The sequence below is a fragment of the Papio anubis genome, chromosome 2 (genome assembly GCF_008728515.1).
Source record: "Papio anubis isolate 15944 chromosome 2, Panubis1.0, whole genome shotgun sequence".
In the NCBI taxonomy this organism is placed as follows: Eukaryota; Metazoa; Chordata; class Mammalia; order Primates; family Cercopithecidae; genus Papio; species Papio anubis.
The window spans coordinates 150,752,713-150,896,891 of NC_044977.1; the positions used below are offsets into that span (position 1 = coordinate 150,752,713).

Here is a 144,179-nt window from a genome sequence, read left to right on the forward strand (position 1 = left end):
TTTCCTAAAAAGTTAAACATACACCTCCCGTATTATTCAGCCGTTCCACTCCTAGGTATTTACCCAAGAGAAAAGAAAGTCTATGTTGGAACATTAATGCTCACAGTTGCCTTATTTGTAATGGCCCCAAACCAGAAGCAACCCAAATGCCCATCAATGGTGAGCAGATAAACAAATTGTAGTATATCTATGCAATGAAATACTATTTGGTAATAAAAAGGAATTAACTATTGCTACATGTTAAAAACATAGATAATCATGCTGTTATTTATCTGAAAGAATTCAGGTAAAAAAAGAGTACAGAAGAACCAATATGTTCTTTAGCAATCAAAAATGAAAATAACAAGATACTAAACTCAAAGCTTGGACACCAGTTAGTGAAGAACAATTGAAAGCAGAAAATAATTAGGGACTTGGGTATCAAATCAGGGAATTTTATTTTCATTTTCCAAGCTTGATGAGAAATGGCAAGTTGATTAAATCAGTCAGAATCTCCTTGATTATAAATTCATGTGATCATATGTAAATGCTCAACCTTCCAAATCAATTCACCCGCAGAGAATTCTTATATTATAATTATTACGGGCAATTTCAAACAAGATTAGAACAAAGAGTATAATAAACTATCATGTTCTCATTACTCAGCTTCAACAATTTTCAATTCATTGATAATTCTGGGTTTGTTTGTTTTTTTTTTCCTAGAGACAGAGTCTTGTTCTGTCACTCAGGCTGGAGTGCAGTGGCATCTCTGCTCACTGCAACCTCCGCCTCCTGGGTTCAAGCGATTCTCCTGCCTCTGCCTCCCGAGTACAGCCGCCTGCCACCACGCCTGGCTAATTTTCATATATTTAGTAGAGACAGGGTTTCACCATGTTGGTCAGGCTAGGCTGGTCTCGAATTCCTGACCTCAGGTGATACACCTGCCTTGGCCTCTGAAGGGCTGGGATTATAGGTGTGAGCCACTGCACCTGGCCGTGACAATTCTGTCTCATCTTTATATGCCCATCCATTCTCCTTGCCCCAGTTCCAAATATCATGCTATTTCATCTGAAAATATGTGTTTGTTTTTCTACAAGAAAAGGATTTTTTTTTTTTTTTGTCTCTGTTTTGTATTTCTAATAATTCAAATCCAGTCCTGGCAACTTCATCTGAAAATTTTGGAGGAATTGGTGAGGAATATGGGACTGCCTGCACATTGAGAAAAGTGAATTGATTTACCTGCCAGGAGATTTTTTTTTTTTTTTTAAGAAAGGAAAAAGAAAAGGTTTACCTCCTCTGTTTAAAAAAAAAAAAAAAAAAAAAAAGACTGATTTTTCTCTAGCTAGTGGGCAGTGATATCCTGTTTAGTTCTTTGTGAAAATCCCAGAGGCTGTTGTGTAACATTATCTTCATCCACGAAAAGAATGTGCATTTTAGATAAAAATTTGCAATTCTAGAACCTATGGCCTGTGTGCAGTCGGGCTCCTGAGAGCACCCACATTTCCTTTATAGGAGGTCACTTGATCCAGGGAGTCACTGAACAGATGTTGAACTCCTGTGAGTGCTTCTAGGGCGTTAGCTCTGGGAGTTGTTTTCACTAGACAACAGGATTCTTCCTTCTTCCAGATCTTCCAATCTCTCAGCCCCCCTTTCTTTTTTCTGCCATGGAACCATTTCTCTGCTCAGATGCAGTTACTGCCAAGGGAAACACTACATTGAGTCCAAAGAATTTCTAGTGAGAAGGTAGTAACTTTTTAAACACAGAAGTTTGGGGATATTACTCCTCCCTCCTCCTTAAAAAGAAACTTAGATGGGCCGGGTGCGGTGGCTCAAGCCTGTAATCCCAGCACTTTGGGAGGCCGAGGCAGGCAGATCATGAGGTCAGGAGATCGAGACCATCCTGGCTAACACGATGAAACCCCGTCTCTACTAAAAATACAAAAAAATTAGCCGGGTGTGGTGGTGGGCGCCTGTAGTCCCAGCTACTCGGGAGACTGAGGCAGGAGAATGGTGTGAACCTGGGAGGCGGAGCTTGCAGTGAGCCGAGATCACGCCACTGCACTCCAGCCTGGGCGACAGAGCGAGATTCCGTCTCAAAACAACAACAACAACAACAACTTAGGTGTACTATACATAAACAAAGTACACAAATCCTAAGTACATAGTTTGATACACTTTTATATATGTATGAGTTAATATAATCATCACCCAGATAGAAATGTGAAACTTTTCTAGGACCCCAGCAAGCTCCCTCATGCTCATTCCCAAAATCAATAACATGCCTCTCTCCCTCCAGAGTAACACTATTCTAACTTCCACGATCATAGATAATGTTCGCCTGTTCTTGAATTCACCTAAGTGGAATCATATAATCTTTCATGTGTAGCTTCTTTTATTCAACATTTTATGAGCTTCATCTATGTGGTGTGTAAGCAGTAGTGTGTTTCTTCTGTTGAAAATTGTCGTATCGTATTCCACTGTATGAATATGCCACTATTTATTTTTGTTTTCTACCAGTGATGCCATTTGGATTGTTTCCAATTTGGGAGTGTTAAGAATACTCTCCTTTATCAATTATGTATATTGCAACTATCTTTTCTCAGACTGTGCCTTGCCTTTCACTCTCTTAATGTGATTCTTAATGAAAAGTAGTTATTAATTTCAATGAAGTTCACAATGTTAGTCTTTTTCTTTGTTGTTATTGCATTCAATGTTCTGTTGAAGAAAGCCTTGATCACCCCAAAAACATAAAGTTTTTTTTTCCTATGTATTATTCTAGGAGTTTTTTTGTTGTTGCTGTTTTGCTTTTCATGTTTAGGTTTATAATCACTTTCCATTTAGTTTTTGTCTATGGTGTAAGGAAGGGGTGAAGATTCATGTTTTTTCTATATGGATATCCTATTGATCCAGTACCATTTGTTGAAAACACCATCTTTTCCCCCACTGAATTGCAGCATCACGATGGACCATGTAAGTGTGGGTCTGTTTCTGGACTCTATTCTATTCATTGGTCTATTTGTTTTTATGCTTACCCCAGTATCAAACTATCTTAATTATTTTTTTAGTCCATTTTGGGCAGCTGAAACATAATATCTGAGACTGGGTAACTTGTAAGGAATAGAGATTTATTTCTTCCAGTTCTGGACACTGGGAAGTCCAAGGTCAAGGGGACTGTATCTGGCAGAGGACTTCTTGCTGCATCATCCTATGGCAGAAGGCAGAAGGGCAAGAGAGCACACACCAGAAAAAGAGAGGGAAGGGGGTCAAACTCATCCTTTTATCAGGAAACCACTCCTATGATAACTCACTCATTCTCAAGGTAACAACATTAATCTATCCATGAGGGCTGCCCTCATGACCTAACCACCTTTTAAGGGCCCCATCTCTCAACATTGTTGCGTTGGGAATTATGTTTCTAATACATGAATTTGGGGGACACATTCAAACCATAGCAATGATCATATCTTCATAGTTTTCTCAGGATCTGGTAATGTAAGTTTCCTATTTTGTTTTTCTTTTCTTCATTATTATTATTTTTTAACTTGTATTTCAGGTTTGGGGGTACATATGAAGGTTACGTAGGTAAACACATGTCACAGGGGTTTGCTGTGCATATTATTTGATTACCGAGGCCTTAAGCCCAGTACACAATTGTTATCTTTTCTTCTCCTTTTCCTCCTTCCACCTTCCCTGATCAAGTAGACCCCAGTGTCTGTTGTTTCCTTCTTTGTGTTCATAAGTTCTCATAATTTAGCTCCCACTTTTAAGTTAGAACATGTGGTATTTGGTTTTCTGTTCCTGTGCTAGTTTGCTAAGGATAATAGCCTCCAACTCCATCCATGTTCCCGCAAAAGGCATGATCTCATTCATTTTTATGGCTGCACAGTATTCCATAGTGCATAGGTACCACATTTTCTTTATCCAGTCTACCAATGATGGGCATTTAAGTTGATTGCTTGTCTTTACTATTGTGAATAGTGCTGCAATGAACATTTGCATTCATGTGTCTTTATGGTAGAATAATTTCTATTCCTCTGGATATATACCCAGTAATGGGATTGCTGGACTGAATAGTAGTTTTGCTTTTAGCTCTTTGAGGCATCCCCACACTGCTTCCCCCATGATTGAACTAATTTACACTCCCACCAGCAGTGTATAAGTGTTCCCTTTTCTCTGCAACCTTGCCAGCATCTGGTATTTTTTAATTTTTTTAAATAGCCATTTTGATTGGTGTGAGATGGTATCTTAATGAGATTTTGATTTGCATTTCTCTAATGATCAGTGATATTGAGCTTTTTTTCATATGATTGTTGGCCGCATGTATGTCTTCTTTTGAAATGTGTCTGTTCATGTCCTTTGCCTACTTTTTAATGGGGTTGTTTGGATTTTTTCTTATAAATTTGTTTAAGTTCCTTGTAGATAATAGATACTAGACTTTGTCAGATGCAAAGTTTGCAAATATTTTCTCCCATTCTGTAGGGTTGTTTTTTTAACTTTTTTTTTAACTTTTATTTCAGGTTTGGGGGTACATGTGAAGGTTACATGTGTAAACACATGTCACGGGGGTTTTGCAAATATTTTATCCCATTCTATAGGTTTTTAGCTTTTTTAAAACTTTCATTTCAGGTTTGGGGGTACATGTGAAAGTTACATAGGTAAACACATGTCACAGGGTTTTGCTGTGCATATTATTTCATTACCCAGGTATTAAGCCCAGTACCAAATCTGTGCTTACTCTGTTGATAGTTTCTTTTGCTGTGCAGAAGCTCTTGAGTTTAATTAAATCTCATTTGTTAATTTTTGCTTTTGTTGTAATTGCTTTCAATGTCTTTGTCATGAAATCTTTGCCCATTCTTATATTCTGACTGGTATTGCCTAAGTTATCTTCCAAGATTTTTATAGGTTCGAGTTTCACATTTAAGTCTTTAATCCATCTCAAGTTGATTTTTGTATATGCTGTAAAAAAAGGGGGTCCAGTTTCAATCTTCTGCATATGGCTAGCCCCTTGTACCAGCACCATTTATTGAACAGGGGGTCTTTTCCCCATTGCTCATTTTTGTCAGCTTTGTCAAAGATCAGATGGGCATAGATGTGTGGCCTTATTTCTGGGCTCTCCATTCTGTTCCATTGGTCTATGTGACTGTTTTTGTACCAGTACCACGCTGTTTTGGTTACTGTAGCCTTGTAGTATAGTTTGAAGTCATGTAATGTGATGCCTCCAGCTTTTTCCTTTTTGCTTAGGATTGCCTTCATTATTTGGGTTCTTCTTTGGTTCTATATGAATTTTAAAATAGTTTTTTCTAGTTTTGTGAAGAATGTTGTTGGTAGTTTGATAGGAATAGCAATGAATCTGTAAATTGCTTTGGGCAATATAGCCATTTTAATGATATTGATTTTTCCTATCCATAAACATGGGATACTTATGTCTTCTCTGATTTTTTTGAGCAGAGTTTTGTAATTCTCATTGTAGAGATCTTTCACTTCCCTGGTTAGCTGCATTCCTAGGTATTTTATTCTTTTTGTGACAATTGTGAATGGGACTGTCATTCTTATTTGGCTCTTGGTTTGGCTGTTGTTAGTATAGGGATGCTAGTAATTTTTGCACATTGATTTTTGTATCCTGCAATTTTGCTGGAGTTGTTTATCAGCAGGAAAAGCTTCTGAGCTGAGACTATGGGGTTTTCTAGATATAGAATCATGTCTTCTGCAAACAGAGATAGTTCGACTTCCTCACTTCCTATTTGGATGCCCTTTATTTCTTTCTCTTGACTTTGCTCTGGCTAGCACTTCCGATACTATGTTGAATAGTCTGAAATTAGGATTGGAGCTCTTTTTTTTTTTCTATTTTCCATTTGCTTGGTAGGTTTTCCTCCATCCCTTTATTTTGAGCCCATGAGTGACATTAAGTGTGAGACGGGTCTCTTGAAGACAGCATACCATTAGGTCTTGCTTTTTTTTTTTTTTTTAATTTGGCTTGGTGGCCCACCCCTTCCTCTGGGAGCACTATCCCAAGAGAATTCAAATCTCTGTCTTTTATGTGGGACATTTAGCCTGTTTACATTCAAGGTTGCCATTGATATGTATGGATTTGATCCTGTCATTGTGCTATTAACTGGTTATTATGTTGGCTTGTTTGTGTAGTTGTTTTACAGTGATACTGGTCTCCGTGTTTAAGTGTGTTTTTGTATTAGCTGGTAGTGGTCTATCCCTTCTATATTTAGTGCTCCTTTCAAGATCTCTTGCAAGGCAGATATGGCAGTAATGAATTCCCTCAATGTTTGCTTATCTGAAAAAGATCTTATTTCTTCTTCACTTAGGAAACTTAGTTTGGCTGGATCTAAAATTCTTGGTTGAAGATGTTTTTCTTTAAGAATATTGAATATTGGCCCCCAACCTCTTCTGGCTTCTAGGGTTTCAGCTGAGAGGTCCACTGTTAGCCTGATGGGTTTCCCTTTGTTGGTGACCTACCTTTTCTCCCTAGCTGCTTTTAACATTTTCCCCTCATTTCGACCTTGGAAAATCTGATGATTATGTATCTTGGGGATGAACTTCTTGTGTAGAATTTTGCAGTTCTCTGTATTTTCTGAATTTGACTGCTGGTCTCTCTAGCAAGGTTGGGGAAGTTTTCATGTATGATATCCTGAAATATGCTTTCCAAGTTGTTTGCTTTCTCCTTATCTCTTTCAGGGATGCTAATGATTCATAGATTTGGCCTCTTTACAGAATCCCATACTCCTCGGAGGTTTTGTTAATTCCTTTTTATTCTTTTTTCTTTATTTTTGTCTGACTGTCTTATTTCAGAGAAACAGTCTTGTATTGTGTTAGTCAGCTCTGTTGGACCTATTAGTTTCTTTTATATAGCAACTATTTTGTTCTTTAGCTCTTGTATTGCTTTATCATGATTTTTATTTTCCTTGAATTGGGTTTTGCCATCCTCCTGAATCTCGATGATCTTTGTTCCTGTTTATATTCTGAATTCTGTTTCTGTCATTCCAGCCAGTTTGGCCTGGTTAAGAACTCTTGTTGGAGAACTGGTACTGTTGTTTGAAGGACATATGACACTCTGGCCATTTGAGTTACCAGAGTTCCTGCATTGGTTCTTTCTCATCTCTGCATGTGGGTATTCCTTTGATTGCAGTGTAGATTGAGTATAGTCAATAGACTTTTATTCTGAATGTTTTCACTGGGTCAAGGCTTTGAGCAGGGTCTTTATTTGATGCTGACTTCTTGTCCGTTATTTCAGAGAGTGGTATGTTAGTGAGATATTTTTGGTGTTGAAGCTTTGGGGTGTGATTCAGCAGGTGGCACTCAGGCATATTGGTCAGTTGGTAGACTCTTGCTTGGTTGTGGGGCTCCCCTATGTTTCCTCACAATTGCAGCCATGTCCCCTCTCAATGCTCTGAAAGTGTGGGTTCCTCTCCCCATTGAGTCCTGATTATAGATCATGACTTGGCACTCTTGGGCTGCTCACTTTAGCTCTGGGGCTCTCTCAGTGTTTATGTTTCTTCCCCAACTTGAAGGCAGCAGAGGAAGAGATCTTAGTAGTGGTTGTGGCCGAGGGTCATTTGCTTGTCTCCTGGGAGCTCCACCCCAGAGAGCTTTGGGTCAGCAATTGCTCAGTGCAATCAGCCCAGAATGGAGGGTATGTTTTGGGCCCAAGCAAGGGATTCCCTGTCTGGTGACAAGCAGTGGGAGGTGTGTGGAACCCCTGGGAGACAGATGGGCCTCCTCTCCTTAGGTCGACCGCAGCTTGTTGGAAGTATGAATAAAGCACTTAGGGTCTTTACACCTTCATTAGTCAGAGGATGGCAGGGCAGTTCCACTGCAGAGGCAGTGGCAGAGAGGCTTTCAGTTGTCCCTGGAGTCTCTGTCTGGGGAATTGCTGAGTTGCTAGTGGCTTGATAGCTCTGGCATAGAGTGGCTGGAGGTCCAGGCCTGGAGGTCCAGGCCTGGAGGACCTGCCTGGTGAGGAGATACGGGAATAGACACCCATGTAACAGTCTGGCCACTTTTTCCGTAGGGTCACTCCAGTCCCTAGTCACCTCACATTTTCCAGTATCTGGAGGTATCACCAGTGAAGGCTGCAAAACAGCAAAGATGGCAGCCTGTTCCGCCCTCAGGAAGCTTCATTCCCAAAACGTACAGGCCTATTGCCAGTTCAAAGGCACCTGTAGGAGGTGGCTGGAAACCCTGGTTGGGAGGCCCTGCCTAGTGAGGAGGAATGAGATTGAGGACTCAAGAAAGCAGTCTGGCCGCATTTTGGTAGAGCAGCTGTGTTGTGCTGGGGGATCCCTTCTGCCCCCAGTTGCTCACTCTCCAAAGCCTGAAGGCTGGATTGGCTAGGTGGCCCAAACAGGAAAGATGGCATTCCACCCGTTCCTCTGGGAGCACTGTCCCAGGAGAATTCAAATCTCTGTCAGATGGTGAACATGGGCAGGGTGGCTGGATACTCGGTTGGGAGGTCCCACCCAGTGAGGAGGAACAGGATCAGGTATCTGCTTAAAGCAGCAGTTTGGTCATGTTTTGGTAGAGCAACTGTGCTGTGGGGAATCCCTTCTGCCCCCCATTGGCTCAGACACTCCAAAGCTTGAAGGCTGGAATGGGTAAGGTGCCCACACAGCAAAGATGGTGTTCCACCCCTTCCCCTAAGAGCTCCTTCTTATGGAGGTGCAATGCCACTACTGGTGGCTGGCTGGAATTCCAAGCCAGTGGGTCTTATCTTGTGAAGTGCTGTGGAAGTGGAGCCTGCAGGCTGTCACTGCTCAGTCCCGTGCATTCAGTCTCTTTCTTAGGGGTATGTACGGGAGTCTAACCTCCCATTTTGTTGGGCCTGCAGCTACTTTTGCTGGAAAGCCCAAGTACCTAAGCCTCCAGGCTCTCCAAGCATGCCTGAATGGCTGCTCTGCCAAGAGTCCACATAGCTCTGTCTGTCAGACTAAAAGCCCTGGTGGAGTGGGTTCACAAGATCTCCTGACCTGAGGGTTGCAAAGATCCATGGGAGAAGTGTGGTTTCCTGGGGTTTCACATTCACTCACCCTTCCCTGGACAGGGGAGGGTCTCCCTGGCTCTGTGTTGCTCCCGGGTGGGCCACTGTCCTGTCTTTCTTTTGTTCATTCTCCATGGGTCAAGTTGTTTCCTTGATTAGTCCCAGTGCAAGTGTCTGGATGTTTCAATTGAAGGTGTTGTATTTACTCATGTCTTCTGTTCCTCTCCATGAGAGCCACACATACTAGCTTCTTCTAGTTCGCCATCTTGGCCTGACATTGTTTTCTTTTCTAATATTGTTACAGCTATTAAGGTCCTTTGCATTTCCAAATGAATTTAGAATCAACTTGTCAATTCCACAAAAAAAGCTCAGAAAATTTGTATTGTTTTTGCATTGACTCTACAGATTACTTTGGGTAGAACTGACATTTTTAACAATATTGGATTATCCAATTGACACGGTAGAGCCCTCTATTTCTTTAGTTCTTCCATGTCTTTTCCCAGTGTTTTGTAATTTTCAGTGTGGAGGTCTTGCACATTTTTCATTAGATTTTTCTATTTTTGTTACTATAAATGGCATTGTTTTACATTTCATTTTCTAATTGTTTATTGTTAATATGTAGAAATACAACTTCTAAAATATTAACCTGTATTCATATTTTCTAAATTCCCTTATGAATTCTCATAGTTTCCTATATTTTTTCCTATGCATACAATGATGTCATTTGCAAATGATGGTGATTTTGTTTCTTTCCTTCTGATTTTTACACCTTCTAATTTCTTATTTTTGTCTTATTAAACTGCCTAGGGTTTCCAATACAATATTATGTAGAAGTGGTAATAATGGACAACTTTTCTTGCTACTCATCTCAAAAGGAAGCATTCAATAATTTTTCATTAAATATGGTATTAACTGTAGGTGTTTCATAGATATCCTTTACTAGTTTCAGTAAGTGTATCTCTTCCTAGTTTTATGAAATTTTTTTTCAGAATCATAAACAGGTATTGAATTTTAGCAAATAATTTTTCTACCTCTATTGAGATGGTAATTTTTAAAATTTGGACAATACGATTGTATCACTTTTTGATTATTAAGCCAAACTCGTACTCATAAAATAAATCCACTTTGGTCATGATGAAGAGATATATATACTCCTCGGTTTGACTTGCTAACATTTTAAGATCTTTGCATCTCTCTTTTGAACTAGTGTCTCTGGTAATGTTGTGTGCATGCTGGGTGCCCAGGAATAGTTAGAGGTATAAACTCTCATACATGGGTCAGACTCTGTAGGTCATTGCTGTGAAAGCTTCATTGAGGCTTGGTTTCCCTCACTCCCATCTACTCTAAGCCAGCTTATCTTCATCACTAATCAAGGGGCATGTCAGAAAAGGGACCATTGTAATGTTAGGCCGAGTGAAATGTGCTCACACTTGGTAGAGTACCCAAACAAGGTCAGAATTAATATGGGATAATCCCAACGTCAGCAGCATAGTAGTATCCTGGAGCCAGCTCATACTGGCTTGCAAACGCTGATGGTTAAAACTTCGGAAATCTTTCAAACTGGCTATTGATTACAGTCATTATTAAAAATTAAATTATATAAGTGCACAATTAAATAAATTACATTAAAAACAAATACTGAAAACTCATCACTTTTTAATTATGTTACTACATTTCATTATTATCTTTGCTCTTCAGATCATTTACATCTACCATATCTGTATGATTGGAAACACTCTGTGTTGGTTGGCTACTGATCATCTTTTCCCCATCTGCATTCGGTGGCATCACGTTGGAGCTTAAAATTGGCTGTGGTGGGAGTATTTACATTATGGAAAACAGCAAACACTACAAATCAGGGCTTTTTACTTATCCCCAGAGAGATGGTTGTTAAACATTTACAAGCACACCACTGTGGCAGCGCAGCCATCTGCTCTCTCTACTCCTCTTCCCGGCTTAGCATGCATGTGGGATACTTTACATTTACCAGGTTACCTGTCTATGTACCTTTCCTACTAGAGTATAAGCTCTCCAAGGGTGCAGATTTTATATTTGTTTTCTTCATTGTAGTGTCCTCTGCATCAACAGCAGTGCCTCACACATAGCAGGCCCTGAATAAACGTATTGAGAACAAGTGAGTGAATGGTTTGCGAGTGTCCTCACTTCTTTTCTTGCTGGAGTCCTGCATGCACCAAGTCACTAATATCTGTGGACTTGGCCTGTTTGCACCAGCTCTCTTTCCTAGCCCCTACTCCCATGGCCTTCATTTAGGCCCTCCTTCTCTCCCTAGAACCATTAGCCTTTCCCTCAATTTCCCCACCTGTACTCTTGTCTCTGTTTTTTTTTTTTTTTTTTTAGATGGAGTCTTGCTCCATCACCCTGGCTGGAGTGCAATGGCACAATCTTGGCTCACTGCAACCTCTGACTCCCAGGTTCAAACAATTCTCCTGACTCACCCTCCCAAGTAGCTGGGGTTACAGGTAAGGGCCACCACACCCAGCTACTTTTTGTATTTTTAGTAGAGACAGGGTTTCTCCATGTTGGCCAGGCTGGTCTTGAACTCCTGACCTCAAGTGATCTGCCTGCCTTGGCCTTGCAAAGTGCTGAGATTACAGGCATGAGCCACCATGACCGCTACCCACCCCTACTCCCGCTGACTTGCTAAGCCCCCATCCAAAGACCCTGCATTCCTGCAAAAACACAAACCATACAAAAACGCAAACTGGACCTCATAATTCCCACTTCAAATCCTCTGTCGCTCTTGCAACAGCATTTACAAAATCTAATTCTAGGCTCTGGACCTGCCTCTTTGTGTCACACATTTGAGTTGTACTTTGGAAGAATGTAATTTTGATACTAACCTAAGGCTCCTTGGAGATGCTTCAGATGTTTAGCATCTGATGTTAGGGTGGCAGAGGAGTTCAAAATCCCCCACCCACATTTGAAACAAATTAGCTTTTATCTATTTATGCACTCAAGTTTTGCATATTTGCAATTTTGTTTGTTTATCCTATAGATAAAGTTTGTTGCATATATTCTTCTCTGGACATTCATCCACTCTCCCTCCTCCTCTGTCCTGCTCTGTGGGTAGAAAGCTGACCTCTGTGGATGACACCAATCAGGTTCCCTTGTCTGCTGTGCTCCTGAGTTTCAGCCAGTGGGAGGCACAGACAGGAGATGAGAGGAAGAATAAGAGCAAGTGAGAATATTTATGCCCTGCTTCCTCCTTGCCAGGCTTTGGTTGGCAGTGGCTGTGGCTGTGTTCCTCCATCTAACCTTGCATCTCCTGTTGGGTGGCTCTCTCTTGTAGCTATGGTTTTTTCTTTTCCCAGTTACTGCTCCCTTTTCTTGGCCCTTTGAGCCAAGGGATGCTAATGGTTTTCCCTCCCAGTGTTGCCAGCGCAGGGTTCCTCACACTCAGCTGCTGGTTTCCCTGAACTCTGCCCATACCTCTGTAAATAGTCCCTTTCTTATTGAACTCTCCCTTCAGTCTACCATTTCAGTGTGCTAGCTGTTTCCTCCTAGAACGCTGACCCATACTGTTACGGACTGACTATTTGTGTCCCTCCAAAATTCGTGTGTTGAAATCCTAACCCTCAACATAATGGTACTAGGAGGTGGGACCTAATTAGGTTGTGAGAGTGGAGCCTTATGAATAGGATTAGTGCCCTTATAAAAGAGGCCCCAGGGAGCTCTCTTGCTCTCTGCCACGTGAAGACACAATGAGAAGTCAGCAGTCAGCAACCCGCAAGGGGGCCCTCACCAGAAACTGACCACGCAGGCACCCTGATCTTGGACTTCCAGCCTCTAAAACTGTGGGGAATATTTACATTCCTGTTGTTTACAAGCTCTGCAGTCTGTGGTACTTTGTCATAGCAATACGAACTTACTAAGACACATCCCAACCCCTTATTCCTGAGTGTGACTTGCAAGGCCCCACCCTTCATCACTGTGTGCCCCCCTCCACTACCCCGTGTAGCTTCTCCTCTGTTGTTTGGGATTCCTCAACACTCCCCATCACACTCTAGGCTCTCCACGCTCCAGCACTTGCTTCTGTTGTGCCTTCTCTCCACTGGCCCTGTTGCCCATCCTGTCAGCAGGCAGTTGACACCTGTTTGCCTGTTGGTCTCCCTGAGGTGTAGGGGCACTCTCGGGCAGCAGGAATGTTCTTGAGCTTGCACAGAGCTTGGTACAGAGCCATTTGTTGAATCAGGCAAGTAACAGGCAACTCCTTTTTTTAGATGCCATCACTGTGCGGTAAATCATCAACATATTATCTCCCTTGGTGTTACCGAGGCCCCTGGGGCTGGTTGGAAGAAGGGAAATGACTTACCTTGATCCTCCTCCATGGGCTAACGGGGCTGCACTCACCAGTACCAGGCCTCCTCCCAGAAAAAGAGCCCTGCTTGCTGAAGAGGCAGAGCAGCTGGGGACACTAACACTGCCACCAAGCCAGGCTTGGCTTGTTCATGGCTCATTTTACTCTAAAACCTGGAAGTGTGTGTGCAAAGGGCACAATTTTATAATTATAACCATATAATGTATAAATACAAATATAAATTACAAATATAATTATAATTATAAGCACATAATTAACTATACTTTATTATTTATTATTGGCCAAATACGTTACCTGGCCTTAAGAAAGCAAGGTTTGGAAATGCTAGGAACCAAACCACTCACTATCTCAAATTCTCATAATCTCAAATTTTTCTATTCAAAATAGCACATTGAAGACCAAGCCATTCTCAGTCTGCTCTTCACTTCTGATTCTAAGGTTAATCTGATTGCTCAGGACAATGCTGTCCGGAAGATCGCCCCCCAGCACGGGCCTCACAGGTCAGGGAGTGGGTGGGGCTGGAGTCAGTTTGTCAAGAATTGTGCAGCATCAGGGCAGGTGTGGCTGGTCCTTTCTCCCCCGTGCTCAAGAGCAACCAGCTCAGCATCACTGGAAAGGGGGAAGAAGGGCTGGCAGGGACTCCCTGCCTTTGGACCTGGCCACACTGGGGACTCCCACCACTCAGCATCCCATTGGCTCTGGGAATGCAGGGAGCCTGGGCCAGCATTTTCTGGTCTTGGATGTGCATTCTCAAAAACGTCAATCACCTCTTCAAGGAGATGACTTAATTAAGCACCTTATCCAGTGGTTCTCAGCCCTAGTTGAGCATAGAACCATCTAGGGAGCTTTAAAAACTGCCATGGCCCAGCCCTACCCCCAGAGGTCCTGATTTAATTGGACTGAAGAAGGGCCTGTGCACTGGGACTTTTTACAACGTTCCTCAAGGAATTCTAATGTGCAGCTAGGCTGTCTAATCATGTCACCCAGCTCATTACAAATAGGCCCTGAGAATTCTTGTCCTTGCCCTCTAGGAGTTCACCATCTAGCCAGGAACACCTGGGTTTCTCTGGTGTCTGGGTAAAGATCCTGGGTGTCTGTGAGCTCCTTGAATATCAGTGGCTGAGGCTGGAGAGACTTCAAAGTCAAATGCAGAGCCAGCAGACTCTCCCCTCCTGTGGCCTCCCTCGGTCAGGGGTGTGTGTGTGTGTGCACACGTGTGTGTGTGTATGTATGTGTGTGCACACCTATGTGTGGGCACTTATTACCCACTGATGTGTCTCATACCAATAGTCCAGAGAAGCAAACTCAGAAGCCTTAGCGCAGATGCAGGGAGTGAACGCCCTTCACTCCCTTCAGGGAGGTGGCGGTGAGAGGTCCCAATGCTGTGTTGTGGGAGTGCTGGACGTAGGGCTGGACCACAGAGCAGAGGCCTCTTCTCAAGGGACTGGCACTACTCAGCCTTGGCCAACCTCACCATGAAGGGACGTGGGCCTGGCTTTACCACATCTCCCCAGTTTTCAAGAGAAATCTGAAATCTGGATTTTTCTGTTGAATTACTTGATTTTTCTTTGCTAGGCTCAATTTTATTAAAACACACACACACACACACACACACAAAGTATAACAAAACAAATCTGTAGGCTGGAATGAGATCCAAGCACCCAGAGCTAGAGGCAAGAGTGCACCAATTTTCTTGTCTTCTGGACTAAAACTGGGCATTTCCACTCCTTGTTAGGGACCTGAAGTGTAATGCTGTGTGGTTCCCTGTTCCTCTGTCTTGGCAAATACGCGCCGCCTGTTCAGAGGCTGTGGCTGGGACCAAGGCCCTGGGGACAGAGACAGCTGCCCTGGCACACATCAACTGCCATATAACGGGGTTACTTGCTACCTGCTGCCACTTCTGTAACACTGTGAGATGAAGTATTTGTTTCCTAGTGAAAGATAACCCACACAGGAGCCAGCTGCTAGTGCAGATGACAGAGGAGGAAAGCAAGGGAAAAAGGGTGGCTTTACTCAGAAGATGGGAATGTCAGATGGGGTAGAGCGAGCCAGGGTGCTCGTGGGGATCATCAGATCTGTGGGGGACGGTGCCACCATATGCTCTATTCGTAGACAATTACAAAGTGACTAGCAGGACTGGTTTGGCAAGTGCCTCTGCTGGAAATGGGTCATGGAGAGGCCAAACTTTAGAGAATGTGCCAAGCATGGAGGGGGCTGGATCCGGGTTATAATGTACTCTGGCACTAGGGGGCCGGGGTGGTCATGAGCTCCCAGGATGTCTGCTGGGGACAGGCCCTTGGTCGTGTGTGTGTCTGTGTGTGGGCGCACTTGCACACCTGCAGGGAGCACAATTGCACGAGCAAGCCCGGAGGTATGTGGGGCTCACATACACAGGGACGCTGAGCTGCAGTTTGGGTGGGAGTGGCGGCACAGGGGCCTCCTTTCCTCAGCTCAACTCACTGGGCTTGGGAGTTCCCACTTTGAGTAGGCTGGGAGAGCCAGAAGTTCCCCTCGACCTGGAGATCCAAGCCCTTTCAGGTATTTGGCTCCCTCTCATTTCTTCAGTACTCAGCATCTTCCCAGAGGGCACCCCCCAATCACCCTCAATTATTGGGTCCCTTCTGCTCCCCTGCTGTAGCCCACCCGCTGCTCATCTCCACCCTCTGACGTCATCTGTTTCTTTGCTTGTGTGTCCTGTCTCTCCCTTAGAATGTGAGCTCTGATATGGCAGGGCCAGATTTCCTTATTCATGTCCTCGTAATAGTGCTGGGTGCATGAAAAAATGCCTCATAAATACCTGGGAAAAGGTGAGGGAATGAAAGGGCAAGAGATCCGGGAGGCCTCAAGGCCAGGTTCTTGGCTCTGGGAGGATCCTCCCCTCCCTGCTCCTCCTTGCAGTTTCCCATAGTCATCCCAGCTGCTGGGGCACCTCCACTTACCCCTCCATCTTCGCTGAGCCCATGTGTCTGCTCTGGGCTGTGTGGGAAGGAGCAGGCAGAGGCCCCGCCCGTCAAACGTCCATAGATCCCTGGGCAGGTGAGACCACAGGGCAGAGGAGCTCAAGTCCCAGTACTCAGGAGAGGGTCCTGGGCCCCGGGAGTGGCATCCTCAGGCCAGGACATGGAGAGCTGAATTCTCAGAGGAGGCAGAGATGGGGGGAGTGGTTAAAGAGGGCTTCCTGGAGGGCCACTGTAAGCCAGATCCTGGAGAGGGTAAAGATGGGGAGGACATTGTTGGGGTGAGGGAAACCACATAAGTGAGGCTTGGAAGCCAAGATAAGGCAGATGCATCCAAGCTGGAAAGTTGATGCTGAGATGGGGACTCCATGAGCTGGGAGAGGAAGAGTCCCCAGTTACTGGCTACCTGGCTCAGCCAGCACAGTGTGCACAGAAGGAAGTGACTTCCCCAAGGTCACAGCACAAAAACGATGAAGCTGGGACTGAAACCCAGGCTTCCTACACACAAAGCCACAAAGCCTTAATGCCACAGCCACAGGAAGCTGCCTCTAGCAAACAAAATGACTGAAAGTTGCCTGATGCAGAGCCCAGCCCTGAGGTCAGAGCTGGGAACATTGCCCCTGGGGGCAGGTGCAAGTTTGGTTTCTTGGTGGTCCTCAGGAAGGTTGTCTGTCCTTAAAAGTCTGGAGAGTGCCTCTTCCTCCAGGAAGCCTTCCCTTCCTACTCTACTCTCATCCACCCCGCTTCATGAGCTCCTTCTCACTTTATTATGCTGTACTACACGTCTCTGGGGATGAGACATATCAGCCTGGGTGCTGGGTCTCTGGAAATTGGCATAGTGCGTGCTGTTGGCTGGTACTGCTGAGTGAATGCTATGCCAGTCCTTACCCAGACCCTATACTGACTCTAACTCCTGAACTGCTACCAGCCCAGAGCCTGGCCTTACTTCACACTCACCTTCAGCAATTGGCACTGCTCCTTGATGACAATATACGTTCATCACAGTCACATCCAGCCCCACCTCCAGTCCACTTGGAAACTGGTGTTCCATTGGGTTTGCCCTCCCTGACCCTAAGCCCCTTTGCAGGGCCACCCCTTGGCTCTGGCAACAGGAGGCTGAGTTGTTTTTCCACCATTAAGGTCAGCTTTGCATGGACCCAGGACACAGGCACATTCTCTTGTCCAGGGCAGGCCTTTGCAAAATAGCTGCAGTTTGGGCTCAAGCAGGGACCACAAGTCAGATGAGACAAGAAATGTGTAAAGAGGGAGTCACGTGCCTGGCTTCTATGGGTCTGCGGACGGACCAGGCAGGCTGATGGAAGAAGCTCTCAGGGTCCCTCCCCAGACAACATTTAATACGCAGCTGAAGGACTGAATGACAAACTTTATTAGAAACGCTCCTCATTCATCAGTCAAATTCACATTAAGATGGGGGCAGTGGGGGGGCGGGTAGGGAGAGGCAGTGCTGTCTGGAGCTCTGATATCCCACCGCTGTGATGATTTCCAGTTAAAAATGAGTCTGGGCAGAGAGTGTCTGAAACATATAAGAGGTGGCGGCGGAGGCAGCAGCAGCATTCCTGCGAGAGGACCAGGCTCGGAGCGGGTGGAGAATGTGTCTCCCATATCCACCCTTCCAGTCACAAGGCCGCCCCCACAGACCTCAGCTGATAAATAAACAGCACATCACACACACATTTGAAACAGGAAAGAGACTCGTACAAGTCTCCTGAAGTGAAAAAATAATTTCCTCAAATAAAGCTTTGTGACAGCCATGCTGCGCCCTGAATGGACGATGCCCAGAGACCCTGACACTCCAGGAAGGCCCCCCAACCCAGGACACATCAGACTTGGGTGTCACCATGCCCCCGGTTCCCCCGTTCCCCTGTTAGCACCTTTGGACTAAGTACTGTCCTCTGCGCATTCCTCTTTTAAAATGCAAATGCTACTTAAAATAATGGTAAGGATATGCTCTTCCCCGGGGCGAACCAGTCAGACTCCTCTTCCCTGAAGAGAGGTGTCTGGGCATCCAGAGAACTGTGAGTCAGTGGCTGGGAAGCGGGGCACGTGGAAAGGGGTAGGTAAACAACGTTCAAAGAGGTAAGCCGGAGGGTGTCTCCACACTGCACTGTCCACTTGCCAGGTCTGCGGTTGGGCCTCCTGGGAACAGTCCCTCAAAGTGGCACAAAGTCCTAAAATGGCATGACAATCCTGCTGCCCTGGCAAGGGGTGTGGGCCAGGAGGGGCACAGCGTCAGGCTGCTTTCATCATTCATTATTCAGAGGCAATTTTCTCCCTGCCCTGGCTAATTTCTCCCTGGCCCTGTCTGCAACAGGGTACGCAATAGAAAGTCTCCTGCCTAAATGTTTTATTCATTCTCTTGAATAAGGAAACAGGCTCTCTGATCAATACAGTGGCTGCTGTGTCCTGGTTGGTGGCAGGATTTCCAGCAGGTGCAGACTCCAGGCTCTCTGTGGCTCCGAAGGAGGTGTCTGACTCGGGAGGGCTGCCTCGAGGGCAGTAGATACTGTTGGCAACAGACCTTTCGTTTCCAAAGTTGATACCACATCCTGGTCTTTGAAAGAACTGAGTGTCCTGGGGAGCCGGAGGAAGGGTGGATCCTTTCCCCTATGTGCCACGGGACTGTGAATGACAGGCGGGCCGGGCCCTGCGTTGTGTGTCTGTGCTGCCTGTCAGGCCCGGCTCACTGGTACTGCAGATAGTTTTTGAGAGACTGAGGCAAGGGCAGGGAGCTGATGTCCCGCAGGCGCTGGCGGCCCAGGGCCGAGCGGACGGATCTCCGGCACAGGTCCATCAGTGGCAGGGGCTCCGCTGCAACGAGAGGGAAGCAGTTAGAATGTGCCCCGCGCCGTCCTGGCACCTTCTCATCCCAGCCCCCGCTGCACGCCGCCTCCTGCCCGCTCCTCTGAGCTGACCTTCAGGGCCGATGGCTTCTCCTCTGAGAAGATTTCTCTGGTTACATAAGCTGAAAGCGTAGAGCAGTGTTCATCAGACCGTGGAATGCAACCAGTGAGACTAAAGAGTCACAAAATCAATTCAGTGGGTGGTGACCAGCAATAATTTTTTTTTAAAAAAAAGAGAAAATGGGAGCAATACCCATAGAAAGGATAAATGTTGTTTCATGAAAGCCTTGTCTCTGATGTAGGTGTTTAGTGTGTCTTAATGTGAAAAGGACTTCTTACTGCAGGCCATGATGGAAAATGTTTAAAAGCTGCTGGCCTTGGGTGGATCTGCAGAGGGGTTTCCTCTACAAACCAGTTAGATTCTGAGAGGCTGCCTGAAATGCCTGTGAACCCTGAAACTTCCCCTATAGCTTTCCTTGATGGTCAGCAGCAGGTTGCATTTTCTTCCAGCAGCTAGCTCTGGAAAAATTTGTAAGTTAAAATCCATAAATAATGGAACCCCGGGACATAGGACCAGTTAAACCAAGTTTAACTAGGTCTATTGCAGACACCTTTAGTAAGATCTTATTCTGGTCCAAACCCTATGATTAGCCCTGGGGAAACAGGGATAACTAAGCTAACACCAGTGGCAGCTCTGAAAGAGGGTGGGGGTGGAGTGGGAGGTGGAGGCTCATGATCTGAGATTTTAAATACGTGAATCATTTTAATAGAGTGTAATATATGCAATAATTCCTAAATATACAGGTACAGAAACTGGGAATTTCTTACATAGAAGAGCTGTTTGAAAGCTTCAAAGAGAAGACATATGATGGGGTTTTGAAGAGTGAATAGGAGTGTTAAAGGCACATGAGGGTGGAGAAGGTATCCTAGGCAGAGAGAACAGGCAAAGGCAAAAGAGGAATAAAACAGGACAGGCTGGAAGTTTGTGGGGAGAGGAACAGCGCTGATCAGTTAGCACCAGCTGGAAGGAAGATGATGATGGTGGTCACATGGCATCTGGTATGGTTTGTACAGGCCTGGTTTCCCCAATCCTACAGGCTGGAAGCCTGAACCTGCATCTTAATACTTTTTTTTGTAATAGAATAAATGATATTTCATAAACGTCCTATAATATACTAAGATACAATAAAACTGTTGAGTGGTGAATACTAACACAAGAACTGTGATAGGAATAGTACCACAGAGAAAGGCCCTCTACAGATCCACCCGAGGCCTGCAGCTTTCAAACATTTTTTATCACGACCTGCAGTGAGAAGTACTTTTTACATGGGAATGTAGTCAAGAGTCAAGAATATGTTTTACAGGAATTTTTATTTACCTGAGCCGCACAGTTAATAAGGGGAGCCATTAAAATGAAAGTGGGGCTTGGGGCACATGCTTTGGAAGCTGTGCACAAGAGTACATCCAGCTCTCCTTCACTTGAGGCCAGATCCCAAGGCTATCTGCAGGGAGCACTAGTGGCTTCAAACACTCACCTCTGTATCCTCTTTTTAAAACAATTATTTATTATTTTTATTGTATAATTCCACTTGTACAAAACCTCCAGAACAGTCAAATATGGAGACAGTATATTGATCCTCACAGAAAATGAGGCTGGACAGGGGAAGCCCAGCCATGCCCTATTTTCCAGGCCCAGAAGGCTGATTGCTCACCTCCAGTCACCCAATCACTATGCCTAGGCCAACATTTGACAACCCTCCCTCAGGGTGTCCCCATCTCTCCTCCAGCAACACCCTTGTACCCAGTTCTCCCACTCCCTGTCCCCTATCTGGCATCAGGAAAACTGAGCTGTTAAAATTTCAAAATCATTGGCAGACCTTAAGAGATTTTCTTATCACTTTAACACCCTAGGCACATAACGTCCAAAATGCTTAGCCTTGTCAGCAAACCCAACTCCTTGTGTGTTGCCTGCCCAATTAGGGGCTAAAGAGGACAGATGCCTTTTATCTTCATCTCTCTGCAGTCATTGAAATCAATCTAGAGTCTAAATTCCAAAGGGAGAAAGAAAAGGAGTTCAGAGTACGTTGCTAGCTCTAAATGTGAAATATAAATCATCTCTCCTCACTTCTGAGGGGAAAGTAAACTGACAATCCCAAAGTGCACAGAGAAAGTCCTTGAGTTCCTGCCCCCACTGTGGAACGTTAAGAGCTCAGAGAATGCCCAGCATTGGCTGTGCCCATTCCCTTGGCTCTTCTTTCTCACCTCCCCTGGCTTTGAGGCTTTTCTTAGAACTACCAAATGTCAAAGCTTGGAAATAATCACCTAGATAGGAAGTGAAGCACAGAATTTTCCAGTATGGGAACTATTCTTAGAACTATTTTTTGACCAAAGTTAAAACTGAAAAAGAATCACTATTCACAAAGGTGAATATCCAAATGGCCGATAAACATATGTAAAAGTGCTTAACTTCATGAATCATCAGGAAAGTAGAAATTAATACCATAATATGACTCTGCTACATACCAACAAGGAAGACTAAAATGATGATTTCCTCTTTCCTGTGATGCCTGAGACTGAAGTCTGGAGTGATGAAGACCTCTGATAGGATCTGCTTAGAAGTTGTCAAATATTTAGCCAAAATTCATACCCAGAGTTAACTGCACAGCCTGTCCTCCAATCCAAGTTTGCTCAAACAGCTGTGATGATTCCAAGATTGTCTATGCAGACTCAACTGATGAACAAATAAATGTCCCTGACACTGTTAGGAGCTATTAATTTGGTCTTTTCTAAAAATAGGCTTTTCTTCTACTTTTTATTGTCTACTTATATTTAATTTATATATTAATGTAAAAATGAGGACTCATATGTTTGTCTATTTCTAAATTTGTATTCAGTCTGTAACCCTCAGATGTAATTAACCTAATGAAAAGAAGCAGCAGGCCACTGCAAATTCTGTGAGACAGGAAAAGAACTCTGGTGCTCTCTTGAAAGCGCCACCTCCTGGCTGGAGGCCAACCAACTCAGGACATTACAGCAACTCATGACAGAACAACCTTGCTCCATGGAAGAAGAAAACAGGAGTTAATTCCACTGCCTGCCAAATCCTGGCTAACCAGTGGTTCCCAAGTCTGTCCATATTACAACCTCACTGCTAGCATAACCAGCATTAGAGAAAGCCAGTACACTAAACATATCTATAACCAAAGACTCTCACAGAGTCTACTTCACTCCCCTGCCGCCTCCACCAGAGCAGGTGCTGGATCCATGGCTGGGAGACCTGAAGACAGATCACATCACAGGACTCCTTGCAAACATTTCCCAGCACCAGCCCAGAGCCTGGTAGCCCCGCTGCATGGTTAGACCCAGAAGAGCAATAACAATCTTTGCAGTCCAGCTCTCAGGTAGCCCCATCCCTAGGGGAAGCAGGAGAGCACCACATTAAGGTGGATAAAAATCCACCAAACAAGTATCTGCTGTCTTCAAGAGACTCACCTAGCACATAAGGACTCACATAAACTCAAGGTAAAGGGGGGAAAGAGATATTCCATGCAAATGGAAACCAAAAGCAAGCAGGAGTAGCTATTCTTATATCAGACAAAACAGGCTTTAAAGCAACAACAGTTTAAAAAGACAAAGATGGGGCCGGGCGCGGTGGCTCGGGCCTGTAATCCCAGCACTTTGGGAGGCCAAGGCTGGTGGATCCCAAGGTCAGGAGATCAAGACCATCCTGGCTAACATGGTGAAACCCCGTCTCTACTAAAAATACAAAAAATTAGCCGGGTGTGGTGGTGGGCACCTGTAGTACCAGCTACTCGGGAGGCTGAGGCAGGAGAATGGCGTGAACCCAGGAGGTGGAGCTTGCAGTGAGCCGAGATCATACCACTGCTCTCCAGCCTGGGTGACAGAGTAGGACTCTGTCCCAAAAAAAAAAAAAAAAGACAAAGAGGGACATTATATCATAATAAAAGGATCAGTCCAAGAGAAAAATATCACAATCCTAAATATAAAGGCACCTGACACAGGAGCTCCCAAATTTATAAAACAATTATGACTAGACATAAGAAATGAGATAGACAACTACACAATAATAGTGGGGGACTTCAGTGCTCCACTGACAGCACTAGACAGTTCACCAAGACAGAGTCAACAAAGGAACAATGTAGTTCAACTATACCCTAGAACAAATGGACTTAACAAATATTTACAGAACATTCTACCCAACAACTGCAGAATATACATTCTTTTCTTCAGCACATGGAACATTCTCCAAGATAGACCATATGATAGGCCACAAAACAAGTCTCAATACATTTAAGAAAATCAAAATTATATCAAGTATCCTCTCAGACCACAGTGGAATAAAATTGGAAATTAACTCCAAAAGGAACCCCCAAAACTATACAAGTACATGAAAATTAAATAATCCGCTCCTGAATGATCTTTGGGTCAACAATGAGATCAAGATGGAAATGTAAAAATTCTTTGAATTGAACAATAATAGTGACACAACTTATAAAAACCTCCGGGATACAGTCAAAGCAGTGCTAAGAAGAAAGTTCATAGCATTAAATGCCTACAAAAAGCTGAAAGAACATGAACAGACAATCTAAGGTCACACCTCAAGGAACTAGAGAAACAAGAACAAACTAAAGTCAAACTCAGCAGAAGAAAATAAATAACAAAGATCAGAGCAGAACTAAATGAAATGGAAACAAAAAATACAAAAGATAAATAAAACAAAAAGCAGGTTCTTTGAAAAGATAAACAAAACTGATAAACCATTAATGAGAATACCCAAGAAGAGACAAGAGAAGATCCAAATAAGTTCAATTAGAAACAAAACAGGAGATATTACAACTGATACCACAGAATACGAAAGAGCATTCAAGGGGATTATTAACACCTTTACACACACAAACTAGAAAATTTAAAGGAGATAGATAAATTTCTTGAAATACACAACCTTCCTAGATTAAATCAGGAAGAAATAGAAATTCCAAACAGACCAGTAACAAGTAGTGAAATTGAAATGGAAATAAAAAAAACGCCACCAAAAAAAGTCAAGGACCAGATGGATTCACAGCTGAATTCTATCAGGTATTCAAAGAATTGGTACTAATCTTTCTGAAACTATTCCAAAGGATAGAGAAAGAGGGAATCCTCCTTAAATTATTGTATGAAGCCAGCATCACTAATTATCAGGGAAATGCAAATTAAAACCACAATGAAATACTCCTGCAAGAATGACCATAATTTAAGAAATAACAGATGTCAAAAAATAGCAGATGTTTGTGTGGATGTGGTGAAAAGGGAATACCTTACACTGCTGATGGTAACGTAAACCAGTACAACCATTATGGAAAACAGTACGGAGATTCCTTAAAGAACTAAAAGTAGAACTACTGCTTGATCTAGCAATCTCACTGCTAGGTATCTACCCAGAAGAAAATAAGTTACTGTATGAACTAGACACTTGCACATGCATGTTTATAGCAGCACAATTCACAATTGTAAAAATATGGAAACAGCCTAAATGCCCACCAACGAATTAGTGGATAAACAAAATGTGTGTGTGTGTGTATATATATATATATATATATATGTACGCACACACACACACCTTGGAACACTACTCAGCCATAAAAAGGAATGAAATAATGGCAGTCACAGCAACCTGGATGAAGTTGGAGACCATTATTCTAAAAGAAGTAACTCAGGAATGAAAACCAAACATCTATGTTCTTGGTTTTAAATGGGAGCTAAGGTAGGAGGATGCAAAGTCGTAAGAATGATACATTGAGGCTGGGCATGGTGGCTCACACCTGTAATCTCAGCACTTTGGGAGGCTGAGGTGGGCAGATCACGAGGTCAGGAGTTTGAGATCAGTCTGGCCAATAGGGTGAAACCCCATCTCCACTAAAAATAAAAAAATTAGCCGGGCATGGTGGTGCTCGCCTGTAGTCCCAGCTACTCGGGAAGCTGAGGCAGAAGAATCACTTGAACCTGGGCGGTGGAGGTTGCAGTGAGTCGAGATTGTGCCACTGCATTCCAGCCAGGGCGACAGAGCGAGACTCTATCTCAAAAATAAGTAAATAAATAAATAAATAAACAAATAAATATTTAAAAAATAAAAAATGATAAAATGGACTTTAGGGACTTGGGGGAAAGGGTGGGAGGGGATTGAGGGATAAAAGACTACACATTGAGTAGGGCATCAAAATTTCAGAAACTACCACTAAAGACTTTTTCCTTGAAACCAGAAATCACCTGTTCCCCAAAAACTATTGAAGTTAAGAAAGTAAAAAAAAAAGAATGACTAAAATGAGAAAGATAGTATTAAGTGCTGATGAGGATGCAGAGCAACCAGAATGCTCACAATGCTTTCAGTGGGAATGTGAACTGCACAACCACTTTGGAAAGCTAGGCACATTGACTAAAACTGCTGAATCTCCTGGGCAAACACCTAACAGAAAAGCATATGCATGTTCACCAAAATGTACATTCACAAATGCTCATAGGAGCATTATTTGTAACAGCACCAAACTGGAAACAATAATTCTACTGTCCATCAACAGTGCAATGTAAAAATAAATTGTGTAACTTCATATAGAACACTAATCAGCCACAAGAATGAAGGAACCACAATTATATGTAAAAGCGTGGAGGAATCTTTCAACATAGTTTTGAGTGAAAAAAAGTAAATTTTGTGTGACATCTTCTGTATAAAAGCAAAAGCAAGGTGATGAAGTTAGGGCAGAGGTGACCTTAAGGGAGTAGTTAGTGATGGGGAGGAGGCATGAGGGATTTCTGGCGGGGGGGGGGGGGGGGGGCTGGTATTTTCTACTGCTGGAATTGAGTTCTGGTTCTACTAGCCTGTTGTTTGTAAACATCATCAAGCAGCACCCTTAAGATTTGTGTGCTGTCTACATATATCTCATACTTCAAAAACAAGTTTACATTAAAGAAAAAATCACTGACGGAAGTACTTGGTGAGAGGCAACACAAGTGAAGCATTTGTCTGCCTGCCCTAATGGGAAAAAGTAGGGGGAAGGAGCTGGCTTGGAATCCTAGCTTCTGCTCCCACCACCCATTTATTAGAGGAGAAAAATATGGGTCTACATTTTTATCATCTGTAAAATGGGGATAGCAACACCTCCATCTATGGGCTGTTGTGATGATGGTATGACATAACAGGCCCCTTGCCTTAAAGGTGTTTTCTCTCTAAAGTGTGTCTTATTTCAGGCCATCAGCCCAAGAAGCACCCTTAAAAATAGTCATAATTTACTTATTGTGGTTCTACAGATGCCTCAGTACATCATCCTAATTGACAACAATGTTCTGCTCTTGAAGAAGATTTCCTGGAGCCAGGGATGGATGTCTGGTTTTGTGCTAAAAATATGACAAGGTAATCATTTCAAAAATTCTCTAGTGACCTGAATATTCCTTAACTTTCCATCACTAACCATTGGACTTGGACTAGATGAACCATTGGACTTCCCAGGGACTCTGTTTAGCTATCAATAAAATGGGGAAAGTTTCTGCATCCGGTTATGATGGTCTGTTTCTGTGACGGAAATGGGTGGAGATCTTGGCACAGAGATTGGTGGCTTAAGCTGCTTCCCTGGGCCCTTTGAAGTCTTCTCTGCCTGCGGTGAGAACATGCCAAGACACAAGTCACTACCCTATCCCAACCCTGTATTTATATTTGAAAAAAAATCAACATCTTAGGGTCAAGAGGTGAAATTATCTTGTGGTAATTTTAGACAATGGTCAGCCGATGGTGGAGGGTTTGAGCGACAGTCCTGAAAGCTGAACTCAAATAGACCTGGGCACTGCTTATTTTCAGGGAATGAAACGAGGAGGAGCCACATACATGTGCAAGCACACACACACTCTGTGGCAGACACTGTGTCCATCAGTTATCCACAGAATATGGTTTTGGTGTCCGAAGCCTCAGAATTGCTTTCATGCCCCTGAGACTCCCCTCATGCTGCTCCTTTTGCCTAGAACACTATTCCTTGTACTTCCTGTCAGGAGCATGCTTCATCTTTCCAGACTCAAATCAAGTGTCACCTCTTCCTCAATGACTTGGCTCCTCTGCCCTCAGGGTCTGCACCTGTTAGGTGTCAATCCACTTACTTAATCATGCAAATTGTCAAGTGTATCATTACCTGTAGTAATGATACTTCTAAAATATGGCATCCCTGTATCGACTGGCCCTGTCATGGGCAACAGAGTCCTCAGCTCCCGTCTAGGAAGCATTTGGAATTTGGAGAGTTTTCTGTTGACAAGCTTCACTGTTTCCCCAGTAAAAAGGGTTGTGACTACAGCTGGGACACAAGCAGCATCTTCAAATGAACTCTGTGCCAACAAGCGTCATCCACACAGATGGTCCCCACAGTCCAGGTGGGGCCCTCATTTTTCCCTGGGATAGGGAGCTATCAAGTTACTTCTTGTGCACAGAGGAGTGTTGCACAGGAAAATAGTCCTAAATAATGCATGGCCTTCCCTAGCAACGCTGCAAAGCAAGGATGTGAGAAACCTCCAAAGGGGACAACTCAGAACAGGGAGTGCTTGAAAAATTCCATTCAAATGTTCCAGCTGAACTGCATGGGGCTGTTCAAAGGACGAAGGCAGGGTGCTCAAGGGGGCAGCCTGGGCCCACACACTGCACCCCTCCCACCCAGCGTCTCTCTGAAATGACAGAAGATTCGCTCATGTGTGCATGCGTGTGCACAAGAGACAGGATAAGGGTGCTGGAAAACAAGAAAGGCCATCAGCAGCCAGACATTATGGTAAATTCCAGGAAGACAGGAAGCAGGTGCGACAGGATGGTGGAGAAATCAAGCAGCGAGACCAGTAGCCTTGTGTACCAGGGGTGCACAGGGCTCTCACCAAAAGAGTCCCAGAGAAATCCCAAGCTCCAAGGAGTAAATATAGGGTAATCCTCAAAGAACTGTAATCCCAACATCTGGGACAGTTGTGTTCGTCTGCCCCAGTTGCAGAGCCTGATCCAGCTCTGTTTGAGCAGGGCAGCCTTTGGGAGAGGCTCCTGGAGGTGTCAGGGTCCAATAGAGAAGCTGAATAAAGCATGGGCAAAACCTCCACAACAGAGGTGGGCAGGATTTGTGGGAAAGACACCTCCACTTCGATGAAGAACTCAAGGGTCTGGCCTTCCCGTCAGCTCCCTGACTCAGTACTGACAGGAGAGTGTGTCTGGCAAAATATTTTCACCCAGACTCCTCACTCTCCCAGGCTAAGGGGAGCTACACTGTTGCAGAGCAAACAGCAGCTTCCTTTTTGGATGTGTGCAGTGGCTCTGAAAGAAGAGCTTCTATCCCCCTAGTCTGAAAGTTACTCAAGGAGGCATTCCAGCAAAACGAAAAAGGAGCCCTAGAAACAGGATGGTACCCACCTCCGGAAAAAGAGAAGGGTGAATGTAACCTTGAAGTGAAGGAAGGTAGAATGGAACAATTTGAAGTTCTGTTGGATCCTGATGCTTAGTAGAACCTCTTTCTAGCAGCTGACTTTGCTAAAGAGCCATCCCCCGATGATGCTCTGTCCCCCTCACCTCTGACTCCAGCCCTCAGCTTCCCCACTACTCAGATCTTCCACTGCACCCTTTGGAACTGCCACTCCACATAATGAAAACTGCAACCCCAGCTTCTTCTCTGTGAGCTCCCCTCCACTGCCTTAACTGGACCAAGCATCTGTCCTGGCACCCTGCTGCCCTTCCACCTTCTCTGGGGGCTGTGTACTCACTCAGGCCTGGAGGCAGGGCACGGCCCCTCCTGGCTCCTCTGCCACATACAAAGCTCCACACCCACCTTCTGGTTGTGAGAAATCCCCCTTCCTGTGTGGTTCACACCACTTGGCTCAGTCCTCTCTCCACTCCTTGATGCTGTCATCCACTGACCGCTGGCCCCACGTTTGTCAGGGCTTTGGCCTGGCCTCCCACACCCTCTCTCCACCCATACCTGCCACCCCTTGATGATTCCTCCACAGGGATCACTTTCTCATCACTTAGGCTCCTGATTCTTGACTGCCAGATCCTCAGGGACCCTCTCCTCCACCCAGCCACTATTACCTGGGCCACCACGAACCTCAGCATCACCCCTAAACCCATTCTTGCACCCCAGTCTCTGACCAATGAATTGCCACACTCCACCTCCCTCCCCACCGACCATAACCATTATTTCCCCTCAGGGAAACCTGGAGGCCACAGGGCCGTCTCTTAAGATCTGCTCAACCCACCAGCCTTCTTTTTCTTCCCCTCCCCTCCTCATCCAGTTGAACAATTTACTATTGCCAGGAATCAAGGGTATGGGGCCAGGCAGGCCAATGGCGTAGCCAGTGAGGGGCTGTGGGACGGGCAGGGCCAGGGACTAGGAAACGCACTGGGAACAAAGAGCATCTGGAATTCTGTTTGGTTCTCAGTTCTTAGACCTCAGTTCCGCTGCAGGGCCTAAGAGAGGATTTGTCCTCCTTTCCCTGACCTGCCATGCAGCTGGGCAACTGGGAGCCCTGGGTGCCTGGCCAGTCTCAGCCACCAGCTGGCAGAGTGGCCTTGCCTTCCTTCTCCAGCTTGTGTCTCCATCAGAGTGGGAAATGGCTTGGCATGATGGCTGAGGCGCCTCTGCACTGGTTGACGTTTGGCAGAACAGAAATCACATTTAATCCTGGCAGTGAAAGGGCCTTGACTGTACCAAATCAAATTAGATTTGATAGAAAAAAAAAAATGCACATGAAAAAGGGAATGGCAAGGCAAGTGATGTCTGTGAGATAAATGTTAGAAAAGCCTTGCAGACCTGGGGATGTGGCTTCTGAGCTCTGGACAGAGGCCAGGCAGGTTTCCTCGGGGAGGTGGGGCTGCACAAGGCCCAAAGGCAGGTTCAAGCTGCTGTTCTTACCAAAGGCAGGACTGGCTGAACTGAGGCCTCACTCAGCTTTACAGGTGAGGCTCATTTTAGCCATGGGCTCACACTAGCATTGTCAAAGGAACAAGGGGTCTAGAGACCTGAACCCCTCTCTGGGGGCCTTCCTTCCACAGGCCTCTGCCTTCCTGGCCAAGAGCTCAGCAGCACTCAGCTGCCTGTCCACTGCTGGCTTGCTGCTGCACCCCAGCCCTGCTGAGCCACATGGGTGTTCACTATCGACCCCCTCCCAGCTGTGAGGAAGAATGACTGGCTCCAGGAAGGCGCTGGAGACTTGGGTCCTCCTGGGGGTTTGTGTCCAGGACCACTGTTAGGTCTTTTTGACCTCGAAGCATACACATCTTGGAGAAACCTCTGTGTTTGGGTTGGGCAGGCAGTGAAGAGGTGGAAGAAGGTCCCATCCCTTGCCCAGGCTTTGAGAGCCCGGGCTGGGACATGGGGGGCTGTATTGGAGATGAATCCTAGCTCAGCCTCCACCCTCATGCAAGGCCCACGCCAGACTCTTTCAGTAGCCTCTTACCATCGAAAGCAGAGGCAGATCCACCACTAATCTATCCATGGAAGGGGTCAGAGTGGGCTCTATTTTCACAGAGGAATTCAAGTTCTATTCTAGCCAAGGTCCTAGCAAACTCAGCTCGTGGACCCGTCTCTGATGGTGCTTGTGTGAATTAAAGGAGGTAACCTATGGAAAGGATTAAAGCATGGTCTGGCATACGCTCAGATGCCATTGATGTTTGGTTTGCTGTTGTTATTTGGTCTCCCTGGGTCTGTGGAAGAAGATCCTCTGGGGTAGATAAAATGGGCAGATGGTGTCCCTAGAGAAATGTCACCCTTGGGATGTTGGTAGCAAGCCTGGAACCCTGGTTGGAAATTGAAGGAAAGTGGGAGAAAAACAGAGGACTGGACTGGGGTCCAGGAGCCTTGATCTCTATGGATGTGGACTTGGGATCAGCTTCCATTCCAACAGGCTGCTCCATCTTCTCTCTTCAGGATTGAGTCTGAGATCTCCTGAGCCCAGGGCCTCAGGGATGAAAGGCTGGCTGGGACCTGGGCTGCTGCAGTGAATGCCACTCCTCAGGTCAAGGAAGGCAGGGAGGTGGAGGCAGAGGTGACTGGGTTCAGGAGACAGGGGTTTGAATCTCAGTTCCACCATTAACCCCTTGGGACGCTACAACGTTCCTTCCCTCTCTGAGCTTCTCTTTCCTGTCTGAGGCCACTGAACGAGATTTTCTCTAAGCATCTGGTCAGTTCTGAAATGCTGGGGCTCACTCTCTTGTGGGGAATCATAAAACCCCACAGCCTTGGGGAGCATTTGGTGGGGTGGCAAGGATGTAACCGGAACCCCTTTCTCAGGCAGGTCTTTCAAAGCTGTCTGCATGGGGCACCCATAAGCTTGACTGGCCTTCCCACAAAATCTCCACCAGCGGGAGAAAGGCCAGGATCTAATATGATTCTCCTCTGTCTCCACACCTCTTAGAAGAGAAGCCTTGGACAAAGAGAATGATATTTCTATAGTAATATTTATTTAAAACTCCCAAAGAAAACCAAGTCACAAAATCAACTTTTTTTTTTTTTTTTTTGGTGTCATTAAAGTTCAAAATAAGCCCAATATACAGGAGCTGAATTGCAACCCTTCCCTGAATATGAGCGGAGGGAAGAGGGGTCTGCAGAGACAACCCTGGGGCAGGACGCAGCTTCCTGATTCTCAGAGGAACCACATACATACCCCTGCACCCTGGGCCTGTGCCTGAAATTCCTTCACTGCTTATTTCTGCAGGCAGACTGTGGTCTCAGAATGAGACTGACCCCTGGCAGGGGGCACACGTTGACTTCAATTCATACTAATGGACATGCCTGAGAACACCTGAGTCCAGGTATTATGAGGAGGAGGCATGGGAGTCCTGGTCTCCAGCGTTCTGAACCTTCTGATTCTTCCCCTGTCATGATGTGATGAAGGCACAGAGCTGCCCTGACTCTAATATTACCGCAACATCAGCCACTTCCTGTCTGAGTGCAGATCCTGTCACCTTGTGCTGGTGAGAGCATGGGTGAAACGCAGAGAAGGAGCTAACCTCATCAGAAAATTCACTTCCGAAGAGGCAGAAAGAAAAAAATGGCTCTGTTCAACTGCTTACAACCAAAGTCATACCTGTGAAAGTTACAGGAATCCTTTCTTCATATGAAAAAAATAATATAAAGGCACATCTCCCCTTCCATTTTTGCATTCCTGGATTTTGATCAGGATGATCGATAATGGTTTTCCTGGAAGTTGAGACATTTTTCTTGTGGGGAGAAGTGAAAAATGACACTACATACCTCAATTCAACATGTACTTAACTCCTTATCCAAATTAGGGACATTGTCACACGCGATCTCTGCCCAGTCCTTGTCTGGGACCCTTGTTAGCCTGGCTATGTGGTCTGTGGACTGGTAGCACCGGTGTCACCTGGGAGCCTGTTGAAAATGCAGGATCTTGTGCTCCACCCTGACCTACGGCATCATAAACAACATTTTAACATGATCTGAGTGATTCTGATACACTGGTCCACACGCCCTGTCCGTGACCTCACAGACATGAAAATGCTCTGCAGTGAAACCAAGTTCCTTGCCCTTCCTTCTTACTGCTGTACTTCTCTAGTGGGAGCCCTGTCTTTGTAGCCGTGTTACCAGGCTGAGGCCTTCAGACACACTCATGATGTCCCTCCTCTGCTCTCCAAGCCCAACCTACCCCCAAGTGCTTTCATGTCCACCTCCTAAACATCTCAGTGCTCCATCCTTTCTATCTTCCTGACTCCATCAGGAACGCAGCCTCCCTAGGTCTCCTTGCCCTTCTCTGTCCCCATCCAACACAGCTCACACCTGCTGCTGTGAGCCCTTCTCCACACCCTCATCAGACTCTCCCAGGCAGAGGCCTGTGAATGGTTCTCATCATTATGGTGATGAAACCTGAGAGTTTTATGAGACGGTCCTAGTTTGAAATATTCTGTCCTGCTGCCAGACCTCATTGTCCTAATTTGGGGTTTGGGAAATGTGGTCTCCCTGCCCTTAAACTTCAGGAAATCCCTGACTACCCTAAATCACTGTAGAACCATTCCCTGTTGCTGGAGCTGTCCTCACCCCTATGGGCTCCCACAGGCAGGCCTGGGAGCTGTCCTCACCCCATGGGCTCCCACAGGCAGGGCTGGGTCTCATGCTAGCTGTCCAGCCCTTACCGCTCTGCTTTGGATATTGTGGGTGCTGGGTCAATAAGAATGAGAAACTTGGTGTTCAGGAGAGAGGAGGCAGCTGAAATTAGCCTGCATCTCTACAAAGGAAAATGCAGCCCAGGTCCTCTGATGCAGGTAATGAATAAAAAGTAGCTCTTTCATACTGCCCTGAGTCCACTGAAGAACCCCAGCAAGGCCCTGCAGGCAGACAGAATTAGTAACACTGCACCAGTTCCTTGGTCTGGTAGAGGATACTCCTAACTCAGCTTAAAATTGTCCCAGAAAATCTGACTGTGTTTCACTTGGAGCCTGCCCCGGGGAGCTGCACAACGGTTGGACGTGCTGGTCTCAGATGGGACATCCCTTGTCACATGGGGAGAGTGTCAGGTGGGGGTGCCTCTAAGGAATGGGTCCCCAGTTCCCTGTGGCATCTCCTTCTAAAAAGGAAGGAGGAATGTGGGGACAGCAGGACTTACCTACCAGATATCAGGCTATTTAACGCTGTAGCAATGACACTGAGTGGTACTGGTATAGGAGTAAGTAATTTAGGAAGTTGCAGAACAACTAAAATGAAACAAGGCATTATTGAGGTACACATGTATGCACAAAAAATCTATAAGGAAAAGAGCAAAGGAATAATAAGCACAAAATTCTAAGAGTGGTTGCCTGCAGCAAGGGTGCAGATTGGCAGAGATGACACGAGGGACATAAAGGTGCTTGACTATCAATGTTCTAGGCACTGGGTTGGGTGGTGGATTCTTGGGTGTGCATTACATTATAAAGGGGTAAATACATAAACAAGGAAATTAGAATTAAAGAGGGCTATGCATGGGACCAAAGATGACAGTGTATTACAACTAAGGATTATGTTTAATCCAATTCTGTATATCAGAAGTTCAGTTAAAAACAAAGAGGCCGGGCACGGTGGCTCAAGCCTGTAATCCCAGCACTTTGGGAGGCCGAGACGGGCAGATCACGAGGTCAGGAGATCGAGACCATCCTGGCTAACACAGTGAAACCCCGTCTCTACTAAAAAATACAAAAAAAATCTAGCTGGGCGAGATGGCGGCGCCTGTAGTCCCAGCTACTCGGGAGGCTGAGGCAGGAGAATAGTGTAAACCCAGGAGGTGGAACTTGCAGTGAGCTGAGATCTGGCCACTGCACTCCAGCACGGGTGACAGAGCGAGATTCTGTCTCAAAAAATAAATAAATAAATAAATAAATAATAAAAAAATAAAAACAAAGAGAGAGGATTTAGGCCCAGCTTCCAAGATGGCCAAATAGGAACAGCTTCGATCTGCATCTCCCAGCGAGATCGACGCAGAAGACAGGTGATTTCTGCATTTCCAACTGAAGTACCTGGTTCATCTCATTGGGACTGGTTGGACAGTGGGTGCAGCCCATGGAGGGTGAGCCAAAGCAGGGCAGGGCATCGCCTCACCCAGGAAGTGCAAGGGGTTGGGGGATTTCCCTTTTCTAGCCAAGGGAAGCCGTGACAGTCTGTACCTGGAGGAACGGTACACTCCTGCCCAAATACTGCACTTTTCCCACAGTCTTCGCAACAGGCAGACCAGGAAATTCCCTCCCGTGCCTGGTTTGGCGGGTCCCATGCCCACAGAGCCTTGCTCACTGCTAGCACAGCAGTCTGAGATTGACCTGCAATGCTGCAGCATGGTGAGGGGAGGGTCGTCCACTGTTGCTGAGGCTTGAGTAGGTGGTTTTGTGCTCACAGTATAAACAAAGAGGCTGGGAAGCTCAAACTGGGCAGAGCCCACTGCAGTTCAGCAAAGCTCAAACTGAGCAGAGCCCACTGCCGTTCAGCAAGGCCTACTGCCTTGCTGTAGATTCCACCTCTGCGAGCAGGGCATATCAGAACAAAAGGCAGCAGATAGCTTCAGCAGACCTAAATGTCCCTGTCTGACAGCTCTGAAGAGAGCAGTGGTTCTCCCAGCACGGTGTTCGACCTCTGAGAATGGACAGACTGCCTCCTCAAGTGGGTCCCTGACCCCCACGTAGCCTGACTGGGAGACACCTCCAAGTAGGGGCTGACAGACACCTCATACAGGCAGGTGACCCTCTGGGATGAAGCTTCCAGAGGAAGGATCAGGCAGCAATATTTGCTGTTCTGCAGCCTCTGCTGGTGATACCCAGGCAAATAGGGTCTGGAGTGAACCTCCAGCAAATTCCAACAGACCTGCAGGTGAGGGGCCCAACTGTTAGAAGGAAAACTAACAAACAGAAAGGAATAGCATCAACATCAACAAAAAGCACATCCACACCAAAACCCCATCTGTAGGGGTCACTAACATCAAAGACCAAACGTAGATAAAACCACAAAGAATGGGAGAAACCAGAGCAGAAAAGCTGAAAATTCCAAAAACCAGAGTGCCTCTTCTCCTCCAAAGGATTGCAGCTCCTCACCAGCAAAGGAACAAAACTGGACGGAGAATGAGTTTAACAAGTTGACAGAAGTAGGCTTCAGAAGGTCGGTAATAACAAACTTCTCCGAGCTAAAGCAGAATGTTCTAACCCATTGCAAGGAAGCTAAAAACCTTGAAGAAAGGTTAGAAGAATGGATAACTAGAATAAACAGTGTAGAGAAGACCTTAAATGACCTGATGGAGCTGAAAATCACAGCACAAGAACTTCGCGATGCATGCACAAGCTTCAATAACTGATTCAATCAAGTGGAAGAAAGGATATCAGTGATTGATGATCAAATTAATGAAATAAAGTGAGAAGACAAGATTAGAGCAAAAAGAGTCAAAAGAAACAAACAAAGCCTCCAAGAAATATGGAACTATGTGAAAAGACTACATCTACGTTTGATTGGTGTTCCTGAAAGTGACGGGGAGAATGGATCCAAGTTAGAAAATACTCTTCAGGATATTATCCAGGAGAACTTCCCCAACCTAGCAAGGCAGGCCAACATTCAATTTCAGGAAATACAGAGAACACCACAAAGATACTCCTCGAGAAGAGCAACCCCAAGACACATAATTGTCAGATTCTCCAAGGTTGAAGTGAAGGAAAAAATGTTAAGGGCAGCCAGAGAGAAAGGTCAGGTTACTCACAAAGGGTAGCCCATCAAACTAACAGTGAATTTCTCGGCTGAAACCCTACAAGCCAGAAGAGAGCGAGGGCCAATATTCATCATTCTTAAAGAAAAGAATTTCCAACCCAGAATTTCATATCCAGCCAAACTAAGCTTCATAAGTGAAGGAGAAATAAAATCCTTTACAGACAAGCAAATGCTGAGAGATTTTGTCCCCATCAGGCCTGCCTTACAAGAGCTCCTGAAGGAAGCACTAAATATGGAAAGGAACAACTGGTACTAGCCACCACAAAAACATGCCAAATTGTAAAGACCATTGATGCTATGAAGAAACTGCATCAATTAACGGGCATAAAAACCAGCTAACATCATAATGACAGGATCAAATTCACACATAACAATATTAACATTAAATGTAAATGGGCTAAATGCCCCAATTAAAAGAAACAGACTGGCAAATTGGATACAGTCAAGACCCATGGGCATGCTGTATTCCAGAGACCCATCTCACATGCAAAGACACACACAGGCTCAAAATAAAGGGATGGAGAAAGACCTACCAAGCAAATGGAAAGCAAAAAATAAAAAAACAAAATTTAAAAAGCAGGGGTTGCAATCCTAGTCTCTGATAAAACAGACTTTAAACCAACAAAGATAAAAAGAGACAAAGAAGGCCATTACATAATGGTAAATGGATCAATTCAACAGGAAGAGCTAACTATCCTAAATATATAAGCACCCAATATAGGAGCACACAGATTCATAAAGGAAGTCTTTAGAGACCTACAAAGAGACTTAGACTCTCACACAATAATAATGGGAGACTTTAACACCCCATTGTCAACATTAGACAGATCAACAAGACAGAAGTTAACAAGGATATCCAGGAATTGAACTCAGCTCTGGACCAAGTGGACCTAATAGACATCTACAGAGCTCTCCACCCCAAATCAACAGAATATACATTCTTCTCAGCACCACATCGCACTTATTCTAAAATTGACCACATAATTGGAAGTAAAGCACTCCTCAGCAAATGCAAAAGAACAGAAATCACAACAATCTGTCTCTAAGATCACAGTGCAATCAAACTAGAACTCAGGATTAAGAAACTCACTCAAGGCCAGTGGGGCGTGGTGGCTCATGCCTGTAATTGCAGCACTTTGGGAGGCCGAGGTGGGCAGATCACGAGGTCAAGAGATCGAGACCATTCTGGCTAACACAGTGAAACCCCGTCTTTACTAAAAAAAATACAAAAAGATTAGCCAGGTGTGGTGGCAGGCGCCTGTAGTCCCAGCTACTCAGGAGGCTGACGCAGGAGAATGGCATGAACCCGGGAGGCGGAGCTTACAGTGAGCCGGGAGGCGGAGCTTGCAGTGAGCCGAGATCACACCACTGCACTCCAGCCTGGGCGACAGAGCGAGACTCCATAACAACAACAACAACAACAACAACAACAAAAAGAAACTCACTCAAAACCATACAATTACATGGAAACTGAACAAACTGCTCCTGAATGACTACTGGGTAAATAATGAAATGAAGGCAGAAATAAATAAGTTCTTTGAAACCAATGAGAACAAAGACACAATGTACCAGAATCTCTGGGACACATTTAAAGCAGTGTGTAGAGGGAAATTATAGCACTAAATGCCCACAAGAGGAAGCAGGAATGATCTAAAATCGACACCCTAAAATCACAATGAAAAGAACTAGAGAGGCAAGGGCAAACAAATTCAAAAGCTAGCAGAAGTCAAGAAATAACTGAGATCACAGCAGAACTGAAGGAGATACAGACACAAAAAACACTTCAATAAAAATTAATGAATTCAGGAGCTGGTTTTTTGAAAAAAATCAACAAAATGCATAGACTGCTAGCAAGACTAATAAAGAAGAAATGAGAGAAGAATCAAATAGATGCAATAAAAAATGATAAAGGGGATATCACCACTGATCCCACAGAAATAGAAACCATCATCAGAGAATACTATAAACACCTCTACACAAATAAACTAGAAAATCTAGAAGAAATGGATAAATTCCTGGACACATATACCCTCCCAGGACTAAACCAGGAAGAAGTTGAATCTCTGAATAGACCAATAACAGGTTCTGAAATTGAGGCCATAATTAATAGCCTACTAACCAAAAAAAGTCCAGGACCAGACAGATTCACAGCCGAATTCTACCACAGGTACAAAGTGGAGCTGGTACCATTCCTTCTGAAACTATTCCAATCAATAGAAAAAGAAGGAATCCTCCCTAACTCATTTTATGAGGCCAGCATCATCCCGATACCGAAGCCTGGCAGAGACGCAACAAAAAGAGAATTTTAGGCCAATATCCCTGATGAACATTGATACAAAAATCCTCAATAGAATACTGGCAAACTGAATCCAGCAGCACATCAAAAAGTTTATCCAACATGATCAAGTTGACTTCATCCCTGGGATGCAAGGCTGGTTCAACATATGCAAATCAATAAACGTAATCCATCATATAGACAGAACCAATGACAAAAACCACATGATTATCTCAATAGACGCAGAAAAGGCCATTGACAGAATTCAACAGCTCTTCATGCTGAAAACTCTCAATAAACTAGGCACTGATGGAACATATCTCAAAATAATAAGAGCTATTTATGACAAGCCCACAGTCATATCATACTGAATGGGCAAAAACTGGAAGCATTTCCTTTGAAAACTGGCACAAGACAAGGATGCCCTCTCTCACCACTGCTATTCAAAATAGTGTTGGAAGTTCTGGCAAGGGCAATCAGGCAAGAGAAAGAAATAAAGTGTATTCAATAAGGAAAAGAGGAAATTAAATTGTCTCTGTCTGCAGAGGACATGACTGTACATTTAGAAAACCCCATCATCTCAGCCCCAAATCTCCTGAAGTTGATAAGCAACTTCAGCAAAGTCTCAGGATACAAAATCAATGTGCAAAAATCAAAGTATTCCTATACACCAATAACAGACAAACTGAGCCAAATCATGAGTGAAATCCCATTCACAATTACTACAAAGAGAATAAAATACCTAGGAATACAACTTACAAGGGATGTGAAGGACCTCTTCAAGGAGAACTACAAACCACGGCTCAACGAAATAAAGGAGGACATAAACAAATGGAAGAACATTCCATGCTCATGGATGGGAAGAATCAATATCGTGAAAATGGCCATACTGCCCAAGGTAATTTATAGATTCAATGCCATCCCCATCAAACTACCAATGACTTTCTTCACAGAATTGGAAAAAAACTACTTTAAAGTGCATATGGAACCAAAAAAGAGCCCACATAGCCAAGACAATCCCAAGCAAAAAGAACAAAGCTGAAGGCATCAGGCTACCTGATTTCAAACTATACTACAAGGCTAGAGTAACCAAAACAGCATGGTACTGGTACCAAAACAGATATATAGACCAATGGAACAGAACAGAGGCCTCAGAAATAACACTATACATCTGCAACCATCTGATCTTTGACAAACCTGACAAAAACAAGAAACGGGGAAAGGAGTCCCTATTTAATAAGTGGTGCTGGGAAAACTGGCTAGCCATATGTAGAAAGCTGAAACTGGATCCCTTCCTTACACTTTATACAAAAATTAACTCAAGATGGATTAAAGACTTAAATGTAAGACCTAAAACCATAAAAACCCTAGAGGAAAATCTAGGCAGTACCATTCAGGACATAGGCATGAGCAAAGACTTCATGACTAAAACACCAAAAGCAATGGCAACAAAAGCCAAAATAGACAAATCGGATCTAATTCAACTAAAGAGCTTCTGCACAGCAAAAGAAACTATCATCAGAGTGAAAAGGCAACTTGCAGAATGGGAGAAAATGTTCGCAATCTACTCATCTGACAAAGGGCTAATACCCAGAATCTACAAATAACTTAAACAAATTTACAAGAAAAAAACAAACAACCCCGTCAAAAAGTGGGCAAAGGATATGAATAGACATTTCTCAAAAGAAGACATTAATGCAGCCAACAGACATATGAAAAAATGCTCGTCATCACTGGTCATCAGAGAAATGCAAATCAAAACCACAATGAGATACCATCTCACGCCAGTTAGAATGGTGATCACTAAAAAGTCAGGAAAGAACAGATGCTGGAGAGGATGTAGAGAAATAGGAACACTTTTATACTGTTGGTGGGAGTGTAAATTAGTTCAACCACTGTGGAAGACAGTGTGGAGATTCTTCAAGGATCTAGAACTAGAAATACCATTTGACCCAGCAATCCCATTACTGGGTATATACCCAAAGGATTATAAATCATGCTACAATAAAGACACGTGCACATGTATGTTTATTGCAGCACTATCCACAATAGCCAAGACTTGGAACCAATCCAAATGTCCATCAATGATAGACTGGATTAAGAAAATGTGGCACATATACACCATGGAATACTATGCAGCCATAAAAAAGGATGAGTTAATGTCCTTTACAGGGACTTGGTTGAATTGGAAACCATCATTCTCAGCAAACTATCACAAGGACAGAAAACCAAACACCATACGTTCTTACTCATAAGTGGGAGTTGAACAGTGAGAACACATGGACACAAGGCGGGGAACATCACACACTGGGGCCTGTTGGGGGGGGGGGGGGCTATAGGAGGGATAGTATTAGGAGAAATACCTAATGTAGATGACAAGTTGATGGGTGCAGCAAACCAACGTGGCACAAGTATACCTATGTAACAAACCTGCACATTGTACACATGTGCCCTAGAACTTAAATAAAAATAAAAATAAACAGAGAGAGAGAACAGAAGTGAATGAGAAAGTTATGAGGTGGCCCCAACGAAACTCAAAGAGCTTGGCCAGAAGATGAATTATAAATTCTAGCTAAGGAGTAATAATGGAGTCACTCTTGCCTGCTTAGAACTTAGCGTGGCTGGACAAAGGCAGAGCTGGAAGGAAACAGCAGCCCCAGGCCTGGACTTAGAAGACCTAGAGTCAAGTTCTGGCTTTACAGGGCAGGCCGCTTCTTCTGTAAAATGGGAACATCACCTGCATCATGGGGAGTGCTGGGAGGATTAGAAGAGGGACAGAGTCCAGGTACCCAGCATAGGCCCTGTCTTTTGTGGGCAATGAATCAATGACAGCTATTATTAATATTTCAGAGAAGTTAGTGTTCTTTGGGACAAGGTGAAAAATAGACAGCTGGTGTAGGGAGCTGAGGACTGGACACCTAGGTAGGATGCCTCTACATCAATAACCACAGATAATTCCAAACAGAGGCCTGCACAGGACACAGCATCTAATGCATCCGCGAGCTGGGGCTCAGAGCCAGCTCTGTGTGACCCACGGCTCCCGCTGCACCCATCAGCCTGCTCCACTCTTCAGGATCCTCCTTCTAATCTTCTCATCAGAAGCAGAGGCCTTGGGAAACTCATGAGTGTTGACATATTTTCAAAGTCCATCTGCGTGCTCTTACTGGACTCTTCAACTGATTTTTTGGCAATAATAATAGTAATATTATAGTTGTAGTAAGTGGTAGCTTACATAGTACTTCCTATGTCATGAGACGTTCTAAGCACTTTCTTTGTCTTACTGTATTTAATCCTCATAACAACCCAATGAGGTAGTTACCATTATGAATGCACAGCTACAGACTGGAGGAAATGGAGGCAGTTGAGAGGATAGGCGCTTGCTCAAGGCCACAGTTACGTGGTGAGAATGGGATTGGAACTGGGGCAACATGCTCTGGGATGCACTCTCTGTTGCCAACTCCCCTGAAGAAGTGGGATGACGGTCACTGCAAAGGAAACCTCTTCACCAACCCTATCAGTTCTGTTCCTGAGTCCCAGGGGCCCCATGGCCCTGACCCTCAGCCCTGCTTCATGTGGTGGTGCCAGTTGGTTTTCCAAGCTCAGCCAGAGTGAGGGACTCTGTCTAGTGGGGGGCAGCAACTAACGGGTTCAATCCACTTAATTCCAACTGGGATTTGGCCTGAAGAATTTGGAAAGGGAAAGGGAGCTGACACGGACTCCACAAGGGGGTGTTCTCCCCTCCAGACCCAGCCACCAGAACCACCACCATCAAGCCCCCTTCCTGAAGCAGCCTGGGGCTGTGCTCCTCACAACCGCTGAGACTACCTGGCACAGTTGACTCCTGTTTTCTAGCAAACAGCTATGCTTGAGCAAACTTCCTCTACTTGGGAAACGTCATCCCTTAGCCTCTTGCTAAATAGTATAAGCCCCAGGGGCTTAATATGAAGGCCTTCTAATGGATTTATTGTGTTTATTTGACCTTTCCAAGTGTGAGCTCAGAAACAGGCCCAGAGGAGGATGGTGGAAGCTTGTTTTTCTTAAGTTAAGCAAAACTGATGAGTAAACTGAATTCTTGGATGGAGTCTGCCCAGTTTTCTCACCAGAGCTCCCCTCCTCCTTTAGTCAAATGATCCAATTAGGCCCAAGAGGAACTCAGTATTTATGAGATACTCCAGAAGAGGAAAATTGTGTCTAAGAAGAAGTGGTAAATGATGAAGTCTGAAATAAATGTTTTCAGTTTATAAACAGCCATGATACAAAATAATAGTTGGCCAATTTAAAAACAGCTACTTTACTTCCACTTCTGGTTTCAAGGCAAATGATTTTTTGTTTTAGATACATTTTTAAAAAGTTAATGATCAGTGCATTAATGAAAACTATGTCAGGTGCCACAAATACATTTGCAATTTAGATCAAAGGCTGCAAACTCCAGTGTCCATGGTGCCAGGCAGGTAACCTAAGTGAATAGTGGGGAGCAGGTGTAAGCTATGGGCAGGGGGCATTTCCTGCTCTTTCCAGAAAACTCCAAAATTCAGGTTTTTATGTGACATTTCTATGTTGTTTTAATTTAGTATGGCCAAACAAAATATTTCTAGGCCCAGATCCAGCCCTGAGCTGACAGTATCACTTCTATTGCAAAATAAGGCTCATCCACCATTAAGGATGTCAGTACCTGCCAACACCACCAGGGGACAGCTGGTCCCTCAGTAAACTGCCAGAGACTGGATCCAACCACAGAGGCCCAAATGCAGTTGCATCCAGGAATCTGATCATTGTTCTTCCATACCTCAACCAACTCTAGCTATGATGTCCGTAACTACGTAAAAAACCAGAATTGCTTTTAAACCCCATTTAGTGTCTGAGCGTCCAGATTGGGAAGTTCACTTTGTGCTGATGCTGGCTGAGCACTTGACCTGCAGTAACTTACTCAGTCCTCCTCACACCCTATGAGGGAACTCAGGCACAGAGAGGTCATATGATTTCCAAGGTCACGCAGGCAGCTTCGGCAGGGCTGCTGGGCTCACGAGACTCTTGTGTTCCTCACAAGACACTGGTCAATGCCCAGAACATTCACACATTTGATGTACAATGCCTACGATATCTACTTTTTCCATAAAACCAGACACCTTCTTTCTTATTTTACCATAGACAAGGGGTAGCAGACATTAGAGGGGTAGCAGACATTAGAGGTTTATGGACAAAAATGTATTGGTAGAGAAAAATGACAAAGAAAATGAACTTTTTTTGAATTGGGACAAGGCAGAAAAATACCTTAGTTCAGGTACTGGCAAAAGCAGTTTCTCGAAAGACCACAGACCGAGATGCCCTTGACCATGGATAACAATGATAACCACTTAAGACCAGCAGCAGATGCCCTTTGCAGAGCCCTGCTAATGCGCCCAGCCTGGCCATGGTGGTTTAGATGCATCCCGTTGCTGGGCCAGCATAGTGGGTCTAGACTTGGCCTCATTGTCCCATGTTACTTCACAGTGAGGAAAACTAAGTGCTGAGATTAAGCTTCTAGCACAATATTGCAATGCCAGCGCGTGGAGGACAGGTACCTGTGCATTCACTGTGTTTCGTCAATTACCCACAGGAGTTAGTTCCAAATCTCTTAAGAATTTGTCTTGTGCCAGATCAGGTGCAGGGGAGCTGGAAATGAGTAAGATGCCCTCAGCTGAAGGAGTGCACAGTTTCCTGGGCTCATGGGGAATGAAGGGTGCTCCCCCAGGGCCGTGCTCAGGGCGATTGACTGAGTTCACCCCTGATATTTTCCACATGAACACAACTGACCTGTTGACTGAATTCTGATGGTAACTTCTTGCACTGAATTTATTTATAATTTTTTAATTGAGGTGAAGTTTACATAACATGAAATTAATAATTTATTTTGTGTTTGAGATGGAGTCTTACTCTGTCACTCAGGCTGGAGTGCTGTGGTGTGATCATAATTCACTGTAACCTCAAATTCCTGGGCTCAAGGAATCCTCCCACCTCAGCCTCTTGAGTAGCCAGGACCACAGGCATGCGCCACCATGTCTGGCTAATTTTTTGTAGAGACGGGGTTTCACCATGTTGACCAGGCAGGTCTCAAACTCCCGGACTCAAGCGATCTGCCTGCCTTGGCCTACCAAAATGCTGGGATTACAGTCATGAGCCACTATGTTCAGCCAAAATTAACCATTTTAAAGTATACAATTCAGTGGTGTTTAATACATTCACAGTGTTATTCAACAATCACTTCTGTCAAGTTCCAAACCATTTATATCACTTCCAAAGGAAACCCTGTGCCCATTAAGCAGTTGTGTCCCATCCTCCATTCCCCAGCCACTGGAAACCACTAATCTACCCTCTGTCTCTATGAATTTACCTACTCTGGATATTCCATACCCAGAATATGAATACAGAATATTATATGATTGTATGGAATCATATAATATGAGACCTTTTGTATCAGGCTTCTTTCACTTAGCACAATGTTTTCAAAGTTCATCCATGTTGTATCTGAATATCATTCCTTTTTATGGCTAAATAATATTCCATTATATCAATATGCCACATTTTGTTTGCCCATTAATCCACTGGTGGACACTTTGGGCTGTTTGCACATTTTGGCTATTGTGAATGGTGCTGCTATATTCATGCATAAGTATTTGTTTGAATACCTACCTGTTTTCATTCCTCTTGGGTATATACCTAAGAAAGGAATTGCTGGGTCATACGGTGATTCTATGTTTAACTTTTTGAGGAACTGCCAAACTGTTTTCCACAGCAGCTGCATCGTTTTACATTCTCACCAGGAATTCCTCCAAATCTTCCTCATTTGTTATTTTCTGTTCTGCTTGTTTGCTTTTTAATTATAACCCTCCTAGTGGGTATGAAGTGGCATCTCACTGTGGTTTGGATCCTTGCACTGAATTTAAAGCACTGCTTCCTGACCTTTTGCTCAGCATGAGATACAAAGAAGATAGGAGAACAGCTGGGGTAACCTGGAGGGGCTCTGTCCAGGCATCTGTCCAAGACATGATCAAACAATTCATTTGCCCATTGTCCTAGCTACCTAAAGGGGCCTCATAGGCCGCTGTCAGAACCCCTCTACGTGGGCCACTTGCTGAGAGGCCCTGGAAAGGTCCTTGAGGCCAGAAGTGGTCCGTCCACGGGCTCTGCTGCCCCATGCCTTGCCTGGCCGCTCCGAGGACTGAGAGGAGTAGGGTCTGGCACCCAATAACCCATCTAAGGTCATGATGGGATGGCCCAGTCAGCAGGCAAAGGGCAAATCCATGAATTTAGTTGAACAAGATTCCTTCTCTCTTTTGATAGAAGGCCCAAGTACTGGCTCTACCACAAACTCGCTGTGAGAAAATATTAATAATAGCCAGCATCATCAGTATGTCTACTGCACCAAGCACTGTTGTAAGAACTTTCTGCAAACTAGCTAATTTAATCCTCATAACGACCCTTGACATCTTCATTTAGAGATGAGGAAAGTGAATCACAGGGGGGTCACCACCTGCCTAAGGGCATCTTGGAGCCAGTGAGTGATCAGTGGGGATCCCACCACAGTCCTAGCCCAGGTTCTGACTGCCACGCATGGTGCCTCCCTGGGCTGCAGTTCTCCAGCTGCAAGGAGAGGGGCAAGTTTTCTCCAAACAGCAGAACACTTTGCCAAATGAAATTTACACAGAACTCCAGTCTATTTAGTAGAGAGACGGGAAGCTGCTCAGAGTGGAGGATGGGGTCTCGGGTTCTAACCGTGAGGCAGGGCTTTGAGGTCTTCCCAGGAACAAGGTTTTGGATTCCACGATTCTGAGAAATGAACATGACAAAGCCCTAGACTCTTGCCCGATGGTAAGGGCACATCACATTTAATAAGTGTGAAAACAATACCTTATACTTACAAAGCACTTTGTCTTTTTCCGAGGACCCAAACACTCCATTTGCTCTCAGAGTGAATCATTCCAAAAATACCCTAGAGGATTAATGGGGCCCTAAAGAACCTCTATTTTCTAGGACAGAACACTGAGGAAACTGAGAAACCCGCTGATGTGGGTTCTGTGCAAACTGGAGTGTTCCCACTCTTTTCTTGCTGTGGTTTCAGCTTGTATGGCAGTCTCTCGCAGCCCAGGCCTCTTCCTGCCTCGACAGTTCAATCTAGGGACCAAAAATAACCACCAAGCATGGAGCACTCACTATGTGCCGGGCCCTTGCTCAGAATTTTTGACAAATCATTTCCCTTATGATGAACCTATTAGGGAGGTACTACAGGACCACTGTCCCTCATCCAAAAAAAAAAGAAAGTTTCCAGGGTTTAGTAATTAGGTTGCATATGCCATGTATGGTATAGCATCCCCAGTGGCCTGCAATCAAACACTTTAATATTTCTACAGTGAAACCTATGAATATTCACACCAAGTGGAATAAGGAATGATAGAAATAGTCTCACTCAGTTCAAGTTGAGTCTGGCTGCCACATGAGTTTGCCCTAAACTTATGAAAAAAGTTTTGGTTTTCAGAACATAGTCCTGCACTAGTGTCTTCATTTAACAAATAAATGAGGCTCTGAGAGGTTAAATGACTGGCCTAATTAGGATAACCTAGCTGGTGAATACTGGAGATAGAGTTCAAGCCAGAAGTATGACGTTAGAGCCCAAGTCTATAACCACTTTGTTACATGCACAGGTTTCTGGGGAAAACAGCTGACAGTTCAAATCCCTGCTCTGCCACTTTGGAGCCGTGGCATCTGGGCAAATCACTTCACCTCTGGGACTCTCAGCTTCTGGGGAGGTCACTGCAGTTGTTCTCAAATATTCTGGCTCTTGCCCTCTGAGCAATGATCAGCTTACCCTTCCTTACTCACTTGAAGTCAGGTGTGGCCATAAGACTTGCTAAGGAAATGGCAGCAGAAGTGATATGTGTTACTTTTGCTTGGAAGCTTTAGGAGCCAGGGTGAATTTTGCTGCCTTCACTTTTCCATTAGTCACCATTAGGGGCTGTTCCTTCTGCCTTGGACCCGAAGTGAGGACATACTTTGTGGAATAAAGCCTCCTGTTGAACAGCAATGAGCACACAGTATGGGCAAAAACAAACCTTTGTTGTTTGAAGTCAATGAGGTTTGGGGACTGTCTGTTACTGCAGCGAAACCTGGGCTATCCTGACTGGTATAGGTTTCTTCTCTATAAAACAAGTTGTGTGAAGATTGAATGAGATGGTACACATAAATCTCCACGGCAGTGTGTGGCAATGGGTATCTGTTAATTCCCTCTCACATTCTCAGCCTCAATTTCCCCAACTGTAAGAAACAGTTAACTTGCTCTCTTTTAACGAGTGAAACTGCTTGTTAACCTATGAGATGTTAATGGAAAGAATTTTTGGAGTATCCGTAAAAACCTGGATATATTGTCTTACATGTCCCTCTTACCACTCTGGTTTGATGGGGAGGCTGAGAAAAGGTGGTGGGAGGTTGCAGACAGAATTCCAGCCCTGGGACAGGCAGCCTCCTGAGGCCTCTGGGTTCCTGACAGAAGCATCCGCTATGGACCAAATATCCCCAAAGGCAGGGCTGCAAAGGGCCAGAGCATGTCAGGAGGAGGTCACAAGGGCCAAGTGGCCTGCTGAGAGCTGCTGAGCACAGAGGAGGCGCCATTTCTCCCTCAGGCCAACAGATGGAGGGGGTGAGGCTGTGGGGCGGAGATTCTCTGTGATGAAAATGTGCAGTTGCCACAGGACTTGCGTTAAGACCCATTTAGCAACGTGGATTAAGGAGCTATAAATAGCACCTGGGCTCTCTCACAGGCCATAAAACACTGTTCTCTGCACTGCTCCCAGCCTGTGGCCTGCCCTGCTTAATTGGGGCTCAAAATAAAATACCTGGAAGGCCGCTTTTTGATGGAAGGCCCTTGTTGCCATGGTGACCAGTTGCTGGGACCGGGATGGGGCAGAGGCTTGATACAAGGCTGCTAAGATTTAAGGTAGGGAGGAAGAGGAGGAGGAAGAGGAGAGAGAAAGGGAAAGTGAGAAAACATTGATAAAGATTACTGTGGAAGTCTAAAATCCACATCACGAGGCCGATGGAAACACCAGCTTCTGCCCATAATGGCTATGAAAAATGGCAGCCTCACCCAGCTGATGGGCTAGCAAATGAGCACCGCCGGCAAGGAAGTGGATCTGGCTGGCCCAGGGTGGGTATGGAAGGCAGAGGAGGGAGTTTCAGGCCTGGCTCAGTCCCTGAACAGCAGGTGAGCTGGAGCTGCTCCCCACCTTCTCTGGGCCTTTCCACTGTACGACGAGGGGTGGAATGAGAAGGTCTCTAAGCTAGGACTAACAACTGAGCTCCCACCATTGTCAAGGAGAAGGCGGAAGCTCCAGGTGCTGAATCACCTCCAAGATATATGAAGTGACGGAAGCAAGGTGCACGGCAGGGTGTGAGCGGACTGCTGCTGCTTGTGTATTTGTGCAAAACACCTTAGAATACACAAGAATCTGACAGCATCAGTTGCCTCTGGGGAGGGTGGCTGAAAACCGGGGTGGGTCGAAGACTGGTCACTGTCATGTTTTGATAAAACCTTATAAAGGTATTCAAAATAAATAAATAAAATCTAAATTTAAAAAAACTGGACTCCAAAAGGCCCAGGTTTTGATGAATGAATGAATACCAGTTAGAGCAGTGAGGTCACCCTCCATGATTTGGTCTCTTTGCTGACTGCTCCTTGGACTTCTCACAACCTCCTGAGCGCTGCTGTGCAATTTAAAGCCACTGTGCCTTCGCACGTGCTATACCCTCCCCTGAAATGCCGTTTTCAGTCTTCTCCATCTAGGGAAAGGGAATCTTCAAATCTCAACTCAATTATTCCTCCTCTGTCTGCACTTCCTCGATGCCACAGCTGACCCAAACACCTGATATTCTCCCTCTCCTCCACACCTCCTGCACAACCCAGAGCCCTTTATTAATGCTCATCTCACAGAATTATCATGATTGTTACTTGTGTGGCTACCTGATAAACTAGGGGCTCTTTGAGGCAGAGCCTGGGTCTGATCCTAGGGAGTACCCCAGGACCTAGCACAGAATGCTGCTCAGTAAATATTCTGCATCTCTGAGAGATCACACATGCACACAGAACATCTATCCCAGGTGGTCTGTCCACTAAAAATTAAGTCTTTTCTCTCATTCCACCTCCCGCTTTGGCCTCATCTGAATGCTGGGAAAGTTAATTTTTAACATTAGTTTGAGCAAAATACAATTAGGAAGGGAAGCCCTGCAGCAAGAAGTGATCTCAGTACACATGCCCAGCAGCACACAGTGAAGGGCCGGGCTGCTGCTCTGCCCATTGCGGTAATTGATTTTGTGGGTTATTCATAGCAAAGGTGTCATCTGGGCCTTCACCTTGGCTGCCTCTCTGTCTGCCTGCTTGGGAACCCAGTGGTAACGAGACACCCATGAGAAGGGGTTGCCAGGCAGAGGCTCCTGAGCTTAGTGATTTAACTAGCTCAGTGATTTAACTGGCTCTGAGAACTCAGTAAGACCCTGACCCTCGCTGGCCCCCATTCATAGCAGAAGGGGCTTGCACCAGAGTCCCTAAGGCCCTGCCCACTTGGACACTCTATCTGGAATTTTAAACATTAGCCCAAGCAGGAGAGAACAGTGAAAGAGGCCACTGCAGACAAATAAAAATCTTTTTTTCTTTTTCTTTTTTTTTTTTTTTTGAGACGGAGTCTTGCTCTGTTGCCCAGGCTGGAGTGCAGCGGTGTGATCTCGGTTCACTGCAACCTCTGCCTCCTAGGTTCAAGCAATTCTCGTGCCTCAGCCTCCCGAGTAGCTGGGATTACAGGCACGTGCCATCATGCCCAGCTAATTTTGTACTTTTAGTGGAGATGGGGTTTCACCATGTTGCCCAGGCTGGTCTTGAACTCCTAACCTCAGGCGATCCACCCGTCTTGGCCTCCCAAAGTACTGGGATTACAGGCCTGAGCCACTGTGCCCAGGCACAAATAAAAATCTTCAAATCAACATTAGAGACTAGCAGAGGGGATTTAAGGCTGTCCCACTAGTTACAGGATGATATTCACATGCAAGACAGACTCCCCGAGGGAAACTCAGAAACCTAAGGGACTACCTCTCTTCTTCGGGGCTGAGTTGAAGGCACTGTTGAAACATGTCTTCACCAATACTGTCCTTGCCGTTGCCCTGGATGGAAGCATAGTGGGGACAAGACAGAGGCCAGGCCCAACTCAGTTTTCTCTGTCGTTGAACAGACTTTTCTCTTTTCTTATTTATTTTTTCCTAAGCCTCTTGCATTCCTAGGAACATGCCTTTTCAGTGAATGAAGGGACATTACCATGAAGATAGTCTTATCACTCTGATTTACTCAAAAGATAAATCATTTATGAACTTCCATTCTACTAACCTTTATGTTAGTTACTAATGGATTTCTGATGGTTTTGCCTCCAGCATCCTCCACCTGCCCTTCAGGTAAAACACTTCAGATCCCTTGGGGAGTGTGTTTTTCCTGAGGCTTTGCCCCATCCCAACCCCAGGCTTGGAGCCTCTGACCAGGCTGAGCCAATCAGCACATTCCAGTCCAGTGGCCGCCGTGATTGGTTCAGGGGTGAGCCTGAGATCCCAGTGGAGCCCATAAGAATGGATTCCAGGACTTATGCTGGGCATGGCCTGCAATAAGAAGGAGCAACAGGTGGACCCAGGGCCTCCTTGAAATCATTTGGGGACCTGAGAAAGATGACCCTGTAGAGGGGCCTCTAGAATGTGTATGTAGGAGGGGCTCAGAAGTGGTGGTCTGTGAGATGGGAGATCTAGGAAACACTGTCTACTTAGATCGTGTTATTTCGGGTAGGTTGAGGGTGTGGGGCCTAAAGCCCCATAAGACACCCCTAAGGTGCCACTAGACACGTAGGAAGAAGAGCTGAGAAATGGAGAGAGAGATGCCAATGGTGTTTGAACGTGGGATACAGGTGAGGCTGAAACAACTGCAACTACTCAGTGATAAAAGCACATATATTCCTTTTATTAACTTAAGGAAGTTTGGGGTCAGGTCTTCTGTTCCTTGTAACATAATACAACTAATAAACTACTTCTGCTGTGCTAAGTCCATCCTAGACCCTGAACATGGTTTCTTGAATTATGATTGGAGGTAATTCCTGATGGATACCCTAGGGTGTGGTAGAGGGTCTCTGGTCTGGTGAAGAAAGGCATAGGGTGAGAACTGCCCTTAAAAGGACTGCAGTCAGAGCAGATCCCAGGGAGGGTGAGAAGTCATAATGGGTGCACAGGCCAAGGTGCACACTTAGAGGAGGAGGTGCTGCTCCAGAAAGCCTTGCCCCACCTTGTCTCCCCAACTGGTACCTCAAAACCCACCTGAGCATTTTTCTTTGAGTTCCATGCAACATAAGAGGACAACAAAGAGTCAGGGAATGTCCAAGTTAAAAGGGAGTCTCCAGGGACACCAGCCCACACAGGAACTGCAAAAAAAGGATCTGCCACCTAGAGGGCTGGAGTGGCTGACTCAGTGCCACCGTGGCCAGTCTAGGCAGACCACAGACTAGAACCTCTGAATTCTCACTTCCAGATCGTAGTCCCTTCCAAAGGCCCATAGCTGTTGTCTTTGCTCTTGATTTACATCCCGTTACGCAAAATCTCTACCACCAGGTGGCGATGTAGAGTTACCGCATGTAGTGTGGAATTTTAAGTGGCCATCGCGGATTCGCTTTTATGAAAGTGTATCTTTATTTCATCTAAAAGATAATGGAAAGGGAGATGGAAAAGAAAATTTTTTTAAAAAAGGTAGAAGGCATTTAAAACTTTGATCAGTTTTATTGTAACTTCGAAGGCAAAGAAAAGAATTCTGATTACTTACATTGTGTCTTCTTTAATAATTACTTGCCTCTTCCTAACCCTGTCAATGAGGGAGTGGAGAGAAGCCATACCTTGAAGTCAGACCCGCCTGGCTTTGAAATCCAACTCTGCCATGTATTAGCTGTATATCTTTGGCAAGTCACTCCTCTTTGAGCTCAAATGATCCATCTGTAACAAGGGATTCAATACTACGACAGATAGGGCTGCTGCATCCTCGGGGGATAGCATATAGTAGGTGTTCGATAAATCTCAGCTGAATGAATGAATGAGGTACCTACTGGAATGCTTGGCATAATATAGCAAGTACCCAATAAATGACACTTATTACTAGAGGCAAAAGAGAAGCAGATCTACCAATGAAATTATAGGCCGTGGGCAGTAAGAAATGGGGCTTTGTAGGGGATGTGGGAGCTCAGTGGGAGGCCAGGAATCACAGCGCAATGGTGGCTGCCCACTGGCTTACTGCACAAGGCGGATGCTTTTCAACTTCAGTGTGTAACATCCCGTTTCACCACGCACCTCAGTCTCAAAGCCCTTCTGGAATCCTTTCTGCCTTGTGGTGAAGTTCTGAAAGAGAATTCCCAGCCACCCTTTTCTCTGAGCTTCTCTGGCCTCACCTGTGAAAAAGAGGCTGAAATGGTTCCTGAATGTGTGGTGCTAAAGATGTGTAAGGAACTCAGTCTCCTCACTCGTCTGACGCCATCCGCCTTGTGGGCTGAAGACTTTCCAGACTCAGGGCCTCATTCTCTACGTCTGCAAAACCCGCAGGCGGCTTGGATGGTACCCATCCCTTCCAGAGGTGGGATCTTGAGTGTACTGCTCCCCCTCAGGCTGACAGGCCTTCCCAGGGGCACAGAATTCTTTTAAAAGGAGCATTGGTTCACTTCAAACCTCCTCAACTCTAACGGCGCAAATTATGTGACGCTTTATTTTTCCCAGCTTGAATGGGTAGAGCTAGCACCTCGTAAAGTGACAGGGAAAATATTTGGCTGGTTTCGTAAACCGGGGCCACAAAGGCTCACTTGTGATGGGCCGGCCGCGCAGCCTGTGCCGGCTCCCAGGACGCCCTGGCAGGCCCTGCCCAGGTCTGGGCAGCGAAGTCTGCAGACACCACTGCCTGCCTGACACCGGCCACCTGTGTGCAGGCCATGAGGCCTGGCAGCCTTTCAGTCCCGCTTGGCCATCTCCTCCCACAGACTTCCAGACTCTAAGCTGCCAAAAACAACCCCAGCCATCTGCCATGCTGAGGAGATCCTTGGGGGTGTGTCTGGGAGGCCCTCAAAGAAGCTTCTGTGGCTGGTCAGTGACAGCCACCTGGGAGGTGTCTGCAGTGTGTCCGGGTCACAGTCTGGCCCCAGCAGGCTCTCCTCAAGGAATCTACCCACAAACTTCCCACTTGCCAGGCTCATGTACTGTCTCCCCCTTCCCCAAGAAACGAAGCACATTCCAGCCCCTCGCCTTTGCTCCTGCCATTCCCACCGCCTGGAGTGCTTTTCCCCTGCCCTCTCCCTCCAGCCCATTCCTGCCCCATTTCAGTGCGGCACAAGGTCCTCTTCTCAGTCCAGTCCCTCTGTCATTCTGCACCCGCAGGGACCCGCAGGCACTCATTGTCTGTACCCCTCACTAGATAATCATACCTTCTTGGGGCTGCTTTATTGTTTAATGCTGGGATTACTTATTTCACGGCTGAGATCATTTCACTGACACCTCATTTATTAGAAACTGTTGGGGAAAGCTTTCTCAACATGAGTGAATTTGTCTGATCAATGGTCCTTTTAAATGAACAACCTACTTTGAGCATGATCTCTTTGGGTGGGAATTTTTCTAAGACCCATTATTCCCTCATCTTAAACCAATCACCCTAAACATAACTGAATTCATTTTGGAGGATTCAGAATTAGAAAAAACAAACAAACAAACAAAAAAAGGAAAGTCATTTTTGATATTGCAACCTTGCTCTGCCTGGCTCCTGAGGGCTGGGCCTCATGCCCCTTTGCTGAATGGCTCTGGACAGTTGCACTTCAAGAGTTCTTGTTTGCTGTGGCTGTTCTGTGTCCCTCGTGTGGGTATGCAGTTGGCTACTGGCAGGCTGCGGCTGGTGTGCCTGTCTCTGGCCTTACCTATCCCTCATTCTCATTTGTGGTTTGTTGTGCGGAGGGAATGGGAGGCAGGTAACCAGGCAGGTGTAAATGAACTGCAAGCAAGTAGCACCTGAGAAGACCTTTCTTTAATATACTCAGGACAAAAGCTGATTCCTTCCCAGGCACGAAGTGAGTCTTTTCCGTTCATTTTCAGGGTCAGGACTGTGTAGAGCTGATGGCATCAAAGGTGTGTGCTGTTCTGATGCTGTCATTTCCTTGGGTTGATGAGTGAGCCGGATGGGGAGCCCTTTGTTCCCTGTCGCGGGGCCCCTCTGTGTCCACACTGTGCCTGACCTGGAGTAGCTCAGTAACAAGTCCCAGTTGACTTGCCTTGGAGGATGTGACCTACCCCAGGGTTCACTGTTATCAGCTCCTGCTTTAGAATTAATTGCGTCTTGAAAGGGCATGCTAGGTCTGCAAATGGAGCCAGCTCAGAGGGGGCCATGGCTCCAGGCCAGGGTAGGCTGCTGCCTTCAGAGGCTGCCCCTTTGCCGCTGGGATTCCTAAAGCCTTGTTGCTAACCATCAGGTAGTGGGAAAACGGAGATGTCAAACAGCTTTATGCAGCACACAGGACAGGCACGGCCACTTGGGAGCCATTCCTTTTTTCGTAAGTGACCATATCTGGTTTGGGCTGCAGGAAATCCTCTTTTAGGGTCTGGAACAGAGAGGAGTCCCTGGAGTCCAAGTGTGAGGTAGAGGCAGAGATGTGGCCTTTTCCTCATGAGCGGGGTGAAGCTTGGCTGCCCTAGGGCTTGATGAATTCTGCCAAGCAGTGGTCTCCTCTTGGCCATGCTTTCTTTGAGCAACCGCGTTGACCTCCAGGCATCTCAAAGGGGCCACTTACCTGTTAGTAAGTCTGCAATTTTGCCTACACCCCAACTTACCTTACTAAAATTTTTCATATATACAAAGTTTCCATTCCTGCTTGGCTCCTTTATCCTCTGTAAGACCCTGCCTGCTTCTCCAGCTTTTTTTCCTGCCATGCTCCCTGCATGCCACCTGCCACCTGAGTTCCTAAATTGTGCCAGGTTCCCTCTTGCCACAGGGCCTTTGCACATGCTGCTGCTGCTGCCTAGAATACCTTTTTCTTCATCCCTCACCCCAAAACAGGCACCTCGCCTGTTAATTCCTCCTCTAAGCTTAGCGGTTCCTTAGATTAGCCTTGTCTGGCTCTCAAGACAGACCAGGCACCACTCATACACTCTCCCAGGGCTGTCTACCTTCCCAACATGCCATCCTGCACACTAGTAACCACAGGCTAATTTCTGTAATCGGTTGTATGTTTTCCCTGTTAATTGTATGGGGTAGGATCCCTGGCTGCCTGTTCACTGCCTTATCTTCAGTACCTAGCACAGGGCCTGGCCACAGTACCCGCTCTGTATATATTACTCAGTTACTCAGTGGCTACACCCTTCACTCTGGCTTTAGCCCCACTGAGCTGCCCCAGACCCCGAGCCCTCTCATAACTCCGATTTCTTGCTCTTTCTGCCTGGATACACCTTTCTTGCCTGAGTAATTCCTACTCTTTGATGAAGGAATGAATGAATCAATGAAAGCATGAATAAACAAACTATTATAACTTTTGGTGACTTATGTGAGAATCCACTGCACAACTGGAAAGGCACGAAATGTGGGGCTGGAGCATTCCCAGAAGAAAAGGCCGCTGAGAAGGAGTACTGCCTTCAGGGAAGCACGATGACTTTACAAGCATCTCTCTAAATGCTTCAGGGAAACCTACAGGTCTCCAGTGAGCAAGCGCTGGTGTGTGGAAATGAATAGTGCAGAACCTATTATGACTAATTTAATGGGCAATGTGTTATCGGTGCATCTTCTATTTAGTGTGCTGTCAGTTGTTTAGCTTAAGGGAAGGTAAAAACATTAATACGTGGGAAAGAACTTAGGTGTCCATCATTTGGGGAATATTACATGGGTAATAATAAAAGCCATCTGATGGTGATCACCTCTGTGTGCCAGCAGCGTCCTGGGCAGTTTATACTCATTCTATTATTTAATCCTTAGGAGAACTCTGCGAGGTGGGGATTATTGTCTCCATTTTACGGATGGGAAGACAGAGGCTTGAAGAGGTTGAGTAACTCAGCTGTGGTTCCAGAACTAGCTTGGGGCACAGCTGGGCTTTCCCCCTGGCAGCTGGACTCCTACGTCTCTGCCCCAGTTGCGGAGTGAGGAGCTAGGCAGGGGCTCCTCACCAGGCAGGTGTCCCCAGGCTGAAGACAAAAGTGCTGTCATGGAAAGAAGGTTCCCAGCCCCTGGTCCTGCCAGGTCTGTCTCTCCTGACCTCCCAGCCTTAGTGCAATGCCAAGGGGAGGTGCAAAGGGTGGGCCCTCAGATCACTCTGGCCAGGTCACTACAGCATGGCAGTGTCAACCTGGTGGAGCTGTGGCAGTGTCCAAGGGGACAAGAGTTGGGCTCTAAGCTCCACCCACCATTCTCCTCAGGGGGCTCCTTCACTGCCAGCTTCAGAAGGTCCAGGTGGCATTTTCTGGGCCAGTGCCATTCACCCATGACAACTTGTACTGCATCCTTCCACATTCACAGAGCTGCAGGTGTCAGGGGGACCCAGCCCTCTGCTGTCTGGAAGTTTCCATTCCCTTCTTGGCCATCACGCATCCCCACCACCAGAGGGGCAGCTGTCTGTCTTCGGTCCTGGAAAAGAGACCTCCAACCACTTCACAGGGACCCTTTGTTGAGTTTATAAAACAAGCATTCACCAGAGGGCTACGATGTGGGTACCAGGGTGCCCTCCCTTCTCTCCCTAGGCCCCTGCCCATATCCAGGGCTACCATACCCCAGGACTCAGGGAACCCACTCCACAGGCTTTCTCTCCTCTCTCCTCCTGCCCCCTCCCCATCCTTGGCCTCACCTGTTCAAGCCACCACGACAAGTCATTCCTGAGCAGTGGAGAACCTTTGCTTCACACTGGCTGAGGAGATGCACCCTAACCCTGGGTATCAGTTTCCTGGGGCTGCCGTAACAAAGTGCCATGGACTGTGTAACTTCACAGAAATTTATTGCCTCACAGTTCTGGAGGCTGGAAGTCCAAGATCAAGGTGTCTACAGGGTTGGTTTCTTCTGAGGAGTGTGAGAGAGAATCTGTTCCATGCTTCTCCCCTAGCTTCTGGTGGTTTACCGGCAATCTTTGACTTTCCTTGGCTTATAGATGCATCTCCCTGGTCTCTGCCTTCATGCTCACAGAGCATTCTTCTCGTGTGCACGTCTATGTCCAAATTTCCCTTTTCCATAAGGACACCAGTCACAGCAGATTTAGGCCCACCCTGATGACCTCATCTTAACTTATTACATCTGCAATGACCTCATTTCCCAATGAGGTCACTTTCTGGGGTGCTGGGGGTTAGGACATCAACATATGAATTTGCGGGGGACACAATCAACTCATAACACTTCTTCTACTTTCTGCAAGGAAAAACAAGAGCTGCCAGGGAAGAACAAGGCACAGCCCAGCAGCTGACTACAGGGCAGTTGGGTTAACCACCAGAGAGCAATGAGAGAGAATGAGTGAGAGTGAGACACTTGTTCAAAGTCAGCACAGAGGGCAGAGCCATGGGGAGCCAGAGGAGGAGGCCACATGGCTGCTGTATGGCTGATGAGAGCCACTGTCATGAACTTGTGGCTTCTTGGGCTTGGACAAGACCAGTCAAGACCATACTAGGGCATGTGTCTGATGGTTGCATGGTTTATAGCAGTCCTTAATGGAAGGAGATTCTCAGAAAGAGGTAAACAGAGGCTTTGTTTGATTGACCTCAGGTTAGGGGGGATGGCCTCAGTAGCAGCACATTCTGGTGCCACAATGTCTTGTTCTTAACTAAATCTAAGCTCACAATAAAACACCTTCCCAACAAGACTAACATACAAGCTCACACAACATAAATTCCCTTCTCAGGAAATGCCCCCACAATCCTAAGACTCTGCAAGGCACTAACCAACATCGGAAGCTTTGAAGTATACACTTTGGTTAACAAAGAAATCTTTTCTGAGAAATCAGATGGCATTCAGCATCAGCAATGTCAAAAACAATTTTATTCCATGACTCATCATTTTTACTCCTAACAATCTACCACATGGATATAAATAACATGGGTGGTAAATGTATAAGCAAAAGCATTCCCCGCAGTATTACTTAATCAATTATAAACAATCTATACATATAAAATCAAGGACATTAATTGGATTATGGTATAACCAAATGGTGACACATTATTTAGTCATTAAAAGTCATATTATCCCATTACTATGGTTTAACTGTCCCCCTAAAACTCATCTCGATATTTAACTGCCATTGTAACCGTATTAAGAGATCAGACCTTCAGGAGGTAAGACGTCCTGAGGGGTCCACGCTCAGAAATATGTTAGTGCTGTTACTACAGGACTGGGCTAGTATCTTGGGAGGGGCCTCCTGATAGAAGGATGTCTGGCCCCCATCTGGTCTCTTTCTCATGTGCTCGCTTCCACCTTCTGCCATGGGATGACCCTCGCCTGATGCCAACGCCATGCTCTTGGACTTCCCAACCTCCAGAACCGTGAGACAAATAAACTTCTGTCTTTATAAATTACCCAGTCTTTGGAATTCTATTTTAGCAGCAGAAAATGAACTAAGACACCCACCAACACTACTATTACCTTTCACTGTTCTGGACGTATTAGCCAAATAATTACATAAAGAAAGAAGGCAAAATTGTCGTTATCTGCAGATGACTTGATGGTATGCCTAGAATACCCTAGAGAATCAAAAGAGAATCTACTAGAGGAACTTAGAATTCAGTGAGGCAGATAATTACAAAGTTGGTAACAAAAAATCATCAGCTTCCTTCTAAACAAATAACAAGTTAGGAAATATAATGAAAGACAGGCTTCTTTCACAATAAAAACAATTTAGTATCCCTAAATACTTAGGGATAAACATGACAAGAATTATGTAAGACTTGTAAGAAAAAATTAAATATACTAAAAGATATAACAAAAGCTGAATAAATGGAAAGACATTTATGTTTGGATTGGCATACCTAACAATTTAAAAATATCATTTATCTCTTAAAATAATCTATAAATGCCATATAATCTCAATAAAAATACCAATAGAATTTGTGGGGACCATACTAAATTAATTAACTAAAATTCTTCAAAAAAACAAACACAAAAGAAGAAACAGAAAAATATCTAAAACAAAGAGGATTGAGGTGGGAGTGGTCCTATCAGCTATTAAAACAGATTTTTAACCATAGCATTACAGTAATCAAAACCACTTGGTACCGGTGAAGGACTAGACGGATCAGTGGAACACTGCATTTCTCTAGAAACTGGCAAATAGTTGCTGGTTAGTAAGAAAATGGTTTAGTGAAGAAGAAAGGGCATGGATTTGAGAACCAGACAGGCCTGAGCTGTCCTCCCAGCCCATGTGACCTTAGATGTCTCTGGTATTTGCTCTGAGCCTGTTTTTGTTTCATGTGAATATTGTGGGAATTAAGTAAGGTAATGTGTGTAAAGTGCTCAGACTAGGAACTCCAATACAACGGCTACTCATTAAAGGGTCACTATTATTATCAATAATTTTCTTATTATTGGTTATTACATTTTCTTTTAAAATTATTTCAATTATTAAATATTATCAATCTGCCACCCAATCAGAGGCTCACTGACCTTTTGCTCTGTGAGAGCAGCCACATCTCAGTTCCCTGTCAGGTCCTCCCTCCCAAATATAGCTACCTGCGGATCCCAGAGACCATTCCTCCTCACTAAACAGGAGGGAGGCCAGTCTCTCTCCTCTATGAGAGACAAGCAGAAAGTTAAAGTGAAGAGGCATTAGGAGATAGTTCTCAGAGAGGGTCAAGAATATGGGAAATTTGTGGCTGAGCGCAGTGGCTCACGCTTGTAATCCCAGCACTTCAGGAGGCCGAGGCGGGTGGATCACCTGAGGTCAGGAGTTCAAGACCAGCCTGGCCAACATGGGGAAACCGTGTCTCAAAAAACAAACAAACAAACAAACAAAAAGAATATGGGTGTCTTTGGAGAAAAACATGGGCAGTCTCAGAAATAGTTTCTGTGGTTTGAAAGCCTTGGTTGAAATACCATCCCTGGGTCTAGGATGGTATTGGTGAAGCTCTTCCCATTCTCAGTCTAGGTAAGAGCAGGAACAATGGGGGAAATGAAGGAATCAGCATGGCGGGTCCAAGGGCCAACAAAGGCCCTGGCCAGACTACAGCAATGGCCTGTGTAAGGGCAGAGGGACATTGGGTCACATGGGGGCTGGGAGCTCCTGATGGAGAGCCCCCATGCAGGCTGAGTGGCATGGCCTGGTTCCAGTCACCATCACAAGACTGTCAAGAAAGGGTGAAAACGGAAAGAACGGGTATTTCAGGGTGATGAATTTAGAAGCCATGCACAAAGACGATAGATTGAGGACGAGGAACCAGAGACAGGAAGGTTGGCTGGGATGCTCATTCAGCTGACCAGGACACCAGGGAGAAGGCGATGGGCCCGTTTCAACCATGGGGCACTCATTCCAGGCACAGGGCTCTGGACTACATGTTTTTCAAGGGCTTTAAAAAATGTTTGAGACATGTGGTGAACTTATTGGTTCAAAAACTACTGAAAGTTAAAATGAATATGTTTTAATTAAACACCTACCAAAAAAAAGAGCATTATGTCAAGAAGTCACATGCAACTTGGATCCTAGTTACACATCCATTATGTTTAATGTAGGATGCTATATACTTTAATATGTTTACTATGATGTTAACAAATACGTGAGCAGCACATGCTGGAAAAAGAGAGAGAGCACAAAGAATATGGAATTAGAAACCCAAATGGTCTCCATACTCTAGGAAATCTGTCATAGTGCAGTTAGATGGAACCCATTAGGGATTCCTGTAAAGTCCTGTTTTTAGGCCTTGGAGATCAATCCAGCTGGCAGGACAGGGAGAGCTGGCCTGGCAATATGTTCCATGAAAGAGAGTCACAAGTTCTCTGAGACAGGGCAATATGAGCTGGCTGTTCAATTAGCTAAGACTAACAGAGGCTGCATCAAAAGAAGTATAAGGTCCAGATGATGGGAGGTGAGGGTCCTACTACAACCTGTGTTTTAGGAGGTCCCAAGTGTCTAACACGTCATGTACCTCCTTTGGTCACTACATTCATGAGCCATGTTATTCAGCTATTTAGATGTTTCCCCCTGTGCTCCTGGGTGGTTGTCACATTCTAGGTTTGGCTCCTTTTCTACAAGGAAGCATAAAAAAGGCTTTCGGCTGAGGCAGAAGGTACCTCCGGTTTTTCTGCCTCAGGCGTTATTCCTACCTCTGTTCTTCCCCCGCTTACCTACCTGGACCCTTCCTGGCTCCCCTGAGAGTTTTCTGGGACTTGGTGTTGTCAAAAGTCATATAAACCCTAATGTCATCTGGTTCTGTTGTTCCCCACGGCCACAGACATCAGGCAGAAGAAGGAAGTTTTTACTTTTAGCTGTAAGAAGGATGGATGAGGAAGACCTGTGCTCTTCTTGCCCAAATCCAGGCTTTGGGTCCCAATCCAGACTTGCTCTCAGGAGTCTCCTGGCTCTCCACTGAGTCTGGATCCAAGATCTCCAATAATCTCTGCCACATCTCCTCCCTGGGCCTCCCTCATCCTGGGAGAGTACCTCTGCCCACAGTGCCAGCTCCACCCTGGTTAGCCCCAGGCCCAGCCTCATACGCAGAAAGCACTGGGATAGATTTTCCAGAATGTTCCGAGGGGGCAGGACACAATGGGTCCAGGTCCTGGCAGCTTCCCAGGAAGTTTGGGTGGGCACAGGCCCTCCTCATCCATCCTTCTCACAGAGAAAAGCAAAAACTCCCTTCTTCTGCCTGATGTCTGGGGCAGTGGGGGACAACAGAGCCAGATGACATTAGGATTTATATGACTTTTGACAACACCAAGTCCCAGCAAAGTCTCAGGGGAGGCGGGAAGGGAGCAGGTGGGTGAGTGGGGAATGAATAAGTCTGTTCTGCGCCCCAGGACAGCCTCTTCCATTATGCATTTGTATTCATTCCGTAGCCATGGTGCTCCAGGCAGCGACCCAAACAATACAGAGGACACAGCTGTTGAGGAGCTTATAGTCTCAAATTTTCCGCCTCAGAGTAGCCCGGAAATCCCTTCCTGAACATGCCCTCCGCAGTCTCGGCAGCACAGCAACTCTCCGGGGACTGCACAGGGCTGCGGCATCACCCTCACACCTAGCACACAGGCATACTGCTGCACGGTGGCTGAAGCGGTCTTCACCCCTACCCCTGGCCTGCCTCAGCCTCTTCCCCACCTCTAACCCAAATAGGGACGGACGAGACACACCCCGTTTGGCAGCAGAATACGCCGCCAGCCAGTGGAGGCTTTTCTCTCACATGATACAATGCATCCCTAGTGGCCTCTAAGGTACTTCCAAATCTCCCATGTTCTCTGGGAGGAGCAGTGCAGCCACAGAGAAAATGGATGAGGTCTTGGAGACAAGGGAAGCACAGGCAGGATAGTGGGAAAGTGACATCGGGAAGGCTTGTCCTCAGCCAGCTACAGGGTGAGCCAACACAAGGGGTAGGGTGAGGGGGCTGGAGAATGTGTACACCAACCCTCCAGACAGTGATTGAGGGCCGCTCCCAGGGGGCACAGGTGGGGGGCTGTGGGGGACTGGGGGGGGGGGGGGGGGGGGGGGGGGCGGGCAGGGCACAAGGGAAAACCTTCAGGCCAAGAAATAAGCCAGCATCTCAGTCTAGCAGGCAACCAGCTTCCTCCTCAGGGTGCAATAAGGCGGTTTCCACTTGAGAGCATTTTGTTACAGGACTTTTGGGGGTGGTTAAAAAAAAAGGCCCAGGAGTAAACACAATATCCAACCCATGTTTTCTTCAGGGCATCGTTAAAAAATTACCTCCTCTAAGAGGCCTTCCCTGAGTCTCTCACCAGCCATTCTCTGGGTTCAGGGCACAGAAGCGCATGCAACAAGCTGTCCAGCTCAGCTCCCTCCGAGGCGGCTGACAGAGATAAGGAGCTGCCTGATAAGGAGCTGCCTCATCTCCCCACGGTCACCTGGAGAGGGCAGGAGCGGAGACTCTCCCTGGGATGTCCCATGGCAGCCAGTGCAGATCTGGAAACAGCCAGACACAAATGCAATGACTCATTCATTCACCAGGTTCCCATCCACCTGCTCTGCGCCGGCCCAGTGCTGGAGGCCAGAGGTGCACAGACCAACCAGGCTCACAGTCAGGTGAGGAGGGCCATGGCGGGAGAGGACTGGGAGCTGGAGGAGGAAGAGAAGGTGGCCATGAGAAGTGTCAGCCTCGGGGCAGACCATTGAGCCCCAGCTGACCCCAGGCAGCAAGGCTGCGGCAAACTGCTCTAGAGATACAGCAAGCACGCCCGGCTGCCATCAACTACAGGGAACCTGGCCAGGCCGGGGGAGCGTTTGCCTGCCAGGACCTGGCTGGCTTTGTTTTTACAGACATCTCATGGGGCTGGTGCGGCTAGCTCCCACTTCCCAGAGGTGGAAACAGAGGCTCAGAACACAGCAGTGACCAGAACAAGGTCACATGGGAGATCTGTGTGGTATTAGAAGAGGGGGCTAAGGCACGACTCAGGCTGGAGTTCAGCAAGGCACGGCTCAGGCTCTGGAGGGCCGCAGGAGTGGGCACAGGGCTCTTCATGCCCAGCTGGTGAGGACCCTTGGCTTCTGGTCTGAGCCTGCTGCAGAGGTTGGACTGCTCATTAGAGTCTATGTGTGCGATTAATATGCATGTGGGACGATGGGAGGGAGGCACAGCTGAGCCTTGGCAGCCGGCATGGCCCTTCTCCAGTGCCGCAGGGTGGGAAGGTGGCTCTGGAGAACCGGAAGCTTCACTGGCTGTGACTAATCCACCATGGATCTCAAGCCCGGCTTAACCTCTCTGGGCCTCCTCTGTGTCACCTAAGCTCAAACACTGTGATGAATTACACCTCGGTATGGCCGAATGAGTAAGGTTTTGGAATGAGACAGACCCAGGTTTGGATCCTGGCTCTGTCACTTATTAGTTGGGTGAGCTTGGGCAAGTTATGTGACCCCTCTGAGCCATTAAGTGCAAAAGAAACTAAGGCCTACTCTGCAGATTTGCTGGGAAGATTTACAATATGAAAAGTGCTTACTGCAATGTATGGCATTACTAGATATTTTATTATTGTTGTTGTCATCATATTCAGCTGGCATTTTTAGGTTTAAGTTCCAAGAAGCTTTGATTTTTTTCTCTACAGACTCTTATGAAAGAGAACCATTTCGTCTCCCTGCACTCCCTCTGCAAATGTTCCCACATCCCTGCAGCTGCCCCATCTTCTACCACCTCTTCCCATCCCATCCAGGTATAGGGCTCCTGACACCTTTTCCTGTCAGGCGGTCTCAGCCCCATTGCCACCCCCTTCCCAGAGCCACCCTGAAGCCTGTACTGCAGGCCAGCAACCACGGTGTGACCACAGCCTCCTCTGAGCCAGGCCTGGGGAGGGAGAAAGCAGGCAGAGGAAAAAGAGCAGAGCCGAAGCACCAGACTAGCCTGAAAACAGCTGTGTGGTCTTGGGCATGTCACTTCCCCTCTCTGAGCCTCATCAAATCGGAGAGCAGTCCGTCCCTGCAGCAGTGCAGGTGTGAGGAAGTGGATAAGACCGTGAGTGTGCACTGCCGCATAGGAAGATTCCCTGTCTGTGCAGGGAATGTTGCCTCCTCGTTCCCTGCCTTGGGACAGTGCACAGGCTGCTCACCCGGCCTCAGCAGCAGTAAACCCCACAGCAAGAGTCTAAGCCCGCATGCCAATCAAGCCTCTAAAGAGCCAGCTGGTGGGGCAGTGCAGGAAGGGGTGTCTGGGCAAAGGTGGTAGCTGCCTGAGCAGGCCCCAGCTGCCCAGAGTTGTTCTGGCAGAGTCCAGCTCCATCCTAGTCTCAAGGCGCACTCCTGGTGCACAGGGGCACATGCAGATATTAGTTGTATCAACAACAATGGCCTTACGTGTAGTCGGCTCTAATGAATGCTTCTTGACTGATCATTTGTTGACAGTTGAGAATGGTAGATGTGGTTAGTGAAGGAGAAGGGCTTTGGTTGAATGTAGGTTGATTTCACCCTAAAAATTAGCATTAGCATTTTGCTAATATGCTAATGCTAATAATAATATCTACTATTTAGCAGGCCTTGTTTGTGCCTCTCACTCTACATTGTTATTTCTAATCCTTAAACAATGCTGAGAAGCAAGGGTTACCCTCCCATCTTGCAGAAGAGAAAGCCGAAGCTCGGAGAGGTGAAATGACTTGCACCAGGTCTCCCAGCTCAGGATAAAGGAAACTGAAATTTGAACCCAGCTCCATCTGAATCAAAACTGACATTCTGCTTCCCACAAACCCAGACCTTGCCTGTCCCCATGCTGCTAGCTCTGGGTTCATAGCTTCCTCCAGAGTGTGCTCCCTGCTGTGTTCGATGCTACATTGACTACTGAGAAAAGCAGCATCTGGGGTGAGCAGGCTCTAAAGACACAGGCTTTGCTGAAGGGAGCTGGTAGGGAATGAGCTCTGCCTGCTCGTCTACCTTCCAAAAGGAAACTGTCTGACAAAAGGAAGTCTCTCTGCCCTGTCACCACCTCTGTGGGTTGTAGCCTGTGTTCCCTGGCCATTTTTAGCATGAACCTGGGCCCCTGGTACCACCTGTAGTGGGCAGTGCCACTGGGTTGTCCTGAGCAGTCAGCATCCACATTATTGCTGGCAAACGGCACCTGCACCACTTTAATTAAGTCATTTGTCAGCAGTAACAGGCTGTGGCAGAGAGATCAGAGGAGCAGGAGTCTGGGGTTTCCACGACAGCCCTGGCTCTGTCACCAACATGTGGTGGAGATCTGGGCACTTCCCTTACACTCTCTGAACTCAGGGTTCTCACTTGTCAGATGGGAAGAATTATGTCCTGCTTTATTGCTCAGGACAGTTTTGTTGGTCAAAAATAATAGGAAACAGATTCAAAAGTTGAAAGTACTTATAAGTAGACAGCATTATGCTCGTTGAAACAATAATTTCTGTCATTAATAGAAACTCATGTTTCTGTTACTCTTACTCTATGCACTTTATTATAAGCACTGTCTCACTAATCTCCATGACAACCCTCATGAGGTGGTTATGGCTTTTATCCCTATTTTACAGAAGCGGAAACTGAGCCTTGGTTTCTAAGCATTACAGTGCCCAAGGGCTTGGTGCTGGGACCTCTTCTCTTCGGTAGCCACCCTCCTTCGCCAGGGGATTTCATGCTACATCGTGACTGTTTTAAAAATCTGGATGCTTGACCTCTGTCCACACAGAACCTCCTCTTGGATGTCTGATAGGCATCTCAACCATAGCATGTCCAAATCTGAGCCCCTGCTGGCCACTCCCCAACCTACAGTCTTCCCCATCTTGGTGAATGGCCCCTTCATCCTTCCAGTTGCTTGGGCCCAAAGCTTTGGGGTTTTCCTTGACTCTTTTCTTATCCCTTACAGCAAATTATGTTGGCTTCACTTTCAAAATAAATCCAGCATCCAACCACTTCTCACCATCTTCATTGCTGCCATCCCGATCCAAGCCACCAGCATCTCTTACTTTTATTGAAATAGCCTCCTTCCTAGCTGGCCTCCTTATTTCTGCCCTGGCCCCTCTACAGTCTAATTTCAAGACTGCAGTTAAAGTGATCCCTCTAAAACCTAAGGCAAATCATGCCACCCCTCTTCTCAAAAGTCTGTAGTGACTCCCTGTCTCACTCAGAGAAAAAGTCAAACATCATCCTTGATCTGCTAACCTCTGTGCCTGGTTTCTCTCTGGTCTCAGCCCCTGCTCCTCTCTCCCTCGCCCTTGGGCTCCAATACATGTGCCACAGGGCCTTTGTACACGCTGTTTCTGCTGCCTGGATAGCCCTCCCCAGAGATACCCACATTGCTCACTCCCTCCCCTCTTTCACGTTTTTCTTGCTTAAATGTCACTTTCTCCACGGGTTTCTCAACCATCTTATTTAAAATTGCAAACCCTAGCCTCCTCCGACACACTCCAGCCCCTTCCATATTTTATTTTTCTCCACAGCACTTACAGTTAGCTAACACTTTACTGTTCATGTATTGACTGATTTTCTGTCTCCACCTACTAAAATATAAGCTTCATGAGGACAGAGACTTTTGTCTGTTTTGCCCCTGCTGTTTTGTATCATCAGTGCCTGGAATAGTGCTTGGCACATAGTAGGTACTCAATATGTGCAGATTCAGTGAATTTAAAAATGGACTTTCTCAGGGACACATGGTGGTAGAGTTGGGAGTTTAAATTCTGGGCTAATGCCAACATATTAATACATTCCCAATCTGGGAAGCAGGAGAAGAGAGGGAGAGGAGGGGATGGGAAAGAACTGTTCTGTTTAGCATCTCCCTTCATTCATACGCAGTCTGGAAGGGAGGCAGGAGCAAGAACACAAGGGATGGGGGAGGGAGGGAGTGGCCAACACCAACCAAGACAAGTGTTCATGGACCTCCCCACCCCACTGCAAGCTTTCACCAGCTGCTTTCAAAACAACAAAAAGAGCAATTCTCAAAGCAGGACCTAGAGTGACTTTCCCAAGGTCACCCTAGCTGATTAATGGCAGAGCTGTCAACACCCAAACATTGTGAAATGATTTCTGTGAAATCCCTGAAAATTGGTTTTGCAAAGATAACTGGCTTTTGACAAATTCCCCCAAAGAATAAGGCAAGAGGTTCTGTCCAAATGTGTCCATCATCTCATCTGGTTCCCAACCCTGAGGCTGCCGGCACAGGCCTGGCTGTGAAAGTCTGTGATAAAAGACTTCATTGCCATCCAGGAAAACTACAGGCTTAAGACATTGGAAACACCACCTCTGCTCACTGTCTTACCTGCCCCACACCCACCTCCTCCCCCACCTTTGCTCAAGCTGGCCCCTGGCCTGCCTTGCCTTCCCGCTAGGCCCCTCCTTCTCCTCCAGGCTCTACCCCACTAGGCAAATACACAGATTCCAGGACTCAGAGTGTCACCTCCTCTGCACAGCCCTCCCTTCACTCCCTGACTCCTCTGTGTCCTGTGTCTCCTTTCTGAGGTCTGTGGGCACCTGGGGTCCTTACTGAACTGTTTACTCCTGCTGGACGTACAGGCTGGAACCGTGTTGGCCAATCTTTGTGGCTGCAATTCCCCGTTCTGGTCTGGCCTCCCGGCGCAGGTGGGGAAGGTCAGCCAGTCTTTAGACACTCATCCATCTGAAGAGAACAAAAACTTGTCACACACACCCTTCCTTAAGGACCAGTAGCCTCTGGCTTGGGTTGGTCCCAACCTTGGGGGTTGGGGGTGACCCCCTAAGCAGGATTGAGGCTGCCAGGAAGGGCTGCTTGGCCTGAAATTCCTCCTGCAATATTTCATTGAATCATGAAGGAAGTGAGTTGCACACTGGTGAGTTCAGTGTGGTCCCGTTTATACTCTGTGAAAAAGAAAGTGTGTATGTCAGTGTTTGGATATGGACACACATGCGCGTATACATGCCTAGAATATGTCTGTGGAGCTCTATGAGAAATTGGTCAGAGTGGGCCTTGGTTTGGGTTCCTGAGACAAAGATGTGGGCGCAGATGGCTTTGTGGGACAATCTCAGGAGATGAAAATGAGAGAGGGAGAAAGCGAGACAGAGAAGGGAGGAAGACTAGAGGGAATGTGTCAATGAGCCGCATACTACTGTGCGCATCCTGGGCTCATTCACTAGGATGCTCTGAGCCCCTGTGTAGGATGAACTTCAGAACCGTGCCCCTGGAGGCTGGGGAGCTGGGGGCACTTATCCATGGACTCCTGTCTCTGAGTCATTGAGGGGTGTCTCCAAGGGTGTTAACTCCCCTGCACATCCCGGTGCTGCCTGCATCCTGCTGAGTGGCTACCTGCAGCTCAGAAGAAAGCAAAGCTGGCTGACATCCACAGCAGTACTTAACCAGGTGAGCTGAGAGGATGTGGTGGGGGCACCCCAAGAGTCTGCTAGGAAGTGGGGATACAGGCACTTTAGAATTTTCACAATTATATCCTTTTGTATGTGTTGATTTGAAGTACATAAAAGCACAAAGAGGCAGGAAAATTCACCTCTTATCCTGCCACCTAGAAGTAATCGCCAAGAGCCTGTTTGGAATATACCTTCCAGCATTATTTTTTGTAGCATGGATATATGCAGTACATTTAACTGTGTGCCCTTTTCTGTGTCCCTGTGTACCGCTGGCAACAACTTCCCTTGAAACCAGCACTAACAGCGTCTGCAGTCCAGGGGAAGGGGTGGGCAGCTCCTGGGTCCTTTTCCAAAAGAGCCCTGGGGGAAGGAGTTTCAGGACCAGATGGAACTCAGAGAGCAGGGAGACCCCCTTGGGCCATTCCCCACCCCACAGCACACTGCGGATTTATCACCCTGATGCTGTGTCTCAGCTATTAAACACGGTGCTGCCTAAATGGCCAACAGGGCTTTAAATCTCCGCTCAAGGGTCACTTCCATTTTCCTGCTCATTGAGCCCAACCAAACTTTTGCTTCCTAAAGAAAAGTCTATCATTTAAGGTTGTGGAGTACAGAAGTATCTCACCACTCCCCACCTCTACCACAGACAAGGCCAGAACGCATCTGGCAGCAACTCCTCACAGGCGACTAGAGATACTTGCCATCACCCCTCCCATTCCTCCTCTCCCCTGCCCGCATTTGCCTTGGCGGGCACGTGGGGAATGCAGGACTCTGCGGCTTGGTATGCAGCCCTGGGCTCTGGTCCAGCTCTGCCACTCCCTGGCCTTGCAACCTCAAGCCGCCACTTGACCTTCTGAGGCTCTGTTTGCTCATCTGGAAAATGGGTACATCACACACACTTCCCAGGACTATTTGAGGATCAAATGAGGTCATGGATGTAAAGCAGCTGCCACAGTGCCTGATGTCATTGGGGTCCTACAACTGGGGGCTCCCTGAGCATACGCTGGACATTTTACCCCATACTGGGACCCTCTTCCTGGGTTACCTCCCTATGTGGCCTGCCTCCCTCCACCTTCTTCAGTTTTGTCTGTCCAAGGCCCCCTGGTGCTTCGTACCACGTTACTAAAGGAAAATCCTAACACGTGGCTTTCATCATGCGCCGCCAGCCTGTCCCCCGGCTCCCACTGCCTACAGGCAGTCTAAATTCTGCAGCCGCATGCTCCAGGCCTCCTGGAGGTCTCCTCCTGGCCTGTCAACCTACTGCGGCCATACTGCTGTCCACACTGCCTGCTACGCCAGCCGCAGGAGGACAGCCCCCCCTCAAGATAGGCTCAGAGAGCTCATCCTCCTAAATAAGGGTCAGGGTCCTGCATGCAAATCTGATTGTGAAGGCTCAGAAGCCCTAGTCCTCTGTGCTGTGTGCACGTCATCTTCCAGGCAGCTGGTCCTGAAGCTCTGGGCCACCTTTCTCCCCTTCCTTCTGCTCTTAAACCCAGGGCCTGCTCCTCTGCAGAATCAGTGTTCCCAAGCAGGATAGCACAGGCTCTGGGTCAGCTGACCCAGGAAATCAACTCTCAGCTTCCTTTCTCACCAGCTACATGACCTTGGGCAAGCCTCTATGCCTCAGTTTCCCCAAGAGGAATGTTCACACCACCTGCCTCTATAATGTCCTTACGAGGTAAAAGAGGTGACACATATAAAGTGCTGATAACAGAGCCTGGGACACGGTTTCATTAGTTTGTAATCTCCACCATAGTTCTAACTTATTGCTTATGTCCTATGTGTCAGGACTTTAAAGTTATTCTGTCAGTAATCCTCACTCTGCAAGGCAAGTCGTATTATCCTTGTTTCAAAAAAAGAAACTGGGGCTTAGAGGAGTAGTTTACCCAGGATCATAGCCCAGACCTGTTGGATCCAAATACTGTATCATGACCAAAGGAGCCATTACCACTTACACGTCCACACTGTGTGCCAGGTCTTAAGATGATTATGTGTATGTCACATGTACAGGCCTCAAAACAGCCCCATAAGGTGGGTACTATTATCATCATCTCCATTTTACAGGCAAAGAAACTGAAGCACAGAGAGGTTAAGTAACAGATGCAGGATCACACAGCAAGCAAGCAGAAAAGCTAAGACTGGAACCCAGACAGTTTGAACACAACCTCTGCACCCAATTGCTACCCTCTGTGTCTCTCACCTGCTTTGCCCTCTTTTATTTTGTGTGATCCTCTTAAAAACCCTTCAAGGAAGGTAGTATTACCCCCTTTCACAGCTAAGGAAACTGGGCTGTGACACACAGCAGGAGTGAAATTAAAACAAACAGTGCATTTCCAGGTGTGAAAATAAAATGGCTCAGAACTTCCCTCAAATTCTTTTGGTATTATTGCATTCTGGAAAACCTCTCACCAGGGGATGAGACTGCAGCTACATTAGTGACATCGTATTTCCTTCTCTTCCTCCTAATTCATGCTCCAACCACACAGAGCGTTCTGCAGACTCAAGCCCTGCTGAAGGTCAATGGATGCCTTAAGGAGGCTGCAGATCAGAAATAAAATCAGACTGCAGAGCACCAAGAAACCCTTCACCTAAATTCTGCTCTGCTTTGGGGCTTTGGGGGATGGTGGGCCTTGTGCCAGCTCTGTTTGCAGGAGCTGCACCAAGCCTTGGGAATCCCTAGGGAGAGGACCTTCTGGCAGAAGACCAGCAAGACACATGCTATTGGCTCCACACCCACACCAAAGGGAGGCATCATTAATTGATCACAGTGTTCTTTCCCACAGAAGTAAGATTGGGCTGCAGAATCCTTTGCAGAACAGTGCTCTGCGCAGCACCTACTGATCCGAACTGTATCTCTCAGCTTCCTTGCACTAAAAGTGGTCATGTGATAATGTTCTGGCCATTGGGCTGTGCACAGAAGCATAGTAAGGCATTTCAGAAAAATATTTTAAAAGATGAGTCATGTGCCCTCCTTTAGCTCTTCCATGCCGCTGCTGCCTGGAATGTGGGTGCAATGGCTGAGGCTCTAGCAGCCATTCTGGTCAATGAGGTACCTATGGGAATGGAAGCCACGAGGTAGGAAGGTGGGGCAGCAGGTACAAGGAGCCAGGGGCAGTGACCATGGAGCCCCCAATATCCTTGCACTGCCTGCTTCCAGACTTCTCTTCCATGAGAAGTAAATTCTTGTTTAAGTCCATAGTATTAGGCATTCTTGGTTGCAAACAAGCAGACCTAATTCTCACTGATACAGTTCCAACTCCTCATTTTCTCCCCTAGTTGTATTTCCAGCATGCTGTCCAGCTTGCAGGTCCCTGAATCCATCAAACTGGTTCCCATCCTGTGTCTGTACCTTCCTTCCACATGCTGTTCCTTCTGTCTGAAGCACCCTTCTGCCACCCTATCTATTTGGCAAACGCCAACTCATCCTTCAAGACTCAGCTCAAGTGCTGCTCTCTGGAAAGCTGTCCTGGATTCTCACACTGCAGTGCATCCATCTTGAGTTCCCACAGTACCCTGGCCTTCCTGCTCAGTTACAGCCCCTATCACTGATTCCTACAATTCTGTATCCATAGCTGTCTTTGGGACTGACTGGCACAAGGGCAGCGTCTGATCTTCCCCATAGGCCCAGGCAGATGAAGCCCAGTAAATGTTTGCAGAAAGAATGAACAAGGTATGAATGAGCATCTGGAGGGGTCAGACATTCTGAGCTATAGAAGCTCCAGCAGCTGCCGTGGTGCAGAAAAGCTTCTTGGAGGAGGAGGGAGAGATAGCGGCACAGGGAATGCCAGCTTGGTCTGTTGGTCCAGGTTAATGCCTGTGCCATAACAAGTAGACACCACAGACCCTCCAGAGATCTTTATATGGCTTAATGGAATATCTCCAAGATGGTCCCTGATGTCTTGGAGAGGTCACAGCCCCCAGCTGCTGCCCGGGCCTGGATCACCAAGTGTTTGTGATTGACAGGGCAGCTGCCTAAAAAGTTCCAAGCCCCAGGGCAGGCAGGGGGAGGGGGGCCAAGCATTGTTGGAAGCTAAGCTTACTCTGCGCTGGCATAGTACAGCCATCTGGTTTGGGTCAAAGGTCTCCAGGGACCCGTTTGATTTATAGGCCAGTTCAGCCACCCAGGCGGCATGAGGGTGAGGGCACAGAGAGGCCAGGAGAGGGGTGTGGGGGGAGGTGGAGGGAAGGGACGGTTAGAGGCCCCTTCAGAGGCTGAGCAAGCCTGTGCTTCTGCTCCAGACCATAGAGTGCCTTAGGTTGCTTTTAAAAGAAACATCACAAAAGAAAGTATTAGAAAAGTCAAGAAGTATTTATTGTGTGCCCACTGTCTCCCTGGATCTGCATTGGATGCTGTTACTCTCCGGAGAGGAAGTAAATCCACATGAGCTCTATCCAGCGACGCCGGGCTTTCCACACTGCGGCCTCATCCACCTCTCTCTGCCTTTATTAACCACATTCTGCAGATGATGACGCCAAAGAGCAGAGTCCCACAGCCTGCAGTGGCAGAGCTGGGAGTCAAACCCAGGCTTTCTGCCCAGCTGCAGAGTCCTTCCCCTTTACCCTGCAGGGCTTCCAGAGGATTCTGGAATTCAGAGGAGAGGGAGGTAAGCAGGGGCCAGAGTCAAACGAGGAGTCTCAGAGAAAGGCTTGTGAGGATTGCTCACTAAGAAGGGGGCCATGCCTTATAAAGACCCCTCAGACCCCCTTCACCACCGCAAATGTGCTCCAGCAGCACAGAACAGAGTGGGCAATATGGACTAAGGTCGTTAAAGAGGACTTTAAAAACCAAGATGGCCTTGCTCGGAGCCTTCAGAAAGGATAGCTGAGAAGTGGGCTGGCATCAAGCAGGGAGCACAGCACAAGCGGAAGCGTGGAGGCAGAGACTTGCCCGCCGGGGGATGTGGAGGCTGCACTGAGGGCTGGGAGGTCACACTCCTCTGCTGGGGGAGGTGGAGAAGCAGGCTGTGGTGCTGGGTGCCACACACAAGGGTCATCTCCCTGGCCCTGCCCAGAGAAAGCGGCAGACCTAAGCCCCAAGTGGGGCTGGGGCCCTTCTCATATCTTCTGCTGGACACGCCCTGGGACCGTGAGGGGCACCACCCAGGGCGCTACAGAGGGTGGGGTGTGGCAGTGTGGAGACAACAGTGATAGTCTCCTTGGAAAAGTCACAGTACACAGTCCCCATGGGCCCTCCAAACCAGCCGGGGAAGCCATGCACGTGGCACTCCAGCCCCCCATCTCCTCCATCAAATAAGCCAGCCAGGCACCCCCACTCTAGTGAGGGCACCTGGGGGGGTCTGTGGTGGACACAGGTCACACAGCTTAGCAAAACCTGGCCTTAAACCCAAATCTAAGGAAGCCCAGATCACCATGTTGAGGCCAAACACAGAATGCAGAGACGGCGTAGAGCGTTTCAGATACTTAGAAAGCCTGGTGCAGCTCATCATGGTCTGGGGGGGTCTGTGGTGGACGCAGGTCCCATAGCTCACCAAAACTGGCCTTAAACCCAAATCTGAGGAAGCCCAGATCACCACGCTGAGGCCAAACAAAGAAAGCAGGGATGGCGTAGAGCATTTCAGATACTTAGAAAGCCTGGTGCAGCTCATCATGGTCAGAGTGAAGACAGCAGGGAAGAAAGGAGCCCTCAGGACATCCCGAAAGGGAGCCTTTGAGCCTGAAATCAGGCAGACTAGAGTCCAAATTCTAGTTCCAGCCCTGAGACCTTTCAGCCTCTCACAGCCTCAGTTTCCCCATCTGTGAAAAGGGGATATTATTAACACCCCCCACATGGGGCTAAAAGGATTTAACGGAAATATGGATAGATAGATAGATAGCACCTGGGTTGGGGCAAGGAGATAATCATCAAATGGTTACTTTGGCTTTTCTTCACTGCCAATATTGTTGGGAAGCACAGCAGCTCTATGACAGCAAAAGTTTATCTGGCAGGGTTCAAACTCCTCTCTATGTTCTGCATGTCTGTGGGGTGGACCTCATGAAAAGCCAAAGCCAGATCTGAGCAATGAACCCACTCAGGGCTAGAGTGTAGCAGACAATCCATCATCAATAAGTCAGCTGGAAATGCCACCTCCCAACCACGGACGTGCATGAGAGCCTGGCCCAGCCTGGGTAGGGGCCGCCTGATGCAGCCTGGCACTGGGCTACTTCCCGCCAGGCGCACTCCCTGGGAGACCTGGCAAAGCCCAGCTCTGGCCTTTGACCTCTGCCCCTGAATTGTTTTCACATGGTGGGGAGCTGGGGTCAGAGCTCAGGATGGGCCATGGGTTCAGCAAATGACAACCAGACCCAGCCAGATGCACACATGTGTCCGGGACAAGGAACATGTTCAACAAGTCTCGGGGCAGGAATATGGCCTGGTGAAAGGCCACTAGGTCAGGAGGAAAAGAGAAAGACGTGGGCTCCCCACGCAGCGGCCACCAGCACTGTTCATGGCTGTCGGGGATACAAGAGGGACATGGCTGGCCTCCTTCTCTAAACGGTCTAGAGTCCCATCAGAAAGACAGGATGGACACCCCAGAACCTTAAAATCATAACTGAGGACGGTCTAGGATTACTGTAGCAGGAAGAGCTGCAGGCAAAACCAGCTTTATTACAAGCTGAGATAAATAATAGTGCCATATGAAGTAGCCCCTAACACCGTCCAGGCCTTTGCCATTTACAAAGGGCTTTCACAGGTTTTGCTTTATTTCATCTCCATAACAGCCTTCTTTCTTATTTTTCCCATTTCACCCACAAAGAAATGGAGGCTCAGCAGGCTCAGGGACATCCCCAAGGACACGGAGTTAGCAAGAGGCCTGCTGCAGAACTGCTGCTGTGTTCTGCACAGCGCCCCTCCCCCCGCAGAGCTCCTGGCCCCTGCTGTCCCCTAGGCCCTCCTCAGCATTCCTGACATACCTCCTGTCAGTGGCCACCCCCCACCACCCAGGACCTTTGACACTCTCCTAAGGTTTTCTGGTCCTGCAGCCTGACACTCATTGGCCGGTATCTGGGCTAAATCTTTCTCCTACACCCGCCCCCACTTGAACTCGCTCCTTGGGCCCTGGAGCCACTCGGCTGACCACTGGCCCAGAAGAAGTCCCATGGCAGAAACAGAGGCCTGTGCTCTCTCTCTCTGGGGCTCCCCAGCCCTCTCCAGTGGCTCTAAAGCAGCCCCATCCGCTAGAATTTTGAGCCGTGGTGGGAATGGTTTACATGGGCTCATCCAGTAGGGCAGCCACCAGCCGTGAGTGTCTGTGGAGCATTCGGATGTGGCTGGCACAACCAAGTAACTGAACATTTAACTTTATTTAATTTGAATGAAACGGCCACATATGGTTAGGGCTAGTGGCTCCCACATTGGATAGGGCAGACGTGGAGCTGCTGTAGTACCACAGTGTAGTGTTTGTCAACCAAAAAATCAAGATGCGCAGTCCCTCAATCTCAGAGACTGCAGAATGATGGAGACCACTTGAGGTCATCTTACCCAGTCCCCTCCTTGCAATGGAGAAACTGAGGCACAAAGAAAGGAGCTGACTTCCCCGAGGTCACAGAGCTAGTGGGCAAGCTGGAGCCCGCTGGGCCAGGTTTCCTGACTCCCAGACAAGTGCTCTTTCCAGGACCTGTCTGCCTCCTGCCTCTTTTATAATCCCACACCAGACTCTGAGTACATCAACTCAGTTCAGGGTGAGTATGCTTTTTTAACTTTCACATATCTGAACAGTCCACTCTGGCAGAACATCTTAAATATCCAAAGAAGGTTGCCCACGTCAGCCAAAAAGGAAATACAAGCCCTCACTTCGCTCCAGGGTGGCTTGCCCAGCCTGGCAGTGACAAGTGCCCAGGCCAGCTTGAGCTCCACCATCCCAGGTGACAGAAGGGGAAGGCAGAGCTCACCCAAGCAGAGCCCTGCCCTGGTGCTGCCTTCCCAGGATCCAGCCAAGAATGTGGAGAGGTTGCAGCATGATGGACAAGGCGGGGGACCTATGTCACAGCTACAGAGGTCGGGATGGGCTCCAAGCCCTGGGTCACTCGCTTGCCCCAGGTAGGGAAGACTGAAACACAAATGTCCTGCCCCAGAACAGGCCAGAGTTGGGACTTACTGAGGCTCACACTGAGTTCACTGCTTTACAGAGGCCCCTTTTTATGGCTGGACTGCCAGATGGTTCTTAGTAGACCCAGGGAACTCTACACTTTCTTAAAAAGCCTAGAATTCAGTTTCTGGAACAGTGGCAAGATGGAAAAGCACAAGATGGGGGTTCAAGGAGCAACCCTGGGCCTCAATCAACTTGTCTATAAAATGCAAATGGCTATATCCACTTCAACCAAAGGCCACCCTGACCAAAATTCCAACAACGCACCATTTTGCAGCACCAGGGGAGACCTGTCCCAGTGAAAAAGACACTGGTAGTAAGAATTGCTTCTTTCAAATGAGATTGTGTACAACTTTTTAAAAAGTAGTGGAATGACTGGAGTCTGAAGGATGAAAAGACATGCTGGTGTCTCCCTGCTGCTGACCCCTGAGCCTCACCACCCCTACTCTGCCCTCCACGATCCCCAGCCTTGCCAGCCACAGGCTTGCCTGTTGGTCGCCAGTGACTCACTCTTCTCCTAGATCTTCACATGGCTCCCTCCGCCCCATCATTTAGGTCTCACTCAAATGCCCCTCCCTCAAAGGGGGCCACTGCAGCAGCTGACCTCCCTCCCTTATCATATTCTCCAACTTTGTTCTGTATCTGGATTTTCATAAGCATTTATGAATTTTCATAAGCATTTATTCTTGTTTTTTTCTGTTTCCTCCATGAGAGTAGAAACTGGACCTGACTTGCCCACTCCTGCTGCCTGGCTCCCGGCTGAGGGTCAGCACACCACAGGCCCTTCACAAACACCAGTGCAGGGATAGATGACCGGGTGTCACTGCCCTCCCCACGCGGCTCAGCTGATTGATCTAGCAGGACTGCATGTGATTGAGGAAACAGCGATGGCTTCCTTATACTCATATCAAATTAAGTAGCTATGGGCAGGGTGCAATGCATTTCAATTGACTATTAGTAGCTAATTGGAAATTTCTCAGGATTCCCTTCTCCAAAATTTCAGTGAGAAGCTTGTCTATACTCTTTCTGTTTTGTGGGATGCTGTGGGAAGCAGGCACTCTTTCCCTGCCTCTGCTGCCAACCAAATGTGCTTTTCATCCCACAGTGTGGCATCTGAGTGATGCAGCAGCTCATTTAACAAACACACACAGAACCCACTACATGTCAGGACAAATAGGACAGCCCCCTGCTGTCGGGAGAGGGGCAGCGACTGGGAGGACTTGAGACTGTACTGCACAATCTTGAGGGTGCAGAAGTGGCACCCACGAGAGCACCGCACCTCCTGGAACTGCAGCAGAGGGCCTGGCTTTCGGCAGAGTGCTTCCATGCACTGGCGCTTAACCCAGAGGCCCCTCAGGAGGCCCCAGCAAGAAACAGTGAAATGAAGCTGCTTTTTCAAATCAGAGCACCTACCACTGGTACTTAGGTTGCACGGACACATTTTCCCTTTGGAGAGGAAAGCCACTGAATTCTGCTAAACACACCTTTCCTTGGTGGCGGAGTCGACAGAAAGGATCTTCAGGTCCCCCAAGCTTGTTCCAGCCAATACGGAGAGCCCGACCCTTGCTTCTGCCCCGGACCGAGCTCCTCGACCCTGGGAATCTGGAGCATTGCGGCTCCCTCTACCATACCCTGCCCCTAAGGACCTTGCACTCCCCACACTCTCCTTCCGGCCAGGCATTCCAGGCAGCTGACTTCTGGCCAGTGCTGGGACAGATGGCACAAGTCAACTGGGAAGCTTGTGACACACACGTTCCAAGTCCCACTACAAGGGTTTCTGATTTGGTAGGTGAGAGACAGCAGAGATCTGTGTCTTCCACATGCCCTGAAGGATGCTGAGGTCCAGGCAAGTATGCTAAGGGCCAAGCTCTTCCACAGCTGAAGAAGCAGCAGCTAGGCCCATCCCAACCAAAGGGCTGGTAGGAGCCTCTGCCTGCACCTGAGGAGAAGCACCGGGCCCATCAGACACTCACAGGATTTTAAACCAAGATCTGGGAACACAGCATGCCAGCTAGCACATTATTAAAGTTGCCAGGGCCACAGTGAGCCGAAGCCAAGGGGCACTTCAAATTATGAGGGAACAGAAAAGATAGAGGAGAGGTTGGGAGTGGTGGGGAGACCAGGGCAGACGTGCAGATGATGCAGTGATGGGGTGCCTAAAGGCTTTCTCATTCCTGGACCACCTGCCGCCTCCCACAATCCACATGCAGTCTTATGCTCACCACTTCCTAAGGCAATTTGTGAGTTCTGGGCTTCCAAAGGAGGCCCCACTAAACAGCCCACTCCCACTCTTGGCACCTGGCCTGGCCTCTGCATAAGCACTATGAGTGGCCCTCAGTTGTGACCCCTGGCCCCTCACTCTAGAAGGGTGACCCCTCACCCTTAAGAGATGAACGGGCTCTCCCATGCTCCTCCTTGTGAGGCTCAAACATCAGGCAGAGAGCTGTCCTCTACCCCAGAACATGCCAGAAGCAAACATGCTGTCACCCTGGGACCTCCTCATGAATTGCATTTTGAGGGAGAAACATCAACAAAGAGGGCAAGATCTGGAAGTCAGCTGTGGCTCCCTGGGTTGACTCAGAAGCATCTACTTAAATGACTTCAAAGCTGGGACGATGACAAGGTCTTTGCTGGCAGTTCCAGCCCCCTGCTGCTCACTAGTGAGATCATGGGCGTGGGAGACAGGAGGGATGGGGGACACCAGGTGCCCCCTGGGGCTCCCAGCAGGCGGGTCATGAAGCAGGACTCACGGCTCTATTTATAGAAAGCAGCCGCTGTGAAGGATGAAGAACCGGGGAGAGCCTGCACGGCAGTATTTTCCAAGCTCACGCTGTCTTGGCTTAATTTCATCCCAAGCAAATAAATCATTAAGGAGGCACTGAGTCCTGGAAGATCTGACGAAGACGGGCCATTAAGCGGCACAGCCTTTGCTTGAATTATGGAAGGCCTCAGACAAGCAGCCTTATTAGTGTCTGGGCGAGGCCGTAACTCACGCTAACCGCCCCCTTGCCTTAACCAAAGGACGAGACTGGGCAAATCAGCTGGCTCCCGACCCTGTAAATGAAGGCTGCCGCCAGCCTGGCAGGCGGTTGGCTCTCCCCGCTCACTTACACCCCACCCCCACCCCGGCAAATTTGCTTCCTCCATTCAATGCTTTCCCAGCACCACCCACTCAGAATCATCAGCAAGTCAGAAGAGTTCAGAGTGAATGCAGTTTGCGGTACTGTATTTAAGGGTATCTAAGCGCTGTGATACTGGGGGCTGCCAACGCTGGCTTCAGCAAACTCTTGTTAAGCACAGTCAATCCAAGGCCTGGGACCACCTGCAAAACCACTGAAGACTCAAAGTGACCCTGAGTAGCACAGAGGTTACAGGTGTGGGCGCTGGAGTAGGCCCGGACTCAAGTTCGGGACAGATACCTCCCAAGCAAGTGCTGGCTCTTCATCTCCCTCAGGCCCAATATCCACACGTGCAGACTGTGATAGCCGCACTTCTCCTCACCCGTGGATTAAATGAGCTACCCCGTGTAGGGTGCTGATGAGCCTTTGTGTGGGGCAGTGGAGCTGGGCAGTGTCTGGCCTTTTGTGAGTGCTCAATCAATGACTGTTTAACAAAGAGCTGTTTCCATTTGCAGTAATCCCTTGCCAAACAAAGTCACCCTCACAGGAACATTCATGGATAAGAGTGGATTTACTTGTGTACACTGCATTGGCAACTATAAGAATTTGGGTTCCAGGGCACATAAATGGAATCACTTGGTAGCTGGGGAGGGAAGTAAGGCTGGACGTGAAAAGGAGAAAATGCAGAAGGCATAGCTGCCTTGTCAGGAGCAGGGCCAAGGAAGGCCTGAGACTGGCCTGGAGTCAGCCAGGTGGCAAGGACGAGGGCAGAGCCAGGCTCGGCAACCCCAGGCTGAGCTGGCATCAGGGAAGTGGGCCATTTCCAACAAAGAGGGCAACGCAGACCAAGGCACAGAGGAATATGCATTTTATTTTATCTTATTTATTTTTATTGTTTGAGACAGTTTCATTCTCTTGCCCAGGCTGGAGTGCAGCAGCTTGATCTCGGCTCACTGCACCTTTGGGTTCAAATGATTCTTGTGCCTCAGCCTCCCAAGTAGCTGGGATTACAGGCATGTCCCACCACACCTGGCTATTTTTTTTTTTTTTTTGCATTTTTAGTAGAGACAGGGCTTCATCATGTTGGCCAGGGTGGTCTCGAACTCCTGACCTCAAGTGATCCGCCTGCCTCGGCCTCCCAAAGTGCTGGGATTATAAGTGTGAGCCACAACGCCCGGCTGGAATATGCATTTTAGCTTGGCTGCCAGATCATTCAGCATGGGGGTAGACGAGTGGATGTGGTAGACGAGTGGATGGTGGGGCATGGGGACAAGCTGTGATTGGGGGCCCTTGCTCTGTGTCACACTCTTCAGCAGCATCGTCCAGGAGCTTGTTAGAGATGCAGAATCTTGGGCCCGACCCAGTCCTACTAAGTCAGAATCGGCATTTTAATAAGGTCACCAGGTGGCTTGAATGCACACTGAGGTTTGAGCAGCATTGCTGACAACTCTACGGGTAAGTATCATCACTATATCCACTTTACAGGTGAGGATACCGAGGAACTGCAAAGTTAGGAAACGTATGCCCAGGTCACGCAGGTACTAAACAGACAGACCAGTTCTTACCTGGGTATCTGTGACTGTGCTAACCCCCCGGTTGTATGGTCTGAGTGGCGGCCAGGGCAGGGTCTCTGACATGCAGGAGGCACTGAGAAGCCATGGAGGATCTTCATCTGCGTGTGTTGTGGGGAGACGCCGGTCTAAACTCTGCCCAGGCTCCAAGGCCTCCCCTCCGAAAGTCCCTCCGACCCATCAGCGTCATCCCCGGCCCTAATCACTCTCCTCCTAAGCGCCTACATCCTCCCACAGCTGTGTTTTTCAATACAGACTCATAAATGGCATTGAATTCTCACTCCCTTGTTTCTGACGGGGAACATTTTCAAGGGGGATTGGAGGCCTGGGTTTTAGTTCAGGTTCTGCCACTAACTGGCAGGTAACTTTGGGCAAAGCCTCCCAGCTCTCTGGTCCAGTCAGCTCCTACCTGTAAAATGTGGGTCTTGCATTGGCTGCCAGATATCATCTCTTCTATCCCTGTGTCTGGGGCCTTGCCTTCACCCTTCTGCCAGGGCCTGAAAAGGTAAGACCCTTTACCTCTTCCCCTTCCCTTTTTCCCAAAGGTCCAATAATGGCCAGCCCACAACTAGACCAAGTCACTATTTTTGCAGAGGTGGACGCTGGCCCTCAGGGCTGCCACCTTGGCAGCTCATCCCTGCTGAATGTCTGCCTGCACACAGCTGGTGAAGGTGCTGCTTGTTTGGGTATCCTTGTGAACACATGTCTACCAGGCAAGTCACCACTGGAAGCTGCGGCCTTTTAGAGAACCGCTTGAATAAGACATGCAGCCAGAAATATTTGAAACTGCTCACAGGGAAGGCTAAACACTCCTAGTTCATTTGCAACAAACTCACAATGGCCTCTGAACCTCAGGTGACATTTCCATCATGTATCCTAGAAACGAGACCAAGACCGTCCAAACCGTCACAAATTCCCTCGTGTGAAATCCTTCAGTTTCACGGTGTGGACCAAAATTTAATAACCAGAATTATTTCTATATTTAATAACAGTAATTTTACCAATTTATGAGAGCAGTAATAGTCATAATTAGCCATTTTTAAACCTACCACTTTTTCAGTAGCTATGTTCTAGGCACTAGATCAGTCACTTTCTATATAGTAATCCATGATCCTGACACCTTGTGACAAAATAAGTTTCTATTTTTCAGATGAGAAAATGAAGGCTTGGGCGTGAAATGACTTGTTCAGGGTCACAGCTAATTAGAAGCCAAGCCAGTGCTGGAAGATCCCTGAACCCTGCGCTTCCCACAAGACCATGCTGTGGCCCACGGTGATGCGCTTGTCCTGATTAAGCCTGATTTCAAATGCTGTCACCTGCATTTCAAGCCACCTTTCTGCAAACCAGACTTCCATGAACCTAATTATGACTATGTTAATGTGAAAACCTCCTTCAAAGAAGGGCCACAGCATCTGATCGAGGCCTTTTCTCAAATGGGAGACTGTTCCTTTCAAACGAAGGGTACGGGGCAGTTTCTGAATGTCAGGATCCTGAATTAACATGCCTGGCCTGTGTGCAGGGACAGATGTGCTGTACACAGGACACAATGAGAGGTGGGAAAAGGGTCACTCAGGGGCCAGGCTTCAAGTGTGGGGGGGGGGCAGCTCATAGCCAGCCCCTCTGCTCCAGCCAACTGTGACTCAAGTCCCCCTGTGGCAGAGGAAAGAAAAGCTTATTCAGGTGGTGGGAGGCCAGGACATTAATATGCATTTACTGAGCACGTACTATGTACTCTGTTGCAAGGGCTGCTATAGGGTGGTTGAAAAGGCCAAGATGCAGTTGCCACAGCAAAGAGCCACCATTTTCAGCATTAGCAGCAGCAGCAATAACAGAAAAGCAAAACACACACATTATGGGCCTATTCTGTGAAGTAAAGGGCTAGGTGTCTTATGTTGACTATACACTATGTAAGGACCAGCTGAATTAGACACCTCAAATAATCTTAATCCAACAATGTGTCTGAAGCCTCCTTAATATCAAATTAATAAATTTTAAAAAGAGAAAAAATTAATGTGATTCTACTGTATTTTAAACTAGAAACAAAGTCATTCATGAGCCTTCATCAGGTGTGCAAAATGAGCTCAGCATCGCAATCAGAAATTCAGGATACGCATATCAATATTAACCTACTGAGAGCCACGTGCTGGACCATGCTTCATTTCTGCATCACTTCTAATACAGCAACTCTGCAAGGTACATATAATTATTCCCACTGCACAGATGGGAAAACTGAGACTTGGGGATGTTAATTAAGAGGGGGCAGAAAGGAAATTTCAATTGGGATCAAAAGTTTATGTTCAAAGATTGGAAACTGCCTAAATGTCCAAATATGGGGATCTGAATAATTAGATTATAACACAACTATATCATGGCCCCATGCGACTGTTAAGAAAGAATGAAGCAGCTCTGTATTAACTGATATTAGATAACTGCCAAGGTCCATTGAAGGGAGAAAACAAGATATAGGGGAATATTTTCAGTATGATCTAAAAATTATCTGTCACAAATATCTCTGGAAAGACAAGAAACTGCTAATAGTGGCTGCCAGCAGGAGGGGACGGGGGCCGACCTACATATACCCTTTGGTAGTATTCAAATCTGTTGCCACACGTACAGCTTTCCTTTCAAGAGCAATGTTTTAGTCTGTCTTGTGTCACTATAAAGAAATATCTGAGGCTGGGTAATTTATAAAGAAACGAGGTTTATTTGGCTCAGCGCTCTGCAGGTTGGACAAACATGGCACGGCTCTGCTGAGGGCCTCAGGAAGCTTTTACTCATGACGAAAGGCAAAGGGAAAGTAGGTGTGTCACATGATAAGAGAGGGAGGAAGAGAGATGCCAGGCTCTTTCAAACAACCAGCTCTCACACGAACTAATAGTGAGAACTCACTCATTACCACGAGGAGGGCGCCAAGCCATTCATGTTAGATCTGCCCCCGTGGCCCAATCACCTCCCACCAACCCTCGCCTCCAACATGGGGGATCTCATTTCAACACAAGATTTGGAAGAAACAAATATCCAAGTGATATCAAGTAAATAGGCACATATGACGTCCCTAATCTTCCCAGTTCACCATGCATGCCTCCTGGGTCTCCATCCCTGCCCTGAGGAACTTCATAACCACTTGGGGAAAGAAGGCCTATGCATGGGTGGAAAAATGAGTGAACCCTGCAGATGTAGGAGAAGTCAGCGCTAAACTCCTGGTGCAGAGACAGAGTCCTCAGCTGAGGCCTGGGGGTGAGCTGGAGTCAGGACAGATTGATAAGGGATGGGGGCAAAGGGGCGACCAGGCCCAGAGGAGCCAAGTCCAGATGTCCCGGAGGCTAGGAGGACCCCAATACCCCGTGAGACGCACGGGAGTCTAGTGAGAAGGTCTGGAGTGCAGCTCTGGCAAGGAGATGGTGTCCTTGTAGTCATCGGGAGCGTAAACTCTCTCTGGCCTTCATCAATACCAGAAGCCTTGGCTAGCTGCCAGCCTCCTCTGCTCAGCCATTGAGCCAATAAATACTTGTTGGCAGATCAATTAAACCATCTAGGAAAGACGTCTGGAAATACAGCTTCCTTGGCTCCGTGCAGGGGGAAAGCCCTCTCAGCCATTAGGCCCAAGATACCTGCATTTCCACGCCCCACCCTGTGAAAGTCAGCCCTGACACTGGCGTCCACTCTGTGGGGTCGGGCCACGCTCGGCAGTAGGCAGGCTTGGGCAGGTTGGCCCAGGCATAGGAGGCAGAGCTGGGTATAAGCACAGCTGTGTCATTTGCTAGCTGTGTGGCCTTGGCGAATTCGTTACCTTTCCAAGACATTTTCCTCATCTATAAAATGGGAATAACAGTCACATTGCCTCATGGCTTATTGCGATGAAAAGAAAAAAAATATGAGTAAAACCCTAAGCCCAGGGTACAGAACAGAACATGGATGGGAGCCAACAAAAATGTCATCAATACCCCCAAATCAAAGCTGCCTGGGACCCCAAGGCCGCTTGTCTCTGTCTGAGACTCCCCTCCGCTTCCTGTGTCACTCACACACCACTCACCACCCAGGAACTCCGAGATGTGAGACAGAGCCATTCTGTCAGCCCTCCCGCCGCCAGCATGTGGAGAGAGGAGCTGGGGAGCCATGGAGCAATTCCAGAAAGCAGCCCAGAGCAGATTCCAAAGGCCTGGCCCACCCCAGGGGGCCAAACCTCACAGTAGTTGAGACATTTACAATGACATTCCCCTGTTAGTGATCAAGAATGCCTGATCCACGGCCACTGCTGGGGATGCCTTTGTACAACAGAACACCCTGCAGAGTTCCATGCTGAGCCAAGAGCTTTGAGGGCTGGAGGTAAAGCCAGTCAGAGGAGGAAAAATGACAGGGACAGCATTTCTGGGACTCGCCCAAACTCACTGCTAAAGGCAAGGACCTGGCCCTGGGCTGCACGGTCACCAGCCAGATGCAGTAGATGCTCCTGTGCATTCTCTCCCTGCCTTGAGGGTAAATGTCTCCACAAGGTGCCCGTGTGTACCTCCATTTGAATCTAGGCTCTCTCAGTTACTCATAGTGTCACCTTCAGCAACTTACTCAAGCTCTCTGTGCCTCAATTTCTTCATCATACCCTGAAAATGATAATATAGATACTACTAGTGCAAAGAGTTATTACAAAAATTAAATGAATTAAAATTTGCAAAATGGCTGGGTGAGGTGTCTCACGCCTGTAATCTCAGTGCTTTGGGAGGCAGAGGTGGAAGGATTGCTTGAGGCCAGGAATTCAAGACTGGCCTGCGTAACATAGTGAGAGCATTGTCTCTACAAAAAAAAAAAAAAAAATTAAATTAGCCATTACCTCCTGAGCCAGTTTCATTCATATTTATATATATGCCAGGAGTGGTGGCATATCCTTGTAGTCCCAGCTACCCAGGAGGCTGAGGGGAGGATCATCTGAGCCCAGGAGTGAGAGGTTACAGTGAGCTATGATTGCACCACTGCACTGCAGCCTGGGTGACAGTGTGAGATTCTGTCTCTAAAAAACAAACAAAACCAAAAAAAAAAAAAAGAAAAGAAAAGAAATTGTAAAGTGTTTAGAATACCACCCCCCTTACCCACTTAGACTAAACACTACATAAGTATTAGTTGTTGCTGTTATTGCTATTATTATTATTATTATTTGTGCCCTGGACAACCTGGGACAGCTTCTCCATTTGCCTGGCCTCGGCTCCATGCTTCTCAGTTCACTTAAATGGCAGGGCCCCCGTGCATCCTGCAGCTCTTTGTAGTTAGCTTTGAGATGCTAAGCCATTTCACTCCACAGTGCAGCAAAACAATTCCACTTGCAGAAGGTTTGACAATGTTATGCATTTGCAATAGGAAATCACACCTCTCGGAGTTCTTGCCCTCAACAAACACATGCTTCCAGAGTTAAATGTAGTGAGCCCTAAGTCTTGCTTTTACCGTAATAAAAATTCAAAAATTGAGAAAGCAATATCCATTACCTTACTTTCATCATGTCAGAGGAAAAGCCTCTATTAAGGCCATTTTGCTTTAAGCCACAGATGAACCCCAGAGTTTGCCTCAGCTCACCTAGTTCATCAACGCAGGGGCACCAATTGCTATGTGTTTGCTCTGTGCCGGTGAGCTTTATCATCCTCGTCCTTTTTCAAAGGAGAACACTGAGGTTCAGAAGGCGGAAGCAATCGCCAACAGCCATTTGTTGAGTGCTGGGGCCCGGGTCTGACCCGGCTCTGTGAGGGGCCCCGGGCAGAGTTCTCTCCTATGATCCTGTGGGGAAGCAACTCCAGAGAGCTGGCCTGCCTTTTGCTTCCAAGCATGTCTTTGACTCTGGTCCCTCACACCCCAATCATGTCTGAGTTTGGGGACCTGCCACCATGTCCACAACTGACATTAACTCAGAATCCTTTCCATCCACAGAATCCACCTTGGGTCACCTTCCCTGCTCAGGGACTCCCTAGAGCCAAAGTAGTCCCAAACCCGGGGATTCATGGTAGACTTCAGCCCAGGACACAGGCTATAGGCATCACATAGTCCCTTCCCAACTATCCCTGCGAGACTCCACTGCAGCTTCTCCTACGGCCCGCTCTGGAGATTGTCCCAGGCTGGCCATGAATAGACCTTTCAAAACCAGAGAAGCTGAGCTTCCCTTTTCTGCAATCACACTCCTGTCTGAGAGAGAGAAAACATTACCCCTATCTAGAGAACACACTAGTGCCATAGCAGATAAGCCAACCCTATCACTGAACGGAAGATGCCCCAGGCTTGCATCCCATGACATCTGGCCTCTCTTGCCTCCTAGATTCAATATTCCAGATTCAGCCAACCTGAAAAATCACTACCAGTAAGGAAGAGGATAGAACACTTCACATTTTAGTTCCACCAAACTTTTTCAACCACCTGAAGGACCCCTAAGCTTAAAATACCCCAAACACAACTGCCCTTCCCCACCCAACCTCCCTGAGGTAAGTCCTTACTCCTGATCCCAACATGCATAGCCCCACGGGCTGGAACCCTGTTAGCACCTTGGCTTTGTACCTGAAAACCAGGCACCCAATAAAACCCAAGTGTGAATTAATAGCCAAGAGGAAGCCTACAGCAGGAGTATAACCGTTGGCTCTGATAGCTCCCACTGGGTGTCAATGTCAGGCCTTAAATCTCAGCTACCATATTATTGGTGCTACCACACAAGAGCTTACAGCAGCAAAAAGGGGACCTGATACTATCCCATTTTACAGATGAGTAAAATGAGTCTTAAGGAGTAAGAGTGACTCACCAAAGACAAAAAACCACTAACACTTGGAAATAAGTCACATCAGACTCCAGAGCCTTGGTACACCGAGGCCACTCTTCTAGTCCAGTGATTAATTCCAGCAAATAAATTTTCCAATTCCATTAAATAAAGGTTGTTTGTTGTTTCTGTTGGTTTTCTCACCACTGGGATTTGCCTGGTCACTATGTCTCAGAAGGCTCCAGACACTTTCCAGAAGGCACCGTGATGACTAAATTTGCCCTTCTCAGGGACATAATCATCAGTTCCTAGATTTAACCCATTAAACAGAGAAAATGGAACAACATTTTGCCATTCAATGGCAATTGTAGGCAACGATCATGGAAATAAAATAGGAGCAAGAACGTCGACAATTATACCAGAGCACTGAGCGTACCAGCCACTTTTCCGTTAGCCTGCCACCCTTGGAAACTATCAAATGTCCCCTTCCCGTGCTCCAGTAAATGTAAATTTTGCTTGACTAAAATCTCGTCCTTGACTTCTTTTCTGGAGAAGTGTTACTCTTTTCTGGGGTGTTACTCTCAGTCCCTCATCTAAAGGGGAGAACACAGGGAAAGAGTGCACTTCAGGGCCATCAGAACTGGGGGAACCCTGATTCTGGCTCTCTGTAGCTCTGCTCTTAAGTTTCCTTATTTCTAAAAGGAGGATCTGCCTCAGGGGCTGGTAATTACATCTCCTATTTAGAATGAATAACTAGCTTTCAGCATCGCCTCTGAGAGCTTCATTAGGGGTGTGGCAGGAAGTCTGGATGGGTGCTGGTGGGCTGATGTTGGGGAGTGTGCAAGCCCACACGTGCCTGGCTCCTGGCCCCTCAGCTGGGATTCAGCTCAGGACAGGCAGCCACGTGTGCCTCGGTCCAGAGGCCACCCTGTCTTCCTGAGTGACTCCCTCCCGAAACCAATAACCGTCTTTGTTCCTATACTTTTTATCTTGCCGGATGGTTGTGTATATTAAATGAGAGCAAGCTGTAGAGTTGTCAGGGGTCAACCCCAGCAGCCTGTGGGATGGTTTGTAGCCTGCAAGGGTATTTTGTTTGCCCATAGAGAGTTTTCAGCAGCTGTCAACTTTAAAAATTGGAATCGTTCACACAATCTAGATTTCTGAGCTCTCTTGGAAAAAGTCACAAGATTCCACAACCCAGGGTTTTCATTCCCATGAGATGACAGTTGGCTGGAGATGACAGGCAGCTGCCCCCCTTAGCAGATGGCCCGTAAGCACTGGAATTGGGGTATTCAGCCTCTCGAATACAGTAGGTGGCCAATAAAGGACGGTTGTCATTACTTATTACTTACCAATAACTTGAGTACATGGCATTTAAGTGCAGGGACTGGGGACTTGTCAGTATCCTCCCATTGTGACTAGCTTGGGTCATTTGGTACAACCTTTGTACAGACTAGAAAACTGGTAATAGGCCTCAATACTCAAAGCCCCTATTAGGCGCCAGTCACTGTTCTGAGCACTTCACACATGTGATCTTATTTGATCTTCACAGCTGTGAGCTAGATTACTATCACAGTGATGCTTTTGCCCATGGGAGAAATAAGGCACAGCCCCAAATCACCAGACCAGCAAAGGAGAGAGTCAGGATTGAAACCCAGGTCCCGACTATTCCTCCACACTGCAGGATCCTCCCAACTGGCGATGGAGGCGTGGCCTGCCCTGCTTTCCCAGGGCCTGGCACAACTGAAAGCCCTGCCCCCCAGTCCGGCACAACTTACGGTCAAGGCCGTTGATGTAGCGCATGGTGACTTCGCAGTGGCCCCACACGGCACTCACCACCGGGTACAGCTTCTTGCCCTTGAGACCTCGGAAGGCCACCCCCAGGTACTGGCCGTCCACGATGAAGCTGAGTGTGCCTTCATCCATGTCCAGCACCACGAGCAGCGAGTCGGGCAGCGCGAAGGCCTCGTCGGGCCCCAGGAAGGCCGGGTAGGCCACGCCGGGCCGGTTCTTGCCGTCGTGGTAGAGGCGGCTGCGGCCCAGGTCCCAGCCCCACGACTCGGCGTCACTGCCCACCAGCGCAGTGTAGCCCACGGAGTGCAGGGGAGCACGGGCCGTGGCCACACCAACTACAGCGTGGGTGCCGCGCTGCCGAGCTGGCCAGTTGATCTGCCAGGCGTGCAGGCCGCGGGCGTGGCCCACCTTGCCGCGGATGCCGTCGGTGCTCTGGGCCACGGGGTGCCGGTGGAAGGTGAGCCGGTCGTCATCCTTGACGAAGACGTTGAGCGAGCGGTCCTCGGGGTTCCACGCATGCCGCAGCTGCACAGCTAGCCCCGCCGCTGGCATGTCCAACAGCTGGTCCAGCCGCGCCGGCCGCCCGGGCTCTGCACCCCGCAGCTCCCGCTTGGCCGGCCGCAGCGCGGGCTCTCGCACCTCCACCGACTTGAGGCTCCCCGAGAGCTTCTGGCCCATCCTTCACTGCCGGGAGGGGGCCGCTGCAGGCCACCGCTACCTCGTGGGAGCCTCCACTGCCCGTAGCCAGGAATGGGCCACGGGGCTGGGAACCAGGCTTCCGGACGGTAGACCTCCACAGCCTCTACCGGGCTGTGGCAGGGGCCCAAGCTCCTGGAAGGAAGCAAAGGGCACGGGTTATAGCAGCAGCAGCAGCAGCAGCAGCCAGTTGCCAGTCCCTTCATTTATGTCCATGCCTTGGCTGAGCCCTGTGCATGCACAATAATAGTACTAATTCGTACACTCATATCTGGCACTAATCTAGCACTTGCCATATGCCAGTGTTCTAAATGATTTATGTTTATTAGTTCGTTTAAACCTTAACACCTCCCTATAAGAGATATACATTATTATTCACCATTTACAGATGAGAACACTGAAGTGCAGAGAGAGGATAAGGGATTAGCCAAAGTCCCACTGCAAATAGGTGACTGAGCCAAGATTCAAACCAAGGTCATCTGGCTTCAGGATTTGTGTTCCAGACCTAGAACAATCATAGGGAGTCTGATTTCAGAAATAAGGCGTGAGCCCAGAGCAGTTGTGACTTGCTCAAGATCAGAGCCTGGATGAGAATCCAGGTGCATTTGATCCCAGGAACAAGCCCTGTACCAAGGCTGCGGGGGCACACAGCTGCTCAAGACACAGGGCTGTAGGGTGTGGCCCATTGGTTCCCAACCCTGGAGTCCTGGGGAGCCTAAACAACCTCCTAAAATGTAGCCAGGCTTGAGAGGGAAGACACAGAACAAGGGTGCAGCAGGGTCACCAGGGACATGGACATCAGGCAGTGTGGGAAGATGGGGTGAGGGCTCCATGGGAAGGTGAATGGAGGTAAATAGAGGTGAGGAGGAAGGATAAGGGAGCCGGTGTCCAGGCTCTGTAGCCAGACAGAACTGCATCCAAATCCCTCTCTCCATCTCTTACTGTGGGTCCACAGGAAAGCCTCCTAGCCTCTTGGATACTCCAGATTCCTTGCCAGTAAAATGAGGATAAAACACCTCCCTCTGGTGATGGGGGAACTTAAGAGACCATAATATAAAGGGTCCTGGAACTCGGCCAACAGGTTTTCCTCTCTGGCTCTGTTTTCTGGGCATCCCATGTGGATCCCCTGCCTTTGGATGGGTGAGCTCTTTCTTCAGCCATGTAAACACCATTAACAGCATTGACCCCAGATTGCCTTCCCTGAGGCAGGATCCTGGTTTTCATGGAAAAGGAATTGGCCACCATTACCAGGAAACCAGCCAGAACCTAAGGAGCTTGGACTACTTGGACGGGCCCTGGGTATGGGGAGAGATGGAGAGCCAAGCCCTGTCCAGAGCAGAGGCATGTGCCCTCCCCTCCCTGGCCTGAGAGCTGCGGGGCCCAGAACAACTTCTCCTGAGTCAGATGAGGAGATGGATGGGTGTTTTTCATGCCCTGCCTTCCCCGGCCTCAACCTCCCACCCAGACAGTGGTGCACCCCTAGCCAAAGTCCAGGTAGGGAAGGAAAGAAGTCTGCTGCCACACAGCACAGACGAGTATCCTGTGGGTTTTTCACCATTCCATTTTATTCTTAACTCTCATATTCTTTCGTTTCTATTGTCAGATCCCAGCTTCAGCAGATGTTGACCCTATTCCGAGAGCTCTGGCTAATGTTCAATCTGAGGGAATACCAGAACACATAACAATTTGCAACACTAGACAGTTTTAAGATAGCAGAATAAAGTTACTCCTTTTCATATCTGAAATCACCCAAAATCAAGGAGAAAAAAAGAAATGCAAACTCCTTCTTCAGCAAACTAGAACACATTTGTAACCTGAACCACAACTTATAAGGAAAGGCTGCCTAAAACAGGCAAGGGCTGCCAAAAGCAGTGAAGATAAAAAATACTGTGAGAAAACACCTAGAGAAGACACCTGTGGTGGCAGATCTCAGACAAAGCTGGCACAGCCACCAGGAGCTGGCATTCCCTGAAGGAAAAAACTAATGATCCCTTATCAGAAACAATGGGAACAGGGCATGTGGTCTGGTAGTGGGAGCTGCCTCCTACGCCTTGGAGGAAGAGGAGGGCAGGGCCAACAGAGGAAACCACAGACCCGCCATTTTCACAGGAAGCAGTGTGTTGGTGAGGCAGAGTGAGAGCAGGGCTCTGAATTGGGAAAAGCCCACAGCTGTGGAACTCTGCTGACTGAGTAGAAGCAAAGACTAAAGGAAATCACTAAGACAACCCTGTGAACAAAGTTCCTGGGAACCAGGGAGCAATCCTACCCTCTTCCTGGTACCTCCTCCACATGCGTCTCCTGCAAAATGCTGATCCAAGAAGGTTCACCTCTTTCAAAGAGGAACCAGCACAGGATATAGTCGAAGATGCTATAGAAGAAAGAAAGGAATAAACGAAAAGGACAAAACACGGCAAACCAAGCAAACTCACCTGAAAAAAAGCTGTCACAAAGCAGATAAAAATGGGAACCAAAGTTGTAAACTAATTTTATAATTGATTATTTCAGAAGGGAGACAACTAGCATGGGCTCAACAAAAGATTAAATCCATTTTCCCTAGTTATAAAGGTAATCTCCAGAACTAAAAATAAAAATACACATCTTGCAAATACAAACCTTGAACACAATACAAAATAAAACAGACCATGTACTGAAAGATTTTGTTTGAAAGCAAGAGAGGCATAAAAGCATGAAACATGATAGTAAACTAAGACCAAAATATTAACCATGTCATTAAATGGCTGTAGTAAACTGCTAAAAAAAGATTCTAAGACTGGGGAACAACACAAAACCCCCAACCATATGCTACATATAAGAGACATTCCCCAAAGCAAAGTGATTTAACAATTTTGAAAATAAACGAAAGGCAAACACATAACAGGGAAGTGTGAACTCAAACTAAGCAGGCACTGTAATCTGAATATTAGGCAAGTAAAGTTGATTTCAGGACAAAAGATTTTAAGCGAGACAAGAACACTTAATAAAGAATAAGATCCACAGTTGAAGACTGAACTCACCAAACAGCACCAAAATTCAGAGCAAAAGCAAGAGGAAATATAAGGAGGGACCTTAGACAGATACACATCAGAGGCATATAATTTTAATTTCCCTCTTCTAGCTCATGATGGACCAATGGACCAAAATTAAGTAAAGACATAGAAAAACCAAATTACATAATTAATAAGACAGATCTAATTAGTGTATTCATCAAATTCTATACCTTGAAAACAAAGAATGCATGTTCTTTTCAAGTGTTCACGGAACCATCAAAAAAATTTTCTCGTATATTAGGTCACAAATGAAACTTCCAAAAAAGCAAAAATAATACAGTATCTGATAACACAGAAGGAAAACTAGAAATTAATCATAAAATTATAGATCACGAAATCCTATCACTTGGGCATTTTAAAAAATTCTTTAAACAACTTGACTCCGACTCAGATCAAAAAGGAAATCCATACAGAAATTGCAGAATATCTGGAATACAACAATAACAAAAAGCATTCCATATACTAGGGCCTGCGGGATGCCTCTACAGCCGTTCTCAGAGGAAATCATGGCTGGTATATTTATGATATTAAATTTTTAAAAATGAATGGAGCATAATAAAATAGGGAAATAATAGAACTAAGCAAAAACTCAAGAGCTGGTTCTACCACAAAAAACCAAACCAATAAAACATATAAACTATTAAAGCTAATCATGTAATGTATCATATTATATTATTATATTACTATTATATTAATCTATCATGTTGATAGTATGTACCCTTGATACGATATAATGAAATAGCACTTTACCTCTATGGGCATCTTCCCCAAAACTCATAACCTCACTCTAATCATGAGAAAAACAAAGGACAAATTCCATTTGGAGGCCATCCCACAAAATACCTGACCTAACCAGCAAGGTCATCAGAACCAAAGTCTGAGAAATCATCATAGTGAAGACGGCCCTAAGGATACCTAACAATTCCACGTAATGTGGTATCCCAGATGGGATCTGGAACAGAAGAAGGATATTAGGAGCCAGGATTGGTGGCTCACACCTGGAATCCCAGCACTTTGGGAGGCCAAGGCAGGTGGATCATCTGAGGTCAAGAGTTCAAGACCAGCCAGGTCCAACATGGTGAAACCCCATCTCTACTAAAAATAAAAATAAAAAAAAATAGCCAGGTGTGGTAGCACACGCCTGTAATCCCAGCTACTTGGGAGGCTGAGGCGGGAGGACTACTTTAACCCTGGAGGTGGAGGTTGCAGTGAGCCAAGATTGTGCCACTGTGCTCCAGCCTGGACAACAGAGGGAGACTCCATCTCAAAAAAAAAAAAAAAGAAAAAGAAAGAAAAGAAAAAGGATATTAGGCCAAAACTGAAATCTGAGGAAAAAAGGAAATCTGAAAAAATATGTTAATAATACTAATAACTTAACTATTAATGTTAATTATTAAAAGAAGTTAATAATTATTAATACTGGTTCATTAGTTGTGAAAAATGTACAATACTAATGTAAGGTGCTAATAATTGGGGAAACTAGGGTGGTAAATGGCGTGACCATATGGGAACTCCCTGTACTATCTGTTTAGTTTTTCTTTAAATCTAAAACTATTCTGAAGAAATAAAGCCCATTAATTAGAAAAGCTTACATAAATGTCTAAATTTTAGGGAATACAAAAAAAGGACAAAAACTAGAATTCACCTCTTTCTCCTACTCATTAACTAGATATAAACATTGTCAGCTTTCGGAGGAATTTCGCTTTATTCTCTTTTTTGTTGTTGTTGTCTACAAATTATAGTAAATTTTATTTTTAAAAATTGGTAAATTTTAAAAATTTATTTAGATTATTACACCTAAAAATGATGTAATTAGCATTTTAACATATTACTAAATATACTTTAAATGCATGACTTAAGTAACTAAATTTTTAAAAACACATAAAACATAAACCATTTAATCATTTAATGGGGGAGAAGACAGAAATCTGTAAAATAAGAAATGAATATGGGAAATAACAAAACGGTGTAGCTAAAAGCACTTGTAAAAGAAGTTAGACTTGTTTGTTGTTTTAACATAGGAAAAAATTTGCAACACACCAACAAATATATGACACACTCCTACAAATGAATACAAGTACAAAATGTGAAAAGATATCAACAGTTTACACAGAAACAAATGGTTTCTTTGAAAAGATACTCAATGTATACTGAAAAAGAAATGAGTTAGAACTCCATTGAAATGCCATTTTTGTCTATCAGATTATCAAAGGTCAAAAAAATGGATAACGCATGCTTGGAGAATGTGTGGAACAAAAGACAGACTCATACATTGCTAAAATGGATATAAACTGGTTTAGCCTCAGCAAATGGCAAATTAACACCGTCTTTCAGAATTGCAAATGTGCAAACCCTTTGACCTAGCAACTCTACTTCCAGCATGTATTCAGATGTGTTCTCAAATGCACAAAACTACCTATGTACACAGCACATGCATACATACGCAGCACTGTTTCTAATAGCAGCCTGGGCTCAGAGAGGTTGCATAACTTGCATAACCTGGGGTCACACAGCCAGGAAGTGGCAGGACTGTTATCAATCCCAGAGTCACCATATGACAAACCTGTGCTCTTACGGCTTCCTCCATGTTGTTTAGAATAATGCCTTCTCCACGGCAATGACTGTAACCAGCTCTGTGTGGCCCACACAGAACATTTCTAAGGAAAACTGCTTTATCTTTGCACACAACCATGCCAACTTTGGAGTTGCTGTTGTTGAAAAGACACTTACACGTGTTTGAAAGCAACAGCCAAACAGCAGCCCCAGGGGAGACCTCTTACTAGTACTTGGCTTGGCCCATACTGGGTCACTGAGAGCACAGTGCTCTCCTTTGCAATCATAGTCTCAAAGTCTCTGTCTCTACCAGAGGCAGGCAGAGATCCTGAAGGGTGCTCACACTGTGGTGTGACAAGGTGGGCATGTAAATAGCCCCTTTGCTGCTCCCCCAGTACAGGGCACACCGCAGAGTGCTCACGTCCATGAATGGCAAGCCGTTAAGGGAAACTAGCAGCTGGGCAATCTAATGAAGGACAGACCTGGATGTGAATCCGCACCTGTCTGTTGGGCCCTAGGCCAGGCCTTAACCTCTCTGAGACTAGTTGGAAGTACTGCTAACTATGTGCTAACCTTGCCTGCCTTGGCAAGTATCAGAGCAGACACCTGTAAAGTCTGGCACATCACAGGGCTTCCAGTAAGTGGTGAGTGCTCTTTTAAATTGTGGACGTCCTCCAACATTGCCATCTCACCACTTGAATGTGCCTTGCTATGAACTGATTGTGTCCTCCCCAAATTCACATGTTGAAGCCTGATATAGGTTGGATATTTGTCCCTGCCCAAATCTCATGTTGAGTTGTAATCCCCAGTGCTGGAGGTGAGGCCTGGTGGGAGCTGTCTGGGTCATGGGGGCAAGTCTGTCAAGGCTTGGTGCTGTCTTAGGGATAGTGACTGAGTTCTGGAGAGAGATCTGCTCATTTAAAAGTGCGTGACACCTCCCCACCCTCGCCTCTTGCTCCTGTTTTCACCATGTGACATGCCTTCTCCCCCTTCACCTTCTGCCATGATTGTAAGCTTCCTGAGGCCTCTCTAGGAGCCAGGCAGACGCCAGCACCGTGCTTCCTGTAAAGCCTGCAGAACCTTGAGCCAACTAAACTTCTTTTCGATATAAGATACCCAGTCTTAGGTATTTCTTTATAGCAATGCAAAAATGGCCTAACACAAAGCCCTAGTGTGACAGTATTTGGAGGTGGAGCCTTTGAGAGATAATTAGTCCATGAGAGTGAGTTCCACCTCCTCTAGGAAGCCTGCCCGGATCCAGTAGGCCTCCAGGGGCCTGCCCTGTACCTCTGTCCACCCTTGAGTCAGTCAGGGGCGACATCTTTCAGGCCTTACTGATCTGCTTTTCTCTACTTTGAGGGCATTCCTCTGATGGCAGGAAGCTTTCACCATCACTTCTGTGCTCCCAGCCACTGCCCCACTCCCTCCATGCAAGACACAAGCCTGGTACTTTGAACATGGGTCAGAGCAAACAGATGGACTGTGAAGAGGTTGTGCTGGGCTTCAGGGAGGGCTCATGCTCTGTTCTTTTTCAGAGGACGAAGCAGAGAAAGTGCCAGGGCTAAAGTCAGGATATGGGGACATGAAGCCCAGTAATGCCACTATCACAGTTGGACTCCCACTCCTGAGCAGCTGACTCTTGGCTATATCCAGTCTGCTCCTTTATTAGCTACTGCTTTGCATCCTTCCCTGCTTCCAACCCTCATTTATTTGTTCAAAAAATGCTTAGTGAACACAGTGCCAGGCACCGTGCAGCTGAAAGCCAGGGGCACGGCAGTGGCCAACTCAGGCTCATCCCTGCCTTCTCTCTCCAGCCAGAGGGAGTGGCCACTTAGCACATTTCTCCTCTCCTCTTCTCCACCACAGCACACAGCACTGGGCCAGGCACATGGGACATACAATAGAATCCACCTTCCTGATAGGAATACCATCATCTCTCAACCCCGTAAGCAGCCAGCATCCTGAAGAATGCCAAAGGGTGCCTCCGTCACTTTCCCCCAAAACCAAACTTAATTTCCTACATCATGCTTGGATGGGGATGCTTAATGACATTATCCGGAAGGATCTGCTCTGGGGCTTCAATCATGGCTGATCAAGAAAACAAAAACTCTAATTTGCTAATTGCCATTCCCAGGACCCTAGCAGATGTTCCTACCCGACAGGGGAATGAGGAGACACGAAGTGGCGATGCCACACTGTTTAAGGAACCTCATTAGTTTGAAAAATATGATGCACAGTCTTCAGAGGCCTGGGACCCAAAATCACAGCCACAGAGGCCTGTCTGGCTGAGCTCAACAGGCACGAGGCCTGCAAGAAGACATGACTGCTGTGGGGATTGGTAGTGACTGCGTGAAATGCCCTTCTCTCTATGTGGCCTCTGGCTTTGACTTGCCGGAGCCAGAGGTGGGGGCAAGTCTCCTTCTTTCATCTAGCCAGCAGTAATGACGCTGGTCTGGGGATCTCAGGCTGCTGAAAAGCATAAGACTCAACCACTTTCCCTTAGGGAGACAGCCTACACCGAAGGGGTCAGACTCCGCCACAGATCTGAATAATGACAAAGACTGTAAAAAGAAATCCACTTAGATACCACTGGAATTCCTTTATAGACTGCACATACCTTTCAAATATATACTACAGCACTTGTAAAAGTACAAAGTTGATCTAATCACGCTCCTGCTCAAAATCCTCCACAGGTTCTCTGAGGCTTTCAGGATATTAGATATTAGTGACTCTGGGGAGCTCCCCAGCCCCCTGTGCTCTCACAGCCCTTATACTTGTGCCCACCACAGCACTTATCACAAGGGGACATGATGTCTGTTTGGCTGCCTCCCTCCCATCGGACTGGGGTGACTGGGGAGCAGGGGCTGGGTCTCTCTCATCAGAGTCCCCATGGGCCTGGCTTAGAGAAAGTGGTGGGTGAATGTCTATGGAATGCACAAGGATGAACAAATGAAGAAAAGCAATACACTGCCTTAGAAAGAACCAACACGTAAGAATGAACTGGGAATGCAGAGCACTATGAGCTCAGACTATTTATTTCCTGTCTTTATTTTTCAATTTTTAGCTCTGTGCAAAGGTACCAATGATAGGTGCCTGACCTTAGTTTAACTGGAATGTTTTTAAGATTTTTCTTATGCAAATATTAAGTAGGGAGGCTGTTTTATTAAAGATGCTCATTCAGAATGAACCCACCAACAATGAATGAACTAAAGAACCCCCAAGGTTCTGTTCATAGGCGTTCATTAGCTTTTTCCTGCTATACACACATGGAGCTCAGGCTACAACTGGCTGGGCAAGCCCTTTCTTCCCCCAAGAGCTCACAAAGAGAGCCATCTGTCCAGTTCCAGGTGGAATCATCTCACGCCTATCTTCCTGGAGTGAGAATCAATGAGGTTTCCCTGAGCCTCTCCTTCTCCTGGGGTTTCCATGGGAATCCTCCCACGCGTGACTGAGCCAGGGGCCCCCAAGGTGCAAGCTGGGCTGTCAGCCAGCAAGGAGAGCAGCGGATGGGATGAAGGAGGTTTGCTAGGCTGTGACCAGGGCAGCAAGCTCTGCAAGGTCATTTGAAAGAGACGTACCACTGAGCCAGCGAGGCCACGTGCAGTCCGGGCCAGCCTGGTCACTGCAGCTGCCCCTGTGCCCACAGGCCTGCCCCAGGCACATTTGGAGGTTGTTTGCAGGGCAGCTGGCCTCCCTGAGGCCCAGCATGTCTGGGCTGGGTCAAAGCATGAAGGGAGAAGATGGGAAGGGTGCCATTTAATGAAGCCCTCTGGGGAAAACGATGATGAAAACATGATAAGGTTTGCGTCCAACCCCTCATTTACCTCCCAAGATGAACTTTCCCCACTTGGTATCACTCTTGTCTGGAAACAGAATGCCTAAAAGAAAAGCAGAACTATTCATGCCTCTGGCTTGAGGTAGGTCATAACAAGGACCTGCTGGGATTTCTGAAGATCCCTCTGTTAAGCCTACAGTATCTCTCGGGGCATTTTTGAGATACTAAGGAGGAAAGTAGAGAGCATGAGAGGAAGAGAGGAGAAAGGGAGCAGGATCGGGGAGGGAGCTGCTCCAGCCCCAGGAATCTGTACAACTTGCGCATTTCATAGAATGCAGATAACAGGTGGATATCTCCTAAAGGTAGACAACAGGTGCAATGTCTCTGTGGCCAGCAAACCGGGCCCAGGCCCACTCGCTTCTGGAGAAAGCAGAGCTCCAGTTCACGCACATGACATTTCACAAGTTTAAAGCTCAGATGGATGACTTTGGCACTGCTCCAGCATCTCCCACCACACATATGAGCACACTGAAGTGTAGAGCTTACCACAGCAGCTTTCCTGTGTCCTCCTGGCTCCAGGGTCTTCCTGCCTACCCCATCAATGGGGCACCCCCAAGTCCATAGCTTCAACTTCAGTTTCTGCTTCTCACTCTCTCTCTCCATGCATCTTCTCTTATGACCTGCATCTCCAGCGCCCTGCAGACACTCTCAAGCCGGGTCTCCAGTGCTGCCTTCACTCTCCTCAGCACAAGACCCACCTACTAGAAGCCACTGGCCAGCCCTGCCTGGGTGTTCTTTCAAATGACCTTGTAAGGTCAGCTGACCTCTTTCCATCGTAAGCCTCCTACCATGGACACACCCACACTCTCAGCCCCGTGGGACATCTGTGGTCCATGGGCACCTCGGGATCTGTAGGTCCTGGGCTGAGCCTGGCCTCTTCCCTCTCTCACATACCAGGTTCCTCTGCATGTCACTGTTCCTGCCATGGATCCCGTCTCTCAGTTCCCACCACCCAACCCTGTCACCTTTCCCCTAGTTCAGACCTTGCCTGGATTACTTCACTGGTCTCTTAGCAGGTTTCCCTGACTCCAGTGTTTGCCTGCCAGCCCCCTCTCCATGCTGCCAACGGGTAAATTTGACCAAGACACCCACCAATCTCTTCATTCAACCCTCCAGGTGGTTTCTTTGGAGAGAAGCTGCACCTCTTTGCTTGGAACCCAGGGGCCCTCCAGGCTGCTCTTATTTCTCCCACACTGTCTGTCATCACTGCCCACCTCAGACCCGTCATGCCAGACTCTCCTCGTCAGCACATCCTGGGACCCTTCCCATCTTCTCTGACCTGGCTGACATTCTCTCACTCCCCCGCCCCTTCTAGCAGAAGCAGAACCAGACACCCCTCCATGGCAGCCCCCCAGCCCACTGCATCTTCTTCCCTCTGCCCCATTATGTCCTATTCCCTATGTCCCACTGCACCCTCTGCCCTCCATCCCACTTTGTCTTCATCTTAGCTGTTGATTCCTGCCGCTATTTCTTGCACCACATCTGCATTTCTTGGTGGAGCCAGCACCCAACCAGCCTTTATCTCCAATACTCATACACAGCCTTGTACCTGTTACCTCTGGTTACATTAAGAAGTGCTTGTCAGACTGAAGAAGGACTAGCCACTCTACACCTCCAGCATGGTTTGCCTTTTTTTTTTTTTTGAGACGGAGTCTCACTCTGTCACCCAGGCTGGAGTGCAGTGGTGTGATCTCGGCTCTCTGCAAGCTCTACCTCCCGGGTTCACACCATTCTCCTGCCTCAGCCTCCCCAGCAGCTGGGACTACAGGCGCACACCGCCAGGCCTGGCTAATTTTTTGTATTTTTAGTAGAGATGGGGTTTCACCATGTTAGCCAGGATGGTCTCGATCTCCTGACCTTGAGATCCGCCCGCCTTGGCCTCCCAAAGTGCTGGGATTACAGGCATGAGCCACCAGGTGTATACGTTTTAAATGGAGTAAGTTCTGAACTCAATGTGTAAAGCAAAAATCACACGCAATCAGCACTGCTTAGGAAAGTTCTTCTCAAGTTCCACAAAGTTCATGATAACTGGTTTGAGGTATACCACTGTCTTTCCCAAAGGACACGCTACCCACAACTGTTTTTCCTATAGCCTCAAAACAAATCCCTATTTCTTGAACTGATCAGCAGCAAATAAATTAGTTGGCTTATGGAGGAGCCATGTTTGATTAAAAATGTGTTGCTGGATTTTAAATTTTTTATAGTTGATCTTTTCTTGCCACAGATGGTCATGTTCACATAAATCAAGAGTACGTACTATGTTCTTATATGGTACATATATAGGCAGAGACTTCTGGTGACCTCGGTCTAGGGCCTGGCACCCCCTGATTTTCATGCCCGAGACCCTTCACTCCTGTATCAACAGAGAAAAAACTTTTTGAGAGCATGGATGTGTGACAAAAGGTTGGGCAGCTCAGGGGAAATCAAGTAACTCCCGTATGGTGAGTTGTACTAGGTCTTTCCCCAAAGGGCAAGGAATTCTGCACTGGCCACTGCTGCTTGGCCACTTTCTGGGATAGAAATGAAGCTCTTCCAAGGAAAGGTCTATATAAATGATGAGGAAGTTTCAGTTGTATGAAAAACTAGGAGGAAAAATATTCTAGGCAAGGGGAACAGCAAGTGAATGAGCCTTGGGAGTGTTGGAGTAGAACCAAGAAGGCTAGGGGAGTGGGTTGGGGGGAGAGGAAAATGGTGATGAAGAGGTGGAGGAGGGCAGCACCAGACCTGAGGATCCCTGGGATCATCTAGATTTTACTCTGTGGCAGCCTTAAGGAGGTCTTGAGCTAGGGAGAAATGTGATCAACATTTTTTAAAGATGCTTCTGATAAATGGTTATGACTACTTGCTAATTTGATACATTAAAAACAAAATCTTTTAATTTTAACTTGCATTTTTCTTATTGAGATAACGCATCTTGTCATATGTTTCAGTATCATTTCTATTTTATTTTGCGTATATAAATTGTGTCTTTGCTCATTTGATCTTTCATTTGTTGACCTCAGTAATCTTTTACATATTTAAAGAGATGAGCCTGTTGTGATAGGAGTGGCATATGTCATATGTGACAGTTTGTCATATATCTTTTGACTGTTTCTGGTGATTTCTTTTCACTGCAGATTTTATTTTTATATCATTAAACGTATTTTTAAAATAAACGAGAAATACAAACTGGAGAGCTACTTGGGTAGAATGACCAGTAAGTTGAATTTTGTTTGTGGTTTGCCAGAGGTGGCTTAAATTCTTTTCATTACGATTTTTAAAGAATGTTTTAAAAATGGAATAAATTAGAGGGTATGTGTCTCAGAGGAATATGCCCTTGGGTAAAGGATGTTTATATCATGCTTTTACACATTTCACGTCTTCCAGACTTAAGCTCATCAAATTGCGGGGGTGGGGGGCGGGGCGGGGGCAGAAAGTGGGTGGGAGGATAGAGGGCTCAGAGTCTGAGAGAAATGAACTCTGATCTTCATCCCCCAACCCCCCAAGGAGGAGGGTGGGGCGCAGACCAGGAAACCAAGCTGGGGGAGGTTAGAGAACTTGCCCAAGGTCACACCACGAGCTGGTGGTGAAGACAGATTCGAACACAAGCCTGACTCCAGAACTGAGAGCTCTCCACCTTCTCGCGACAGCGGTACAGAAGTGCCCTCCTCTCCTTCCTATCGGCAGCAGCCTGCGCTTGGCCATGGGCCGGCGGGAGCAGCCACTCCCCCGGTTCTCCCGCCAGTCAGAGGTCGGGGGCTCGACGTCCCCTCCTGGCTTGGAGCCCCTGGCACTTACAGAGCGACCAGGGCGGACACATTTGCCGCGCTCAAGGCTCTGGCCCCCTACCTCCTTCCCAGAGCCCCGCGCCCAGGGTTTCCTGAGCTCCCAGCCCCCTCCCTTCCCGAGCATAGACAAGTTTGTCTTCAAGCAAGGCCAGGAACTGGTCCCCGAGTCGCTCTCGGGTCAGGGGACCAGCCTTACTGCCCCAGCGTTAGGAATAAACGGTAACAACAGCCACCGGTGCTTATTGCGTGACCCGTGCTTTACTTCTACCTCTCCGAATACCCCGGACGAACAGATCCCCAGGAATTATTGTCCCCATTACACGGACGAGGGAACTGCTGCAGCTCCGGAAAGTTGGATAACAAGCTTGGGCTCGCAAAGCTAATAATAATACTAGCTAACATATGATTGAGTGCTTCCTGTGTGCCCGGCACATGCCTACCTACGAGCACCATCCCATAGATCTTTCCAATACCCCTATAAAACATGCACAATTATTCCCATCCTACGGATGAGGAAACAGAGGTTTGTCGCCCTGTCCAAGGTCACCCAGCCAGTGAGTGACGGATCCTGGATCCAAACCCAAGCGGGTGAATCGGGTGGCAGTTTTTTGTGCGTTGTCCACTACGCAGAGAAGCAAAGGGCTTAGAGAACCCATGATACCAAGGGCCGGGCCCCAAACGCCCCAGGGCTGAGCGCAAATCAACCTTCTCGAACTGCCACAACCTGCAGAGAGGAATTCTCGCGGACTGGGACGCCAGGAGCGCCAGCTGTGTCGAGTGCTCACCCGCACAAAGTCCGTGCAGCCGGATCTAGGCTCCCGGCCCCCGCGCGCCCCTCACCAGGAGCTGGAGAGTACTCACCATAAACGAGAGGGCAAGCGCCTCTTCGGGAAGAATCCCCAGCGCTGGCAGGTCCTGGACTCCCGGGAGAGGAGTCTGCTGCCGCCGCCGCTGCCCACTCAGGGGCGCCCGAGCGACCCGCGAATGCCCGCTCTCTCCCCACGGCCAGGGGCGCGTCCTCACGGCTGATGCCCGGCAGCAGCGCCCCCTCTGCGCTGCAGGATGGCCTGGAGTTAGGAGCGTTCTTCGCGAAGTTGGAGCTCAGGCGCTGGGGGTCGGGCCTGGAGTGGGGAAGCGCCTTACTGAGGCGATCCTGGGGGCGCTCCAAGGCCCGCGCTTTAGCCGCTTGGAAGCTTGGCGCCTGACCCGGAGGGCGACGAGTCCCGCGCTCAGGGCGCACGGGCCGCGCCTCGGCCGCCGGCCGCGGGCGCGCCGGGCGTCTTCCCCAGCGTCCTGAGCGCACGCAGCGGAAGCAGCAGCTGGGGCCCGGGCCCGGGATGTGGTGTGTTCATCGCCTTCCCCTGGGGCTGGGCGCCTTTGTGCGCGGGGCGCGCCGGCAGCCACGGCCAGCTCTGGATGCTGCAGCCGCCGCCGCCTCCCCCTCCTCCTCCGCCGCCGCCCGCTCCCCGCCTTCCCGGCCGGCCCGGAGGCTGCAGCTGAAAGCCGATCTGGCTGAGCTCATCCCTGAAGGCCACTAATCCAATAGCCGCGGAAGGCGCGGTCGCCGGGAACGCCCCTTCCCCCACCATCCCGCGCCCCAGCCGTCCCAGCCCGGGCCGCTGCCGGCGCCGCCACCTTCTCGAGGCCACCAGCTGGCGGGAGAGGGAAGTGGAGCCCGCGCCCGCGCCCCTGTTCCGAGGCGGCGGCGCGGTCGCCATTCACTCACCCGCCCGCTCGCGCGCTCACTCTCTAGCTCTCGCACTCATTCATGCGCGCGGGTCCTCCCGGATTCATTCAAGCGCGCCTGGAGCGCCAGGGTGGGTGCCCCTGACGGGGAGTAGACACCCAGTCGCTAGGCAGCTTTGGTGCCTTTACTCAACGCACGTGGGAAATAGCAGCCGGGAGGAAAAGAGGGTGGTTTAATATCCACCTTCCTCGGACACACACATGTCCACACTTTATTTTTGAGATCAGGCTCCAACTCATCTCTTAAAGTCCAATTTCATACCGCACCTGCTCAAGGAGCGTTCCCCGCCCACTCGAGGCGCAGAAAGTCGGTCTCTTTGCTCTACCAGCGCTGATGGTGGGCTGCGTCTTTGGGAGCCTGAACTGAGCGTTGAGGAAAAGGGCGTGGCCAAAACAGAAGCCGCCAGGGAGCTTCTGGTATCTGCGCTTCCTTGGGGAAATTGAAAGTTCTTGTCCTGGTGGCTCTCGTCTGCCTCCCAGAATTGACTTCAGGTCCATTACGCAGTCATTTGCTGACCCAATCCCTCTCTGTGCCAGGTAAGAGGCAAAGAGTAGATGCAGAGTGCCCATTTCATCAAGGACACGGAAAACAAGTAAAGACAATCCAACTCTGTGAAGGAAACGTTTTGAGAGAGGTTCTGGGGCGAATTTGTCAGACTGGAAAAGGCAACTGGGAATGTTTCCTAGTAAATGTGTCTACATGAATTAGCTCCTGGAGGCAGGGGTACAACATGGTCACCTGGAGAGCTACCTATCACAGCACAGAGCCTGTGCTATGAGCAGAGGGAGTATGCTGGAGCTGTAGGGATGGATGGTGTCTAGGGTCTTGGGTGGGGACTGTATCAAGAGCTTGATCTTCCCCATCACTTGGGGAGGCCTTTAACCAGGGTAGTGATGTTGTCAGATTTGCATTCCAGAAAGACCTCTTAGCAGCCAAGTGGATGGATGGATGGAGGAAACCAGGTTGGCAGCTATTGTAATAGTCTAAGCATAAGATGATGCTTTATGAACTAAGATAACCATGATGAGGTGACAAAAGTATGTATTGACATGTATGTATTGTACTTATTCTAACGTTTCATCATTGTTTGCATGTCTGCCCCTCCTAAAACTGTGAGCCCCCCCTGGAGGGCAAGTATAGGTACCTCACACATCTCTGGATGGCCTGCACCAGCACAGGATAGATGCTGAGGACAGTGAATGTCATTTGAACTGCCCTAAGTGACAGTGCTAATCTACATCCACACTTGGTGTCTTTCCTTCCTACCTCCTATTGACAAGCTCCTGGAGCACCTCTGCTGTGAGCTACTGTGGGGGTTATGGATGTGGCTGGGGAGCAAGAAAAGAAAATTTGTGGAAAGAAGCTCAGAAGCAAAGGAAAGTTTAAAGAAGATGTTCATGCTGATGGTTTCTCTACCAATCTGGTTAACAGGCTGGGTGTGTGTGTGCAGGATGCCTGTTGCTTTCACAGTTTGCTGGGAAGCATCACAGTAGCTTCAAGGACAAGGGAGGGAGGGAGCAGTGGCCATAATTTGAGAAAACAACTCCCCTCTCCCTTAGGGGCTCCAGTTAGGTTCACCACACTGGCCTTTCCCAATGAGATGATGCCCCAGGCACAAAAGAGTGGTCCAAAACAGGGCCCTCTTGTGTCCCTGTAGACCCCCAAATCCTCCAGCCTCTGGATAACAAGGGAAACAACTTGCTATTTGGGGAGAAGCCAGGATAGCCTGGTTACTAAAATTCTTTAGATTGCGATCAGCAGCTTCTACATGGCCCCCAGTGATCCCTGACTCCTGGTATGTACTCCCTTGTGTAAACCCTTTCCCTTAAAGTGTGGGCTGGACTTACTGATTTGCTTCTCACTAACAAGATACAGCAGAGGTAATGGGATGTTCCTTCCAATATTAGGTTATAAGAAGACTGTGGCTTCTGTTTTGAGCATGCACTCTTGCTCTCTTTTGGGATCACCCCCCTGGAGAACCCAGCTGCCATATCCTGCAGCAGCACTGTGGAGAGAGGCCCTATGGTGAGTGACTGAGACCTGCCGATAACCACACGAGTGAACTTGGGAGCAGATCTCTGCCCCCCCAGCTGAGCCTTCATAGGAAACTACAGCCCTGTGTGATGCCTTGACTGCAACTTCACGGGAGATCGTGAATCACCGAAACCAACTACCTGTGCTCAGATTTCTGATGCATGGAAACTGTTAGATAATAAATGTTTGTTGTTTTCATCAGTTAAATGTTGGAGCAATTGGTTATTCAGCAGTAGATAACTAATACAAGATATTCTTAACTGTCCAAGAGTGAGTCTAAAACTACACCTGTGAAAAACTAGCCACAGTATTGCTCTAAAGAATGTGCAGTATTGCATCGGCATAGTCAGACAGCTCTGGGCTTAAATCTCAGTTCCAAGCCTTTGGGTCCTAGCTTTCTCATTTGTAAACAGGAACAGAAGAATGTCTCCAGAGTACAATTGTGGGTTGTAGCTTGTCGTGTAGTAGGTGCACAATAAATCTTTTTCCTTCTACTTCTCAGGAGTAGAACAAGCTCTGTAGCATTCGTGGGATTCTTGGACTAAGGTGGAGTAATGCCCGGGGCAGAAGGTGCAGTAGGGAGCTGCTGGAGTCAGGAGTCCAGAACCCCTTGGATAAAGCAAAGCTGTGACCCTCACTCCTCCTGCCTTTCTCCCACAAGACATGGTATACAGTCTACTTCCCAGTTTTTAGCTATTGAAATCTTGGACTCCTTCTCTGTCTTGCAAAAGTACTTACCTTGGTTTTATAGAAGTTGGAGGAAAAACTTTCAGTTCTGAGAAATTTTGGAGCTTGAAGCTTGCTCCAAGGAGGTCTGTGGCAACATAGAACTGTGTTGTGTGAGGTCTGAATGTCCTCTGCCCACCCCTCAGGAGCAATCGTGTTTGAGCCCAGTCTGCCATGCGGCATTGCCCATCAGGTGCTCAGCTCTCAAATTCTGTTCCTCTCTACAACCCAAACATCACCATCTCTTTCCCCAGCAGCGAAAGCAGCCCCCTCACCTCTACTCTACTGCTGGGCTCTCTTCATAAAGGAAAAACCACCCTTGCCACTCCCTTCAGAGGTACCCCATGGCCCACAGGATAATAGTCACGCTTTTTCATGGAATCTGGCTCCCTGCCTACTCATCTAGTTTCACCTCCTCTCGTTTGCACTCTGGGCCAGGCCACACTGGGGCCCCCTTCATGCTCTTTCTTCCTGCCACAGGCCATTGTACATGCTTACCTTTCTTTCTGGTACAGACTTTCCAGGTAACTCTAATTCATACTTTGTCTCTGTGCCTATATACATGTCATCTCCTCCAGGAAGCCTTCCTAACACCGCAGGCACAGCACGGTGCCCTCCTATGTGCATCTCAAGACTGTGCTTGCCTCTCTCACAACCCCAAGTCCCACTGTTGTGGCCTCCTTTCTTGTCCCTCACCCCAAGATATGAGCTCTTCAAGGGCAAGGCTGTCTTTTTCATTTTTATACCTGTTACACCCCCAACCACATTTTCTTCTTGCTAATTTGTCAAAGCAGAAAGCTCCACAGTCTTCCCAAATAGCCCAGGCTGGGTTAAGGGCCCCTTCTGTAAGCCCTACCACACCTTGTTGCTTTACATTTGTCATAGCACCTTGAAAACCTTTGAGGAATTGTCAGACTCTCGCATTGCATGGTGACTCTTTGGGGCAGGATTGTGTCTGATTCATCCCAGTGTTCCTAGTTCTCAGCCTGGCACAGTGTATACAGTCAACAGACAGTAGATGTTTGTGGAATAATTAAAGGTAAAGGAGAAGAAAAGAAAGACAGGCAGGTGGGGAGGAAGGGAGGGAGGAAAAAAGGAAGGAAGGCTAACTGCCTAGTTCTGTCTTCTCTCTCTCTAGTTCTGTCTTCCATTTAAGGTATTGAATGATCAGAATTGAATTAATCATAGTCCTTGATCATGACACATTGTCAACATTAGCCCAAGTATGGCACTTATTAATTTATGTATTTATTCATAACATAATGAACACACATGAACCCACTATTGAACCCAAGACCTAGAACATTTCCAACACCTACATCTTCCTGTGTGCTCCTTTCCTAGCCCATCTCTTCTGCCTCCGCTTCACACAAAAACACTATCCTGCGCTTTAGGAGGCCAAGGTGGGAGGATCACGAGGTCAGGAGATGGAGACCATCCTGGCTAACACAGTGAAACCCCATCTCTACTGAAAATACAAAAAATTAGCTGGGCGTGGTGGTGGGCACCTGTAGTCCCAGCTACTCGGGAGGCTGAGGCAGGAGAATGGCATGAACTGCAGGGGGCGGAGCATGCAGTGAGCCGAGATTGCACCACTGCACTCCAGCCTGGGCAACAGAGGGAGACTCCATCTCAAAAAAACCAGAAAAACAAAAAACACTATCATCATTATTATTATTATTATTATTTTATGGAGTCCTGCTCTGTCGCCCAGGCTGGAGTGCAGTGGCACCATCTCAGCTCACTGCAACCTCCACCTCCCAGGTTCAAGCAATTATCTGCCTCAGCCTCCCGGATAGCTGGGATTACAGGTACACGCCACCATGCCCGGCTAATTTTTTGTATTTTTAGTAGAGATGGGGTTTCACCATTTTGGCCAGGCTGGTCTTGAACTCCTGACCTCTTGATCCACCCACCTCAGCCTCCCAAAGTGTTGGGATTACAGGCATGAGCCACCACGCCTGGCCACTATCCTGATTTTTATGATTTATCATTTCCTTGGATTTAAAAATACATGTAACATGAATTTATTTAGCTTTACTTGATTTTTGAACTTTATTAAAAGATATTGTATTATATATCATTTTCTAGGAATTGCCATTTGGACTTAACAAGATTCATCCATGTTGATACACGTAACAGTATCTCATTCATTTTCATGGCTCTATAATAGTTCATTGAGTGAACATACACAATTAATTTTTCCATTTTCCTTCCATAGGTGTTCAGATTGATTTTATTTTGGAGCTACTATAAACCGTGCTGCTATTAACATTTCTGAACAGGTTCCCTGGTGCATCTGTGCTACTGTTTTCTTGGGTCTATTCGTAGGAGTGGAATCATTGTGTCTTGTTGTCCTCTTCATCATTGTCTAGCATGGGTCAGCCTATTCAAATGAAGGGCTAAAAACTTTTTCAATCTAGCCACAAAACAGGGAGGGTTGTATGTACCAAAAGTAATTTGCGTCATTCACAGGAGACAAAAATGTTTGCACAAGGGATACCCAGCTCCATTTCCTTGGAATTATTTGCATGCAAGTAAGTTATTTGCATACTGACAGAGCTTCCGATTCCAGGCCATTCCATTCCCTGCCCCATTTCCCTTTACTTCTTAGATAATTAGACCTACTGGGGCCCAGAAGTCTCAGCCTCCCAGGAGAACTCTGGAAAAGACCTGAGTTAGTCTGTAGTAGGAAAGAAGACAGGTGAGGCTCAGTGACAGCTACCCAAATATATCCAGTGATCACTGAATTTTGTGTAGGACAAGATATTAAGGACATACACACACACGCACGGAGACCTGGAGAGTTCTGCTATAAAATGACTTGGTACCCTGGAAGGAAGCATTGGGGTGGGCGTGGCAGATTATGGCAGGGTTGCATGTACCACAGGATCTTTAGCTTTTAATTAGTTTCTATAATCCTCATTTTTCTCTGATATGAAATGGGGGCAATAACACCTACCACATTAAATTGTAAAGATGAAAGGAGGTTATGCATATGAGGGCTTGGCGAATGTTTGTTCTTTGGGCTGTGGTCTTACACAAGTTGCTAAATGTCTAGGAAATTTCTGTTTCCAATTTGTAAAATGGAACTAATAAAAGTACTTTCCTCTATTGACATTTGTTACTTTTTGGACCTTGAGCATTTGAATTCCCCTGCCTAAGCTGGGAAATTCCCTGCCACATTACTCTAAGTAGGAAGCAGAGTCACTTCGCAGTAATGTCCAAAAAGCCCAGCATTCAGTCATGACATGATGCTCACAATCTTTTGAAAACCCTCTTCACAATTTGTTTTTGATAAAATCAAATGAACAAAAGTCTTTCATTTCCTAGCCTCCCTTGCACTGGATGTGTCAGAGGCGTTTCAACCAGAGCAACTCCATCTTGGATAGGGGCTGGGTAAAATGAGAATGAGACTTGTGGGGCTGCATTTCCAGGAGCTTAGGCATTTTCAGACCAGGATGAGATAGAAGGTTGGCACAAGATACAGGTCACAAAGACCCTGTTGATAAAACAGGATGCAGCAGGCCGGTCGCGGTGGCTCACGCCTGTAATCCCAGCACTTTGGGAGGCGGAGGTGGGCGGATCACGAAGTCAGGAGATCGAGACCATCCTGGCTAACACGGTGAAACCCCGTCTCTACTAAAAATACGAAAAATTAGCCGGGCGTGGTGGCGGGCGCCTGTAGTTCCAACTTTGCGGGAGGCTGAGGCAGGAGAACGGCGTGAATCCGGGAGGTGGAGCTTGCCGTGAGCCGAGATTGCGCCACTGCACTCCAGCCTGGGCGACAGAGTGAGACTCCGTCTCAAACAAACAAACAAACAAAACAGGATGCACTAAAGACGCTGGCCAAAACCCACCAAATCTAAGATGGTGATGAAAGTGACCTCCGGTCATCCTCGCTGATCATTATACACTGACTATAATGCATTAGCATACTAAAAGTCACTCCCACCAGTGCCATGACAGTTTACAAATGCCATGGCAATGTCCAGAAGTTACCCTATATGATCTAAGAAAGAGAGAGGAACCCACAGTTCCAGGAAATCCCCACCCCTTTTCCAGAAAACTCATGAATAATCCACTCCTTGTTTAGCATATGATCAAGAAACAGCCATAAAAATAGTCAACCAGGCCGGGCACAGCGGCTCACGCCTGTAATTCTTGCACTTTGGGGGGTTGAGATGGGCGGATCACGAGGTCAGGAGATCGAGACCATCCTGGCTAACACGGTGAAACCCCGTCTCTACTAAAACTACAAAACATTAGCCGGACGTGATGGCGGGCGCCTGTAGTCCCAGCTACTCGGGAGGCTGAGGCAGGAGAATGGCATGATCCTGAGAGGCGGAGCTTGCAGAGAGCTGAGATCGCACCACTGCACTCCAGCCTGGGCTACAGAGCGAGACTCCATCTAAAAAAAAAAAAAAAAAAAGTCAACCAGCAGTCCTCAAGGCTGGTCTGCCTAAGAAGTAGTCATTCTTTTGTTTCTTTACTTCTCTAATAAACTTGCTTTCACTATACTTGCCCCAAATTTTTTCTTGCCCAAGATCCAAGAACCCTCTCTTGGAATCTGGATCAAGACTCCTTTCTAGTAATCTATGCAGATGTCGTCTGGATTCTGCGAACGGACACACTGATCTGACTCAGAAGTGAACTACTTGAAGAAACTCTCTAGGGTTAGAGCATTCATTCTGGCTGCTGTGAGGAAGATGCAACTCTTGTTTGGAGTCAGTGGTAGGAGTAGCAATTTCCTACTCTTGGCCATGGCAGAAGCTCCCTTACCGCGTCAGTTCTGCAGCGTAATGACAGGCATATTCCTGAAAACTCCGTTCAGAACCTACGTTTCAACAATCACAATGATTCTGTGAGCTAGTCAATCTTTTTTTTTTTTTTTTTTTTTTTTTTTTTTGAGACGGAGTCTCGCTCTGTCGCCCGGGCTGGAGTGCAGTGGCCGGATCTCAGCTCACTGCAAGCTCCGCCTCCCGGGTTCCCGCCATTCTCCTGCCTCAGCCTCCCGAGTAGCTGGGACTACAGGCGCCCGCCACTCTTTTAAACTAAGTCCCTATCTGAATGTAGTAGTTAGAGTGAATTCTGTTGTTAGCAACTAAGACCCCTTGTTGGTTCCTTACTATTCCGCCTTCCTGACGGTTCGGCCAATCAAAACCTCCCTCTTAGGTTTTTGAAGCTGGGACCAGCCATTCAAAAAAGCAAGGATGGAGAATTTTTTCTGTTGGGGGCAGGGTTGGCAGAAGAGCCCATGGGCAATGTTAGCTTTGGTGGTCACCTCTATATCCAGTGATCAGTGCCGGGAGTGGCAGTAGTGGGCCTCACGAGATTGGGTTTGAGGCAAGATTTCCTCCGTGGTGGTTCTGCTGCCTAGAATTTGTCGTTGTTGTTCCTGTCTGTTTTTGTTTGTTTGTTTATTTGTTTTCTGGATCTGGTTTTCCATCCTTCCCCGTCCACTCTGTGAGTTTCCCAATTTCCTTTCAGTTTGAGTCTCTTCATACAGAAAATTGCATTAATTGAATTTTGAATGCGAAACTAGCTTTCCAATCCTGAACTAAATCCCACTTAGTCATAACGTATTTGTCTTTTTAATATATTGTTGGATTCAATTTGCGTCTGTGCTCATGAGGGATATTGGTCTGTGTTTGTCTTTTCTTGTGACATCTTTGTCTGGCTATGGCATCAAACTAATACTGACCTTAATTAGTTAAGATGTGTTGTTTTTTCTTCTATTTTCTGAAACAATTTGTATAGAATTGGAGTTATTTAGTCCTTAAGTGTGTCATAGAATTTACCAGTGAGGTAATAGGGCCTTGGAGTTTTCTTTGTGGAGAGGTTTTTAAGTGGAAATTCAATATCTTTAATAGATACAGAGCTCTTCAGGTTATCTCTTTTTTAGTGAATTATAGTAGTTAACACCTTTCAAGAAATCTGTCCATTTCATCTAATTATAGGATATATTGACATTAAGTTGTGCATCCTATTTCTTTCTAATCTTTTAAATACCCGCATAATCTATAATGATGTCACCTCTCTCATTTCTGATATTGTTAATTTGGGTCTCTCTCTGGATCTCCCCCAAACCCCCAGCTCTCGTTCTCACTTTTTTTTTTTGTCTGTTCAGTCTCATTAGCAATTTATCAATCCTCTCAAAGAAACAGCTTTTGGTATTATTTATTTTCTCTGTGTTTTTCTGGTTTCTAGTTTATTGAGTTTTTTCACTCTGATCTTTAGTATTTCCTTTATGCTGCCTACGGTGAGATCCATCTGCTCTTCTTTTTCTGTCTTGTTAAGGTGAAAACTGAGATCATTTATTTAAGACCATTTTTCTTGTCTAATATAGGCATTTAGGGCTATACATTTCCTTCTAAGCACTGTTTCAGATACCTCTCACATATTTTGCTATATTGTGTTTGTATTTTCCTCAAATTCAGAATACTGTGTAATTTTAAAATTTTCTTCTTTGACTCATAAGTTACTTAGAATTGTGTTTTTTTTGCAAACATTTGGAGATTTTTAGACAGCATTCTGGAATTGATTGCTAATTTGGTTCTATTGTGATCAGACAGCACTCTTTGCATGATTTGAATAGCTTTAAATTTATTTAAATGTATTTTTAGCTCAAAATACAGTTGATCTTTATGTTTCAGATGCACTTGGAATGAATGTGTATTCTGCCATTGGTGGGTGGAGTGCTTTGGAAATGGCAGATAAGTCAAGTTGGTTGTGTTATTCAAGTCTCCTATATCCTTAATGACTTTCTGTATACCTGTTCTGTCCATTACTGAGAGAAGGATATTGAAATCTATGAATGTACTTATGGATTGTCTGCTACTTCTTGTAGTTCTATCCATTTTTGTTTCAGGTATTTTGAAGCTTTGTTTTACATGCATATATTTTTGGTTTGTTATGTCCCTTTATGAAATTACCTTGTTTAAGCTTGCTAATACCACTTTGAAATCTACCGTTTGATATTAATATAACTATGCTAGACTCTTTTAAAAATTAGCATTAACATGATATATCTTTTCCCATCTTTTAGCTTTTAACACACACGTGTTCTTATATTTCAAAAGGTTTTCTTATAGACAGCATGTAGTTGTGATTTGATTTTGTTATCTGATTGGGTAATCTCTGCCTTTTGATTGGGATATTTAGACTATTATATTTAATGTGATTATTGATATGGTTGGGTTTAAATCTAATATCTTGCTATTTGTTTTGTATTTTCTCCATTTGTTCTTTGCTGCTTTTTCCTGTCTTTTTTTCTGCCTTCTTTTTGATTATTTTCTATAAATCCTTTTTATTTCCTTCGTTGGTTCATGGCTGTAAGTTACTGTGTTATTTTGGTGGTTGCTTTAGAATTTATATTAATAGGATACATATTAACTTGCCGTAGTCTACCTTCAAGTAATATTATACCATTTCATGTATAGTATAAGAACTTTACAAAACTTTTATTTCCATTTTTACCCTTTTTTGTATACTTTTATGTATAGTTGTCATACATTTTACTCCTAGATATGTTATAAACCCCTTAAGATATTGTTATTTTTGCCCCAAATGGTTATCTTTTAAAGAGATTTAGGTATTTTAAAGTTGTTATGTTTATCCACATAGTTGCCATTTCAAATACTTTTCATTCCAGTGTATAGATTCACATTGCCATCTGGTATAATTTGCCTTCTGCCTAGAGGATTTCCTTTTAGCATTTCTTATGGTGCAGGTCTGATTGTGATAAATTCTTTCAGCTTTTGCATGTATGGAAAAGTCTTATTTTGCCTTAATTTTTTTTTCTTCTTTCAGACTTTAAAGATGTTGCTTCTTTGTCCTTTAGCTTACATTGTTTCTGATGAACAATCTAAGGCCATTCTCCTCTTTGTTTTTCTGTAATATGTCCTGCCTTCCTCCAGGCTACTTTTAATGTTTTTTCTTAATCAATGGTTTTAATAAAGGAAAGTATGATGTGTCCTGTGGCGGTTTCCTTATATTTCTTGTACTTGGGTTTCATTTAGCTTTTGGATCTGTTGGGTTTACAGTTTTTATCACATTGGGAAATTTTTTAGCGATTATTTTTACAAATACTTTTCTTCCCCCTTCATTTTCTTCGAAGACTCCATTACACATGTATAGGCTGCCTAAAGTTGTCCTGTTATTCTGAAGATTCTTTCATCCTTTTTCTCTGTGTGCTTAATTTTCAGTAGCTTCTATTTTTACGTCTTCAAGTTCACCACTCCTTTCTGCAATGTAGAATCTGCTATTAGTCCCTTTCAGCATATTTTTTTATCTCAGACCTTGTAGTTGTATCTCTAAAAATTCAACTTGGGACTTTATTATGTCATCTATACCTTTAACTTAACATGTTTAGTTTTTCCTTTAGCTTCTTGAACATATAAAATAGAGTCATAATACTTTTTAAAATGTCTTTGTCTACTAATTCTATTATCCGTGTCATTTTTAGGCCAGTTTCAAGTGATGGATTTTTCTCCAAATTTAGGATTGTATATACCTGCTTCTTTGTATGCCTGCTAGTTTTTTCCAACTATGGAGCAAGATCCCTCTAAGGGACTGAACTCAGTGGCTCTCACCTTTAATCTCAGCACTTTGGGAAGTCAAGGTGGAAGGATCACTTGAGCCCAGGAGTTCCAGACCAATTCTGGCAACATAGTGAGACCCCCATCTCTATAAAAAATTAAAAACTTAGCCAGGCATGGTGGCATGTGCCTGTCGCTCCAGTTATTTGGGTGACTGAGGTGGGAGGATTACCTGAGCCTGGGAGGCGGAGGCTGCAGTGGTCGAGCCAGAATCGCGCCACTGCACTCCAGCCTGGGCAACAGAATGAGACTCTGTCTCAAAAAAAAAAAAAAAAATTCCTTCTGAGTATTCCACCCAAAGTCCACTCTGCCTGGTAAGACTAGGCACTATTCTGAGTCCTATGTGAGCTCTACTAATTGTTCCCTCTCTTTGGTTGTTTTTTTCCAGGTCTTGAATAGTTTCCTCTCATGTGTGTGCTGATCTGTACTCAGCTAAATCATCAAGGGGGAACTCTATGTAAATCTCAATGTTCCTCTCTATGTAGCTTTTTCCTTTCTAGAATTCTGCCCCACAAATCTTAGTCCCCTTGGCCTCCCTTCTCTCAGCTCCATATTCCCAAATCAAGGAGACTGCCAAGCTCTGCCTGGCCTCTTCTGTTTTGCACCATGGCCTGGAAACTCTATCCAGGTAGTCAGCTGAGTCAATTGCAGTGTTCGTTACGTTTGTTTGTCATCTCTCAGAAATCAGTCTCCCATATTGCCTGTTGTCTAATATCTTGAGAACCATTGTTTCACATGTTTTTTCTGCCTTTTTAGTTCTTTCAGATGGGAAGGTACATCCAGATTCTGTTGTTCTATCGTGGCTGGAAACAGAAGTCTTTTTGAACACAGCCAGAGTAGTTTTCTGGTGTTTACACTGGAGAACCCTGGCTGAAACACTACATTACATGATTAATGCGAGGATTAATGAGAGGACACATGTTAAATGCTTAGGACAATGCCAGCACAGAGCAAGTGTTTAATTACTGTTGATGAATTAGTCAGCTTTTGCTGTGGCAACAAACAACCTCCACGTCTCAGTGGCTTGCAATAACATTTCTAGCTCCTGGGTCTGCCGGTCTATTGGTCTGCTTAACTCTGTCTGTCATAGCTCAGCTCTGCTTGGCTCACCTTGAGCACAAGGCTTTCTCATTCTGAGACCCAGGCTGATAGTAGAATCATCTGAGATGTGGTGCTGTTCTCATGGTAGAGACAAGAAGATGATGCCAAATGAACTTACATTAGGCACTTGATATTTCTTACAGAAGAGAAACTTGATAATTGGGAACAACAATGTAATTTACCACAGCTGATTTTTTTTTTTTTTTTTTTTTTTTTTTGGGATGGAGTCTTGCTCTGTCACCTAGGCTGGAGTGCAATGTCACAATCTTGGCTCAGTGAAACCTCTGCCTCCCAGGTTCAAGCAATTCTCCTGCCTGAGCTTCCCGAGGAGCTGGGATTACAGGCGTGAGCCACCACACCTGGCTAATTTTTGTATTTTTTGTAGAGATGGGATTTTGCCATGTTGCCCAGGCTGGTCTTGAACTCCTGACCTCAGGTGATCCACCTGCCTCAGCCTCCTAAATTGCTGGGATTACAGGCGTGAGCCGCTGTGCCCAGTCTGATCATTGTTATTAAAAGCCTCTTCTGCAGGTAAATTTCCCTGTATATTTTTGTTAAAAGCAACATACGTTTTTGTTAAAAGCTATACTTTCTCAGGAATCTCAAGGTGAACGCATCTCTGTCCATTCACATTTCCTTTATCCCAGGCATATCTCTGCCCTCCACTCGGCTTTTGATTGCTCGGTGAACTCTGGTTACTCACACTGCAGGAAGTGGGATGCTTCATTCATAATAGGCTAGAAGGCCATTGAGGCAGGTGGATGGTAAAAGCACAGTTTGAGGGCAAACAGTATCAGTGGTCTAAGCACTGAGAGAATACCTGAATTACTTTCTCAGTCTTCAATGTATCAGTTGGATACTCAAGTCTTTATTTCTTACCAATAGTGCAGAGCAACGGCTTAGGGCCAAGGCTCCCATGATTCATCAGAGAAAATCAGCCCATCGTGAAATGCCAGTCACTTTTCTTCTTTTTCCAGGAATTTACCCCACCTATCTCAGTCTGAATGGCCCTGGCCTTCACTGAACTCCAAGAGCCTTTATTTCAGGGCATTTCACTTGGTAATGAATTATAAGTTATCTTGTAATAGATTTTCTGCTTTATTATTTAACTAATATATGGTTTGAGGATGATGGAATTCAGATTTTTTCCAAATGCCTACTCTGCACCAGGTCCCTTACATGTAGTGCAATTTTAAACCTCGTGACAACCTAATGATATAGGAGGCCACAGAGCTAGTAAGTGGCAGAGGTTGGATTTAAACCCAGGTCTGTCTACTTTGCATTGTGCTTATTTGGGCTCCTTTGGGGCATTTTAAGCCCCTTGAAAGCAGGGACCATATCATATACTTCTTTGAATCATCTAAAAAATCGAATACAGAGTCAGGACACTGGGTGGCTGTTCAAAAACATTTATTTACTTTTCTTTACAAAGAGAGAAGCAGGTGGCTCAGTGCTCCTAGGGTCTTGAAAGAAATACTGGGTATAGAGTTGTAAAAACTATTATTCCTTTTGGCTCTCATTCCTCTGGTGGTCTAATCCTCATAGCTGGTTGATGGTGTATTAGGCTGAGACTACTTAGGGGCTGAGAAGATAGATAAGTAGGGCTTTGTCAAGGCACAAAAGTAAAGCCATGGAAGTCACAGAGAGACAGAAAGGAACTCACGTTTACAGGGTGCCTGTTAGCCAGGCTTTCATCATTCATTATTTCAGCCAAGGCACATAATATCTTCTGGGGAGAGGATTTCTTACCCTCATTTAACAGCTCAGCATCACACAGCAGTAAATAACAGAGCTGGAATTTAAATACGGGTCTAACTGACTCTAAAGCCCTGATTGCTGCTGTTACACCCCACGACTAGCCTGAATAGCACAAGCCCTATTGAGAGGAAACCAGTTCAAGCCATCAGTGAGGACGGCTGGTCTCAAGCACTTGCGGAATTAATAACCAGGAATATATTCCACCACACAACTGAAAGTTACCCATTCCACACTGCCCAATCTACTGCCACTTGAGACTTGTAAGCTATTACCTGTGTGGTAGTCAAGCATTTTCTCTTTTTCACTGAATTATCTTATGTCTTGACATAGTTGCTCATTCTCTCCAAAAATAAAGTGATTTATGAAGAAAACTGCAATTACAATGCCATCTATTAAAAGAATCTGAGATTCCTGTAGAGTTAAAAGGAATATGTAATTGCCAATTAAAGAAAAGCATGCCATTGGCCAAAATTGTTGATTAGAAGTAAATCTGGAAAAATTCTCTGAGCAGCATTACAGACAGACTCATTTCCTTTCTCCTAGAGCCGAAGTGACCTGTGAAAAGTTGATTTCATGGGCAACATGAAATTGCCCATGATTTCACAGGCGATCATGAAGTTAAAAGTTGATTTCATAGGCAACATGAAATCAACTTTTTTCTGATTTCTGGATTTTATTATTTCTCCCCTGGGCTTTGGCAGTCGAGTCTCCTCTCCCTGTCCTCACTCCTTTCCCCACCATGTTCTCAAAATAACACCCATGGTGATGTGACAATCACTATTGATTGCATGCCGAAAAACCTTCCCCATCCCTTTTACATCAACAGAACAGTAGTTCTAAATTTGGTCCAGTGGCAATATATTCAGCCTCAGGAGATGAATCCTGATAGGTCTCAGTCCTTCCTGGCAACCACATTTTATTTTACCAGTGATTGATCTAGGAGTAGGCAAGTGAACTAATTCTGGTTAATGAAACTTAAGGGGAAGTCTACTGGGACTCTCTGGGGAAGGTTTTTCTCCCTTAATAGAAGGTCCATCTTGAGCAAAGGAGAAAATTCCACTTGTTGTTGCTTCTTCCTTATAGCTTCAGACATTACCATGTAAGAAAATGATGCTTGAAGCTGTAGACACCTCTCAACCATGAAGACAAGACTAAGAGAATCATAGAGATGCCAGCCCAGCATTCCAATGTTGTTGAGTCACTAAACCAACTGGGAACCACGACCCCATGACTACATTCATATATTCAACAAACATTTATTAAGCACCACTGTGTGCCAGGCGCTGTTTCTGGCATTAAAGATATATCAAGGAACAGCAATGATTTTTAACCTTGTGGTTTTTAGATGGGGGCGGGGGTGGAGAGGTGGAAGTCAGACAATAAACAGCACACATAGAAAATATAGAATATGGCCGGGCGCGGTGGCTCAAGCCTGTAATCCCAGCACTTTGGGAGGCCGAGACAGGCGGATCACGAGGTCAGGAGATCGAGACCATCCTGGCTAACCCGGTGAAACCCCGTCTCTACTAAAAAATACAAAAAACTAGCCGGGCGTGGTGGCGGGGGCCTGTAGTCCCAGCTACTCGGGAGGCTGAGGCAGGAGAGTGGCGGGAACCCAGGAGGCGGAGCTTGCAGTGAGCTGAGATCCGGCCACTGCACTCCAGCCTGGGCGACAGCGAGACTCCGTCTCAAAAAAAAAAAAAAAAAAAAAAAAGAAAATATAGAATATTTAAGAGGGTGATGAGTATATAGGAAAATAAAGAACAGAAGAGAGGAAAGGTGATTGCAAGTACTGGGGCATCATGGAAACAGTGAGATTGGAGCAAAGTCCCAAGGAGGTGAGTGAGTGAGTCATGCATGTAACTGGGGAAAGAAATTCCCAGGCACCTAGTGCAAAGGCCCTAAATAGGGAATTGCATATTGTGTTCAAGAACAGCAAAGAGACCAGTATGACTATGCCCTCCACTGGGATATTGAAAATAGGGGGACAAGGACAGGAGCAAAATTAGGAGGCCATTAAAGTAGTATTTTCGTTATTGCAGCTTCTTGTTATAAAATAGATAATTACACATTTTTCTCTACTTGAGCCATTGAGAGTAGTCCATTGTTTGCAGTCAAAATGATTCCTAATCATTATCATAATCTTGCTAGTACATCATCTAGTCATAGTACTGCCTTGTAATTGGGGGAAGACTTAAACAGAATACAAACAGATAAATGAAGTCAACTGTATCTCAAAAGAATATCCACAGTGATGGGGAAAAAAAGAATGAACTTAAGTAATTTTTCAGCACAATCCTTGACTGACTTCCCATTGAATAAAATACAGACTTCTTGACTTGACATAAAAGTCCTCCATGAATAAATGAATTTCCTAGTCCCTGAATTAGCTCCTTTTCTCAGTTCTCTTGAATCTCAAGTGAATAGGTTTTCCTGCCTATATACAAACAGAATTTGGCTATGAAGAAAACTTGACAGCCTGGGTAATATGGCAAAACCTCATCTCTACTAAAATTTAAAAAAACAATAAAAGAAAAATCAGGTGTGGTGGTATGCATATGTAGTCTCAACTACTCAGGAGGTTGAGGTGGGAGAATCACCTAAGCCCGGGAAGTTGAGGCTGAAGTAAGTTGTGCTCGTATACTACTGCACTCCAGCCTGGGCAACAGGGAGAAACCCTGTGTCGAAAGAAAAAAAAAAAAAGAAAAGAAAACTTGTTGGCCAGGCACGGTGGCTCACAGCTGCAATCCCAGTGCTGTGGGAGGCTGAGGCAGGAGGCTCACTTGAGCCCAGGAGTTTGAGGTTACATTGAACTACAGTTGTACCACTGTACTCTAGCCTGGGTGACAGAGCAAGACTCTGTCTCTACAAAACATAAAAAAGAAAAAGAAAACTTGTCAAAATTATTTTATTTTTTGTTTTGTTTTAGAGATGGAGTTTCACTCTTGTTGCCCAGGCTGGAGTGCAGTGGTGTGATCTCAGGCTCTCTGCAACCTCTGCCTCCTTAGTTCAAGCGATTCTCCTGCCTTAGACTCCCGAGTAGCTGGGATTACAGGTGCCTGCCACCACGCCTGCCTAATTTTTTGTATTTTTAGTAGAGATGGGGTTTCACCATGTTGGCCAGACTGGTCTTGAACTCTTGGCTTCAGTTGATCCACCTGCCTCAGCCACCCAAAGTGCTGGGATTATAGGCGTGAGCCACTGCGCCTGGCCTCAAAATTATTTTAAATAAGAATGAGAGTTGAAAAGTTAGGACCATTACTTTCATACATTGCTGCTGGTGGGAATGCAAAGTAGTACTGCCGCATGAGGAGAAATTGACATCTAACAAAATGTCATAAGCATTTACCCTTCTATCCAGAAAATCCTTCTTTTAGAATTTACCCTGAAGATACACCTCAAATAATATGAAAATGCATCTGCACGAGGTTATTTATTGCAGCATTATTTTGTATTATAAATTATGAGACACCACCAAAATGTTAAGAAATGGATTGAATAAGGCCAGGCATGGTGGCTCATGCCTGTAATCCCAGCACTTTGGGAGGCCGAGAAGGGCGAATTACGAGGTCAGGAGATCAAGACCATCCTGGCTAACATGGTAAGACCCCATCTCTACTAAAAATACAAAAAATTAGCCGTGCATGGTGGCGGGTGCCTGTAGTCCCAGCTGCTTGGGAGGCTGAGGCAAGAGAATGGCGTGAACCCGGGAGACGGAGTTTGCAGTGAGCCAATATCGCACCACGGCACTCCAGCATGGGTGACTAAGCGAGACTCCGTCTCCAAAAAAAAAAAAAAGAAAGAAAGAAATTGTTGAATAAACTGTGACGCTTTCACACAATAGAGCATCATGCAGCTGTAAAAAAAATGCAGATCTTGAATTCATGGCTGAGTGTGGTAGCTTATGTCCGTAATCCCAGCACTTTGGGAGGCTGAAGTGGGAGGATCACTTGAGGCCAGGAGTTTGAGACCAGCCTGGGCAACATAGTGAAGCAGTCACTGTCTCTACAAAAAATATTTTTTTAATTAGCCAGGGATGGTGGCATGTTCCTGTAGTCCCAGCTACTAAGGAGGCTGAAGCAAGAAGACTGCTTGAGCCCAGGAGTTCAAGACTACAGTGAGCTGTGATCACACAACTCACCTCCAACCTGGGTGACATGACAGAGCGAGATCATCTCTAAACAGACAAACAAAAAAGATCTTTATGAACTCATATGGGGGAGTTCCATGATACACTGTCAAGAGAAAAAAAGCAAAGTACAAAAGAATATGCAACCTTTCATGTAAGAAAAAGTGTAAATAAGAAAATACACACGTAACTGTTCATTGTTTAAAAATGCAATACAGGAATAAAAACTAGAAACCACTGAAGTTTGTTGCTTAGACAGGTGGGCAGGAAGGAAGAGAAAAGGATGGGGAGAAGGAATAACATTTCACTGAGTTTAATCTTTTGCATAGTTTTGGATATTGGAAGTGTGCTAGCGTTTTGCATATTCAAACTAATCTAAAGTAATTGGGGGAAGACTAAAATGGAATACAAACAGATAAATGAACCCAATTGTATCTCAAAAGAATATCCACAGTGAAGGGGAATGAAGAATGAATTTAAGTAATTTTTCAACACAGTATTTTGACTATAAACCTTCAGTTTATCAACAAAAAGAAGTGCATAGATAAACAAATAAATCTTATATTCAACTTAATAGATCTGGTTTTCTGTAGAAGTGTAAGAATTCTGAAACTATTTTCTATGATTTCCAGATCTGAACAAATAAGCAAATACGCTAATGTTGTTGGTAACCAGAGTTCTTACTGTGGAAGTTAAGGAGACATAACTACGAAACCAGCAAGGCAAGCACAACCTTACAGAGGGGGCTTGGAATTAGAGATAATTAGTATTTCTGGCTTTGTCCAGCCAAAGGCCCAAAGCGCTGACATTCTAGTGGAATGAGCATGCTCTAACACACAATTCTTGGTGTCTGAAAAACAGAAAAACATTTTCTTCTGCTCAAGAGAACCAGAAATTCTTGAAGAAACGGTTGATTCGAGGACTAGGGCAGGAAAAGTGTAAGATAAATCTGGAACATGATGCTATAACAGAAATTAAGAAATAATGGCAACATATCAAAAGTATGCAAGACACACCTGAAGGCACTAAGTATCCAAATATAAAGCAGTAATAGATTATAAGCAAATGAATATAATAAGAATTCATAAATTTGTAAAATGCATACATACATACATACATAAAGAACAGCTCTTCCTTACTGTAGAATGCCAACTAATAAATGCAGAACAAATAACACTGTTAGAAAATCATTTTGCTACCATTCTAGTAATAGACACAGGCCATAATTATCAAGAAATGCTAAAACATGTGGGTGAAAGTTTGATGAGGATCAAGATATTTGCAGTCCCAACAAAGCTCTCCACAAACATAATTATTAATTTGAAAAGGAAAACTAGAAACTCAGTAAGCACCACTTTAGCATAGGAATGAAAGTCATCACCACTATGGAACAAATCTGCATCATGTGCTTTCTAGTACGATGCACTGACAAGAATACATCACTTCTGTGGTATTCTGGCCAAAAGTATATAATCTAAATCTAACAATGTGGACATATCAGACATGCCCAAATGGAGGGATATTCTGTAAAACAATTGGCCTGACTATACCGTTCAGAATATCAAGGTCGTAAAAGAAAAAGAAGGAGGAACTGTTCCAGGTTAAAGGAGAATAAAAAGACCGGATGATCAAATGCAATATATGATGCTGGATTTGATCCTGGCCTAGAAAAAACTTCGCTATAAATGATATTATTTGGATGATTGGTAAAATTGGAATATGGACTATAGATAACAGTGGTTATCAGTGTTAAATTCCTGCTATATTGTGGATATGTAAGAGAATTCTTTGTTTTAAGAAATGACAAATATTTCAGATGGTACAAATGCTAATTACCTCAATCTGATCACTGTACAGTATATGTACGGAAACACTACTACATGCCCTGTGAATAAGTACAATTGTTGTTTGTCAATTAAAAAATAAAATTAAAAAGAATTGTTTTTAGAATGTATATAAGGAAGTATCTAGAAGTAAAAGAGCATAATGTATGTAATCTACTCTCAACGAGCCCAGAAGAAGAATGATAAAGCAAATGTGGCAAATGTTAACAATTGGTCAGTTGTTGTATAATAAAGGTGGTCACTAGTTTTTTGCTACTCCTCTGACTGAAAGATGGAGTCCAATTTCCCACCTTTAAATCTGAGCTGGCTTCTTTTTTTTTTTTTTTTTTTCTGAGATGGAGTCTCACTCTGTCGCCCAGGCTGGAGTGCAGAGGCACAATCTTGGTTAAGTGCAACCTCCGCCACCCAGGTTCAAGCGATTCTCCTGCCTCTGCCTCCCCAGTAGCTGGGACTACAGGTGCCCGCCACCATGCCTGGCTAATTTTTGTATTTTTAGTAGAGACAAGGTTTCGCTATGTTGGGCAGGTTGGTCTTGAACTCCTGGCCTCGAGTGATCCACCCGCCTTGGCCTCCCACAGTGCTGGGATTACAGGCGTGAGCCACTGTGCCCGGCTGGAGCTGGCTTTAATGACTTGTTTGAATAACAGAATGTGGGGGAACTGATGCTTTGCAACTTGCAGGACTGTCATGAGAAACTTTACGCCTTCAATCTGGGGCTCTTGGAACACGTTGTCTGGGAACCTTGAACTGCTATAAGACATCCAACTCCCTGACACCACCGCACTGAAGGTGTCTTGTGTAGGTGTTCCTGTCGATAGTTCCCATTGGACCCAGCCTTCCAGCCATCCTCAGCAAGGTGCCAGAAGCTCTTTTGGATTCTCCAGACCCATCCATCCACTTGCCAAATACTATCCTATGACTTCTGTGAACACCACATTGAACGTAAATCACTAAACTGAGCTCTGCCCAAATTCTTGTCATAGAAAAGAATAATATATACTTATAATGGTGCTTGTTTTAAGCCATCAGGTTTTGGAGTAGATCTTTATACAGAAATTGATAACTAGCACTAGGTGACTGATAAAAACGGTATTCTTTGTATTGTTTTTGCAACTTTTCTGAACATTTGATATTATTCTTAAATTAAAAGAAAAAAAGTTAGAGCCAGAAATGAATGGCTAAAATGAGTATGTATTTCTGTTTAAACCAATGGCCCTTTCTCCCAGCAGGAAAATCATTCAGCAGTTTCTTAAATCTGTGCCAATCTCTGGATCCAAGTTGAGCTCTCTGAGTGAAACATTATGAGTCGAAACCATGAAGGGGTTCGTTGAGCTTAGATCCTCAATGTGGAACTAAGATTCATCCAAATGGAAACATCCTATCAAAAGAGCTTGCCTCTCTGGTATTCCCATGGTTCTTCTGCTTTTCCACTGGGTATCTCAGCGATATTGCAACCCAGCATAACCTAAATCAGACCCACATTTTCACCTCCTTGAGAGCCGACCCCCATCAAAACAAACAAACAAACAAATAAAAAAATTTGGCTCTCCTTTAGCTAACATAAAAGAGGGAAATGGCATATGAATACACAAAAGGGTTCTTAGCTGCCGTAATTAAATAAATATGAAACTAAGAAACAAGCAAAAGATTTGCTTATCATATTGGCATAAATAAAAGGTTGTGAAAATATGCAAGTTGATGAGAATATAAAGATACAGGCAAGTTCCTACATGGTTGTACAATTAAGGTATTTAAAAACTTTCACAGGTCTCAGGCAGTCTTACTTTTGAAAGCCATACCCTACAGTATATAAAATATATTAAACTACACATACATTCATAGTAAGTGTAATTTTTGCTGATACTGAAATATTGAAAGGGTTTTTAAAATAATTTTTCTTTTGAAATGTCTTGGCTATAAGTAATTTTTATAATGGGCTATTGAATTTATAATAGGCTATTTGATTTATGATAGGCCATTTATCAACAAGAATTCACATACTTGTGAATTCCTGCAAAATGAGTAAAATATATAGCCTACAAATGTTTTTTTCAAATATAATGAACTTTTTAGGAATAATAACATTACAAGTAATACATTGTAGAGCTATTTGATGAAATATTTATTGATCTCAAATTTGCAGTTTCCCTTTGTGTTAGGAAGCTAATATATGCTTTTCAGTGCCCAAACCTGTTCCTAGACCCCTAATGATAAACTATGCCTACAGAACATTTTAATGATGAAATGGCCCTAGACAAACATCTCTGCGGGACAATTATGCAATGTCTATAAAAATTGTAAATGTGCATACTTTTTTCACCAAGAAATTCCACCAGAACTAATTTATCCTACACATATACTCACAAATGTACCCAAATATGTCTTTAAAATATATATATTTTAAATATAATATATATTTTATATATATTTTTTTTTACTTTAAGTTCCGGGATACATGTGCTGAATGTGTAGGTTTGTTACATAGGTATACATGTGCCATGGTGGTTTGCTGCACCTATCAACCCATCATCTAGGTTTTAAGCCCTGCATGCATTAGGTATTTGTCCTAACACTCTCCTTCCCCTTGCCGCAACCACCTGACAGACCCCAGTGTGTGCTGTTCCCCTCCCTGTGTCCAAATATGTCTTTACAAGAGTGTTCATTGCTACATTGTTTGTAACAACAAAGAATAGAAGAAACTTAAAATATCCATCAATCATGGACTGAGTAAATAAATCATGGCATGTCTGTCCACTGGAGTACCGTGCAGCTCTTGAAAATATTGGTGTACATCTAACTGTGTTGATGTGGAAAAGTCTCTTTGTATATTATCAAATGAAGCAAGTGAAGGTTCAAAACATTGTATATAGAACCCCATCTCCCTTCTTGCTGCATATCAGTTTTTTTTAAGAAGAAGCTATACATTTCCACATATGTTTTTGTGTTTGTGAAATAGTTCTAGAAACCTCGATGGTGGTTGTCGCTATGGAGTTGGACAGGGAGGGGGCAAGAGAGGGTCACTGGGTTTTCTTTGAATAAATCTATAGGTTATTTTCATTTTCAACAAAGGGTAAAAGGAGAAGGAAGATGAGGCAAGAGAAGAAAAAGAAAAACATATTTCTAAACTGGACCACAAAGTTTGCCTGGCCATGACTCTGTCCTCTATGGATTTATCTTGTGCTACTCACTTTCACTGTCCTTCAGGCTCTAGCTCACTAGACTGCTCCCCATTCTTTGCATTTTCAATCCTCCGTCTGACCTCTGGATCTTCACACATGCTGTTCCTTCTAACTGGAACTACCCCAACTAGCACACACAGTTAGCTTTTACTTCCTTTTAAATGACTTCTTGCTCCTGAGGGAAGCCTTCTGTGACTTCTCAGGCTGGGCCAAGTTCCCCATTATGCATTCTTGTAGCATCAATGCTTTTCATGCATGGCACCAATCACAGTTTAAAATTCTGTATCTGTGGGCTGTTGTTTAACATCTGGCTCCCCTAGTAAATTGCTGCTAACCATTTCACTATCACTTAGCACCACATATGACACATATGAGGTGTTCCATAAGTATTAATGAGTAAATGAATCAACTAAGGGGGTTGCAAGGGGCAAGTCTCCCAATATGGAGTGGGGCGTTGTTTACCTAGTATGGCTCCTTTCAAGTTCTTCCCACTCAGTAGTCTCCTAATTTGAGCTAATGGCTTTACCTTTGTTGTGGGAAAGTGTCCTGCAAAGGTCTGCCCTTCAGAAATGTTAGAACACACAAGAGTGAACCCTTTTTTATGGAAAACTGGAGGAGGTGTTCATTTCAACGTTGTTAGAACTCGGCAAAATAAAAGTTTATTTTATGTTGGACACATTTTGTCATACATATGTCAAACAGGCCTAAAATAAATATAACAGAAGTAAGTATATAGACAAAACAAAGGCAAAAGGAGATTTTCACTGCCAATATGACCAATGGATCTGATCCTCCCAAAGAGAACAATATAAACTTGGATAAACATAAAAAAAAAAAAAAAAAATGACCTGGGCCTGAAGAATGATGGTAAGCAGGTAGATTCTGGAGAGGCATCTACACTTGGAAAACATGAATGGCACAGATTGAATTACTCACACGTGTGGCTTTTAGCCTTTGTTCTAGGTCTAAATCAGTACTACACAAAGTAGCTAAATCTCTGCTAGAAAACCAATAGTCTTTCTGGCCTGAAAAAAACTAGAGGACCCTTTTCTGCCTGTGGACGCCACGGAAGAAGCATCCTTAAAGTCTCTCTTCTCCCTGCCCTCATGTCTAAGTCAGAGTCTCCTACAGAGCCCGAACAGCTAAGGAAGCTCTTCATTGGAGGGTTGAGCTTTGAAACAACCAATGAGAGCCTGAGGAGCCATTTTGAGCAATGGGGAACACTCCAGGACTGTGTGGTAATGAGAGATCCAAACACCAAGCTCCAGGGGCTTTGGGTTTGTCACATAGGCCACTGTGGAGGAGGTGGATGCAGCTATGAATGCAAGGCCATACAAGGTGGATGGAAGAGTTGTGGAACCAAAGAGAGCTGTCTCAAGAGAAGATTCTCAAAGACCAGGTGCCCACTTAACTGTGAAAAAGATATTTGTTGCTGGCATTAAAGAAGACACTGAAGAACATCACCTAAGAGATAATTTTGAACAGTATAGAAAAATTGAAGTGATTGAAATCATGACTGACCGAGGCAGTGGCAAGAAAAGGGGCTTTGCTTTTGTAACCTTTGACAACCATGACTCCGTGGATAAGATTGCCATTCAGAAATACCATACTGTGAATGGCCACAACTGTGAAGTTCGGAAAGCCCTGTCAAAGCAAGAGGCAGCTAGTGCTTCATCCAGCCAAAGAGGTCGAAGTGGTTCTGGAAACTTTGGTGGTGGTCGTGGAGGTGGTTTTGGTGGGAATGACAACTTTGGTCGTGGAGGAAACTTCAGTGGTCGTGGTGGCTTTGATGGCAGCTGTGGTGGTGGTGGATATGGTGGCAGTGGGGATGGCTATAATGGATTTGGTAATGATGGAAGCAATTTTGGAGGTGGTGGAAGCTACAATGATTTTGGCAATTATAACAACCAGTCTTCAAATTTTGGACCCATGAAGGGAGGAAATTTTGGAGGCAGAAGCTCTGGCCCCTATGGTGGTGGAGGCCAATACTTTGCAAAACCATGAAACCAAGATGGCTATGGTGGTTCCAGCAGCAGCAGTAACTATGGCAGTGGCAGAAGATTTTAATTAGGAAACAAAGCTTAGCAGGAGAGGAGAGCCAGAGAAATGACAAGGAAGCTACAGGTTACAACAGATTTGTGAACTCAGTCAAGCACAGTGGTGGCAGGGCCTAGTTGCTACAAAGAAGACATGTTTTAGACAAATACTCATGTGTATGGGCAAAAAACTCAAGGACTGTATTTGTGACTAATTGTATAACAGGTTATTTTAGTTTCTGTTCTGTGGAAAGTGTAAAGCATTCCAACAAAGGGTTTTAATGTAGATTTTTTTTTTTTGCACCCATGCTGTTGATTGCTAAATGTAATAGTCGGATCGTGACACTGAATAAATGTCTTTTTTTTTTAATGTGCTGTGTAAAGTTAGTCTACTCTGAAGCCATCTTGGCAAATTTTCCCAACAGTGTGAAGTTAGAATTCCTTCAGGATGATGCCAGGTTCTATTTGGAATTTATATACAATCTGCTTGGGTGGAGAAGCCATTGTCTTTGGAAACCTTGGTGTAGTTGAACTGATAGTTACTGCTGTGACCTGAAGTTCACCATTGAAAGGGATTACCCAAGCAAAATCATGGAATTATTGGTTATAAAAGTGATTGTTGGCACATCCTATGCGATATATCTAAATTGAATAATGGTACCAGATAAAATTATAGATGGGAATGAAGCTTGTGTATCATCCATTATCATGTGTAATCAATAAACGATTTAATTCTCTTGAATGAAATGAAAAAAAAAAAAAAAAAAAACTAGAGGACAGAGTTCAGGGCAACTGAAGCCACTGAGAAGTGAGAAGGGATTCTGTAAAGCACACAGCTAGAGAGGAGAAGTCCCAAATTCTGTGCAAAATCTCTACCCTAATTTCTGCATAGCCCTTGATCCATGCATACCTGGGCAGATTGTGAGCATCCGAGTTAGGAAAAAAATAAGTGAACTGAGTTTTCAGGTAGTAGAATTTCCCTTCACTCTGAAGAATTTTCTTTGCTTTTTATTTTGTCATATAGTTCTGTCAGTAACAAGTTCTTTCAGTCTTCTTTATCTAAAAATATCTTCTTAATAGTTTTCTTCTTTATTCCTGAAAGAATACTTTCACTGGAAGTAGAATTCTGAGATGACAGTGTTTTTCACATTCACATTGTGAATATAATGTTCACAATGTTGGGGTACAATCCAAAAATATTTGACACATGAAGATCAGAAAAATCTAACCAATTATCAAGAAAAAAAGAAAATCAGCAAAGACCAACCCTGAGATAACACAGATGTTAAAATGAGCATATAAAAATTTTAAAGCAGCTATTATAATTGTGCTCAAGCAAGTAGAGGAAAATATATGAAAACACAGCACACATACAGGTACACACACACACACACACACACACACACACCCCAAATGGAAAATCTACAAATGAAAAGTATAATCTCTGAAGTTTTTAAAAAAGGTACTGATGGGCTTAACAGAAGAATGGAAATAAAAGAAGAACCAATGAACTTGAAGATAGATCAGGAGAAAGTCTTCAATCTGAATAACAGAAAGGGGAAGAAAAGATTGTAAGAAGTGAACAAAGATTCCAGACCCTGTAAGACTGTATCAAAAGATCCACCATAGGTGTAGTTGGAATCCCAGAGGAGAGAGAAAATGCAGCAGAAAATATATTCAAATAAATAATTGCTGGAAATGGCTCAAATTTGGTGAAAAATATACACTTGAAGGTTCAAGAAACTTAGAGAACCAAAAATAGAATAGATAAGAAGAAAATCACATCTAGGCATATTACAGTTAAATTGATGAAACCAAAGATAAAGAGAAAATCTTGAAAGCAGTTAGATAAAAATGACACATTACTTATAGAGGAGCAATGATTTGAATATCAATGAGTGTTTCATCAGAAACTGTGGAAGCCAGAGAACAGTGAAACATTTTTTTAAGAGCCAAAAGAAAAACACTGTCATCTCAGAATTCAACATCTAGTGAAAGTATTCTTCGGATAACTAAGATATTTTTAGTTAAAGAAGACTAAGAGAACTTGTCGCTAGCAGGACTACATGACCAAAAAAGGCAGAGAAAATTCTTCAGGGTGAAGGGAAATGATACTATATGAAAACTCGGATATCTAGGAAGGAATGAAACGTATCAAAAGTTGTAAATATTTGTGTAAATAAAACGACTATTATTATGATCTCTCTTTTCTTTGAAATGCATAGAACTGTTTAAACAAAAAAGTATATTATCTTATGGGATTTATAATGTGTGTAGAAGTAATACTATGAGAACTATGGCATAAAGAATGAAATTAGGTGGACTAAGACATATGAGGCTGCAAAATATTGTACCATATTTTCATGAAGTGGTATAATATTAATTTTAAATAAACCATGAAAAGTTAAGGATATATATTGTAATTCCTGGTACAACTAACAAAAAGAAATGCAAAGACGTATAGATAAAAGCCAATTGATGAATTTAAATGAAATGCTAGAAAAAGGATTCAAAGTGAAATAAAATAGAAAAGGGGGAAAAGAAAAATTATTTAAAAATTAAAAAAAGAGACAGAAAACTAATCATAAAGTTATTAATTCAAATTCAACTATATAAATAACTACACCAAATGTTTTGAGTAACCCTCTAATGAAAAGGCTGAGATTGTCAAAGTATACTAAAAAATAGTGCAAACTAAGAGGAGTACTTTAAAAACTAAGTGCAACTAAGAGATGCACTTTAAAAATAAAAATCCAGAGCGATTGAAAGAAAACAGATTTTTAAAAATACAGCAGGTAAACGCTAAGCATAAGAGAGCTATGGTGGCTATCTTAATGGCAGAAAAAATGTTACAGAGATTAAAAAAAGGGTCATTTCATAATTATAAATGGGTAAACTAATCAGGAAGACGTATGAATTATAAATATGTATATATTCAACATCATAAAATGAATCATAAAAATGTATATACTCAACATAACAGCTTTATAATTTATGAAGCAAAATTATACAGAATTAAAGGAAAAATAGACAATTTCTAAGTTATAAGTAAAGATTTTTACTCTCTCTCTTAGTAAATAATAACCACAAAGAAATCTGTAATAACAAAAAATACATATTATTTTTCCAATCCCATAAGGTATGTTCAGCAACATAGACCATATAATGAACCACAAAACAAGTTTCAATATATTGAAGTCACGCAAAGATCGACCAACATGACCTAATTGGCATTTATAGCACAGTCTAACCCAAATAGTAGAATACACAATCTTTTCAAGTGCACATTGAACAAACATGAAAATAAACCATATTCTATGCCATGAAACAAATCTCAACATGTTTACAAAAAACAACATCATAAAAAGTATAATCATTTGAACAAAATTAAACCAGAAATCAGTTAAATATAATCAAACAGAAAGATATTTGGAACATACACAAATATTTGGAAATTGAGCAATGCATTTTTAAATAATTCATAAGTCAAAGAAAAGGTTACAAGGAAAATTAAACCTATTTTAAATTGAATGATAATAAAAACACAACACAACATACTCTATAGCTTTTTCAATTAGAGTAATGCTTAGAGAGAAATTTATGTTACAAAATGCTGATATTACAAAACAGAAAGGGCCTGAAATCAATAATATATTCTACATTAAGCAACTAGAAAAAGAATAAAGTAATCCCAAAGTGAGCAGAAAGAAGGGAACAATAAAGAGAATAACAGGAATAAACGGAATTAAAAACAGAGAAAGAATAAAAATAATGAAGTGTTTTTTGAAAAAAAGATACACAAAGTTGATAAACATCTAGCCAAACCAAGAAAAAAAGAGAAAAGATACAAATTATCACTATGAGGAATGAAACAGGAGAGAGACATTACTCATAAATATCCAATAAATATTTAAAAGAAAAATAAAGGAAAAATTTTATGCCACTTTTATGAACAACTTTACAAACAACTTTGTATCAATAAAACTGGTAACTTAGATGAAATGGACAAATTCTCTGAAAGATACAAATTACCAAAACTCACTTGACAAGAAATATATGACCTGAATAGCTCTCTATGTAGAAATAAACTAAATTCAGAGTTTAAAATATTCTCACAAAAAGAGTTCAATCCCAGTGGGTTTTACTTGTGATTTCTACCAAATGTCTAAGAAGGAAATAAGATCAGTTCTACACAAACTCTTCCAGAAAACAGAAGAGGATGGAACACTTCCCAACTCATTCTGAGGCCAGCACTATCCTGATACCAAAGACAACATGAAAAGGAAGTAAACCACAGACTATTATGAACACTGATGCAAACATTTCTTTAAAATTTAGTAAATCTAATCCAAATACATATATATGTGTGTATATATATATAAAAAATCAAAATACATATATATATATATACACACACACACACACACACACGTAGAGAGAGAGAGAGAGAGAGAGAGAGAGCCTCCCTCTGTTGTCCAGGCTAGAGTGCAGTGGCACAATCTCAGCTCACTGCAACCTCCTCCACCTTTGAGGCTCAAGAGATCCTCCCACCTCAGCCTCCCAAGTAGCTGGGACTACAGGCACCATGCTCAGCTAATTTTTGTATTTTTTGTAGAGATGGAGTTTGCTATGTTGCCCAGGCTGGTCTTAAACTCCTGAGCTCAAGAAATCTGCCTGTCTCAGCCTCCCAAAGTGTTGGGATTACAGATGTGAGCTGTCACTGCACCCAGCCCCAATAATATATTTTAAAAGATCATGACCAAGTAAGGTTTATTCCAGGAATGCAAGGTTGGCTCAATATTCAAACATCAACCAAGGTAATTCACAGTATCAACAGACTAAAAAAGAAAAAGAAAAAGAAGAAGAAACTATGTAAGCATCTCAATAGTTGCAGAACAAGTATTTGACAAAATTCAATTCACATTTATGACTTTAAAAAAATGATCAGCAAACTAATAGAAGTGAATAAACAGAAATTTCTCAACCTGATTAGGGTATCTATTAAGAACCTACAGGTAAACTCATACCATTGGTGAAAAACTGAAGGCTTTCCCCCAAGAATGAAAACAAAAATATTCACTCTCAGCACTTCTATTCAACATCATAGTAGAGATCCTCACAAGCTCAATGAGACAAAGAAAAGAAATAGAAGGCATTCAGATTAGAAAGGAAGAAATATAACTGTCCTTATTTGTCAACATGATCATGTGGGTAAAAAATTCTAAAGAATCTACAAAAAACCAATTAAGACTATTAAGAGAATGTAGCAACATCAGAGGAAACAAAGTCAATATACAAAAATCTGTATTTGTATATACTACAAGCAAATGATTAGAAATAAAATTTATAAAACAGTACCATTTATCAGAGCACAAAAGCAAAATAGTTGGCATGGTGGCTCACGCCTATAATCCCAACACTTTGGAAGGCTGAGACCAGTGGATCACTTGCACTCAGGAGTTCGACAACAGCCTGGGCAATATGAGGAAACCCCGTCTCTACAAAAACTACAAAAATTAGCCAGGCATCGTGGTGTGCACTTGTAGTCCCAGCTATTCGGGAGGCTGAGGTTGGGGGATAGCTTGAGTTCGGGAGGCGGAGGTTGCAGTGAGCCAAGATCACACCATTGCACTCCAGCCTAGGTGATACAGAGAAATCCTATCTCAAAAAACAAACAAAAAATACAAAGGGATGCATCTTAGTAAGTATGTGCAAGATATGTATGAAAGAAATCAAAGACGACTCAAATAAATGAACAGACATACCGTATTCATAAATCAGAAGACTCAAGATTAAACATCAATTCCCCGAAACTGATGTATAAATTCAGCACAATCCTAATCAATATTCCAGGAGGCTTTTCAAAATTTACAAGCTGATTCTAAAATTCATATGGGAAAACAAAGAACCGATAGTAGCCAAAACCATTTTGAAAAGGAAGAACAAGTTAGAGGATTCACACTACCCGGTTTCATAACTTATTATAATAATCAGGACAGTGTGGAATTGGCATAAGAGTGGACATATAGATCAATGGAACAGAATAGAAACCATAAATAGACCTATACATATATAGGCAATTTATTTTCAACAAAGTTCCACAATCAATCAATGGAGAAAGCATAGGTTTTTCAACGAATAATATTAAAACATTTGGACCTCCACATGCACAAAAAAAAATCTTAATCTTTAACTTGAACCATATGCAAAAATTAATTCAAAATGGATCCTACAGTTAATGTCAAATCTTCATCTTCCTGACTTTAAGACAGGCAAATATTTCCTAAAGAGAACATAAAAAGCATGAACCTTAAGAGAAAAATTGATAAATTGGACTTCATCAAAATGAAAAGTTTCTGTTCTTTGAAAGGCTACTATGACTGTAAGAAGATAAGCCACAGTGGGCAGAAAATATGTGCAAAACACATATTTGGTAAGTGACTTGTATCCAGAATTTATGAACAACTCTCACAGCTCAATAATAAGACAACAAATAACTCAGTTTATAAAATGGGAATGGGCACGGTGACTCATGCCTGTAATCCCAGCACTTTGGGAGGCCAAGGCGGGTGGATCACTTGAGACCCAGAGTTTGAAACCAACCTGGCCAACATGGCAAAACCCACTAAAATCTTTAGTCTCACTAAAAATACAAAAAAAATTAGCCAGACCTAGTGGGGCATGCCTGTAATCCCAGCTACTTGGGTGGCTGAGGCGAGAGAATCACTTGAACCCAGGAGGCAGAGGTTGCAGTGAGCCGAGATTGCACCACTGCACTCCAGCCTGGGCAATAGAAATGAGACTCTGTCTCAAACAACAACAACAAAACAAACAAACAAAACACACACACACACACACACAAAAGAAAAAGAAATGGACAATGAAATGTATATATACAAAAAAATATAGAATGTTAACAGAAGTATAAAATGCCCTTTTGGATACTTACGGAAAAACAAAATGGGGTCTTGGCAGCTTTAATTCTTCTTTCCCTGGTTGGAGACCCTCGCTGTTTTGGGGTGGGTTCTGAAAAGCACTGGGAACACCCAGTGGGCTCCGTGCCATGTGTTGTGGGGCACCCGGAGTTGCTGGGAAGTCAAGACGCTGAGGTGGCTTCCTTGCTGTGGCTTTCTTTCTTTCATTTGTGTGTTTTCTCTTCCCTGGCTCTGCCTCCAAGGCCGGAGTCATCTCTCCTGCCCTTCCCTGTGGCCACCTGTACTTTGAATCTTCATCCCCTCTTCTTCCTCACTGTGGCTTCCTTCCTCCTCTTCGAAGCCATCCCATTGGGCTTCCTGCACCCTGGCCAGAGATGTTGCATTTCTCTTCTTCTCTAGGGCGAGGAGATCCCTCAGCCACTGTAGCGCATGCCTGGACTGCGAAAGTCACCTGTTACAAGAAATTACAGGGTTCACAGGCTTGGGATAAAAAGCAGCATCCACACAGAGAACAGCTGGTTAAAGGTACAGATACCTTTAACAATCCCTCCTTATCTATTATTTCACTTAAGGCTTAGGAGTACCTTCTGCAATAGGATGAGTAATATCCCTGCTTTACAGGGAAGGAGGCTGAGGCCTGGCAGGACTTTCCCACCGAGGTCACATCACCCATCAATGAGCGAACAACACAAGACTTACACCCACAGGGCTCCATGCCTCACAGGGGACTGGGTGAGCCTGTTGAGGCGAGCACAGGGTTTGGAGCCAGAAAATCCCGGGTCTGAGTTAGCCTTTGCCATTTGCCAGCTGTGTGATTTAAGGCAAGTCACTTACCTTCTCTGAGCTTTCCTTTCCTGTGCTCTGCTGTGGTGATAATGCTACCTGCCGCACAGGGCTATCAGTGATGGTCAAAGGCACAATGGAGGTAAAATTCTTCTACAAGGAACTCATTTGATTTCTTTCTCTGTGAAGACAAGTCTGTTTATTATTATCATTATTTTGGATTCTTGCTCATTTTATTGTGAAATATTAAAACCTAAATGTTCAAAGCCTCAGGTTATATATGCAAATAAAAACGGAACTGTTTCCCCCAATTATTTGAAAATATTGTTTTCTTCTCCATTTTTCCTCCTACCCTCCCCAGGCCCCTTGTACATAATCACGCACCCTCGGCCCACCAGCTCTCTCTCTGCAGAGCCTAACTGAGGAAACATCCACAGAGTCACTGCAACAAAACTACAGAGAGGAACTTCGTTAATGAACACCACCTAAACACGGAGGGTGGGTCGACGTCCAAAAACGGAAGAAGAAGGAGAACAACGCGCAGCGGACAAAATTAACTCAGTACATTCTTGTAAATCCAGACACACTCGTGCCTCCAGGCCTGGTCAGTTCCTACACAAAGTCAGAACCATCACAGTGAGGAAACAGCGCGGAGGCAGGCCTGGGGTGGAGCAGCGAGGCAGCAAGGGAATCCAGGAAAGTCTGGCTCCGAGGGAGAGGGGCCGAGGGGCAGGCTCCAAGCAGAGGCTGGCGCACCCCGCAGGCGTCCTCGGCGTTATTCAGAGGGAGGCCCTGCGCAGCCCGAGCCTAGGGAGGCGGAGCAGGCTGGGCCCAGATAGCAGACGGCACCCTGGGCCAGGCAGATGGTGAACAAAGGGGCAGCACAAAGGAACCAGAGCCGCACAGCTCCGTCCCGCCAAGAGCCCCCACTTGCTGCCCTCAAGGGCACACCATGCCTCAGACCAGCTCAGCACAGGAGGAAAGGGAGCTGCCCTTTGCGGCTGGCCCGCCCCAAGCTGGGAACAACCCAGTTTCCTCCTCCAAATTTCACAGCCACATTCTAACCCCCATTTTACGGATGAGGACAGTGCTTGTCCGTCTGCTTCCAAAGCCAATGTTATTTTTATGTTTTTTTCCATAATCATTAATACGCCAAACACATTACTGGTTAGCTAGACAATTCTTTTCTTGTTTTAACTTTTATTTTAGGCTCAGGGGTGCATGTGCAGGTTTGTTACATAGGTAAGCTCATGTCAAGGGGGTTTGTTGTGCAGATTGTCTCATCACCCAGGTACTAAGCCTAGTACCCAACAGTTATCTTTTCTACTCCTTGCCTTCCTCCCACCCTGCACCCTCAAGTAGGCCCCAGTGTCTGTTGTTCCCTTCTTCGCGTCCATGAGTTCTCATCATTTAGTTCCCACTTATAAGTGAGAGCATATGGTATTTTGTTTTCCGTTTGCGAGTTAGTTTGCTAAAGATAATGGCCTACAGCTCCATCCACGTTCCCGCAAAAGACATGATCCCATTCTTTTTTATGGCTGCATAGTACTCCGTGGTATATATGTGCCACATTTTCTTTTATTTGATCTGTCATTGATGGGCATTAAGGTTGATTTCATGTCTCTGCGATTGTGAATGGTGCTGCAGTGAACATTCACTTGCATGTGTCTTTATGGCAGAATGATTTATGTTACTGGTTATATACCCAGTAATGGGATTGCTGGGCTGAAAGGTAGTTCTGCTTTTTAGCCCTTCGAGGAATTGCCATACTGCTTTCCACAATGGTTGAATTCATCTGCATTCCCACCAACAGTGTACATGTTCCCTTCTCTCTGCAACCTTGTCAGCATGTGTTGTTTCTGGACTTTTTAATAATCACCATTCTGACTGGCGTGAGATGGTATCTCATTGTGGTTTTGATTTGCATTTCTCTAATGATTAGTGATGTTGAGCTTTTTTCCATGTTTGTTGGCTGCATGTATGTCTTCTTTTGTTTTTTTGACACAGAGTTTTGCTGTGTCACCCAGGCTGCAGTGCAGTGGTGTGATCTTGGCTCACTACAACCTCTGCCTCCAGGGTTCAAGCAGTTCTCGTGGCTCAGTTTCCTCAGTAGCTGGGACTGTGTCCGGAATTTATTCTTTCCAGTGGGTTCTTGGTCTTGCTGACTTCAGGAATGAAGCCGCGGACCCTTGCCACCAGTGAGTGTTACAGCTCTTAAAGATGGTGTGTCCACAGTTTGTCCTTCAGCTATTCAGATGTGTCTGGAGTTTCTTCCTTCTGGTGGGTTCGTGGTCTGACTGACTTCAGGAGCGAAGCCGCAGACCTTCGCAGTCAGTGTTACAGCTCTTACAGTTGGAGCTTCTTCCTGGTGGGTTCGTGGTTTCGCTGACTTCAAGCCACAGACCCTCGTGATGAGTGTTATAGCTCATAAAAGTAGTGTGGATCCAAAGAGTGAGCAGCATCAAGATTTATTGTGAAGAGCCAAAGAACAAAGCTTGCACGGCAAGGAAGGGAACCAGAGAGGGTTGGCTCTGCTGGCTCAGGTGGCCAGCTTTTACTCCCTTGTTTGGCCCTGCCCACATCCTGCTGATTGGTCCATTTTACAGAGTGGTGATTCGTCCATTTTACAGAGTGCTGATTGGTGCATTTACAATCCTTTAGCTAGATACAGAGTGCTGATTGGTGCGTTTTTACAGAGTGCTGATTGGTGCATTTACAACCTGGTGTGTTTTTACAGAGTGCTGATTGGTGCGTTTACAAACTTTTAGCTAGACACACAGCGCTGATTGGTGTGTTTACAATCCTTTAACTGGACAGAAACGTTCTCCAAGTCCCCACCCGACCCAGAAGCCCAGCTGGCTTCACCCCTCAGGACCACAGGTGCAAGCCACCACACCCAACTAATTTTTAGTATTTTTGGTAGAAATAGGGTTTCACCATGTTGCCCAGGCTGGTCTTGAACTCCAGAGCTCAAGCGATCCACTGGCCTCGGCCTCCCAAAGTGCTGGGATTACAGGCGTGAGCTACTGCCCCTGGTCTAGTTTGGTTCTTTTTGCTTAGGATTGCCTTAAAGCCTATGTTCTTGATCTACTTCACCAGATTCTTTTTACAGGGTGAATGCTGAGCTCTTGGCCTCTGCACATGACTTCTATTCAAGGTTAGAAAGACAAAACACTAAGAATTCCTCAACTTGTGTTACCACAAGCCAGATGTTCAATAGAGACAAGTGAATCAAGCTGCCAAATTGCTTGACTACAGATATTCATAATAAGATGATAAGATGTGTGTTTTTAAATGTTTGTTTATTTATTTATTTTAGAGACGGGTCTTGCCCTGTCAACCAGGTTGGCTTGCCGTGGCACAATGATAGCTCACTACAGCCTCGACTTCCTGGGCTCAAGTGATCCTCTTGCTTCAGCCTCCTTAGAAGCTGGGACTGCACGCACCACCACACTTGGCTAATTTTTGTATTTTTATTTCGTAGAGATGGGGTTATGCTGGTTATGTTGCTCAGACTGGTCTCAAACTGGCTTCAAGCCTCCCTTCCTCCTCTGCCTCCCAAAGTTTTGGGGTCACGGGCATGAGCCGCCATGCTTGACCTAAGATAATTGTTTTTGGAAAAGAGAGATTTTTGACCACACATCTTTGTGCTGCAGCACAACCGATCTGGACAACTAAACACATTTTGTAAACATAAAGAGGTGGCCTACCCAATTTCTGTGTAGCAACCCCCACTTCACCAGGTGTTTCACCAATTCTAGGGCTCTCTGATCTCCCTGAGGAAGAGGGTGGTGACATGAGGTGGCTGTCATGAGGTACACACATACCAACTCAAAGGGAACCTGTAGCACAAGCTCTGTCTCCACGTAAAGTAATAGCAGTAGAACCAACAGTGAGGGTGGAGGTAAGAGCATTATGCTGATCACATTATTGAGTGCTAGGAATTTTATAGATCCCATTGATTCCCCAGGTAGACAGCACTGTCCATTTTACAGATGAAGAAATGGAGGATGGAGATGGTGAAGTGATAGAGGGACATCTTTTTGTCTTCTTTGCCAAGGCTCCTCATCATATTCAATTCCTGGGACACAGGAACGGGCTCAGGTTTGTGCAGGTGATCCAAGTCCACCAGGGAGACCTCATCCTGGGACTTCTACTGTCTTCTTAGAAAAGAGGAACCTTCTCTCCACTGAGATGGCAGAAACAATAAGTGGGTGATTGGCCTTGAGGGATCAGAGCATCCTGCGGAGTAAGCCTTCCCAAGGCTGAATTATATAGAAAAAGGGACCAGGAGGTGAGGGAGGAACAGTCCTGGGGGCCTGAGTCCTGCATTGCTTGAAGCTTTCAAGTATGTGAGCAAAGCAATACCCAATTTTGATTAAGCCCGTTCATTTTCTTTTTCCACTGATTTCACCTAACTTCTTCAGCTCCCTTTCTCTTCTTTTTAACCTCAAGTGCAGGAATCATATTCCCCAGTCATGATACACAGTCACGAATCATTGGGAGGCCCTAGCA

At 45.6% G+C, this 144,179-nt stretch overlaps 1 protein-coding gene, 1 long non-coding RNA gene and 1 pseudogene across 2 annotated transcripts; 1 reads left to right on the forward strand and 2 right to left on the reverse strand.

Moving 5' to 3' along the window:
* Positions 1-17,625: 17,625 nt before the first annotated feature.
* SPSB4 (splA/ryanodine receptor domain and SOCS box containing 4) lies at positions 17,626-106,302 on the reverse strand. Its single transcript, XM_003895026.4, has 3 exons — positions 105,654-106,302; positions 90,879-91,725; positions 17,626-19,090 (listed from the first exon to the last, which is right to left on the reverse strand). The coding sequence occupies exons 2-3, from the start codon at positions 91,570-91,572 to the stop codon at positions 18,963-18,965; spliced, it is 822 nt and encodes a 273-aa protein (XP_003895075.1). The 5' UTR covers positions 91,573-91,725; positions 105,654-106,302; the 3' UTR covers positions 17,626-18,962.
* LOC116273825 lies at positions 25,914-34,257 on the reverse strand. Its single transcript, XR_004182268.1, has 3 exons — positions 29,377-34,257; positions 28,538-28,566; positions 25,914-26,768 (listed from the first exon to the last, which is right to left on the reverse strand). It is a non-coding gene; the product is annotated as an uncharacterized LOC116273825 (long non-coding RNA).
* A 22,980-nt stretch (positions 106,303-129,282) lies between the features above and the next one.
* On the forward strand, positions 129,283-132,693 carry LOC100998571 (annotated as a pseudogene).
* Positions 132,694-144,179: the final 11,486 nt, after the last annotated feature.

Coding starts and splice junctions, on each gene's coding strand:
- SPSB4 (XM_003895026.4), bottom strand. CDS start 91,572: ATGGGCCAGAAGCTCTCGGGGAGCCTCAAGTCGGTGGAGGTGCGAGAG. Junction 19,091..90,878: donor CTACATCAACGGCCTTGACC/GTAAGTTGTGCC, acceptor CTCTCGTTGCAG/CGGAGCCCCTGCCACTGATG.